This window comes from Cupressus sempervirens, chromosome 2, assembly GCF_028749045.1.
Source record: "Cupressus sempervirens isolate cs-2001-9-10 chromosome 2, ASM2874904v1, whole genome shotgun sequence".
NCBI classification, from domain to species: domain Eukaryota; kingdom Viridiplantae; phylum Streptophyta; class Pinopsida; order Cupressales; family Cupressaceae; genus Cupressus; species Cupressus sempervirens.
The window spans coordinates 578,629,745-578,773,923 of record NC_143119.1 but is presented as its reverse complement, the minus strand read 5'-3'; the positions used below and the strand labels follow the sequence as shown (position 1 = coordinate 578,773,923).

Sequence of the window (144,179 nt, the reverse complement as noted above, 5' to 3'; positions counted from 1 at the left end):
TTGAAGGGGGAGTAGGTGCTGAAGAGGAAGAAGAAGAAGGTGAGAGTGAAAAAGAAGAACAAGGGCAAGGCCCAATGGAATTGATCCAAGGCTTAGGAGAAGATAAAGAGGAAGGTGTCGAGGAAGAAGAAACTAAGGAAGCACCTACACAAGCCGATTCAAACAAGAAAAAGGCTAAAACTAAGCCTCCAACCTAGCCTCAAGCAAAGAAAGCTATAGGAACAACACAAGCCAAACTAAAGGCACCAGTAACAAGAGCTACCACAAGGGCATCTACACAAAAGGCCAAGGAGGAAACAAAAGAGAAGAAGAAGGCTACTGAATAGATAGGTGATGTGCAAAAGAAAAAAAGAAAGTACATAGCACTGCCAGGCATTGATGATGAGGAGAGAATAGAATTAGAGGATATCATCCAATCTAAGTGGTAAGCCATCCTCCCAAATCTGCTATAGATAAACTTTGTAAAAATATTCAAAATGCAGATTTGACTGATTTGAAAAGCCTTGAATTTAACAAATTAAGTAGAGAAGAACAAAACAAAATAGAGGAATCTATATATGCCATGATGGATGAATTTAAGAATTCACCTCTAGAGCTAGACAATACCATGCCTAGGGAGCTATATGAGATAGTTGAAAACAAATGACATTATTGTCAAAAAATGGAAAAGGAGATCAGAGAATCTACCTTAGCACAAGTGATGCTAGACCTAACAAGAGGTCAAATAACAAAGGCTAATAAGAAACATGGTGGCAAATTTGCACCAAAATATAGAGCCTTCAACATCCTACAAAATGAAATTAAGGATGTAGTAGATAAGTCCAAAAAATTGTGGAAGACAATCTACAAATTGACTAATGACAAGGATGCAGAAGAAGATAAGGCTAAAGCTAGTGAAAAGGAAAAGGAAGTGAAAGCAGTGGAGGAGAAAAAGAAATCAGAAAAAGAAGAAGAAAAGAAGAAAGGAGAGGAAGGAAGGAAGAAGAAGAGAAGAAAGAGGAAGAGGATAAAGAAAAAAGAAAAGAACAAGAAGAGAAAAGAGAAGAAAAATAGGAAGATGAGGAGAATAAAGAAAAAGGAGAGGAGGAAACACAAAAGGGATAAGACATGTCAATAGCTGAGCAATAGCAACAAGAGGAATAGGGTGTGCAAGACACACAAATGCTACCCCCTAGCCCTCATTATTTAACCATCACACCTGCAAACACTATAACAATCAAGGATGTTCCTGACAATTCTACTCAGAACATCAATCCCCTAACTGTAGAGGATCTCTCCAAGATCCTTCACCAATCCTCTCTACAGGCATAGTTATGCACAAATCCTATATTGGTGAGTGTATATGGGTTATAGAAGGTTGTAGCAGAAAAAAAAAGAGACAAGGTGAAACCACAAGAACCACCTTTCATTTATACAACTACTAGCACTCAAATTTTAATGCTTCCACCACCATCTCCAACAATTGCAATAGCAACAAGTGACACCATTTAGAATATGAGTGCAAAAGAAGGGAAGTTTGATGAGGAGGATACAACAAAGGAAGAGGAGCAAGTTGCTATTCAAACATTGGTAGAGTTACCAAAAATAGGCACTCCTACAAAAAATCTTTAGAAGCCGAGCACTAAAACCATACCTTTACAAATCTCCACACTAGGCTCGAGTTATACAAAGGTGACCAGGGTTCTTTAGTATGGAGACCCTGAGCTAGATGAAGAGATAGTAATACCTTCTTATGACTCAAACACTATCACCATGGAGCAGATTACAAAGATGCAAGATGCATTAAATAGAAGAAGAAGATAACAAATACTCAGAAAGGTGTATAAGCATAAGCAAGCACTACATGAGATTAAGGACATCTTTATGGATGCCTTCAACTTACAATCACCAAATGATTCAAAACCTATAATGGAACAATTATCAGAAATAGTTGACCAGATGACAAGTGAAGACCAAGATACCAACGTCAAACTTATGGAGTGGTCTGAAAGGAAGTTTTAAGGAAAGGTAAATGAGAAAATATCAAGTGGCCTAGCACTCCAACAAGTTGAATTGGCCAAGAAAATTGAAAAGGTCAAAATGATACTTGAGAATATCTTCTCATTGTACAAAAAGTTGTGTGATTTTTCCAATTTCACACAAGAGACAGGCCAAAGGATAATGAGCTTGGAGAGAAATCTAAAGATTTTTGGCATGCAATTACCAAGAGATCCAACTCAAAGTGAGAAGCTTTTTGCCCAATCACTTCACACTCAAAGAGAATTAGTTGCACTCATAAGTGAAGAGGCCAATATAAAGGCCAAATTGATGCAGATACAGTCCTCCATTACCCCACATTTGGAGGTCCTCCACAAAGAGAAAGTCTATGCTAAAACTATCTTAAAGAAAGATCCTAATCTTTCTACACTTGATGGGCTTGTACATCTTGCTACAGAGACTACCATCCAGCATAAGTCACTTGAAATTGCTTTGGAAAACTGGGATGCAGCTCAGAAAATGATAATGGAGGTAAACAGTACATTTTTGGCTAAATATGATATTACTCCTTAGAACCCTTTGACATAAGTGTTAAAAAGGGGGAGAAATAACAATAAGGGAGATAAGATAGATATATATAATGTTTTGGGGGAGAAATAATAAGGAAGATATAACTAAGGGGGAGGATACTAAGCATTTTGATTCCATTCTTTCATTCATTCTTTTGAAGAATAAAGGGGAAAATATTGTAGATAGCCAAAAGACAGAACAACTCAGCACACAGGTACAGATTATAAAAATAGGGAAAAGGCAAAAGAGTATCAGGCACATTCAACACAATATTTTGGTTACAAGAATAGACAAGGCACAATTAGCTCAAGGGGAGTTATAAGGTATTTTGAACAAATTTTGAAATTTTGTACATATGCAGAGTTGAATGACTAATGTACACATAAGGTCAAACCAATAATGTCTAGTTAAGTTTTTTTGACACTCATGTCAAAAGGGGAGATTGGTGGTCTTAGAATGGTTTGACAATTGAGTGCCAACACACTTAATCACTTTTTACATAGAAGCTGAGTACACTATGTATGACGAGCTACAGTATGTGCCGAGCCAGAATTCCAACAGGTGCTGAGTGACTTTAGGTACCAAGCATTATACAGGTGCTAAGTGATATATAGGTGTTGAGTCATAGTTGATGTCGAGAAAGTCTGAATGCTTCATGTGTTGTGTGAGCTAGAACTATGCATGTTTCGAGCAAGACAAAATGTAATAGGTGTCGAGCAAACCAAGATCAAACATGTGTCAAGCACTAGTAATCCAGTATGTGTTGAGTAACACATAATCAACATATGAGTTTATGCCTTCACAAAGTCAAATGTAAGCCATTTTTTGAGCCGACATAGAAGGATTTCAAAGGATAATAAGGATAAGAATGAATCTTTTATATTTCCTATGCAATCAACATGTAACCAATAAGAAAAATGGAGAAGGCATGCAACCAATGAGAAAAGTGCAAGGAATGAGCGAGAATTAAAGATTCAATATGGATCATAGATCCATACCTAACCCTAAGTCTATGAAGTCTTCATAAGAAGGCTTAGACCTCATGATTTCATGTTGCTGAATAGAAGTTAAGGAAGTTGCTAAGTAGATAGCAAAAATTGCAGAATAGGGCAAGCAGCAAGGGCATCAAAGACTTAGTGAACTGAGCAATAATTATTTATTTAGTTAATCAAAACAGTACAAGGGCTATGAATAGATATCAGATCAAGCAAGGATTACATCAGAATGAGCAGATCAAGTGCCTGAAATCAGCAATTGAAGATTGTAAGTAATTAGGACAAAGATTTCTAATACTCTCTAGCAATTGTATTAGATAGTAGAAAATCCTATGTTGATAGGTTAGCTTAACAGCTATTTTGTAGATCCTTTAAAGAGGTGACTAAATCCTTTAATAGGGTGACACTTTATGTAAAGTGTTTGTAAATCCTTTAGCCAAGTCACTATTGACACAGTGTAAAGCCTTTAAAAGGACAGGCCTTTCACAGGGCAGACCATCATAAGTGGTCAAACAAATATTCTTGTAGTAATTTTGTGGGTATCATCCCCACCCCAGTTTTACCTTCTTATTCCTGGAGGGTTTCTGAGTTACCAAAATTTTGGTGTTATGCGTTGTTGATGCATGTGTTTACTTCATGTTTATTTGATATGTTTACATGCATGCAGTTTACTTTCAGTTATTTGTTTTAAAGGATTTTGAAAAGGTTAAAGTGTGTTACTTCTAATTCACTCTCCCCCTCCCCCCCCCCTCCTTAGAAGTACTCTTCCCATTTGAATATTCCAACAGCTTTCACTACAACATATGCTACTTTTCTATAAGTGAATACTTAAGTTCATGTTTCTTCAACGTTGTGCTCATAAAGGCTATGGGAGATTCCTCCCCATTATCATTTTTCCAAGTTAGGATACCTAAGAGAGTGTTCTCTAAAGCATAACAATATATAATTAAATCCTTCTTAAAATTTGAGCTAACTAGAATGGGAGATCTAGCTATAGAAGCTTTGATCTCATCAAATGCCCTTCTACTTTCTTCATTCCACTAGAAGTGTTTTTTCTCACTCATCATATCAATTATGCATTTAGTGATCTCTAAGAACTCATGCATAAATTCCCTTAGAAATTTCACCTACCAAAGAAAGATGTTACTCCACTTGCATTTGCAGGCAAGTTCAATTGGTGAATAACTTTAACTCTTTTGGGATTAATGCTTATGCCTTCCTTTGAAAAAATGTCTCCTAAGAGCTTTCCTTCTTCGAAGAACAAGACTTTATTTTTAGGGTTCAGAGATATGTTGTACTCCCTATATCTCTACAATACTACCTATAAGTCCCTAAGATGATGCTTCTTTTCTTTGAGAATACTATTAGATCATCGAGGTACACCACTATGATTTTGTTCCTCATATCCCAAATAGAGGAATTCATAGCCCTCTAAAATTTTGCTCCTACGTTGATTAGGCTAAATGACATTTGACTATAAGCATAGGTATCCTAAGGAGTTATGAAGGCTATTTTATGGTGATGCTCTTCAGCCATGCTTATCTGGTTGTAGCCAAAAAACCCATCTAGCACTAACATCATCTTTAGAACTTTCTATGGTCTAAAGAGCATGTTCCATTATAGGCAGGGCACAATTATCCTGAAGGCTATCTTGGTTAAGATTGCAAAATTCTACATGAATCCTTATCTCTCCATTTTTCTTTCAAACTAGGACAATATAGCTATCCAAGTAGAGTGATGAATTAGGTATATTATCCTTTCCCTTAACATTTTATTCACCTCCTTCATTATTACTTCTAAGACTTTGGGATTATGACTTTGCAACTTCTATCTGAAAAGGTATTGCATCTTATTTCAAAGGAATATGATGTCTAAAATGACCATCTCTAAAATTATTGAGGTCTTCATAGCCCCAGGAAAACATGTCTTTATAATAGAGCAAAAGGTCCTTTAACTTATTTCTTTTAAACAAGGAACATGATTTATCCACTGTTATCCATTTGGGTTCAAAGTTGGTGCCTACATTGACTTTATCATATTCTTTGGAGGCTTTAAGATGTATTGGTTGTTTCCCATTTAAACTATCATCTTTTTTGGAAAACAAATGTTCCAAAGAGACAAGACCCTTTGGAATTTTATTTCCTTTCAACTAAATCATACCATCTTCATCATTTAGGTCTAAACAAGATTCCTTGCAACTACTATTTGAACCTATATAAATTAGAGAAATATCCATCATAGGCTAGGAATTCTTCAATTTGATCATCATTATTACACACATGCTAATGGTCTATGTCATCAGGAATGCTTGGTCGGTAGATCATTTCAATCCTATAGGTGTTTGTTTTGAAGTCTAGATGAGGTAACAGGAGTGTTGCTAACACTTCTAAAGACTCTACATGGGTATTACTACTCCTAGGAATAGTGTAGATTGATAATGCTTCAAATGACTCTAGCTTATCCCACATCTAGTTTCTCTAGAGTCTAATCCTTGCATTCTCTATTGCATACATGTTTCTAGCCTAGATCACAATAAGTTTTGCATCCCCTCTTAAAACTAAAATCTCGATTCCTCTATGCTTTTACTCCTACAAGTCAATTAATAAGGCTTCATATTCTGTAGTATTATTAGTATTCTTGAAATCAATCTTGAAATAAAAAGGAAAATACTCCCCCGATGGAGATATCAATACCACACTACCACCTAAACCAAAACTAGAATAACTTTCATCGAAATCCATTTTCTATATCCCTAAACTCTTTTCAATTGAACTTGTTGATGGTTCAGAGTCATCTCCTGGAAAGATAACATAATTTCCAAACTAGCATTCCTCATACAAAATTTGAGCCTTAGGGTCATGAAAAGGAAATATGGTGTACTTGTTTTTTAATTTAGGTTCAAATTTTATCTTGTTCTTCCCTAAGGGTATAATGGCTTTAGACCAGTCCATTTGTTTTCCCCTCCCATCTCTTGACAAAAGGTTCTACTAAGCAACATCCCATAGCTTGTTGGAATGTCTGCAACCAGAATGGTCAATTTCACCCTCTTGTTAGGACAAGTAGCCAAAATTGCATGCACATCTTTTACTTGATCCATCATAGGGACTTACTTCCCATCCATCGAATAACACCTACCAAAGGTTTTGGTGAGGGTGAGACCTAAATATTTGGCAACTGAAGTGGGCATAATATTATTTGATGCTCCTGAATATATTATACAATTGCTCAACTTTCTACCATTCAATAACAAGGACAAATAGAATGGATTTAGTTTACAATCTCTTCCATCAACTTCTAATGCATGTGATACTTTAGGAATTTCAGGTGGTTCAGGAGGATCTCCGGACACGTAGAGAAAATTTTGAGTAAGGGGTGAAGTTTCTTCAAAATGATTAGTTTCAGACATTGAATTAGTTTCACCTTTGACATATTTGACCACTTTGTTCAATTCCTTGGAGTTTGACTTTAGGTATTTAGTAGTAGAAATGGTTATTATGGATGTCTTAAAAAACTCTATAATATCAAATATGGAAGAAGAAGGAGTTACCACATTTCCTTGTTGGACCTTGGTATCAGCTATTGCCTTTAAATTATGGGATGAGATATTTTTTGCATGTTCCTTTCCCTTAGGTGTCATATTTGGTGAGTTGCCTCTAGGTACAAATTTGGGATTCCTTCGGTTCCTAGTCAAGATCACATAGGAAAGATCATTCAAAGTAGCTAGAATATTTGTCCTTTTGTCATTATCAGACTCATGCTCAAAGTAAAATGCACCATGACTTCCAGATGCTTTAGGTTTTTCCTCTTCCACACATGGATCTCCAAGTTTATCTTTCATAGCATTCATTTGTAAGTATCTCATCTAATTAGGAAAGGTTTCTCCATCATGATTGGTAGTCAAAAGGAAAGAGCATACGAGACTATGTTTTATTTTTTTTCCATGGGCTAAATTGTGTTATTTATGCCCCACATCCTAATATGGAGATTGGTAAGAAGGATTATATTATCTCTACCTTTTCAAGGTGATTGTGTCGTTCACTAGTCTCTAAATGACTAGATCAGTAGTGACTAATGATGAAGCACCTAGTGATTGCACATCTCTCTTCTATTTGCCAGCTACAATAAGCACATCTTTAAGTTGAATAGTTAACTTCTGAGACATTGCCAAATCTTGAACCCCATCCTTTCATAGATGAAAACTAGTTTCAAGGAGTATTATATTAAGAAAGAACCCATTCTGATTTTTTTTATTTAGCCTCGACACTGTGAGAATCTTTTGTACAATTTTATTGAGCTTTTCCACAAACTCCCTCATGGGCACTTTTTTTTAGTTGAGCTAATTGGAGAAGCAAGGTATTATCATCTCTTGGTGTAAACCTTGCCTTGAATCTTGCTACCATTTCATTCCAAGTGGTTATTAATGTCTAAGGTAGGTGATGAAACCATTCATTTGTGGAATCAGTAAGAGTTTGAACAAAAATTCAAAAAATCACATCTTCGATGGGAACATATAGGATCCCATAAGCCAAATTAAAAGCATTTAAAAGGTCTTCAGTAGAGACCTTGCCATTTTCATTGAATTTTGGTAATAAATCTCAAGATCCTTTAGGTAAATCTCAAGGTTTGGCCCTAGGATCAAAGGGCCTCTTGTCTATCCCCAAGGATTTAAGGTAATATTTGGTAACATAAATTTAAGAGGTTATATATTTATACAAAGAGGTGCGACTATTCTTGGTGTGGTGAGTGCTTGGACCATTGGTGAGGGGTGATAAACAGAAGGTCGAAAGAGGGTCTACTAACATATTTTACCTTCTTTCTCCTCTAAGTGTGATCAAGAGAAAGATTCAAACTTCTTTTAACCTCAAAATCTTTGTGACACCTTCATACCTTTTGATTCTAGTGTACTTGGGTTTCAGCACATTATCAACAATTATGGGATTTACTTCTTCCTAAAATTCTAAGAAATCCTATCCACTGCCACCCTCTCTTAAACAATAGAAATCCTTCTTAATATTTCACCTATCTCCTCTTGTTGAAGGACTCTCGATACTTGTTGATATTGACAATTGTTTGTTTGTGAATTCCAAGCTACCATTCAAATTAGAAACAATATCTTCCTGTATATTATGAAATCCTAAATTCAGTTGCAATACAAGAAAGACATCATCAATTGCTAGAGCCATGATTGATTATTATTCTAAATTTATTATTGTAAACTAGGTTGTTTATTTCTTGACTCCCCAGTAGAGTCGCCAAAAATCTATTAGAGAATAGATTGATCTTTGTATTGGTATGCTATTTACTGACTCTATTCCCTTCTTTTTTCTTAAAGTTACAATGTTCCTAATATTTAGGTAGGTTCAATAATCAACCTCCCTTTGAATTAAATAAGGTAAAACTCCCTTGCTGGGTTTTCAATGAATCCCTGAACTAAAACATATAAGTGTGCATTTGACCTGAAAGCATAAAGTCAACACAACTCATTCTTAGATTAGAGGCTAATAACTTAGCATTTTTAGAAGCAATGAATGAAACATGAAGATAACAAATCCATTCAAATATCTTAAGGTTTTGCACTTATTAGAGAAGAATATCATATGAAACTTGAAGAGAAATCATTCACAAAGTAACATTTATCAATTCTAATCACAGATAACAAATATATAGATCATTTCCATTAAACTAATTCACCTTGTACTGATTCAAATCCCAAAAAAAAAAAAAATTGAAAAGCTTCAAATTTTAATTGATTCATGTATCACCATAAAAAAAGATTAACTAACTACTAACAAAGAGCAAAAACTAAAAGTCTTTCATTTCCTCTATCTTCTAACCCATAAAAATGTCTATTAGTTCCAAAATTATAGTCTTCGGTGTCAATGGGGTCTCCCTAAAAACCCAACCCCCTTCAAGGTTAACCAAAGCAGTTATAACAACAAAAAAGTTTTAAAAGGACATGTGTCCCCCAAATCCACAATAATATAAAGTATAAGGAAGGAAGATTCATTATGCGGGTGGACTATGACCTCCATCTTCAATCTATTCCTTGTCACCAATTATTCCACATACCAACTTCCAGACATGATAAGCACCTATGAACTCTTGTACAATATTGGTATTTGGGTTTGTTAAGCTCAAAAATTGCATTTTCCTCATGTCTTTATCCCATTTCATCCTAGTGACTTGCTTTGTGTAGTCTGGTAGGTGCTCCATGCAAAGGATCGTCATAGCTTCAATCTGTGCTAGCTTTGTGAAATCTATAGCCATAGGGTCAATCACTTTCTTGATTACTTTCAAGTCCTTTTCAAAAGATTTTACCAGAGGTTCAATGTCAGTGTTCCCTTCATCACATTGGGCTACACTATTAGGACTAATGATTCACATGTCTTTGATAAAATCATTGCACATGACTTTGATCTTTGTTTCAATGCACTATACTTTAGTGATATTTGACAGGTTATAAACTGAGCTCCTCCAAGTCATATTCCTTTGATTATGTATAGCATGCTAACATATGATTCTTTAAGGGAGTTATCTATTAAGAAATTTTCTACACCATATTGCTCCACACTTGAGATTTGTATAACAACATCGAACCACTTTCTCTCTTATGCTTCCTAGGCTAAGAGTTTTGTTTGAACCTTGCCTAACAAAGCATCAATGTCATTAAAAATTGTTGTACACTGCTGGAGGAGCTCTTTTCCTTTCTTAATTAAGTCACCCACCCATTCATCCACAACTATTGCTCTGACTTGCACCGAAGTTGGTTCAACAACTTCTTGGTTCAAAAACTTCTTATTGTCTAGCAAAGTGGGGTCAACGTTATGAGGAGCTTGAACTAGGGGTAGAGCGCTACAGCTGCCCAAAGAGTTAATATATACTACCATCATGTTAATTATCTATTTCATCTCCCTTTTCTCCTTTGTATCTTTCTGAGATTGAACCAACATAAATTGAGAAGACTATTCCAACCAATGCTCTTTGGTTTCTCAGTTCAGTATGCCTATGCCCATCTGTGTTCTTTCAAAATCTTCTATTCTCAGGTTTGTAGAACCATCTTTGGGTTTATATAAAGAGAACTTGGTCATGACCTCACTTATCTTGGCATCTTTAATTAAAAGAGGGGCATTTTATATCATTTTAGGCTTTGGGGTTCAAGAGGTGTATTTACTCACCATATATTTCACATATACAAAGACTGGTATGAGGCTTCTTTCTTATTGAGTTCATGATCCAATTTGGTACTGATGGAGAGGATTCAACCTTTCTTGTTTCCTTTATTGGTGTATTTTGGGAGTCCAAAACTTTGTGAAATGTTGTCTAAGGTCAATTGTACCTACAACTCATTGTCCATTGAACTTGTGTTATGCTCCTTTTTGGCATCTAGGTCTACTTGAACCTGCCCCTAAGATGTTATTTTCTTTTGTTTCTTGAACTTGGTCCTTGACCTCATCCTCTACACAATAGGTTAATTTCTAGTTGGTTTAGTGACCAATGCTTTTGAATTCTTCTTATTACCTATAGAACCAAAGAAAAATATAAAGTTAGCATTACAAGAGGAAGGAACTTCCTTAATTGAGTCTTCAAATTTAACCTAGGGTGCTTCTTCCTTATTTTTATGTTGAAGCCATGTTTTGGTGCATTCAATGACATTGCTAGTTCTCCATACTATGTTATCTTCTCCTAGTTCTAACCAGTCAACAAGAGGTAAGGGTGCTTCTTGTTGTTTTAGGTACTTAGGTTCAACAACCTCCAACTTGTCCTATTGAACTCCTTAAATGTTCAATTTCAACTGGAAAGTAGAGACTTGTGACAATAACATTGTAGAGTTGTCTCTCCTTGTTGGAAGTCTTAATGAGAAACTAAGATACTGAGAGGGGGGGTGAATCAGGATCTATAAAAACTTTTACTTCTTGAAATCAAAAAAAAAACTCAAATGTATTCACCTCTAATCCATCTCATATCTAGATCATAAACTATAAACTGTAATACTAAAATAGATCTAATTGTGCATCACATCCATAAACATAACAATAAATGAAAACACATAACAAAAAAGATTTGATGACCCAAAAACCCTCCAAGGTGAAGGTAAAACTAGGGTGGGGATGACACCCACAAATCTTCACTACTGCAGTAATAAAGTGTGCATATTAAAGCTACAATGTTTGACCACTTTTGTTGATCTACATTGTGAGGACTATGTCCTATTAGGAGCTTATAATACTTATTTAGTCTACCTTGATTAAAGGATTTCAAACTCACAACTAAGTAAGCACTATGTTAAGAGATTTAAATAGGCCTATTAGGACCACTCTGTTAAGATATTTACATTGATTCACTTGTTAGAATGCCTCAGTACCTAATCCTTTGACTAACACTCTTCTTCTAGATTACAGATCTTCTCTTTTCTTGTATTATTTGATCTCCTTATTTGATATACTTTGTTCTTCCCTTCACTACTAGGTTGCTCCATTTGATCTTTGTTTCTAATCATTAAACATAGCCTTACCTCTCTCTCTCTCTCTCTCTCTCTCTCTCTCTCTATCTCTCTCTCTCTCTCTCTCTCTCTCTCTCTCTCTCTCTCTCTCTCTCTCGCTCGCTCCCCTTAATCCTTCTCACACACACATGATCACTCTCTTGAAAAACATTGATTTAGAGTTAGTACCTCCTTAAATAAACAACTAGAGAAGGTTCTAGATCATGATCAATGATCTAGAGCTCCTACTTTGCATTCTCCTTAGCTAACACTTTGAGAAAAAATAAACTTACCATTTCAAGAGCAAGCTTTTAAAATACCAAAATTTATGAGTAAATTACGAGGGTAGGATTTGGAAAGATTTGCTGGTGTGAAAGAATTGTACAACAAGACTGCTCAAGGCAATTTCCATAAATGGATGTCTTTCACTTTTTACCCTTACTTAATCATCACAATCCTTACACATGGTTACCTTCTTTAGACTTTTGTCCCTTATGCCACATACTTACCTACACACATATAACATTTAATGATTTTCTACAAACCACATTTTATCATGATTACTTCATTCATATTTTCAATATCACCTGTTTGCTACTTATGTCATTAGGGTGGTGTGTTAAGAGCCCACTTTGGTAGTTGCCATGTCAAACTTTAGATGCCACCAACATGTGTTCCTTTCGGGTCCCACCACTTTTCCTACAAGAACTTCTTTCATAATGTCAAACATATTCGAACCAAGTTCAAAGTAGTTTAGACAGTTCAAAATGGTTCAAAAGTTCAAATAGGTTCAAGGGTACAAAGGTTTACACACATACTAATGGTCTACATTGTCAGAAATGCTTGGTCGGTAGATCATTTTGATCCTATAGATGTTTGTTTTGAAGTTTGGATGAGGTAACAAGAGTGTTACTAACACTTTCGAAGACTCTGCATGGGTATTACTGCTCCTAGGAATAGTGTAGATTGATAATGCTTCAAATGACTCTAGCTTATCTCACACCCAGTTTCTCTAGTGTCTGAGCCTTACATTCTCTACTGCATACATATTTCTAGCCTAGATCACGATAAGTTTTGCATCCCCTATTGAAACTAACATCTCAATTTCTCTATGCTTTTCCTCCTACAAGTCAAGCAATAAGGCTTCATATTCTGGAGTATTAATAGTATTCTTGAAATCAATCTTGAAATAAAAAGGAAAATGCTCCCATGATGGAGATATCAATACCACGCTAGAACCTAAACCAAAACTAGAATAACTTTCATCAAACTGCATTTTCCATATCCCTAAACTCTCTTCAATTGAACTTGTTGATGGTTTAAAGTCATCTGTTGGAAAGATAACATAATTTCCAAACTAGCATTCCTCATAAAAAATTTGAGCCTTATGGTCATGAAAAGGAAATATGGTTTACTTGTCTTTTGGTTTAGGTTCAAGTTTTATCTTGTTGTTCCCTAAGGGTATAATGGCTTTAGACCAATCCATTTGTTTTCCCCTCCCATGTCTTTATAAAAGGTTCTACTAAGAAACATCCCATAGCTTGTTGGAATGTCTGCAACCAAAATGGTCAATTTTACCCTCTTGTTAGGATAAGTAGCCAAATTGCATTCACATCTTTTACTTGGCCCATTAGAGGGACTTACTTCCCATCCATCAAATAACACCTACCAAAGGTTTTGGTGAGGGTGACCCCTAAAGATTTGGCAACTGAAGTGGGCATGATATTATTTGATGCTCCTGAATATATTATACAATTGCTCAACTTTCTACCATTTTATAATAAGGACAAATAAAATGGATTTCATTTACAATCTCTTCCATCGACTTCTAATACATGTGATAATTTAGGAATTTTAGGTGGTTTAAGAGGATCCCCAAACACAGAAATTTTTTTGAGTAAGGGGTGAAGTTTCCTCAAAATGATTAGTTATTCTTCAAAATGATTAGTTTCAGACATTGAATCAAGCTCACGTTTGACATATTTGACCACTTTGTTTAATTCCTTGGGGTTTGACTTTAGGTATTTACCAATAGAAATGGTACTATGGACGTCTTAAAAAACTTTATAATATCAAATATGGAAGAAGGAGTTACTACATTTTCTTATTGGACCTTGGTATCAGCTATTGCCTTTAAATTATGGGATGAGATATTTTTTGCATGTTCCTTTCCCTTAGGTTTTGTATTTAGTGAGTTGCCTCTAGGTACAAATTTAGGATTCCTTTGGTTCCTAGTCAAGATCACATAGGCAAGATCATTCAAAGTAGCTAGAATATCTCTCCTTTTTTCATTATCAAACTCATACTCAAAGTAAAATGCATTGTGACTTCCAGGTCCTTTAGGTTTTTCCTTTTCCACATGTGGGTCTCCAAGTTTATCTTTCATAGCATTCATTTGTAAGTATCTCATCTAATTAGGAAAGGTTTCTCCATCACGATTGGTAGTCAAATGGAAAGAGCATACAAGACTATGTTTTATTTTTTTCCATGGGCTAAATTGTGTTATTTGTGCCCCACATCTTCATATGGAGTTTGGTAAGAAGGATTATATTGTCTCTGCCTTTTCAAGGTGATTACGTCATTCACCAGTCTCTAAACGACTAGATCAGTAGTGACTAATGATGAAGCACCTAGTGATTGCACATCTCTCTTCTATTTGCCAGTTGTAATAAGCACATCTTTAAGCTAAATAGCTAACCTCTGAGCCACTGCCAGATCTTGAACCCCATCCTTTCATAGATGAAAACTAATTTCAAGGGGTATTGTATTAAGAAAGAACCCTTTCTAATTTTTGTTATTCAGCCTCGACACTGTGAGAATTTTTTGTACAATTTTATTGAACTTTGCCACAAAGTCCCTCATGGGCACTTTATTTATTTTTAGTTAAGCTAATTGGAGAAGCAAGGTATTTTCATCTCTTGGTATAAACCTTGCCTTGAATGTTGCTACCATTTCATTCGAAGTGGTTATTGATGTCTAAGGTAGGTGATGAAACCATTCAGTTGTGGAATCAGTAAGAGTTTGAACAAAAACTCAAAAAATCACATCTTTAGTGGGAACATATAGGATCCCATAAGCCAAATTAAAAGCATTTGAATGGTCTTCAACATAGACCTTACCATTTCTATTGAATTTTGGCAATACATCTCAAGATCCTTTAGGTAAATCTCAAGGTTTGGCCCTAGGTTCAAAGGGCCTCTTGTCTATCCCCAAGGATTTAGGGTAATATTTGGTAACATAAATTTAAGAGGTTATATAATTATACAAAGAGGTGCGACTGCTTATGGTGTGGTGCGTGCTTGGACCATTGGCGAGGGGTGAGAAACAAAAGGTGGGAAGAGGATCTACTAATAGATTTTACCTTCTTTCTCCTCTAAGTGTGATCAAGAGAAAAATTCAAACTTCTTACAACCTCAAAATCTTTGCATGTAACACCTTCATATCTTTTGATTGTAGTGTACTTGGGTTTCACCACATTATCAACAATTATGGGATTTACTTCCTCATAAAATTCTAAGAAATCCTATCCACTACCACCCTCTCTTGAATAATAGAAATCCTTCTTAATATTTCACCTATCTCCTTTTGTTGAAGGACTCTTGATACTTGTGAAATTGACAACTGTTTGTTTGTAAATTACAAGCTACCATTCAAATTAGAAACGATATCCTCTTATATATTATGAAATCCTAAATTCAGTTGCAATACAAGAAAGGCATCATCATGTGCTAGAGCCATGATTGATTATTATTCTAAATTTATTATTGCAAACTAGGTTATTTATTGCTCGACTCCCTTGTAGAGTCACCAAAAATCTATTAGTGAATAGATTGATCTTTGTATTGGTATAATATTTATTGACTCTATTCCCTTCTTTTTGTCTTAAAGTTACAATGTTCCTAATATTTAGGTAGGTTCAATAATTAACCTCCCTTTGAATTGCATAAGTAAAAACTCCCTTGTTGGGTTTTCAATGAATCCCTAAACTAAAACATATAAGTGTGCATTTGACCTGAATGCATAAAGTCAACACAACTCATTCTTAGATTGGAGGCTTATAATTTAGCATTTTTAGAAGCAATGAATGAAACATGAAGATAAAAAATCCCTTCAAATATCTTAAGGTTTTGCACTTATTATAGAAGAATTTCATATGAAACTTAAAGAGAAAACATTCACAAAGTAACATTTATCAATTCTAATCGCGGATAACAAATATAGAGATAATTTCCATTAAACTAATTCACCTTGCACTGATTCAAATCCCAAAAAAGAAAACCTCAAAAGCTTCATATTTTAATTGATTTATGTATCACCATAAAAAATGTTAACATTAAGTAACTACTAACAAAGATCAAAAACTAAAAGTCTTTCATTTCCTCTATCTTCTAACGCCTAAAAATGTCTATTAGTTCCAAATTTATAGTCTTTGGTGTTAATGGGGTCTCCCTAAAATCCCGACCCCCTTAATGGTTAACCAAAGCAGTTATAACAACAATTTTTTTTAAAAGGACACGTGTTCTCCAAGTTCAAAATAACATAAAGAAAAACAAAGGAAGATTCATTATGTAGGCGGACTATGACCTCCATCTTCAATTTGTTCCTTGTCACCAATTATTCCACATGCCAGCTTCTAGACATGATAAGCACCTATGAACTCTTGTACAATATTGGAAATTGGGTTTGTTAATCTCAACAATTGAATTTTCCTCATGTCTTTGTCCCATTTCATCTTGGTGACTTGCTCTATGTAGTCTAGTAGGTGCTCCATGCAAAGGATCGTCATATCTTCAATTTGTGCCAGCTTTGTGAAATTTGTAGCCATAGTGTCAGTCACTTCCTTGATTGCTTTCAAGTCATTTTCAAAATATTTTACCAGAGGTTCAATGTCAATGTTCCCTTCATCACACTAAGCTACACTATTAGGACTGATGATTCACATTTCTTTGATAAAATCGTTGTACATGACTTTGATCTTTGTTTCAATGCACTATATTTTAGTAATAATTGACCTATAAACTGAGCACCTCCAAGTCATATTCCTTTGATTATGTATAGCATGCTAACATCTGATTCTATAAGGGGATTATCTATTAAGAACTTTTCTATACCATATTGCTCTACACTTGTGATTTCTATAACAACGTTAGACCACTTTCTCTCTTATGCTTCCCAGGCTAAGAGTTTTGTTTGAACCTTGCCTAACAGAGCATAAACATCATTAAAAATTGTAGTACACTACTAGAGGAGCTCTTTTCCTTGCTTAATTAAGCCACCCACCCATTCATCCATGACTATCGCTATGACCCACACTGAAGTTGGTTCAAAACTTCTTCTTGTCTAGTAAAGTGGGTTCAAAGTTATGAGGAGCTTGAACTAGGGGTAGAGTGCTACAACTACCCCAATAGTTAATATACTCTACCATCATGCTAATTATCTATTTCATCTCCCTTTTCTCCTTTGCATCTTTTTGAGATTAAGCCAACATAAATTGAGAAGACTATTCCAACCAATGCTCTTTGGTTTCTCAGTTCAGTATGCCTAGGCCAATCTTTATACTTTCAAAATCTTCAATTCTTAGGTTTGTAGAACCATCTTTGAGCTTATATAAAGAGAACTCAGTCATGACATCACCTATCTTGGCATCTATAATTAAAAGAGTGTCATTCTATATCATTTTAGGTGTCGGGGTTTAAGAGGTGCATTTACTCACCATATATTTCATAGGTACAAAGACTGGTACGAGGCTCCTCTTCTTTCTTATTAAGTTCATGATCCAATTTGGTATTGATGGAGATGATTCAACCTTTCTTGTGTCCTTTATTGGTGTATTCTGGGAGTCCAAAACTTGTGAAATGTTGTCTAAGGTCAACTGTACCTACTACTCATTGCTCATTAAACTCGTGTTATGCTCCTTTTTGGCATCTAGATCTACTTGAACCTGCCCCTAAGATGCTATTTTCTTTTGTTTCTTGAACTTGGTCCTTGACCTTGTCCTCTACACAATAGGTTAATTTTCAGCTGGTTTGGTGACCAATTCTTTTGAACTCTTCTTATCACCTATACAACCAAAGAAAAATATAAAGTTAGCATTACAAGAGGAAGGAACTTCCTTAATTGAGTCTTTAGATTTAGCCTAGGGTGCTTCCTCCATTTTATGTTGAAGCCATGTTTTGGTGCGTTCAATGACATTGTTATTTCTCCATGCTATGCTATCTTCTCCTAGTTCTAACCAGTCAACAAGAGGTAAGGATGCTTCTTCTGTTTTTAGGTACTTAGCTTCAACAACCTCCAAATTGTCCTCTCCTTAAATGTTCAATTTCAACTAGAAAGTAGAGACTTGTGACAGTAACATTATAGAGTTGTCTCTCCTTGTTGGAAGTCTTGATAAGAAACTAAGATACTGAGAGGGGGGGGGTGAATTAGGATCTACAAAAACTTTTACTTCTTGAAGCCAAAAAAAAAAAAAGTAAAATGTATTCACCTCTAATCCATCTCATATCTAGATCATAAACTATATACTATAATACTAAAATAGATCTAAGTGTGCATCACATCCATAAACATAACAATAAATAAAAACACATAACAAACAAGATTTGGTGATCCAGAAACCCTCCAAGGTGAAGGTAAAACTAGAGTGGGGATGACACCCACAAATCTTCACTACTGCAGTAATAAAGTGTGCATATTAAAGCTACAATGTTTGACCACTTTTGTTGATCTACCTTGTGAGGGCTATGCCCTATTAGGAGCTTACAATACTTATTTAGTCTACCTTGATTAAAGGATTTAAAACTCACAACTAAGTAAGCAATCTTTTAAGAGATTTAAATAGGCCTGTTAGGACCACTCTGTTAAAATATTTACATTGATTCACTTGTTAGAATGTCTCAGTACCTAATCCTTCAATTATAACTTTTATTCTAGATTATAGATCTTCCCTTTTCTTGTATGATTTGATCTCCTTATCTGATATACTTTGTTCTTCCCTTCACTGCTAGATTGCTCTATTTGATCTTTGTTTCTAATCATTAAACATAGCCTTACTCTTCTCATACACTTGTCTCATCTCTCTCTCTCTCTCTCTCTCTCTCCTTAATCATACTCACACACATGATCACTCTCTTGAAAAAAATTGATTTAGGGTTAGTACCCTCCTTGACTAAACAACTAGAGAAGGTTCTAGATCATGATCAATGATCTAGCCCTCTCTCTTTTGTTGCTTAGTCTTTCCAATTTTCAGATTGGTTGCTCTGTCTTCCTAGGGATTGATTTCCTCTGAAAAAATACGTAATTACCTTCTTAGTTATATTTACAATTCATGAATTAAGTGTAGAAGTTAGCCAAAACAATTTAGATAAGTGTTTGTGCCATCACAGACACATATGTCAAATAGTTTACTTAGCACTTGAATACCTTAATACTCAGTCACAACTGATATTCATGTTGTTGCTCAGCTACTGTATGCTTGGTAGTAACAATCTCACTTAGCATAAACTCAACATCTATTATCTTTACTTGGCATAAACTATCACTTGGCCCAAACTAGGGTGCTTAGCAACCTTTGACTTGCTTGGCTCACATTGGAATATAAACAAGTCCATAATGATTCAACCTTCATTGGGTGGCTTGGTCATAGTGATGACCAACCAACTCTACCTAGGAAATGACTAAGTGTTTGTCACTAATTGTCAACACAACATGGAGATCAACATTTGAACCTCTCTTTCACTTAAGCAGTCTTCCCAGTAATCTTCTAGGTGAGGCAAAGGTGTGAATTGATCTTCAGCCTCCAAAATTTTTCTAGTGAATTCTTTATTGTCAAAACCCTTTCACGCATGATAAAATAGAAATCAAAACCGCTCAATTCACCCCCAATATTCACGACATATTCTAAGCATTTGCATTAAAGTTTACCAAGTTTCATAGGAAACAAACTATCCCATTTGTCTTCATGTAGAAACTTCTTTGTTAGAACAACAAGTTGCCGACAAATCTCAGCCAACACAAAGTAGTCCATGGAAAATCTAGTTAATTTCAGGGGCTCTTCATTGAAACTACCTATCCTAAGGTATGTGAACCTAGGAAATTGAATGAACAAACTACCATAGATTTAGGTCAATTGTGAAGCTACTAATGAAACTCTTTGCTCTGCTATACCCACTAGTTCAAAATGTAGTTAACCCATGAAAACATCATGAGCTTCCATATAGTTAGATAAGACTTGGCTCCTTTGCAGTGAGGGGCAATAATTGTATATAACCTGGATATCATGATCCCAGGGTTCATGAGGCAAGGGAGAAAGATCCTCAATACAAGCCAGACAATAAATAAGATAGGATGACATAAATAAATCCTTTTTGATGGTCTAGGTTAATTTTAATTGTTCCTTCATTAAACCGGCTATAATCTCAGCCTAGTCTAAGTACTGTTTGTCTTCTAATATAATTTCGATGAAGTGAAACATCTAATCTTCAAATAGAAATGCTTTTGACGAACCCCTGACTCTATGTAATAATACTACTAGTTCATGGATGTAAGGCTTCATGTGGTCTTTATTCAGTCTCTTTGGAAGCTATGAACCACCTTTATAAATTTTGGTTCAACGAAGGACTATGACAGATTGATTTTTGTTAGGGGTTTCACTAAATTTGGCATAGGACCAATTTAAAGTAAAGTCAACAAATATTTCATTGGGTATTTTAAACAAATACATCATTGTGTCCCTGGTAACTGAGAGCAATACAATTCCATCATTCTTTCTAATAAATTTAGACATGATATCATAATGGTTTATACATTCCTAAACTAATTCAGGGCTTACATTAGCTTGGGGAAAGGCTACAAATAGTAATAAACAACTATCAAGGATTTCATCCTCTATATTTTCTTTCTTATTTATCACAAATGACATCTACTTTAACTCCCTTGAAGTTTGTATCAGTCAGTAGGAGACCTCTGTAATTCATATTGACGCTATTTCTAAAAAAATGAAGAGAAGACCTCATACTTTCCAAACCCCAAAGAAAAATCACAACTCCAGAGTAAACTCATAGAGAAACTGCTAAGAATTGAAAACTGAATGAACAGATTATCAAAAGTTTACCTTGAACATGCAGTGACAAGCCTTATTGAACCTCCTGAACCTCCTACCTTGCATTCTCCTTAGCTAACACTTTGAGCAAGAATGAACTTACCATTTGAAGAGCAAGCTTTTAAAATACCAAAATTTATGAGTAAATTACGAGGGTAGGATTTGAAAAGATTTGTTGGTGTGAAAGTATTGTACAACAAGAATGCTCAAGGCAATTTCCATAAATGGATGTCTTTTCACTTTTTACCCCTTACTTAATCATCATTATCCTTACACATGGTTACCTTCCTTAGAATTTTGTCCCTTATGCCACATACTTACCTACACACATAACATTTAATGATTTTCTACAAACAACATTTTATCATGATTACTTCATTCATATTTTCAATCACTTGTTTGCTACTTATGTCATTAGGGTGGCATGTCAAGAGCCCACCTCGGTAGTTACCATGTCAAACTTTAGATGCCACTAACATGTGTTCCTTTCGGGTCCCACCACTTTTCTTGCAAGAACTGCTTTTGCAATGTTAAACATATTTGAACCAAGTTCAAAGTAGTTTAGACAATTCAAAAAGGTTCAAAAGTTCAAATAGGTTCAAGGGTAAAAAGGTTTAAGATCTATTAAATTATTAGGCTTTGATCAACCAAAATATGGCCAAGGATCATAATTGACTTAGGGTAACTTTGGGAGATATACACCTGGAGTATTTTGCATTGAGGGAGAGTCAAAGCCAATGGTTCAAAATTAAATTCAAAACCAAATACAAGGCGACTCTGAAACATAATCGAACTAAGAGGCATCAACCTTCAATTGGACATCAACATTTTCATCATTATTTGAAGCATTCAATTGTACATGAGCTTGAATTACAAATATTTAGCTTTGGGAGCACCCTCACGTGATTACATATGTTGGATTTTCAAACAAGTCACATTGGATGAAACAATAAGTGGAAACGGCTTAAACATCACACACTAAGCTTTTCTAAAGATCAAACCAAATCATTAAGTTTGCAGTCTCTTTCCATGCCAAGATCACAATGTTACTTGTGCACATCATGGACTTGCAAGAGTTTTTGAACCTGTCATGGAGAATGGATTTAGATAAATGGGGAATCCATTGGCCAGTGCAAATTGCATTTGGTACAGACTTGCCAATGTAAAATGAATATTAATTATTGACAAATGCATGTACAAGTTAAATCATGGCACATTAATAACATTAAATATTGGTAGGAATAGTGCATAATGATATAATGTTTTGACATACCAATTTGAGATTTGAATGCAAATGGATTCGTTGTTGAAAGAATAGGAATACTGGCGAGCTACATTGGTTTAGAAGAATGCAATATGAATTGATTGACACTGTGTGAAAGCATACATGAGGAATATGCAACAATGTAGAATGTTCTCATGAAACCTCTCAAACTATTCATCATTCATTTTCTTTAGTTTGGCTATGGGAATGATTTAAGAATTTACATATGCCTATTTCACTTATATTTCTATTGTCAAAGCAACTCTAAAGTATTTGGCCCTCCCATTAAATTTTGATTCCCGAAATATTATAGACTCCAAATTATCATTTCAATGCATTAAAATAATACTTTATAAAATATTTCCAATTCCTATGGAAGTACATCTTCAAAATTATTTAGTGAGAATAAAAATTTGAAATACTTTTTAATATTATGAAAAGATAGGAAGATTATTGGTGGTACATAATTAATGCCGGCATTCTACAATGGCAAAAGAATGGGTGAAGTGGGATGGTGCGAACGTGTTAATGTTAACTTTTATTCTTCTAAGTTAAATTTGTTAATGCCGATGAGCATTCTACAATGGCAGAAGAATGGGTGGAGTGGGATGGTGTGAACGTGTTAATGTTAACTTTTATTCTTCTAGGTTAAATTTGACAACCATCTACATGTTAAAAGTTTAAATCTTATTATAAATAGAATATACTTTTAAAAATAATTGAATAAATACCACATAAAATATTTGTTTAAATTATAATATTTAGATATATAAATCATCCATTTTTTTAGAAATTAAAATTAAAAGTTTTAGTAAAAACCTAAATAAATTGAGATAAAGGAAACATAAATAATTTTAGATGAAGTAAAATAAATATAATTACTTTGTAGTGGACATTTCTTTAGATAGATTTATTTAAGATATCTATACTAATTAATTATTATTTTGTAGAAAATAAGTTGTTAAAAACAAAAAAAAAAAATTCAAAAAACCTTGATTGTGAATTGAGAAGATATTTTATTTTCCTAAGTGTTTAAATAATGTATTTTCAAATTATTTTTAGGGAAATAGATTCAAATTATGATTATCCCAATTTTACAATTATGAAGAAAGCCTTTTCACTTAAGAAGAAGAAATAGTGAAATGTTTTCTTAGCACTTGAGAAGAAGAAATAGTGAAATGTTTTCTTAGTATTTTATCCAATGAAATTTTATTATGAAAATATTTTCCAAATGATATTTGAAGATTATATGTTTCTAATGTAATATTCTAACGAAGTATTTTATGTGCAGGAAATGGCTAAACGAAAATGAAGGGTAAGGTAATGATTTATTTATAAAGTTTAAGTGCTTATAAAATGTCTTCTTTGCAGGACCTATTTATCAAATAGTGAGGAGTCATGAAAGCACTTGCCAATTGGAGAAAAGGGTAGATTTAAGAAGCGTTATTTGATTATTAAAGATCAATATGATCTTTAGGGAGATGGCAAAGATAATAGAATCAGAGCCCATAGATTAATTATTTGTTAAAATTTGTATTGTAATAATTGTTGGAGTTGAGGAAAGCCAACTCCGAAGACGCCAAGATCACCTGCATGCGAACCTGTCAAAGAGAAGCCAAGAAGGGGAAAAGCATGGAGCATGGGCAAAACCCTAAATGGACATGAGAGCCATCATAATGCAAACACAAGAAGAAATGTATTTACAATAAGAAATGATATGATGATCCATATTACAATGAGAGAGAGCCCGAATATAAAGAGCTCCAGGAAGCTTGTAGAACAAGCTGGAAGGAGGTAGAGGACAAAAATGACAACTCAGCACATATCCACAAAAAATGGAATATGCTAAAAAAGGAGAAAACTCCCGAGTTGTCAACAACTAACCACTACATGCATTAAATATGAAATATTAAATAAATGCATGACCTAAGTAAGCTTAAGCAATAGAATAAATAATTAAATATTAATTATTTACTCTAACACCCCCCCTTAAGTGCAACTTAGGGAAATGCCTTAAGCTCACAAAACTAAGATGAAATGCATAATGGGTCCCGGCAACGAGGCCATTTTAGGTACCCAAGTACAATGCAAGAAGATGAAACCTCTGTAAGCAGGGAAAGAGAGAAAACCACATGGGAAAAACCCTCCCCTAAAAAGAGGTAAGAACCCAGTGAAGAACTGAAGAAGTCTCCAACTAGGGAAATTGTCCCCTAAAACAGGAACAAGGAATGATCATGAAGAAGCAGCATCACTGAAGCATGAAGAGCTGCAAATCTGTCAAATTGCTGATCTGAAGAAACCTCCATGGAAGAAGAAGGCACGAGCCGAGCATGTCTATATGGTAGATGATCCATCTCACCGAAATGCATAGGTAGCCAGCCACTGCAATCGCCTTGTATGTAGGATCAACCACTGAATACATAGTTCACACTATCGAACCATCAAACCATGGATGCATTAGAACACAGCATAACCCCCCCTTAATGCAGACGGGGTGTGATGACAGGCAACTGAGAAGGTGAGCCAAAATCTCCTGTAACCGAACCAAGAACGAGGAGAGAGGAAAAGAAGTACAAACACTGATAAAGACACGGTCTAACTGACTCTGCATGGGGCTAATGTCGTGGAAGGGACACTCACTTGACAAAGGGAGAATGCCTAAAACAGCAAACAAATAATCCCCCCCATGGTGCTTTATGAAAATAGTGCAAGTACACCTGACTCAAAACAACGTTCATGACTCCCAGAAGACAAAAGTGACAGTTTATCTTAGTGCGAAAATAAAAAATGCTTCAAAAAGATAGCTACAATGATCAGAACTGAAAAGGAGCTGAACCAAAAGAAAGTACAGCCGAAAATAAAGCAAACCATGCCAGGAAAACGATCCTCGGGCCTAAAACACTCAAAATATCAACCATAGAGCAAAAACGCTAAAACTATGATAGAAAGAGAAGAGGCCAAAAGTGAGGAAAAAAGATGACAGTTCTGAAAAGTACACAGAACCAGCTTTCCAGAAATATAAAGTTTTCCAAAAACTGACATGGGACGCAAAAGATATGCATGCCGGAGTCAAAAACAGGACTTCGGACTTCAACAAAAAAAACGAGCAATAAAAAAGCATCAAAACCTAAAAATACCTACACCAAAATCTTCGTCTCGGAACCAGCTTTTCGGCGCTTCTTTCGGATCGGAAAAATTCCTCCGTATGCAAGAGTTATGGCCAAAAAACCACAAGTAGGTCCAAAAGTGAATCAGGAGAGGTGCACGCAAGGGCTGATGCAGCGCTGACGTCAGCAAGTCACGCGATTAAATTTGACGGCTTGGAGGCCGTCGCCGCAAAAAAGAAGTGCCACGTGGCAGTACGGACGATGACGTGGCAGGTGCCACGTGGCGCCTGCCACGTGTCAGTCACATGACGCGGCAGAAAACGCCACGTGTCGATGACTGGGCAATAACTGCTGCACTGTCGGAGCGGCGCTGGCGGGCGGAGGCGGCCGCAGGGTGGCGGAGGCAGGTTGCGCCGCTGGTGGAGGTGGCCGCAGAGCTGAGAGCTGGAGAGGCGCCGCCGGCGGAGGGTGGTGGCCAGGAGGAGGCCGGGCAGCGGCGGAGCCGGGAGGAGCCGCGGCAGAGCGCGAGCGGCGCGCGGGTGGCGCGGCGGCGGCGCCCGAAATAAAATTTTTTAAAAAAAAAAATCCGCGTTGCGTCCGTACGATCCGTACGGCAGCGAACCCGGGATCCTCAAAAAATCGCCAAAATTGCCCTGTCTCCAAAAATGAAAAGCTTTATATGAATCCTGACTGCAAACGGCCTTCCGGATCCAATGGTGATGTCCGTTTGGGCTGAAAGTGCTCCGAAAAATCGCTGATCCCCTGATTTGAAGAAAAAAATGCACAAACAAACTAGGGTTTGTGACTTCAAATCACGGCTTCAAAATTTCTTCAACGAAGCAGCAGCAGGAAGGCTCTGATACCATGTTGGAGTTGAGGAAAGCCAACTCCGAAGACGCCAAGATCACCTGCATGCGAACCTGTCAAAGAGAAGCCAAGAAGGGGAAAAGCATGGAGCATGGGCAAAACCCTAAACGGACATGAGAGCCATCATAATGAAACACAAGAAGAAATGTATTTACAATAAGAAATGATATGATGATCCATATTACAATGAGAGAGAGCCCGAATATAAAGAGCTCCAGGAAGCTTGTAGAACAAGCTGGAAGGAGGTAGAGGACAAAAATGACAACTCAGCACATATCCACAAAAAATGGAATATGCTAAAAAAGGAGAAAACTCCCGAGTTGTCAACAACTAACCACTACATGCATTAAATATGAAATATTAAATAAATGCATGACCTAAGTAAGCTTAAGCAATAGAATAAATAATTAAATATTAATTATTTACTCTAACAATAATGTGTTTAGTTGCATTTAGGTTTTAGTTAGAAAGTGTCATGATGATCTAAAGCTTGTATGTATCCTTTTATTATTTATAAAGGGTACCAAGATCATTTGCAATAGATATAGAGCGATCAAAATAAAATATTATACAGATTATGAGATACTAGATGAATGATTATTGCAGTACATGATTAGGTAATGCAATTGAACATGACTCAATTGTACTTCCTTTTTTGAATCAATAAAAGCTATTATTTTTGTCTCAATTTGGGAATTTAATTTTTGTATACTTGCATGCTCTATTGTCCTCTTAGATCCATAACTATTGTTTGATAGATCAAACTTCATGTACACTCTTGATTTTCAAATATTACAGGCTATGTGATGTTTGTCTAAATTACCCTCCTTAGGTTGGGTTAAATTCATTTAGACTAGGGTTCATGTTTTAAGTTCAATGTCTAGTAGTTGATGATGTGTGCAGTCGTCTCCATAAGAGTTTGATGTTAAGTTCTTGTGCGGTTGATTTCATCTGCCCAATTGGCTTAAGGAAATGTCTTGCTTGGTTCATTCAAAGTCAACATACAATTGCAGTTTGTGTGGTTCTTTGTCTAACTCTTTTATATGTCATTTATCCACTCTCATTTATATTTCTAATTACCATAAAGCATTCAATTTTATACTTGTGATTTCTTCTTGAGAACTACTTGCCATCTCAAAAGCATCATCTAGAAAGCCTGCATTTAGTCATTGTGAAGGTGCACTTGCCTAGGTATTGAACGACCTGAAGAGTAGGGGTATTTGATTCTTAAAGGATCAACTCTATCTATTGACTAAATTGTGTAAGATTTCCCAACATTGAGTGCAAAAGACTCACATGAATCCGACCAACAATTTGAGGAACCAACATGGTTTCTCATCTTAGATCAACCATAGGGTTAAAGTTTGACTTACATCGATAGAGAGAAATGATATGTTTCCCAAAAATCCATGAACCGAACAATGGAAGTGATATCCTTTGATGCCATACATTTAAATAGAAATAAGGCCCCACACATTACACTATTCACAACACTTCCTTTGATCTCTATCTCTACGATACTCACTTTTCGATTATATTAATGGTTGGTCATAAATAGAAGAAGTGATTGACCAATTTGATGTTCATTAAGAAGGCAATATGATTGACCACAACATTAGTAGCCCCAAAAATGCACAAGAGAATGTAGGTAGTAAGGATTTCAATGATGGTTGTGGTGTCTCAGACATAGTTTTTGATAAGGGAACTAGGCAAAGAGCCAAATAAGCACTTTATCTGAAGGGTGGAAACAAGTCTTAGTGGTTGACTTCCAAAGTGAGATGGATGTTGAGGTGGTCCCCAAGTGTGCACAAATGGAGGAGGGAAGTGTACTATGTTGTTAGTAGGAACATGAACATGACTAATGGGACCACCAATCCCCACTTGCACATGTTTTACAACTAATAATGGGGGCTCCCCAGTAGGGATTTATCCCCCATTACTATAATCCACCGTGAAAACTTAAATTAAGTTGTAGAGTGCCAAAATTGTTTAAAATGTTACACGAATAAATCTTTGATGTATTGGAAAGATACTTTATTATGATTTAAATAAATAAAGGAAATATTTTGATAAGTTGAATTTTTAAATATAATAAAATTATATAACTTGATTAAATTATTAAATCTCTCTCTCTCTCTCTCTCTCTCTCTCTCTCTCTCTCTCTCTCTCTCTCTCTCTCTCTCTCTCTCTCTCTCTCTCTCTCTCTCTCTAGGCATGTATCTTTATCTATCCATCAATCTTTCTTCCTCAGTCTACCCCTTTTCCTCTTCCTATACATTTGCACCTATATTTCTCTATCCATCTCCAACTCTCCATATTCATCCTTCCATCAATCCCTCTATCTCTCTCTTGTTATTGCTCAATCCCTATATCTCCCACTCGCCTCTCTCTCTCTCTCTCTCTCTATATATATATATATATATATATATATATATATATATATATATATATATATATATATATATATCACTTATTATCTATGCCCGTCTCCCTCTCTCTCTATATCTATCGCTTAACCATCTTTATTCCTCCGTTCTCTTTAAACCCCTTTTTTCTTGATCGACATGTCTATCTCTATCATTCTTTGTATATCTATCCTTACCCCCTTGCTCTCACTCTTTACCCCCATCTCCTCCTCTTTATATTCCAATCTCTCCCTCTCTTGATTGCAAACATGAGTCTTTTGGCAATGAAGCTTGAATATCTTTTTGATTCAAAGCTTTTATTTTAGTCATGTTGGTATCTGTGTAAGTGGATGAATAATTGATTTGAGACCCTTTTTTGCACAAACATCATCATTTGCTAAATGACCCGCTGGTTGACCTCATGTATTACACTAATGTATGCAAAAATAGACCAAGCTTTTTCTTAATTGTCCTTCCACACCTCTTTGATGTACCCTTTGCACACAAAAGTGCAGTTTTGCTAAGTTTTAGAGCTATGAAAAGTAGAAATATAACTTTTATGTCTTATTTTTGAAGGCTTCACAAAACTGTTAGTATCTTGATAAGAGATTTGTAATAAAAGAGTTGACATTGGGAAGAACACAAAGATGAAGTTTAGGATGTCATTCTTGATATCTTAGACCAATGAGATCATGAATAATATTAAAATTCCTTTAATTCAATCATTTGACTACATTGAACTTCCCCTTCTCGTTCATAGAAATGTCTAGAAAAAAAACCAAAACACATGCCTTACCAAGGGAGCATGTAGCTTGCTTATCTTTTTAAAAGATACATTTTAGTTTAGTGCTGAACCACTAGTCTTGTTCATTGTCATTCCAAAAATGAAGAAATCGTCAAATTCTATCAAAGTACACTCTTTAAATTGATGAAGTCAAGGGAATTAAAAAGTTTGCATTTTTTTAGTTGCCTAGACTAAGAGTAAAGGACCTAGGGATACCCATTTTGCCAAAATCTATTTAGTGTGATTCATGGAGAATCATTCAACTTCATTATTATAATAAAAGCTCATTGTCCAAAAAATGTGTACTTAAAAAAGAAGAAGATAATTTTTAAAACAAAAGCTCATTATCCAAAAAATGTGTACTCTTAAAAAAAGATAAATTGTAATTTGTTGTTTAACCAAGGGTCTTGTTTATTGCCAATCAAAAAAGAAAATGGATGGAAGATTTTTAATGATGTCTACGAGGCCATAAGCTTAAGGAACTCACATAAAACTCCTAGTCAGTTTGATGTTATTTCTCTAGTTTGTCTCTTTTGTTGTGAATTTGCATAAGTAAAATGGCCCCCTTGAGGAGTCTTGGCCCTTCGAAAAGGTCTTTTATGTTGTTCACTTCTAAAGTTTCTTTGTGCTGGCTGCAAATGTCCTTGTATGCTATACAATCATTCAGATAGTGCCACTCTGTTTCCACCACACTCTCATTGCAAAATCTACAAATTCTGTCCTCCTACTCTTCCTTAGGGACCTTCCATCTACTAGTTTCACCTCTGAAACAGTGGGAACTAGATCTCAGTTGAGTGATTAGGACTTTTACCTTTCCTTTGACTTCGGCTCATAAATACTCTTTGTCATCATGTTCGCATGTGAGATTAAATTCTTTGACAAAATAGGCTTTTTTCTACCTAACTGGTTTGCCCACATGGCAGATCTGATTTTTTCTGCCACCCATGAGTTGGCAGGTTCTATAGAAGTATAGTATGAAGATTCATGAAGTCAAGGCAATATATTCTTTTAGGGCCCGTTTGGCAACATGAATACAAGCGGAATAGGCATATGTAAATTTTTAAAATTTTGAATTTTTCATTTGGATGCACCAAATTGGAATTGGAATACGAAGTAAAATAGGAATACATATTCCAATTTTGGCTCAAAAATGAAGTTTTGCAATTCCACCCAAATAGGTGTTATTGGAATACATATTCCTATTCCACTTTTATTTATTTTAGAAAACATAAATTTTGGAATCCGCAAATTCCCCATCAAATATTGGTTGAACCAAAGAAAGAACATGGATACATAGCCCCATTTTCTATTCAAGAATACTTGTTCCAGAATAGCTATTCCTATTCCCACAGCGTTGGGAAAAAAAACAGGTAGTTTATAAATGCAATATCGTCACAAGTTTATTAGGCAGATTTGGGGTTTAGGCAGAATACGCGTAGTCCTCCTTTCTTCTAAAACGCTTGTTCGAGGGAGGGAGAAGAAGAAAATAGTGTCATCCAAGGAAAGCTACTAAGAATACTCGCTTCAAACGGCAATGCATTCCAACTTGTGGATTGAGAGTGGGGACGACAGAACTAGACAATATTCTTTTGATTCCAGTGGTGCTCTCACGGTAAGGATTACTGCTTTTCTGCTCGCTTTTCGTTGACTCTTTTCCATTTTTGAGCTCTACATGTTTACTGGGAATTCAGTCCTTCTTGGGTTTGTTTTTGGTATGCTTGATAAATCTTGGATGGGTTAATTTTGCTTATGTCGTGGATGAAGTGTATAATCATTCCAGCTACATGCCTGCTGAAGTTACGGGCCACCTTATTTTAGTGAGTGGCATTTGAAGAGGCCACTCAGTTACCATAAACTACAACTCCTTGTACTGTTTTGATACTTTTGATTTTAACTTTTAAGGTCTACTTGGCCTTTGGACCACCCGTCTAAACTTTAACGAGCTTGCCATTACTGGTATAGGCCTTAGTCACTGTCTTACTTTCCTGTAAAGGTAGCCATTTCGGCTACTTAACCCAATCTTTAAAGGTTTCCGAGATTTCTGTATATGATTCACTGCCTTACATCTTTAGTTGGTAACACTTCTAAAATTTGATGGGGATTTCTATTCTGTCCAAACTCTCCTTAAATCTGAATTTGTCTTTGCGGAGCAACGCCCAGCACGGCTTGAACCCAAGCTGTATTAGCAGCAATTTCTGGACTTTCCTGCTAACGCCTCATGATTTTTTTAAAAAAGATTTTTAGATTTTTTCTCTTTGGCAATTCTCTAAGTTAATGGAGTTCCTTTACCATGATGTGAGGTACGCTTTGATCACGTTCTTAAGCTTTGTCAATGTTTAAGTGAACCTCATTCTCATTGCATGTTTCTGTAGGACTTATGGGCTGCCTTGTTGCAGTAGGAGAATTTAGATGTAGGAAACACCATAGAACTGAGACTCGGACCCGGCCGACAACTTGACCCAGCTTAGAATCGCCCCTGACTTGGCAAAGTGACAAAATTCTTGAAATTTAGAGATTTTTTAGGATTTAAAGAACATTCTATGCACCCATTGTTAAATAAAGCTTAAAGACACAATAACATCATGAAATAGAAGGTAATTTGATCACACACATAAACATACATTGATTACATAAGTACAAAGGAAAATTGTAGCTGAAGGAAATAGCAAACATGGATATATAAAATCCATGAAATTCATCAAAATGTATATTAAATCCATGAAATCCATCACATTAATAGTCATCATCAAATGTTCCAAACATATGTTAAGTTAAATAAAAAGTTAAAACAAGTCTACAGCCATGGCACCTAGTCCTCATCCTCATCCTCATCCTTAGCCTCAACCTCAAAATAATCTATAATATGCCTCTCAGTAAAGCGTTTGAGGTAGGTCCTAGATGACTAATTAGCCATAGTCTCTGCCTGTGAGGTGCCTCTAGGATCAATTGTAGTCTCTGGTAGTGCCTGTGAGGTGCCTCTAGGATCAACTGTAGCTCTATGCTCCTCTACTGCCATAGCCACGGCTTCAGCCTCTCTATCTACCTCATCAACCAACTCTAGGTCCTCATCATCAAAGACAGGATCAGTAGCCGTAGTAATCCACCCAGAGTCTGGATCTACCTCCTCTAGAGTAATCAAAGAGATGTTACTATCCAAAATGTCCCTAATCCTAAGGTGCAGGTTGTAATGGACATCAGTTTCTCCACAATCAACTTGTTACGCCTCTTCGAGTGGATGTGCTCGAACATGCTCTAGTTGCACTCACATCTAGAAGCGCTACATGGCTGGCTCAATATGTGGATGACGATTTGTTGAAGGTTTTTGGCTGAAGGCCCAAACATTTGCCACCATCTATTTGAAAAAGGAAAAGAAAAAAAAGATTATTCTCATTTCCACCTTTAAAGATATAAAGTTAGAAACTAGATAATAAAATTAATATGCAATGTGCATAAGTTGCAATTTTGTACGACCTTCGTTGCAAATTTGGCTTGAAAAAATGGGCCTTGTTGCATTATTATAGGCATCCATCTCAAGCAATATATCTGTAGGATCAGTGGCCATCTTTGATATCACAGTATATAGGCCACTAAGAGTCTCCTCATCTTGCCTTGAAATCATCACAAAAATGGAATGCCGGATTCAGGTGGTAGGTTGTTGCATGGATGGTCTATGAAGCTGATTTTGCCATCTCCTATCAAATATGTCCCAAATGGGGCCATACTTGTCCTCATCTCCTACATATTTGGCTCTTATGGCCTCCTTGGCCCTATCCATGTCCTCATATATGTAGCCCATAGTGGGCTTTGCCCCATCAACAAGTCGTAGGAGGGTTACGAGGGGCTAAATGACCTACAAAATAGTTAAACAAAAAAACAATTGAGTGAATGATGATATGATCATTGGAATATGAAACTTTGCAAAGTTGCACAACGAAAATAAAACAAAAATATGCATGCCATAAATTATTTTATAAATTTTAAGTTTTTAAATTACCTCAACAATCTCCTTGAAAGGGTTCCAAAAACCTTCTTCATCATAAATGCATTTTGTTGTAACTATCCTTGCAGGGATGGTAGCATAGGACAGGGAAATCCATTGTGGACCAAAAAACATGCACCTCAAAAGTAACCTTGAATTCAGCAAGGATTTTAGTGTGATTAAATTAGAGGCAAATCTTGTGATTTTGGGACGAGCCAACTCTTTTCCCTCTGTGTATTCCCTCATAATGCTAACGACTAAGGCATGATTATATATGAACTTGTAAAGATTTTTGGCCTTATCAACACATGATTTCACCAATTCAATCTTGCCAATATCCTCTAGCATGAGGTCGAGGCAATGAACCGCACATGGAGTCCAAAAGATTGTTGGGTGCCTCTCCATCAAAATTTTTCCTGCAACAATTTTAAATTTATTAGTAAAAATTTAGATGTGTTAAGAAACTTTTAATTTTTAAAAATTAAAATTAAAAATTTAACTTAAAAGTTAAAATTTTACCTACAACAACAAATTAGCTGCATTATCAGTCACCACCTAGAAAACATTCTCTTCCCCCACCTCCCTTGTGACCTCCTCAATAGCCTCACATAAATATGTCACATTTTTGATACGTGAGGAAGCATCTATAGACTTAAAAAACGTGGTGGATCCTGAAAGTAAAAATAAAGCAAAATAATTATCGACCAATCAATAAAACAAAATTTTACTTATTCAATAATCAATTAATAATTTAATACATTAAATTTTAGAGTTTGAGAAGTAGAGGATGAATCACCTCTGCTAGAAACAAGAAAATTTAGGAGAGTCCTATTCCTCCTATTTGTCCTTCCATCTGTCATAATGACGCAACCCTTTTGACTCCAAATCTTTGGTCCTCCAACTCAAGTTTCATTTCCTCAACCGTTTCTAGTGAAAGGGGCCCACTCAACTCATCTTCAGTGGGAGCTTTAAACCCTGCATCATAGATGGAAACAACATCAATCATGCCCTGCCAATAAGGACTCCTATCATATTTATAAAAATATCTAAATTAGCATATTTTAAGATTAAGTTAAAATTATAATATTTAATTTTAAAAGTTTAATTTAAAAAATTAAAAGTAAAACAATCAAATATAAATGAACAACATTTGCAGAACAACCAAAACTTGCAAATTGCTCTTCTTCCAACTTCATGGATCTCCCTATTTCAACCCAATCTCTTAAGTGAGGGTTGTCCACTAGGAGTGGAAGGTGGTACAAAAATTTGTCCAACCTAGATTTTCTGACTCTTGGATGAAAGGTAATGCCTGTATTACTATCAAGGGTAGTGTCGCTGGCAAGAATAGATGTAGAAGTAGTAGTACTAGTAAAAGCACTAGGATGATAGGGAGCAAAGGAAGAACCTTCTCCAACACAACCTACTGAACCTAAGGGTGTAAAAGTAGAGACAAATGTAGTTGTAGATGAGGGTGGACGGGAAGACGAACCAATCTGAGCTAACTCTTCTAATTGTTTTTGTTCTTGTTCATATTTTTCTAAGGCAACATAACAAAAGCATTTAGCCTTAGCAGTTGCAATTTTACAAGGCTCAACATCATGTCCATATATGCTAGTAATATGGTAATTCAATCTGTTTATCCCCCTGCTATTAATTTTCTTACAAAATAGACATTTTGGTTGATTTCTACCTCTACCCGGAAAGTCTATGGTGTACTTCCAACACTCATATTTTTTATTTGCCTTTAGTGAGCTTGGATTTTTAAGATAGAGGAGCCATTATGAGTAGTGAAAAAAGTGTTTTCAAAATGTCAAGGTTGTTGCAATAAGACAAATTTAACCAAAAATTACTATTTAAGCATTATATTTTATGAAGATTTAGAGTAAAAGAAAATCCATAAACATAGAGAAAAAAATAATCCAAAAACCCATAAGCATAGAAAAAAATCATCTAAATCCAAAAAAATCAACTCATACCTCTGTTAAATGAGTTGATTAAGTGTTGAGAAGAGCTCCTATAACCTCCTTGATGATCTAAATGCAAGTATATAGTTGCTCCAATGTCACAACTGCAAGCTTTCCCCCTCTTCCTTTCAACTGTTTGCAAAACAATGGCACTCTATTTCTCTTTATTTCTGTCTTTCTTTCTATTTCTTACATAAGAGTGTTGTGAAAGCTCCTTTAGGGTTATGAGGAAAAGAAACATACAAAAAAAATTAGAAAGTAACCAAGTAATCTTTTTCTTGGCATCCGGATTTGCCCAACTGCGGCCAGCTCACGTGCATTGTGACTCACGAGTCACGTGGCTGACCCGCAGGTCAGGAGAGTCCGGCAAGTCACCTAAGGTGACCCGCCGAGCTAGAGTCACGGGCCATGACCTGGTTGAGTTTACCCAACTCGCTGACCTGGGTAACTCGCCTGACTTGCGGCGAGTCTCGTTACTTTGGGAAACACTATTATAATCTCCCAGCTACCATTACCCTTTATAGAATATTATAAATATGGTGACGGACTTTTAACCTTTTTTTTTTCTTAATGGTCTACGAATGACAGAAGTTAAAAAGAAAAATATTTAGAACATTCGACTAGGAAACAAAAAAAATCTATAAACTTGTATCTGTCAGGGCAGAGTAATTATTGGATTATAATATACTTATATTGTGCTGCTCCATTCTCATTAAGCTTGGTACATGGCAAATAAACATATTTATAGTAATATTAGCTATAAAAAACACTAAGAATATGGCATTGTCAACCATTGGCATTCACCTGCAGCTTTGATCACTTGCTATGTAATTTTAGAATGCAACAACCACTGGACTGTGGCTTTCATATTCAATTCTTGTTTGTATGTGTCCTGTGTCATTTCTAATCCTGTGAAAGGGGTTCCATGATTGGACTAACTTTGAAACTGGAATTTGTCTGGATTATAAGTCATATGACTAACATTGCTTCACACTGCTCTGTGTTAACTAAGGTTTTTTCTTTTTTTGTACATTTGTTTTATAATGGACAGGTATTCAATTTCATGCAATGTATCAAACAACATTAGGCATTATGGCACTATGGAAATTTCTGTTGTTCTCTGTCCTTTAGCTTCCGGTGTATACAAAGAAGAATGTTGGTTTGCTTATTTTAAATAAGTTTACTGAAATCACCTGACAGATTTGTTGCTTCCATGGTGGACAAATTAAAGTTCTGTAGTTGCATTATGAAGCATCTTATGAAATAAATAGAAAGTAATCAATATACGGTGTAAGTATCCAATCTCATGTAGCACATTCCATCATCACACAGCACTAGACATTAAGCCACTATGATCAAAATAGAAATCCATAATACTAAAGGTCTGTGAAATAGACAAATAAAACCCCAAAGCCACTATACCAAAATACTAAACAGTTGTTTAAAAAAAAAAAAAAAACCAGGAATAACTCGTGAATCAGTCCCAACTCCAAGTCATTGAATAACTTGTGAGTTATTCCCAGCTTTTAAAAAAAATGTGAGCCTTTTTCTGACTTTTTGCAGGTTTGTCTGCCGAACGGTAAGGTGATTTTAACTGGTATGGTAAAACTGGAGAGCTGCCATTGCTTACTAGTTTTTGACCAATTTGGACTAAGATGCTCCCAATAATGAGCATGTTTTAAGAATATAAACTGTGGTATTTGAATATATAGATTTGGTGTTTTGGAATAATTACAATGAACAATGGACATATACACAATGTTATACTTACCAAAAGAGACATCACTTCAATTTCCAGGTCATTTGGAGATCACAAATTAATTGTAACTTATTTGTGAGATTACTTGTTTGAATGGGCTGATGTTCATATCGTTTCTTGTTTGTTAGTGAATAGAAACTCCGTAAGAAATTCTTATATTCTTCCTGAAACGCTGCGGGGGATTCTCTATGTAGTATATCTATGTGTTGGTTTCCAAGCCCTAACGTTTCCTCATGAATCCTCAATTAGTGTTCTCTAGCCTTTAGCAGTCAACTAGCTGTTAACCAGTGTTTCTTATTGCCCCATCCTCCAGTCTGAGTAGAATGACAGCATGGCTTCATTAATGATTTTGTCAAGCCATTTCAGATCAGATGAAAGGCTCCGTTCCATTGTGCCGCAGATCAGATGATATGTCTCTTGAAGGATAGGGTATGTCAATAGACCCAACAATCAGTTTTGAGAACTAATTGAAGATAAAATAAATTAAGGATTAATCATAATTGACCGTACCTTTTGCACCTTTGTAAATCTTAGCAGTTTATTTAACTCTGTACAAAATTTGATTCTTTTGTTTTTTTGTTTTATTGTGACTATGCAAAGTGATTTTAAAAAGTTGTCTAAATCTAGACCTTCCCCTAAAATCAGTTGGCATCCTTGATAAAGTTTGGTGGAGGAAAGTGATCTGGTTGATGAAAATTTGTTCTTGACTTCTTTGCTCATGACTTGAAAGATCTTCTTCACCTGAGCTTGCTGATTTATTGGATGGCATGCATCTATCTTCTTACCTTCTCGTTTCCATTGGCCTTGCCCATTATGTAAAACCAATTTTTAGGTGATCGCTGAAATCAGTTGATTTTGCTCCTTCAGATTTTTCATTGTTTTTCTATTCATTAATTACCCCTGACACAAAGGTGACATTATTTCAAAAGTATGTTGGATTGATGCTATCTGCAAATTTGTCCTCTTTCTTATTCTTGGTAACTATATATACCTTTTGAATCATAGCCATCAAAATTTCAGCCACGGCTTGCCATTATTAAATACCTGAGTCTCATCTTCTCTGCACTTCCCGTGCATTTGGGACAACTGTAAACATAATCAGCTCATTCCTCGAGCTTCCTCTTCTCCTCCTATATGGTGAGATGATCCACTGGGTGCAAATCAATGTCAAAGCATAGGTTCTTCTCTTTTGTTGGAATGCTTTATGAGAGGGCAATACTTGCTGATGGTGCATCTTTCATAAAGTTAATGAGTGGTGTTACTGTATGCCTAAATAGTCACACACAGAGCTGAAAATTACGTGAAAGGTATCTGATTGCATGATGTGGAATTTTCATATTGTATTCAGATCTCCACAGATGCATTCCTTTGTTGAAGCACCATGGATATGTATATATATTTCTGGTCTGAGTTTTTATGATTTTGTGCCATTTTGCCAAAAAGCCTTTTTATCTCCACAGGGCCCCTCTTCTATAATATCCCGTTGGCTGTTGTGCAGACTATGCACTATACTTTATTTTCCAAATTGAATTTGGCTTCAATATTTTTGCTGTTTAGTCTCTTTGTTGTGGGGTCGTCTCTTTTGCCCTTTGTGCCTTAACATTCTCTGAAGTTGCATCTCTCACAGTTAATCAAGGAAGAAGAAGAAGACAATTATAATGTCCACGGGGCTAAACATAGCCTATGGGACAGTCTGCCCAATCAAACCAATTTCTACAAATCAATCCTTTTCCTATGCAAGGTGATGATGATCATTGCCAACTTTCCAATGGTCCCTTGCTGAATATTATACTAGGAGCTAGCTGTCAAGATATTAACATACTGGTCCCTGCTGTCCTTGAAGCCATCACACTCCAAGATAACATGCTTTTCTGTTTCCCATTTCTTGGAAGTGCAAAAATTACACACTCCTTCCCAAGCTTCTCTTGGCCTTTTCCAATGCCTAATTGCCCAATTGAATTGATGAAAGTTAGTTCTTAACCGAGCAAGAAGAATTTTAGCTCTCCATGAAGTATTTGTTTAAGTTTGGTAGCTGCAGGAGATATCTGCATACCTGTGATTGCATTAGCATTATAAGTGAGATATTTGCTATGTAATTCTCTGCTGCATTATCCAATTTTATTATGATCAGGCTGCAAAGAGTCCTCATTTATGAATGATCTCTCATATGAAGAGCCACACCTTTCGAAGATCATGAAAAGTCTTTAGCATTGGCTAATCAAGAGACCGTGCGTGGATATTGAAGAGTCAAGACAATAAAAGGTCAAGACAACAAAGAGGTCTTCTCTTTGTAATGATAAGATAATGAAGGGTCAAGACAATTTTATATATTCTTAGGAGGAATTCATATGTGATGGATATTGATATTGTTGGCTCCTTGTAATACCTCTCCAATTGATTTATGTAAGTCATCCTGATGGATGCAACCTTGATGATCATACCTTGTGAGTGGTCTATGCCTTTGGGGTGATCTGATTATGTTATTGTATCAGCTGGATTAATTTATGCTTATATCTGATTTTTGTGTTTATGATGTGTTAGATGGTTTCACTGAGGTTTGTACCAGTGGTTACCAAGATAGATGTGGTATGATGATGTCGTTCCATGATTATCCTGAGATGTGAACAATGGTTGCACTATGTATTATTCGTCTTGCTACACTTGACTATGTTCTTGTAGTAGTGTATACTTATGTGTTTGACCATGTTGACTTATATGTTTCTAGTGCCTTTTTTATGTTGTTGAACAACTGTTATTAATTTCATTATTAAATGCTTACATAATTAGAAATGATTTATCCATGTTGGATTCATTGGTTTATCGTGCTACGGATAAGTACCTTGTCTTTTCAGTAATCTATGCAAAATGGGCTGTTTAAATGATTTTTTTTTTAAATTTTTAATTTTTTTTTTAATAATGCGCCTGGTAAACTTTTTAACGTGACCGGTAGCGCTGGCGCGACACGCCCACCGGTACCACCAACGCTTTGACCTGGAGCTATGAACCAGTGAGGCCACAAACGGGGGACCTCATCCCCATGAGATTTGAACCTGGATGGCAAGGATAACAACGCAACAACTTAACCATCACAACATGCCACGATTGGCTTTAAATGATTATTTAAATAAAATTAATTAGATGCTTTAATTATGCGATTTCACATAATTGTTGCTTCGACTATTATATATTGTGCATCTACACTTGATTGTGTTTGTTTATTATGCAGGACTTATATCCTTGGCAGGGGCACATGGAGTTAGTGATCATACCTTTCATGTTGAGCCAATATTGTCCCTGTATGGGTGATGTATCTTTTATTATTATTTTAATCCTCTGGTAATTGGTAAATCAGGATTCATAATGCATCATGTGATTTGACCTGTAAGCATGTCTGTGCATTTAGGATTCTGCAGTTGTCACGGAAAAGATTAAATTAATGCTTTTTAGTGGCTTAGAGAGATTTAATTTATTTGATTTAATTTATTTTATTTTCTCGGCTAATTTGTCACAGATGAATTCCAATTCAATTGGAATTCCCTAATCTAATTTGGGAAAAGGGGGCAAATAGATTCTTAAGTGAATTAATAATCTATTTTATAAGTCACTTGATAATGTGCTTATATTATACCAAAAGGGAGTTTCTATATTCACTTTTCTATTTCCATGATTTGAGAAATGAGGAATTCCCTCCAAAACCCTCTTGGAGAAATTCCTTCATTTGCTCATTGTGATCGATCCGTTTGGCGGATTCGAGCATGAAGTGGCTCATTGGACTCGTGTCAGAATTGCTCCACTTCCCCGATGGTTTTGTTTGATTTGGTGGCCCGTTTATTTTACTATGGCTTTTCCCGTTTTACCCACTTGGTTGCGAGGTAGGGCTTTCCCATTTAATTGTTTCGGCTTCATTTTAGTTCCTGTTTTCGATAGTAATTTTATTGGAGGTTGAGAACTAGTGGTCCCCTCCGTTTTGGTATGCAAGTTCTACCTGGTTGGGCGGGTATGAATATTTTAGTGTTTTTGGGGGTTTTAGTTTGAAGTTTCGTGTTGTTATGCTGGTCGTTTTGCATACAAGCTTGGAACTCAAATTTTATTTGATTTTCGAGAGTTTGGAAACCATTTGGATGATGAGTTTTTGTTTCGTCAATTTTTGACAATGTTGATTTTTGAGCGATTTTTACATCGCTTCGTTTTGCATGCCTAGTTTTCTTGGGTATTTCTTGACATTTGTCTTGGTCATGGATTTGGAATGCATGCTAGGTTTCCAATCCGACCATGTTTTTACTTTATCATCATTGGGATTCGTGCAGAATTCATACTTCCGGATTTAGGTTAGTTGAGTGAATTCATGATGTTTTGGTGTGTTGTTGTCTCATTGAGATTTATGTTGAATTTGTGCTCTCGAATATAAGCCGGTTGAGTGAGATTGTTACTTGTTTCATTTGTTGCATTTCTTAGATCCAACCCTTGCATTGGTATTACTTGATTATTTTGCGCAATTGGTTGTGCCTACACACGAGTACTTGTGCTTGTGTTTGCCAGGATCTTGCGAGAGCCGAACTCCCAGATATAGGCCGGTTGAGAGATTGTTCATTTGGGGGGTTGGATTGGGAACTTGCATTGCCTTTAGGCACTCATCATGTGATGAGTATGGGTATGTAGAGTAGATGTGTGGAGTGGCTTCTCTCATGTACCCCCTCCCGAAAGTGGTTGATAAGGTAACGTGAAGAAGTTCTAACAAGTGATAATCAAAATTAATAAATGTGAAATAAGCTTAATAATAAGATAAGTGAACACTTGTACGTTCTCCGAGTGTCCCGAGGGAGCTGGTGTGAGGTTGTATTGTTGGGCCTCTTGCAGGAGCATGATACCACACTAGGTGTTGGGCCTTTTGGGGGAGTGTGTTACCATACTAGATATTGGACCTCCTAGGGGGAGCATGTTACCATGCCACATATAGCTTGGGATTTTTGATGCCAAGCACTTACATTCCACTAGAGTCCCTACATAGTTATCCTTAGTGGGTTTGACCAGTGACCTGATGTACTGCATTGTATTCATGATCATATAGATGTTGGTATCATATTTTACTTGGTGTGTGTTTTAGCCATGGGTGCTTGTCGTATGTGATTGTGGTCGGTTCATTATCTCCATAAGCATGGCAGGAGTGGGCCTATGGGTACCACTCAGTTGGGAGGCGTAGATACCTATACTACTGCTGGAGACCACTGTACGAAGATGGTCTACTTCTAGTTTGAGGTCGGTGATGGATATTCATTTGGTACTTTGGTGTATCCGGAGTATGTTCTCTTATGATTTATGCTTTACTTTGGATGTATTTGATATTATGTTTAGGCAATGTTTAGCATGTTACTTGATGCATTCCTTTATCATGCTGTTGTATCATGTTGCTTAGTGGAGAATTCTTACCATTGCTTTGGGTTAGTGGTGCTATTGGTAGATTAGCATGTTGGATGCACTTGTTATTATGATGTTAATTGATGGCTATTGGTAAGCACGATATCATGAGACAACCCCAACTATTTTGTTGGGAATTTGAGATTCATGCTCAGGGGTATGGTTAGGGCCCTTGAGGCCTCACGATGCCATTATGGTAGGGGAGGAAACGAGCACAATTGATTTGAGTTGGTTATATCGCATGTGTGTACTTTCCTTTTTAATGCAATGTTGTATATGATCATTTCACAGATTGATGTTGTGGATTAGATGGATGTATGTGATTGCAATGTGTATTTTAGCTTTATTCAAGTTCTTAGATTTGCTTATATGCTCTCGAGTGATCATTCCTCGAATTATGTGGATCTGGTACTCCCTGGTGTGGAGGTTTTATGTTTTTACTCGTTTCCCTCTTGATTTGTTGATGCATTATTAGCTTTTGTTGCATGGGAGGAGTAGTCTCTTGTGTGAGCACGCATTATCTCTCGCGAGTATGTAGTCCCTCACGTGACAAGACAAGGCACGCGTTTGATGGGGAAAATCACGTGGCTCGAGGGGAATACTTGCGCTAGAGTGAATCTTGGCTCATGTGAGCATGGAGGCTGTTTTCTCGCATGGCAAATAGTGAGCGTTTGCACACACTTCGAGAAGTGGTAAGTTATACTTTTGAACACCCTTTTGGGTCTTGCATCTTCCTTTATAAAAAACATATCAGCTATAGGGTGTATAAAATATATTGTTTAAGTTTCTTATACTTAAGATATATTTTAATATATGCGACGATTCCTTAGAGATAGGTTCCAACTCCCAGCAGTCAAGATATAGATTCTAGAAAATTTTAGGGCTTTAGACTTAGTCAGATTTTAGGGCTTCAGGATTTTAGACTTAGTCAAGTTTCAATAATCAATATTTTTCTTTCAACATGGTGTCCAGTAGATGAGAAGTGGTAACCTTGAGCCCTCGTCTTGTGCATGACCGTTTGAGTGTCTCTGCTTGTAATTCTTGATTGTGATATGGTTAGTTGGAAATGGACTTTAATGTTTGACCATGCAAGGAACTTTTACTTTGCGTTTGAAAAGAACATCTCCATGGTATATTGTCATGATTCGTGTGATCTTTGGTTTGTAAGTTATGGTTTAGTGCTTAGGGATCTTTGGAAGTGTTTGTAAGACTTCCACTGGTAGGTGGACATGTGATTTTAGCCATGTTCCCTACTTTGTTATCTTGTTTAGATGTTTTATTCTTGCACTTGGTTCTTTAGGTTGTTGTTAAGTAACTTATCTTAAGAAAAAAATATTCAGCGCATGTTTTATCCTTGTGTTCCAAGGATCTTCGGGCAGGGCATTACATTCCTGATTTAACAGTGTTTAAATATTTAGGGAAACTGAAACAAAATACATCTAAGGGTAGCTAATTCCTATGGTGGATGTATTTGAATAGAACCTGGGCCAACTATAAGGCAACTATCCTTCTACTCTCTAGGCTCTGCAAAACCTAGGTGGGTAGACCTTAGATTCATCAATGTCACTAGTGCAAGAACATAAATATGAATCTAAACAAAACAGATAATACCCTGATTCTTCTACACTTGTGCAATACAATACGTATGCAATAACTAGTTACAAAACCTATGAATTCACAAGCTAAGTGAGGGTCTTCTTTTCAGCTCTACAAATAGAAAAGAGAAATGACCACTTTGATTAAAGAAGATTTCAGCAAATACCACGAATCAAACAACAAGAAGATGTAGATCCTGCATCTATGATTAGTGCCCTATCCATTGGATGTTACATAAGCCAAAACATACACCATGATCCTTATGATCTATTGGTTTACTTTGTAAATGAGACATCAACTTTCACTATGAACCCTCGACTCATCAAAATCCTTCCATGAAGCTAAGCATTTACTTGATTCTTTGAATCAACCACAAAACTTACTATGGCATGCAACTCAAAACAAGTTGTAACTGAGATCTATGGTCTTTGCCCACAAGATGTATAAAATTGCAAAACTCAAAGATAGGAGACAAGATTCAGAATGAAAATATTTTCACTGCTACTTTGTATTCATTTCTTTGAAACCAAATACATCAGGATGCATATAATAACTAAAAAAAAACACAAAAAAATTAGGACTGTAACTATTGCTTCCTTATTTTTCTCAAGGAATAATACGTCTGCTGTTCAAAACCAGAGAAATACTAAAGAATGGTGGAAACACAACTTGAGAACTTGCTCAAATTGCTGGAATTAACCCTGTACAATGAGAGAAAGAAAGAAGTTATAAAAAGAGAAAGAGGTTGGATCTGATCTGGTATTGCCAAATGTCCTCTTCAAACTCCATCTGATGTTGTTGCAAAGCTTCTCTCATCTCTCCTCTTTCAACTGAAAATCAAATCCCTATCAGTTGCCTCAACAAACTTATCAAAATATCCCCAAATGATGAAGAAACCAAGTACTTGCAAAAAGCCAAAACTACTGCTAAAACTCGTGCCAAAAACCCAGTAAATGATTTCAATAGCAAACAAGCACTGCTAAAAAGACCTCAGCCAAATTTGGGACAAACCCATTTGACAGTTTGCCCAGAAATTGAAAAGAAGCTCCACGGAATAAACAAGAAAATTTGTTGAGAATGTCCCTGTTTCACAAAACTGAGAATATCTTCTGCCCATTAAAACCTGCACACATTTAGTCTGCGAAGTTGGAATCCCCATTGTAAGACCTTTCCAACTATATATGATACTTGTATCTTTGGATAAAAAACATTCCTTGGGCACTCGTTTGAATCTATAGGCTTTTGAGGATGAACGGGCTCTTTAAAACATTTCGTTTTATTATATAGTTTGAAACAATATAATAAATCACATTTTATTATATAGTTTGAAACAATATAATAAATCACATTTTATTCATAAGAATTGATGTGCACTTCGTCCTTATGTGGGCTCCATTTCTAAATTTTTAAAACTCCTTTTACTTGAGCACTCAACTACATGCATTTAATTTCAATTTTTAATTTGAAACCTTTTAAAATGAAACTTCCACTCTACCTTAGTCAACATTGGTTTGACTACATGTGATACATGCAATCTTTTGATAGGTTCACAAATCTGCACTACCTGCCCTGTAGGCGCCAGATGGCACCACTGGATTGGCTAAAGCTGCCATCTCATCCCATCATGGGTAGCCACCTCACTACCACAAGTCAACTTGTCGCAGCTTTGCAACTTCCTTGGTGGGGCTTGCCTAAAATGTAGAGAAGTTGCACCCAAGCTTGCCTCGCAGCTTTAGAACTCTTGACCTTGAACTTCAATTAACCATTGCAAAGTCATGACTATCCGTTAGCTATTAATCGGGACTTCGCAGCATTTTCTGCTAACCTTTGCCTTCATCGTGCGAAGTTGTGATCAGCCGTTGGTATCCTCTTCATGACCTTGCGACCACTTCACTCTAACCGTTCAACTGCCTTGTGAGATTATGACCGAACTGCCCGAGCGACTTCGAAACCTCATCTGCTAACTGTGTGCTTTGTCCTACGAAGTTGCGCTCACTCCTTTATGCATGTCACGCGACACCTTGCTATTAGTTTATCTAGTTTTCCGCATCAGTGTTCACATTGGTCAAAATTCACTTACTATTGCCACCTAGCTAGCTTGCGGGGCCCGCGCACAAGCTCCTCTTTGTCATAAGCAAAGAGCGCTTAGACATTATAGCATTTTGTGTTTGTGTATTTAAATCACTTCAATAATTCACCCCACGGGCAATGTGGGATAAATACACTATGTAGTTTGTGAATATAGAAATCCTCCTTGCGCACAAAGTTAGTCCGCACAGTGTTATATTTACACTTTTTTTTTTACTGCAAAATAAGAATAGAGCTCATCATTGCAAAATGGATGAGCACTCCTTCATATCCACGCGTGCAACATTTCTCCTAGGTGCTTTTCTATGATAATAAGTCATAGGACCCCATTTCACCATTCTGTTCAAGACATGCTCAATTTAGTCAGAAACTTTGCCATCGGCTCCCCTATACAAAACTCACATGTTTCCCTGAAAATGGGCACACCAAGGTCAAAAAGATTGCTCCCTAGATTTTACTTTCTTCCATTTCATCACAATCTTCGTCACTGCTAATGATCCAATTATATTTGTGTGCACTGGGTTGAAGATTCTATTTCAAACTTTAAAATAGGATTAATTTGCTTTCCTCTTTGAACTTGTGGCTCTACCATCGCCTAATGCAGAAACCAACGCAACATTTCCCCAATATAAAAACAAAAACTTGCACGTATTTCAGACTTTTTCTGTGTGTTCCACAAATCTTGTTATGTCTTCCATTTTGATACTTAGTGCGATGTCACAGGGCTTCCTTAGTTGAAAACAAAACTTCTACCAAGATCCAACTGAACGCTCCCTCTCCTTCATGACACATTGTGGGAATCAGCTGCAGATCAACAATGGAATCAGGGATCTAGTAGGTTGAAAGGAGGCTGATGTAGCAATCATCGACTCCTTGTGTTTTCAAAAGTAGATTGGGAAGAGCCTTCTATGTTCAAGCATATAAGATCACCCTCAAATCATGGCTTAGTTTGTGCTCATAAGCGATATGCGCCTCTCCATACATCTCACCCCTGATGCAACATCTCCACACAACATTAAATAAGATTTTGCAAAAGGCTGGGTAGGCATTAGGCAAATTGAACCTGTGGCCTTGACTAGGTGTTGGAAGGTTGAAACAATCCATTTGAAACCATGGATAGTTCAATACAAGGGATTTGATTAGATTGCTATGCTTTTTACTTGGAGAATGCAGGTTGTGTTGTTCAATTTGCCAATGCCTGAAAGTCTTGCTCACAGGCCCCATCCCTCACATTTCATCTTTAACGCTGTTTTCCTTATATATGAAGTTAACTTAAGACTTAGATCGTTGTCTGTGTGCATTTCGAACGACCCCAAACAATGTGCTAACATTTATATTTGTATTTAAAGAAACTTGGAACTTGCCTTCATAGTTGGACTTACAGAATCCCCATTCTTTGATATAAGTGCATGTCTAAGTTTGGCCAAAATTCAAACCTTGTTGCATTCCATGAACATATTGTGTACACACAACTCAAACAATGCCCATAGACTTGGAAGACTCCAATTGATCAATAATGGCGCCTTGTTTAAATTGGATTTCATTGGTATAATAACAAATGAATTATCCCTTAAGAAAAGGTTTAGACAATTGTTTAAATGAAAAAAGCCATTAATTATGTGAATTTCAACAAGTGAGCCTTGGAACTCTCCTTAGTATGTTCCACTTCCATCCTTAGTTGTTCATTGTGTGCACAATCTTACACACCCATTTGATATGGAATGAGAATATGTGCTTTCTTTTACATGCCAAAAGCTTGCATCTTTCATCCCTTTAGAACATTTGTCTTGAACAAATAGAGTTACTCCCTTTATGCTTAGAAAGCAATTCTGTTGAAATAAGTTTGGTCACAAAGTGGTCCACGTTTTCAAAGAACTAACATTTGAGAAAACTTATCTGAACACTTTCCTGCACTGACTAGAAATGAAATTGATCATTGGTTTATCATTTAAAGCTCATTTTTTACCATCTTTGCAAATTGTCCATTTTGTGCCAAGAGGCCTCAAAATAGGCTTTAAAAACGGACAAATTCTGATAACTAGGACTTGACACTTGGCAAACTTATTCACTAGTCCACAAACTTTTATCTTGCAAATTTGTCTCATGACGAATTCTGGATCAAAAGTTATTAACTGTCAAAGTCACCCTTCTCATTTTATCTTGGAGATGAACATGTTAGAAACATATAATTGCATTTGGATTTGGCTTTAAAAAATAGTCAAATGGTCACTTGGAAATCTACAACTTGGGGCACTGGAAGACTTTTATATGGAGAGTATGAATTTGCAATTTGGGCTCATGACAATAATCTGGGCACAGTTGGCAAGCATGCAAACTTTGCAAAGTTGACTATTGGGAATTGCAAAAAATGATACTTTGGCAAAACAATGATTTTTGCAAATGGAATGGCTTTAGGAAAGTGTGCAAATGGATTCATTAAGACTTGAAAATTGACACGAGTATTTTCAGTATAGAACATAGTGGTATGATTAGTTTAGGTTCATCTATCACGGTTTCCAAGTTATAACATCATGAACAAGCCTTCCAATTGTTCTGTGAAACTGATCTGCATCAACATGTTAGACAATGCAAACGAAATCATGTTTGAAAATTAATCAAATGGATTTGTCATAAGCTCAAATTTGAAACATAGGATGTCTTTGCCTCCTAGAATGCAATGATTTTTTTCGTCATTTGGGTCAACTGGGTCAAAGTTGTACTCAGTCAAACAGGGCCTCTTGGATTTCTGGGCAAAGTGCATCAACAAGACAACAATAAACAATTGACTTTGTGGAGATACAAAACATATCAAAACATGTCATAATGACCTGAAAACTAAAACATAGGCACTTTGATATGCATACGAAACATCTCCAAAGTGGCGAGTCATGACACTAAACCAGGTGCAAGATATTCAATTGCAAAGCAGGCTTTCGAACACTATTTGATATAGACAGAAATGCAGATTTCTCAAATGCTCCAAATGACATCTCATAAAATGACTTGGAATTAAACGTAACAATTTGAAATGCATATACACACTAAATGAAAGGCAATGGGCACTTGAAACACATCATAGGCCTCAAAATGACAGCCGAGTACACATGAACGAAAAACATTTATAGGGGTTCTATAAGCGAAGTTTTTCAATATGGTACTCAAAATCCTCTTGCATTTTTGAGTCCCAACAGATATCATGTGTTTTTGAATATTGCTTCAATTCGGGCCTTGTATTTGGGCATATTGTATTTCAGACTTCGACTTATTAATCAATAAAGTGATTGTATTGTGTGGCTGATTTTTTGTACTCTCAAGTTGGAGGGGTTTCCCAAGATAAATTGTTCTCTCTTTGATGCAGGAGCATCCTGGGTTGCACTGCTATCCTGCATGTTTTCAATTTTTATCTTGTTGTCGAAATTGGGTTCTGCTGAAACTGAGTTTTCTAATTTTTGGGTGCTTGTTGTAGACTGTGTAACTAATTTTCCTTAATGAATGAAAATCTGCGCACTTCAGGGATTGAAGAGGGCCTAGAGTACTATTTATGTTCCAAAGTGCAAGTCCTAACTCTTTATGGGTTAGGAGATATCACAATTCTCTCGGAACATCGATTTCTGGCAGTTCTACGTGATAGTTTTCTATACCCGACTTTTAGAGTGGATGCGCACTTTTTCTTGATGGATCATACTTTGCGCACAAAAGGGTTTGTAGAGGACCTAGATATCTTCCTACAGTTAATTGCTGTTGTAGGTAGACTTGTGTATTTAATTTAGGTTTGTTTTCATTTAATATTTGTTGAGAGCCGACTTGTGGCTTCTATATGTTCTAGAATGATCTGTAAGCCATTTTGGCTAGTATAAATAGAGTGTTTAGGCTAGGAGTTAGGGTAGTTAAGAGTTAGTGAAGAATTTTAAGGCAGTTTTGAAGCGGATTGCAGAGCAGAACTGGAAAGTGCGAATTTGCTGCTGATCTTTGTGTATGAATGTAATTGTATCCGGTTGTAACCCAGAAGGCCTTACAGCTGGGCATGTATGTTGAATATTTGAAAAATAAATGAAAGTATTTTTCTCTTCTTCCTCCTTTGGTTACTGTTCTTTGTGTTTGGTTCCGTTGTGTTAACTCTTGCAGGGTGGTTCGGAGAGTTGGGTGTGCCATTGGCCCTAGTTTTCCTATCCTTCCTTGTGTCAGGTGGTATTAGAGCTTGTGGTTCGTCCTTGTGTTGATTGGATCGTGTAGAACCTTGATTCGGATTTGGTTATAGGGTGGCAGATGTGCGGATTTGACCTATAACTTGCAGAGGGTTACGATCTTGTAGGAACCTGATTTGTGAAGATGGTTCGTGGTAGAGAAAATGCTAATAATGCTATATTGGATCAATTGAGACAAATTGCAACCGGATTAGATGTTGTGGAGACAACCCAGAGGAGAGGAGCGCATCTTGATGATGTAAGTGATGATGAAGCAGCAACACCAAACCATAATCTAGAACTTGAAGAAGATCAAGATGAGGAAAGATTGTTGAGAGTGTTGTCTAGAGCAAATTCAAAGCCTGTTGTAGAAATTGTTCCTTATGATGGAAAATTGGATACCAATGCTGTGTGGGATTGGATCTCAGATATGGAGAAGTTCTTTGAGTATGAAAACACTCCTGATGATAGAAAGGTGAAGATTACAGTTATTAGGCTGAAAGGTCATGCTTCATTATGGTGGGAGCATTTGCAAACTGATAGACAAAGGAGAGGAAAGGAGAAGATCAGAACTTGGCCGAAGATGGTGAGCAAGGTAAAGAACAAATTCCGTCTTGCTGATTACCAAGTTAGCTTATTGAGAAAGATGCAAAAAGACATGACTGTGAAAGAGTATATCGAGGAATTCTATAGATTGGACATCAGATTTGGACATGTGAATGATGTTGAGAAAATTGCAAGGTTCATAAATGGATTGAGATCTGGAATTCAAGATGAAATAAGTTTTGTGAAATTGGAAAGTGTGGAAGAAGCATATCAATATGCCTTGAAAGCTGAGGAGATCTTGACAAAGAAGCATAAACAAAGACAAAGAAGTAGAGGTGGTAGATTCTAGAGAGGCAGAGGTAGATCTTATGGAGAAGGTAGCAGATCTGACAATTTTGTGCAGGATAAAGGCAAATCTGAATGGAAGAATGATGACAAAGACAAGACCGAGTGGAAAGGTGGTAGCTCATATTGAGGAGGTATTGGATCTTACCGAGGAAGAGGTAATTCTTACACTAGAGGTGGTTTTCGTGGTAATTGTTTCAGATGTGGTAAAGAAGGGCATAGATCTTTTGAATGTAGATCTTTTGAAAGTGGGCAGAATAATAGAAATGTTGTGATTCAAGAAAACATTGAGACTTCACCAAGTGGACATGAGGTTGGAGAAAATCTGATGGTGAGAAGAACCTTATGTAATAAGGGAAGTGAAGAGGAACCTGTCCTTAGAAGAAGTTTTTTCAAGGCCAGATGTAAGATGGCTGAAAAATGTTGCAAGGCGATCATTGATAGTGGAAGTTCTACAAATTTGGCATCAGAAGAGCCGGTTACAAAGTTACAGTTGCAGAGGCTAAAACATCCCAATTCTTATCATGTTTCATGGATCAGAGATGAGCATAAGATATTGGTAAGTGAGCAATGTTTTGTGAAGTTCAAAATTGGACATTACTTTGATGAAGTTTTGTGTGATATTATGCCTATGGATTGTTGTCATATTTTGTTGGGTAGACCCTAACAATATGATAGATATGCTGTGCATAATGGAAGATTGAATCAATATACTCTTTGGATAAATGGGAAGAAGCAAATATTACTACCTTTGATTGAAAGTCCAGATGAGGTCAGTTGTATTGTAATAAAAGTTTGTATGGTTAATTGAAAACAATTTGAAAAGGAAGTAAAGAAGAATCAAGTCTGTTTTGCTATAGTTCCTAGAGGACCAAGTGTTCGTAATAATAACCAAGTGATAACAGAAGCTGGTAATGACAGAGTACTAGAAGAAATTACAGAATTGCTGAATGAGTATAAAGATATTGTTGCTGAGGATATTCTTGATGGTTTGCCGTCAGTAAGAAATTACAGAATTGCTGAATGAGTATAAGGATATTGTTGCTGAGGATATTCTTGATGGTTTGCCGCCAGTAAGAAGTATAAGTTATTGTATGGATCTGATTCTTGGAGCTAGTTTGTCAAACAAAGCACCATATAGATTGACACCTATAGAGAATGAAGAACTTATCAAGCAAGTGCATGAGTTGCTGCAAAAGGGATTAATCAGAGAAAGGTTGAGTCCACGTGCTGTACCTGCTGTATTGGCACCTAAAAGGAATGGAGAATGGAGAATGTGTACCAATTCTAGAGCTATCAACAAGATCATAGTGAAATATAGGTTTCCTATGCCGATGATGGATGACATAATGGATTGTTTGAGTAGAGCAAAGTATTTTACAAAGATTGATTTGAAGAGTGGCTATCATTAGATCGGAATCAGAGAAGGTAATGAATGAAAGACTGCTTTCAAGACAAAAGATGGTTTGTATGAATGGTTGGTTATGCCTTTTGGTTTGACTAATGCACTTAGTACTTTCATGAGGTTGATGAATGAAGTTTTGAAAAGATTCTTGGGTAAGTTTGTGATTGTTTATTTGGATGACATTCTGATATTCAGTAAGACTAAGGAAGAGCATCTCGAGCATATTAGAGAAGTATTGCAGAGATTGAAAGAGGAAAAGTTGCTGATTAATCTGAAAAAGTGTTCTTTTATGCAAAAGGAGATTGTGTGTTTGAGATTTGTAATTTCAGCTGATGGATTGAAGATGGATCTTGAGAAAGTTAAAACAATTTTGGAATGGCCTACACCTGAAAATGTGGGTGAGGTAAGATCATTTCATGGTTTGGCTAATTTTTACAGAAAATTTATAAAGAATTTTAGTTCTATTTGTAATGTTATGACTGAGACAATGAGGGGAGATAAAAAGGAATTCAAGTGGACACATGGAGTTGATAAGAGTGTTAAGACTTTAAAAATTAAAACAAAAGGTTGTTGAATTACCTGTATTGGCTTTACTCGATTTCAACAAAATTTCGTCAAGTTGAATGTGATGCAAGTGGTAATGCAATAGGAGCTATATTAAGTCAAGAAGATAAACCTATTGCTTTCTTTAGTGCAAAGTTGAATGATGCTAAAAGTAAGTATTTTGTGTATAATCAAGAATTTTATGCTATTGTCCAAACATTGAAGAAGTTGAGACATTGATTCCTAAGGAGTTTGTGCTGTATACTGATCATAAAGCTTTGAATACTTGGGAAGTCAACATAAATTGAATCAGAGACATATGAAGTGGGTTGAGTACTTGCAGAGTTTCACATTTGTCATTAAGCACAAGAGTGGAGTTGCTAATAGAGTTGTTGATGCATTAAGTAGAAGACGTTCTTTGTTGATTGAAATGAAGGTTGAAGTTCTTGGTTTTGATGAAATGAAAGAGTTGTATGATGCTGATCTTGATTTTTTTGAGGTGTGGAGAGAGTGCAGAGTAGCACCAAATATGATAGATCACATAAGTATGATGAGTATTTCATTCAAGAAGGTATGTTGTTCAAAGGTATTTAGTTGTGTATTCCTAGAAGTTCTATGCGGCTGAATCTGATTAAGGAAAATCATAGTGGTGGATTGGCTGGACATTTTAGAATTGATAAGACATTGAGTTTTTTGAAAGAGAAGTATTATTGGCCACAAATGTATAAGGACATTCAGAAATTTGTAAAGAGTTGTAGAGTTTGTCAAGTTGCAAAAGGAGTGAGTCAAAATACTGGTTTGTATAAGCCTATTACTGTTCTTGAGAAACCTTGGAGTGACACTAGTATGGATTTTGTTTTTGGATTACCTAAGATAGTGAAGGGATATGATTCTATATTTGTTGTAGTGGATAGATTTTCTAAGATGGCTCATTTCATGCCATGTAAGAAGACATCAGATGCTGAGCATGTTGCTGAACTTTTCTTTAAAGAGATTTTGAGATTGCATGGATTACCAAGAAGTATTATTTCTAATAGAGATAGTAAGTTTGTTGGTTATTTTTGGAAGACTTTGTGGAAGAAGATGGGTACTGAATTGAAGTTTAGTTCTACATTCCATCTGCAGACAGATGGACAGACAGAGGTTGTGAATAGAAGCTTGGGTAATTTGCTGAGATGTTTAGTTGGGAATAAGCTAAGTAATTGGGAGATGGTATTGGCACAAGCTGAATTTGCATATAATAATTTTGTAAATAGGAGTATAGAGAAGACACCTTTTGAGATTGTTATTGGAATGAAACTTAGAGGAGTATTAGATTTGAGGGATATTGCTGGTGAAGAAAAGAGAAGTGCTGTAGGAGAAGAATTTGCTGATTTTATGGAGTCTTTGCATAAGGAAGTGAAGTTGAGAATATAACAAAGTAATCAGAAGTATAAGGAGAATGCTGATTAGTCTAGTAGACATCATGATTTTCAAGTTGGTGATGAGGTGATGGTTCATCTGAAGAAAGGAAGATTTAACAGTGGTAATGTTTATGAAGTTGAGTTACCTGATGACATGGACATATCTCTTGTATTCAATGTTGCTGATTTATACAAGTATCATGAGTTAGATGATGCAGTTGTTGTATCAGAAGACTATCCAAAGAAACAGATTGAAGAAGTTGAACAGATATTAGATCAGAGAATTAGTAAGAGCACAAGGGGAAAAGATTATTATGAATATCTAGTGAAGTGGAAGAACAGACTTATGGAAGATGCTTCATGGATTTCTCAATCTGAGTTGGATTCAACTTAGGTTGTGACATCTCAATAATTCAGGAGAATCATTTCTTCCAACTTTGGTTATTTGATACAGGAGCATCCTGGGTTGCACTGCTATCTTGCATGTTTTTAGTTTTTATCTTGTTGCTGAAACTGCGTTTTTTGGTTTCTGGGTGCATGTTGCAAACCGTGTAACTAATTTTCCTTAATGAATGAAGATTTGCGCACTTTAGGGGTTGAAGAGGGCCTAGAGTACTATCTATGTTCCAGAGTGCAAGTCCTAACTCCTTATGGGTTAGGAGATATCGCAATTCTCTTGGAACATTGATTTTTGGCAGTTTTGTGCAACAATTTTTTGTACCTAACTTTCAGAGTGGATGTGCACATTTTCTTGATGAATCAAACTTTGCACACAAAAGGGTTTGTAGAGGACCTAGATATCTTCCTACAGTTAAAAGTGTGAGTTCTAACTCAATCGGAGCTAGGAGATATCGCAATTTTGCTCGGATATCAATTTCAGAATAGTTAATTGCTGATGCAGGCCGACTTGTTTATTTAATTTAGGTTTGTTTTCATTTAATATTTGTTGAGAGCCGACTTGTGGCTTCTATATGTTCTAGAATGATCTGTAAGCCATTTTGGCTAGTATAAATAGAGTGTTTAGGCTAGGAGCTAGGGTAGTTAAGAGTTGGTGAAGAGTTTTAAGGTAGTTTTGAAGAGGATTGTAAAGCAGAACTGGAAAGTGCGAATTTGCTGCTGATCTTTGTGTATGAATGTAATTGTATCTAGCCGTAACCTAGAAGGCCTTACAGCTGGGCATGTATGTTGAATATTTGAAGAATAATTGAAAGTATTTTACTCTTCTTCCTCCTTTGGTTGATGTTCTTTGTGTTTGGTTCCGTTGTGTTAACTCTTGCAGGGTGGTTCAGAGAGTTGGGTGTGCCATTGGCCCTAGTTTTCCTATCCTTCCTCGCGTCACTCTTAGTCTTCATTATTTTGTTGTTTTTGTTTCTCTTCATTTCTGGGTAAAACATTAACAATATTGACCCCCATGTATGCATTTTGAAGGTAATCAAATGTGGGATTGGACTCATCAATCTAATATTTTTTCTTTGGCCCTAGCCGCATTCTCCAAATATGCTTATAGAACTTATCCATGGCAAAAGCCTTTATATCTTTACTATTTGTGGGGCACATATACAAGTAGATGTTCCATTTACTCATCCAATTGATATTTTTCTGCATCCAAGTCTTCTTTTTCTTGCACAATACGTCATTGAAAACAAAACTTATACCATTTACCTCTTCCATTTCCTTGATTCTTTTTAAATAGCTTATGAGATGCACCATAGCAACTTCTTCAATAGGAGCAACTCTAGTTTTGCTTTAACATGATATAAAAAAGAACTGTACTTTTGATTTTGAACTTGTGTGTGCGATCCAATGCTTATGAATTTTCTCAATTTGCTTCCACTGTCAGATTGTGCAATGTCACCTTTTGGATTTTCCCTAGAATCACAAATGCAATAAAAGCAAGAGATGAGATATTAATAGAGATGCCTTTACCCAGTAAAATATCCCTTTTAATGAGATAAACCTTGATTTATATGTATATATCTATTTATATACATACATACACATAGATATATACATATACACGCACACACATATTCACTTTTCAATCATTAAGGTCAGATGGGAGCTTGTAATTATCTCAAATCAATAAAATAGAACATATCTATATTGCTACCTGGTATTCAGTCACAATAGGGTTTGGAGGAGGAAGCTTGATAGGTTTGCTTGAAGCCATCCCCACTCTAAGCCCAAGAGTGGACACTCACCCTCTTGGACCTACTAGCAGGCACACTGGACATCTACTTGGGGCTGCCTACTCAGATGGCGATCGTATAATTGCTCTCCTTCCTTACACATCCTTCCCTTCCCTGTATAATTGCTTGTGAGTCTGGTTACAAATAGATTAATGTTCATGTACAAGTATTTTACATTCCTATAAGAGACTATATCATACACACTAACTTAATAGTGCATAGGCCAAACATATGCCATAGAGATAGTTATTAATGCTGTTAGATGTTTGGAATTGTAAGATTTTGGTACAACTTTGACACCATGTAAGAATTTTCCTTAGGGCAAAATTCACCCAAGATTGAAGAACTCAAACACAAGCACAACTGTAGACCAAAAAGAGTATGATCAATATATCAAAGCATGTCTTGATACATCGCTTTGTGTACATACACACTAGGAGTGCCTGTATATAAAGGCCTCTCAAGATGCATCTAGAATGGTTCTAGAAAGAGCCAGGAGATAAGATAAGCATGACAACTAAGCACACGTCTTATCCTTCATTGTAGATGAGAGGATAAGCATGATAAGGTGTATCTCACGTAGAGATATTCTAGACACCATGTGCTTAATTAGAATGGTAACTCCTGTGTTGTAGACACCATGTGCATAAAAGAGGTGCAAACTCCTGTGTTGTCAACATGACAACTCACAAGAGTATGCATACTCCTACGTGATTAGCTAATAAATAATAAAATAATGCATTAACGTAAGTAAACTTAAGTAAAGTGTAAATGGTAAATACTTATTTACACCAAAACCCCCCCTTAAATGCAACTTAGGCGAATGCACTTAAGCTTACAAAAACTAGCATGAAATGCATAATGGGTCTCAGCTATTAGGCCATGTTAGGTACCCATGTACATAATGAAATGCAATCTCTCATAAAGCGGAGAAAGAGGAAAAACCTTGTGGGAAAAACCCTCCCCCAAAAAGAGAGATGAAAAGACAAGATGCATGGATGGATGGAGTAATCAAGACCCCCCCATTACGACATACATCAAGTATATACAAAAGTGAAGAATGAGAAGGACAAAACCCCTTAAGACGAAAATGTCCCCCCCATAAAAGAGAGGAAGAAGGAGACAAGGTAGCAGCTCCCCCCCCCCCCCTAAATGTAGTGTGTCGATCAGTGATAAAGCTCCAATGTAGAAGCTAATCTAGGATTGCTGTATAATGTTCCTCCCCTTTGGAAGAAACAATGATAGAGGTACAGGCGAGATGCTTCCCTTGTGTGTGGAAAGAATCTCGATGATGAAAGGTGTCTTTGAAACTTGCTAAACTGTCCCTGTGTCGATACTGATGGTGGCTCCTTCCAATACTGTTGAGAAGAAGTGCAGATCTAGCAAGGATTGATGTGGAACCTGTTTCAAAGAACACTCTGTCTCCTCAAATGATAAAGAGATCTCCTGCAATTGCTGTACATAAGTATCCACAATAACATCAACTTGCGAAGATTGATCATGTAGAGAATGGACATGAGGGTCAGAGTGAGCCCTTGCAACAACTGTAGAAGGATCATCTTTAGCAAAGAGAAGTGGTATATCATCAAAGAAGTCTCCCAAATCTGTTATGTGTGACTCCACAAATAGACCTGAAATATCTATCAAGAAGTCATCACTTGAGGTTGGAATTGGAAGACAAGGTGTACCCTATTGTGTTGAAGTACATGAATCGTTCGCTGTGGCAATAGATGAAGTATTCACCTCAACAAAGAGAAGATGAATATCATCGATGATGTCTCCCACATCTTCAATGTGAGACTCCATGAATAGCTGTGCAATCTCTGGAAGGAAGTCGTCGCATGAAGGTAAAGTAGGAAGACATGAAGGTACTTGTTGCACTGAAACCGAAGCATCTGTGGCTAGAATTGGATCAGTAGTAGCAATAGGCGCATCTATAGGTGTGATCTCATTTGGAGAGGATGTAGTTGCAACTGGAGGTATTAGATCTTTTAGGAATGGAGGAATGTGTGGATCTCCATACAACTCCCAAAGATGAATCCAAAAAACATATGGATCAGATGACTTAATGTCAACAAGTGAATCCATAACCTCCATATCCACAAATAGAAAGAGAGTACGACAAATGAGTGAAAAAGTGTCACCATTGTATGTAAGTCCTCTCGCATATGGTAGTGCATTGTGCTGATTGAGATATGTGATAACTAATTGACTCCATTCCTAATAGTTGTCTGGGGTCAAGAGAATTAAATCTTCCTCTTCCATGATGGACTAATCAAAGTAACCCCCAAAATGCAAAACAAATTAAAGAACCCCCCCCACAATGAATGATTCGGTGCTTTAGAAGTGGTGCGTGTACAATAGGCCACTTGTCAAAATGTACAAGGTGGACTTCTGATTTTGCTGTTTACAACTGCCTTTCGAGGCTTGAAACTGAAACTAAGCACTGTAGCTTAGATGTACAACAATTCTGAAAGGTAATCAAAGCAATACAATGCAAAAGGCCCTAATGCTGAAAGTGATATTTTTGTCTACACAAACCTATTATCTGAATGCAGATCTGGAAAGTAGATGAAAACTAATGCACTTTCAAAAAAAATTGAACCTAAAAAAGAGTCCAGATGAGCTCATACGGAGTGTTTCAAGTTGTAAAATGCAGGTTTGGACAGGTACAGTTGCCAAAAGACACAATTTTTGACAAATCTTTGCACCAAAATTAGAAAAGAACACCACCACTGAAAAGTTCAGGAAATTCTACACAAAATAAAAAAAATCGCACCTGATTTGGAGTCCGGATGATCGAGTTATGGCCTCTCAAAGTCGGACTATTAAATCAAAATTGCATCTGGAGAGGGGTTTGGGCAGCAAACTGCTAGCTTAAATTTGATGGTCAAACGACTATCGTAGCAGTTGAAAAATGCCTGGGAATGATGGTCAGATGACTGTCAATTTTAATGCCGCGTTTGGTTGACGTCAGGGGAAAAAAAAAGCCACCTTGGTGACGTGGCACGTGATGTCAGTGTATGGCTGGTTGACTTGGCGGTGGTGTAGACGTACGGACAAGATATGTGTCGATACAGTTGGTGCTAACGTGTGAGTACAGACAGTCTGTGTGGCCTGTATGGCGCTGATTGGGACAGTCACGTGGCTTTTGCAGAGCAGTCCACGTGTCCGAGCTGGAGTTCCTGTGGAGCAATCCGCATGGCAGTGTGGAGTCCAAGCTGGCGAGGATGTAGAGTCCACTGTCCACGTGTCAAGGTTTGCTAGTGCCTCGTGGCACAGAAAGAGAGTACCAAAGAATATACCGTCGCTGGAAGAAATGAGTAGTGGCCTCCGGGAAGTGGGTGCAGCTATCGAGATGGTGATCAGCGAAGCCAAGGTGGTTGGAAAATTACAGGTTTAGTCCCACTTCAGTTTTGGGGTTGTCTCCACAATTGTTTAAAGGGAAATACCGCCAGAGTTAAAACAAACAAGCGAACTGTGGGTTGGTTTTGTCCGCCATGAAGTGGGTTGGCCGCCAGTTGGCCAAAATGTTGAGGAGTATTTTGGAAATTGCAGAGTGCTGGCCGGTTAATGCAGACTGCTTGAAATTAGAGATTCTGCTGTATTGTAATAAATGCCCGCCAAAATACCTACAGGGGCCGAGGTTTCATTGCTCGGTTCTTGCAAAATTTTTTTCTGTGCAGGGCCTACTAACTGCTAAAATTTTTGAAAATTCCATTTGAAAAATGCAGAGAAAAATCAAATACCGATCTGAATCAAAATTGCAGATCTAAAGAATGATCATACTAGAGTTTGCAAATCGGGCCTTCGGGTGCCAATTTGCAAAATTTTTTTTGCCTCAAAATCGACTTTGGCCTAGTGTAGCCGAATTTATAGCTGATTTTCACCGAATTGACATTCCAGATGCAATGGCGAGGTCTGATTTGGCTCTAGACGCTCCCAATGACTGTGATACTCCAGATTTGGGCCGAGGTGCTGAAGCAACAAGATGGTCTCGAACGGCTATGTGAGAAGAAATTCTCCAAGAGCTCTGATACCATGTAAGAATTTGGTACAACCCTGATACCATGTAAGAATTTGCCTTAAGGCAAAATTCACCCAAGATCAAAGAACTCAAACACAAGCACAACTGTAGACCAAAAAGAGTATGATCAATATATCAAAGCATGTCTTGATACATCACTTTGTGTACATACACACTAGGAGTGCCTCTATATAAAGGCCTCTCAAGATGCATCTAGAATGGTTCTAGAAAGAGCCAGGAGATAAGATAAGCATGACAACTAAGCTCACATCATATTCTTCATTATAGATGAGAGGATAAGCATGACAAGGTGTATCTCACGTAGAGATATTGTAGACACCATGTGCTTAATTAGAATGCTAACTCTTGTGTTGTAGACACCATGTGCATAAAAGAGGGGCGAACTCTTGTGTTGTCAACATGACAACTCACAAGAGTGCACATACTCCTAGGTGACTAGCTAATAAATAATAAAATAACGCATTAACCTAAGTAAACTTAAGTAAAGTGTAAATAGTAAATACTTATTTACACCAACAGGAATAAATTTGGATCTGATCTATTATAGGTCTGATCTTGGTTCATTTTTGCTGCTTACAGTAATCTTTTCCTGATCTAGATCTGTCTTCTTTTATCAACTTCTGCGGATGTTTGAATTGGTGTTTATTGGTCATTGATTGTTGTTGACTGATTAGTATTTATATGAGTGATTGATTGACTGAATGAATTCTTTTGATTGTATGATTTGAGATATTGATGAGTGATGATGTAATGAGTGCATTCTTGATATACTGGTAAACTAAATGAATGCTGACTTGATAGAGTGGTTTACTGGTTGGTTGTTTGCTTGATTTGATAATTGATGAGTGTCTTTGTGGATTCACGAGCAATGATTTATAAGTGACCCTTGAATGATTGGGATGATCTCTTCACACTTCATTGGTAAAAGGGTTACCATTTTTCATAAGACTTGAGTCACCACTTCTCATTGTTGCTTTTGAGAATAATATATTATTCCCCAAATTGATCTCGCCTGTATGTCCTCTTCAAATGAAACCTTCTTCTCTTTATATCTTCCAATTTGGGGGTGAGTCACCTCCTAATCATGTCTGCCCTTTGTACTGGTCACTACCTTTCACAATTGCCACCCTTTGGCTGAGTTATAATCTAATATACAATGCACTTGTTGACTGCCTGGATCCAGATGCAGAATCAAAGTCTGATGTAGTGGGGAAGCTCTTTGGACGTATAGGAGCCTGGTTTTGATGCTTTTCTTGGAATTTCTGTTTTTTCTATCTTTTCTATTTGTGGCTCCTTGTGTCATAAATACCTGCATGGGTGAGAACAATCTCCTCTGCATGTTGGGTCTTCTCCACTTAACTGGGAGCTAAGGTCTGTCATCTAATCAAGTTTTTTGGACACGGGACAATTTTGTAAGGTGGTTAATTTGAATGACAAGTCTTCCGGATGCCAATATTCTCAGAGATGACGCTGCTTCTCAAAACTACTTGGGTGCCTTGTTTTGGAACAAATAGCAGGATTCTGACAGGCTCTTGATCGGGCTTCGACGCTATTACTTTTAGACTTATTTTTTGTCTCAGAGTATTTTTCTAACTAATGTTTGTGGATAGCTTGACAATGAGTGCAGCTATTTTTCACAATCAGCGAGACTTTATGAGCGATATAAACTGATTCTCACATGGTATTATCACCGAAATTAAATTGAATGCTAAACAACTTTTAGACTTGGTATGGCAATTTATGAGAGAGGGGTTAGGACTTACAGGTTTGAAGAGTCATTGTCTTGCTTTCTATTTGCTCTGACAATTTTTATTTTTATAATGGTGTGTGGATAGATGATTCCTGCATAAGGACGGAGCAAGGGAGTAGACTATCAGTTCCAACAGGGAGGAAGTTAACTACGGTCACCTGAACCATCAGGCTGAGCCATTCCCTAGTCGCGACCTTTCAGTTGGCTGCTTCTTGGGGACATAATAAGCATTAATATGTATAGTTTGTACAGAATATGTTATATGTATTATAATATATTAAACTTCCTAAATTATAATTATGGTTATTATTTATTATTAAATTTATTGTATTAAGAATATATTATTATATTATAGCGATATAGTAGATTTATTGTATTAAAAATATTAAATTAAATTATATTTATTGCATATATATATATATATATACAGGCATCCATATGCATCTGCATCTCCCAAAAAACAATTTCGCGCTTTCGCGTACCTGCTTCTCGCATCCTTATCCGAATTGGTAACTTAGTTGATAATGATGCAGTGACAAATGACAAAGAAGGAAACTTCTATAAAATGATTCATGAGCACAATTATGTTCCAATAATCCTAATGTGTAAGCATAATGTTTGGAACTTGTGAGCCAATTTCTCAACTAATCAAAACAAGCTCACTTGATTATGCCTCTAATTAAAGTAGTTATTACAGATACTTATCCAAACTATGGTTTTGCATGACCCACCAACCACTTTCATCTTTACCTTCCATGTGTAGTACATATAGTCTGTAGATCAGATGTAATCCCTTAATATGGGTTCATAACACGTGCGGTGACATTTTAGTGCAGTAAAAGATGTAATTTTTATGAAATTGGAGAAAAGAGTATGGTTATAACATGTTAAGCACAACCTTCCTGCTTAATAATATAATTTCTGGCCTTAAATTTTTTACTGGAAATTGTTCAGAGCTTAAAAAATTATATGGATCTTTGATATTTAGTGACTATTTTCCGGTGCATCTCTTTTGCAGGTAAAGATTCTAGAAGATTCAAGACCAATTGTTCAGAGGGTGGTCGACTCATTTTTAAATAAATTTTTCCCTCTGGGTTACCCTAACAGGTTAATTCCTGCTTGAAACAACTGAGGATTATAAGTCATTTGTAAATTACCTTGCAATTGCTGCTGATTTTCATGATCTTTGATGAAAATACAGTGTGGGAGAAGGATACTTGACATATTCAAAATTTCGGGCACTCCAACACTTCTCAAGCGCCGCACTCTCTGTCCTATCAACTCAGGTTCATGCATAATGATTGTAGTTTATCCTCAATTAGTATTCATACTTTTGGCTCTGAAGGTGATTCAATATTACAGATTTTGTGATTGATCTTAGACGCCTTGCTTATGTTTTTTTAATTGTGGTAGTTTTAAAATTTGGTTGAATAGGCAACTAATACTGTTGCCATTGTGCAGTCCTTACTGTTTGCTGCAGGCTTGCGACCAACTCCAGCACAGGCTACAGTTGTAAGCTGGGTATGATTAATCTCTCATAATTCTCAGTGAAGGGAGTCTCTTGCGAGGAAGTTACTTCAGATTAGTTGATAGGGAAATGACTATTGGATGTATTTGTGCAGGTGTTGAAGGATGGGATGCAACATGTGGGGAAACTTATCTGTAGTAACATGGGTGCCAGAATGGATTCTGAACCAAAGCGATGGAGGATCTTGGGTTTGTTCACCAAACATCTTTAGATTTAGTATAAAGATGTAATTTTTGGCTGGTGTTTCAAAGCATGGAACTTTTAGAGTATTTTCAATGGAATGTTTTTTAGGACTTATGTTGTAATCTCCTTTAGCTGAGTTAATTTCATCCTTTAAGTAAATGACAGGTGGAAATTAAATCTTTTGGATTTTCAATGGGTTGCATATAGAAGGGGGTGGAGTGCTTGCTTCAACAGAACTGCTAAACTATATATTACTCACCTAAATATGCTTGTCATTATTCAAGTTTGTACATCTGCTACTCTTTTTGCTTACCAATAACATCTTATGAAGAGGAGGTCATGGCCTCATTCATATCTGCTCCGACCTTTCTCAAAACTGAAAATAATCATTTTCATGATCATTCAACTTATTGAAGGCATAATCTGCTCAAATCCAATGAATTGTGATTTAAATGAGTTTCCTTGTAAAGAGAGAAAATGGCCTCATCTAAAGATGGATTCAAACATAAAGATCTTTTTCCTCCATAAGATGCAAAGAACTACTAATGGCTCCTAAAGGAAAATGGTACGAACCATTGCACCAAAACCCCGAGGTACTAGTGAAGGCCGCCCACCAGGATCATAACATCCCACCATGCTCTGCAGTCCAGACTCTGGGCTGAATGTGCGCCCATACGGTGGGCCCTCCCTTGGCCCTATGAGCTCCAGAGAAACACTGCAATGTTGTTGTTGCCACCCGCTTTGAGACTCGAACTTGGGTGGATGCTCTGATACCACATGGTACAAAACATTGCACCAAAACCTTGAGGTGCTAGTGAAGGCTGCCCACCAGGATCATAACAGAAAAAGCTTTGATTTGTTGGTCCTGATGGAGCCCAAAAATTTTGCCTCCATTTGAAACATAATGTTGGAGACTTAAGAAAAAAATTGTCATTTATGTCATGAAAAACACATCAAAGAGAGTTTATTGATTTAGATCATGAAATTAATGCACAAAAGTACTAAAGAAATCAAATACACCTACAACTACAGAAGATAACAAATCTCAGTGTTATTTACAGCAAATATTGAATATACCATATGATTAATATATTTAAACCACCCAGCATAAGCTTTAGATTGGATTCCACTAGTGAAGTCAGAGGGAGAGCATGAGTCGAGCAGAAGATTAGAGACACGGTTCCTTATAAAGATGGAAGGATTTGATGGTGGAAATGAGCAACTTCTACTAATTGGGGCAACAAACAGGCCGTAGGAGCTTGATGAAGCTGCTAGAAGGCGTCTAACAAAGCGTCTATACATACCACTGCCTTCTACAGAAGCCAGAGCATGGATAATAAGGAATTTACTGGAGAAGGATGGCTTGTTTAATCTTTCAGATAAAGAATTATGTTCTATTTGCAGAATTACTGATGGTTATTCTGGATCTGACATGAAAAAATCTTGTAAAGGATGCTTCAATGGGACCACTCAGAGAAGCCTTACATAACGGGATTGATATTGCAAATTTAAGGAAGGAAAATAGAAGACACACAGAGTAGTGCGAGAGCATGAAAATCTACACTGGAGGTTTGATATCCGCCAGAGAGTAATTCGAATGGAGTCTCTGAATCAAGAACATGAACATAAACCCTCTACTTCAGGCATGGATAATGAAGCACGATAATGACAATATAGAAGGAAGCCCTCTGAATCCGATAAAAGGAAAAACTAGTTGAAGGCCACACAAACACCATGAAGAAACATAAAAGTATTAGTGACAACCAGAGGTATCGTGGATTAAGGTAGAAGCCTTGCGATTTAAAAATACAGATGAAGCATTTCCAAAAATTTCATACCCGATAAATAAAGGAATAAAAAACTAAAACAATTGCGATCCCTGTTAGAAGCTGTGTGCGGGAAAACTCAATAAACTCATCATCACAGGATTGCAGGCTATGGTAGACGAAGAGCATCAATGGAGTGATGTCTAATAAAAACAAAATAGTAATAATGTTTAGAGCAATCAAATGTTGATAAGAAAAGTTCCACAAGGCATTTTTTACCAAGGATGCGATTAAGATTTCGCTCAAGCGGTGACAAAAAGAAATTATTTAATTTGAAGAGGTGTCATTTAACTAAAAGAAATTATTAAAGTAATTTTCATTTAAGGAGAGATATGAATAATTAAAAATTAGGAAAGGACGTAACTCTTAGTTCAAGGGTTATGTTTCTTTATCCATTATAAATAGAGGGAAAATTCAATATTAGGATATCGGAACATTTTTTATTCTCTCAGAAGGAGTATTTTACAATTTATTATTGTATGGAGGAATAAGGGGTCTATTATGATTTTATAATATAAAGTCCATTATTTTATTTTTAAAATAAAATTAAAATGTCTTTTGTTTATTTCTAAATGGCGTGGAGATTTAAATTGCAGGCGAATTGTCCTTCGTAATTATATTTTAGAATTCTGTATATGATTTTGATATCAGATAAGTGGACATGGTTAGTTAGCATTTTAAATTTGATCATTATAGGTGTTGTGAAATATTAAATTGTTTCCGTACCTCTGTCTAGTTTGTCTCCTTCTCAGCGGAGTTAAAATTCAATGTTGACTAATTTAAGATTGCATTATAATTGGTTTGTCACATCTGGATTATTAAAATTGTTGGCAGTATAAGTGCATTAAACATTACGAAGTTGTACGTGAAAGTTCACCAAAGTTGACTCTATCGCCTGGATTAACAAAGCACTGGTCTTTTGTTATTAAAGTCAAAAAATCTATATATTCCTTCTACAAGCATCAAATCCATTATTGACAAATTTTATACAAAACATTTAACCATTATCTAGCATCTAGTTTTCATTTTGATCGAGTTCGAGAACTTTGCCAGACGAAGAACCCCAAAAGTTTAAATTCGCTATAGAAAAATCTTGAAACAGTAGTTAGTGTTCGAGGTGAAGGTCTACCCGCTTGGGTGTAGCGGAGCCTAAAGTATTCTCGTTCATTGGCTAGAACTGATTGAGAAGTCCCATTGGAGAAGTGGCAGGCTCTTGGATTTCCAATCTGTGGTTTTGGGAACCAATAGGTCCTTGGGAGAGGGTGGCCTGGGGTGGGGTGGGGTGTGTGTGTGTGTGTTTGGGGGGGTGGGGGGGCTATTTCGACCCAACCCTTAAGGGCTTGGCTACTTGGGCAGCTGAAACCTTTTACTTGTTTTTTCTTAGGGAAAGCCCTAGGTTGTGGTCAGGTTCAAATATAATTTGGGGTTTGGGACCAGTCTCTATTCACCCCACATTATACTATGCCTTGAGGGTGTGTTCCCCCCCCAAAAAAAATCCTAAGCATTCTTGGAGTGGGGTTACACCTGAGACATGGGGTGGGGGGGCTATTTCGACCCAACCCTTAAGGGCTTGGCTACTTGGGCAGCTGAAACCTTTTACTTGTTTTTTCTTAGGGAAAGCCCTAGGTTGTGGTCAGGTTCAAATATAATTTGGGGTTTGGGACCAGTCTCTATTCACCCCACATCATACTGTGCCTCGAGGGTGTGTTCCCCCCCCCCAAAAAAAAATCCTAAGCATTCTTGGAGTGGGGTCACACTTGAGACATGGGGACAATATCTTGGTGTCCCATGGGCGCCACCTTTTTTTGCTGCAGCAGAGGATGCCTGGGCATCCGGAAGGTGCTCAAGAGATACACAAGCATCATCTGTAGCATTTTGGGAACACTATGATGTCTCCATGTTTCTAGTGTAGGGAGTAGAAAAATGTGGCACTGATGGGGAAGCCAAAATTCCATCCCCACGTCCCAAGTGCATATCCATTCTAGGAACGCTCGGGGTTTAGGGGGAATGCGTCCTTGGAGTACATTGTATTGCCCTATGACTTGTACAATCCAATTTTTAATTTTTTGGGTATAATTCTTTCACCAAATTATATGGGCTTAAGATTTTAATCTTAATAAATAATTAATTTTTTTTATTTCATAACAGTTTTAATTATTTAAATGTTCCTTGCATCCATACCCATGAAACAAGCCCACTCCCAAGAAACACGGTGGAAAACTCCTCAAGTTACTCCCTTTTGTCTAAAATGTTCAAAATATTAAAAGTTCTAATTGAAAGAGATAGAAATGCTAAAAACTTGAGCATACACAACCAACTCCGGTTCATGATGCTCAAATATCAATGTTTTTACTCTTGAAGTTAAAAATGATCATAACTTGAGCTTTCACAACTAATAAGAGTTGAAAATGCTCAAAACTTGAGAAATCAAAATCTATGTTCCACGAAGTTTTCGGGTTGGGGGACGTTTTAGGCGATATAAATGCGTTTCTGGTATGGGTATAGGTTGAAGCCAAAATTTAGGGGCTAAGACCTGTAATGTCCCCAATATTATTAAATAATAATATTTTATTATGTGGTCGAGAATCAATGTTTTTAATCTCTCGAGCTCACTCTTTAATTTTGTTTAGTACTTGTCGGCTTATTGCCATTTTGTAATCCTTTGGGAAGTTTCTCTGAAGCCCTTTATAAGGCCTTCTTGTAAGTTGTTTTAGGCATGCATTCTGGATTATTTCTTTGTTTTGCAAATTCTAGTTGGGATTCTCTGTTGTTCTCCATTTCGGAAGTGAAAGATCTTCGCTACTTGGCTCTTTTGGTTTCGGTGGGATTCAACCCTCACCCTATTTCGTCGCCTATAGCTCTTCGCTTGGATCTGGCAAATCGGAGCACCATCTTTGTGGCATATATCGAAGGATCATTTGTATTCGAGTTTCTAATATTGTATTTGATCTACTTGTGTGTTGTATGAACAAATTTGCATTCATTATTGTGGCTCAAACACCAATTGTGTGGCATTTGGACATTCCTGTACGGCCTCTTCATTTTTCGTACGACCTACCATATTTCCTCACCAACGTACTTCCATCCTCTGTCTATTAGCTGTACAACACATCGTATGACCACTTTGGCGCTCACCCTGTACACCAACACTCCACCACCTTACGCCCTCATAGACCACTGCACAACTCTCCTCAAGTCACTGTACGGACCTCTTGTTTCACACAATACAACGACCCTTTTACATTGTACGACTGCCAAAGCTATTGTATCTTCACTCCTAACCTCAACCTCACTGTATTGTGTCCCTCCACTTGCCATTGTACAGTCTTCGATCCGTACAAATTCATCTTCCTTCCATTTGCACACCCCTTCCTTCTCCACCGTACGACCCACTTCCAAGGTTCCCACACCGCATGGACACATTTCAAGATCACAGAAACTATCATTTTTGCTAGTGTCTTATACACTCCATTGCTGGTACGAGACATTTCAGTGGTATCAGAGCTGGTGATCTTGCCAGCCTGTCGGTGACATTGGATGCCACCAAGATCCCAATCAGTTGGAAGAATGGATGAATCAAGCGTGTAGATGATGCAACTTATAAGGGAGCTGACAAGTGGACAACAACAACTCAGTGAAACCTTGTTAAATGGACAACGACAACTCAGTGAGACTTTGGCAAAGGGGCAAAGATCAAATTGGCGAGACCCTTCGACTGTTGGCACAAGGAAGGTCAAATGGAGGGCACATTGGGCATGGTGACAATTCTGTCAATGAAAGGCTTCACACAGAGCGATCCCATACATGACCAATGATGCTGACATTTCCCCAACAATTGGAACAACCTAGGGAGCAAGAGCCTACTTTCCTTGAAATGCAAGATCAATTCCGTCAAGATTGGTTTGATGCCAGATTTAGTGCAAAATTGTCCTTCAAGGATTATGTGGATTTGCGGATGAGATATTCTAGGAGGCAGGGCAATTACAATGATGACATTAGATGAAAGATTGGAAAGATAAACTTATCATGCTTTGATGGCTCTTGGTATACATCAACACGAGCATGGGTTCAAAAGGTTGATACATGCTTCCAACTCAACCCCATGCCTGAAGAAGAGGCAATCAAGTTTGTGTTGATGCGAGTTTTGTATCACTTACATAACATATTAGGATTTGAATATTCGATATGGGATATCAAACATGTAACTCCTCTCTTGAAAAGTTATTGCTCATGGGACATGAGAATAGCTCCAATGTTCCTTACACCATTGGATACTCGCTTAGTTTTATCGATGTGATTCACTGGTAATCACGTAGGCGGCCTTATGCAAATTGTTGAGGATGACTTGGACTTTGGTGGGATGATGAAGGTGATGGTGGCTTGGTTTGTTAAATGTGCGGGGCAGATAATGTTGATGGTAGTGATGATGGAGGGTGTGTCTGCCGATGATGATGTTGATGGAAAGAGGTGATGGTGGAAGGTGAATGGATGAGTTTTGATATTCGACTTACTTCTCTAACTTCCCTCTCTCTAAACTTCAACTACCTGGCTACTCACTATTTTACTCCTACTCCTATGAATGGAAGGTTAGCAAATGGACGGGGATCGAACTTAATGAGAGCTAACCAGCGGCCTCACTTCCAGGTGCAATGATTCGAAGGAATACTAAACTAGTTCACCATGCAAGGCTTCCCAACCAGCCGCTAGGATGCTAGTGGTCTAGTACTAATCCCTATCAAACATTTACCAATGCTACCATACAACTATCCATCTACTTTAACCTCACTTAAACAACTTCATATGCAACCAACTTTAACAACTTGAAAGAAAATCTAACTATGTGGAAGCAGAAAACATGCAATAACACCCAATGTTCTTAATCAACATGCAAATCGCAACAATGAAAAATAGAGCAATTTTGGTATTATCTTTGCAACAATTTCTCCAACACTTTACAAATGAGAGAAAATGGCCTTTTATAGGGGCCAAAAATACAACGGACGGTGGAGATCAAAACAAGATCAACCATCCAGATTGGATCCTCAAAACCCTAATTAGGGTTGCCACCCCATCGGCCAATGAGAAGCTGCCACCTCATCAATGGACCAATGAAAAAAGTGCAAAAAGTGGCAACTAATGAGAAGGCACCAAAATGGTGGCCAATCAGAAATAGACACTTGTCCTTTTCTAGAAGAAAGAGAAATTTGCCACTTGGGCTTACATCAAATGATCTTCTAATATAACTCTTCCATTTTCTTTCATTTTCTTAGCTAAGGCAATGAACTTAGCTAGCCTTTCATTAAGTTCTTCCATAGGAGGACAAGGTGTGTGTTTCGCCCTAAGTTTTGTTGACTTCGCCACACTGCTTGCTGCTTGTAGTATCCTTTCGTGCTCCTTCTCATATTCCTTCGCAAATTTGATAAAAGCATTGAGAGAGGAAAGGGTGCCTAAATGCTTCTTCCTAATGACAACCTTTCCCAACTCGTCTATCCTCGATTCAAAATCTGTCTCGTTGACATCTTCTCGGATATCCTCAAAATCAAGTGCCACCCCAACGTCGCTCATCATGGTTGAAATAGAAGCGTCGATGCTTGGGCTGTGCCGTTCAATCTCATTATGTATTTCTTCAAGTGTTCTGAATCTGGTAGTCAATGCAACAAACCAAGATTCAACTATACTCAATCCTCTCTCATCAACCAACCTGGTCCTCTGCAAATATGCCTCAGGTAGCCCAATGAACGCTTGTAGCCTAGGAATAGCCAAATCTCTGATGGGAAGGAAACCTTTCCATTCTTCTTCGAATAATCTGAACTTGTCTGTAATGGCCACTAATGACTGGAATGTTGAGATGAAGGAAGGCAAGAAATTTCGCCCATCTTGGATTGTATTATGGATCCAATCCCTGACTTCGTGTAGCTGAGCTGATATCTCTTTTGAATTGCTCCCATTGTCTTGAGGAAGGGCTGCTTGGTGCAGTTGTTGGATGGGTTGGCAATGTCTCCAATACTTGTTCTCGACCTCCATCTTTACTATTCTTTCATTTGCCTTCCTCAACCTTTCTCTGATTGATGCTATACCTTTCTTGACCTCCTCACACTCCATATCATCTGTATTCCTTCCCAAGTTATGTTCCACTATCTCATATTCCTGGGCTACAATCTCATCCACTGCCTTGTTGACTGTTGGAATAGCAATCTGAACCTCTCGGTGACCATCACTGTCGCTCTTGAATACCCTTGCCATGGTTTTGCCCATTTGTTTTTAGTTCTCGCAATCACCCTTTTCCATTAACCCTTGGATGTCCTCAACTATATGGGCCGTTACCACCTCGCCTTTTGGCATAAGCATTTTCCTTAACCATATTGGTGCAGTGCATCTCCCCAAATCTAGATTTAGTTCGACTAACAAAGCATCACCAACGGCCTCGGATGCTTGACTTATTGCCTCGATGTCGATTGGTCCATCTTCTTCTCTACTAGTTTCTGCCATATCATTTCCTTGTTGGTTCTCCGAGAGAGGGGAGTACTTGGTGCTCTCACTATAGTCACTTGATTTCGAATCAGAGCTCACTTCCACCGCGGCCCCTTTATCACTTGAATTGATCTCTTGGCTTCTAGCCTCAATTATACTCTCCCTTGATGGCGTTGCGTGCTATCTCTTGGCTGGAGGCTCTAGATGTTCTTTGCTCTTCTCTATCTCCAAAACTTTCTTCTTGCTATTTCTAACCATTTCCTATTGCCGATCACTTCCTTCATTCCTTTGTCTGACCGATTCTGTTTGTCTCTCCTTTGGCCTCATAATCTCATAGGTAAGGGGGATCATTTGCCTTTTCCGCTTCCTTAGTCTTTCATTATACCACAACTCAGTATGTAAATCCACTGCCCTTGTGACTGCCTCCAAGGAAGGATCCTGATGGGCATCCCAATCCATTGGATTCAACTCCGTTCCTTCTACTGTATCGTAATCTTCTCTTAGCACATTTCCATCATCCTCTAGTTGATCCGGAATATTAAGGCCTCTCCATCTGATAGCCCTCATCATGTTCACCGACAGCCTTGAGAAAGCTAGCTTTCTCACATGAAAGTCATCTTTGGCGTTGGCCCAAAAATCTTCTATGGTGGGAACATGCTTGAATTCATTTCCATGAGATACCTTGATAAGACCCTTAGGATCAAATCTTTGCCTTGCTCTGTACCATCCTAGATGATACCATTCCAATTCCTTCTCCACAGCCTCAAAGGAGGCCCGATTTGGGCAACTATCATTGCCAATTATGATTGAGAATGTAACGCCTCTTTTCCCTTCATTTCTCATCATTCTATCATAGTGTCAAGCTGCCTAGCTAATTCCATTAAAACTACCTTGTCAAGTGGGTATCTTGGAAGCCTCTTAGGACAAACTGTACTTCTTGCCACTCTAAGGTATGTAAATTGAGGAAATTGGATGAACCAACTCCCATACTTCTTAATTCTTGCTTTTGCTTCCGGTGAAAGTCTCTTAGCAGGTGTTCCTTGTAATACCTTTACTGTCTTCATGGCGAAGGCATCACAAAATATCTTGTAATCCTTGTTATTGTGCAAATGGAACTGTGGATAGCATTCATGTACCAAATATTGCTCCGGTCCATTACCGACTTCTCCTAAGGCCTTTAGTCCTGGACTCTTGTACAATCTAGCAATTAGGTAGACTAGATAGGAGCCCATGTAGAATTGCCTTTGGTTTTGTACGGTTCTGAGTTGCAATTCTAGGTTCTCGCTTATGATCTTGGCCCAATCAAACCTTCTTTTCCCCTTTTCAATCTCATCAATGAAGAAGTACATCCAGTTTTCAAATTGCATCCCTTGAGCTAGGCCCATGATCCAGCTGAGAAGAACAACGAGATCACCATATTCTAGTTTGAAATCTGCCATTGTGAACCTTGTTGATCTGCTAACACCTTTGTTTTCCTCATGAATCCAATTCTGCTTTAGGTGTGTGAAATAGGCCTCTTGGTTATCTTGAAATGATTTGGTTGCTTGATCCATCATCACAACCGTCATACCCTTGTACTGGGGAATGTTGAATGTTTCTTCGATTGCTTGTTCGCCAATGTTGACCAACACTCTCTTCCCTTCACCAAAAATGATGGATTTACTGTTTAGATCAAATTTGGATGCACACTCTATGATCAACTCTGGACACGGCAATGTAGGAGGAAAAGTTGCCGCATGTACAATTCCACTTTTGTATATCCTCTTTGCCAAAGGGGATTGTCCTTCTTCAGTCTTTCCTTCATCCGTATCTTGTCCACTGTACCGATATTGGTGTCGGTTATTCTCTTCATTTTCAAGAAGAAGGCATTTTGGGCATCATATCCTCTTTGTCTTTCTTAGTGTTTGTCCGCTTGGGATTCTTACTTGCACTGACATCCTCCATGCTCGTCGCCCTATTACGGGATGGTAGAGTGGTGGACCAGAAGGCAAGTAGAACCAAGGGAAGCAATCCTAAGATTAGAACGAAATAAGGATGTCAGCTTAAGGACCCCTTGCAACTCTAGATGATGAAAATTCACTTTAACCAATAATCTTACAGCGACTTTTCGGAATTAGGACTTGACCTTAAGAACTTCAAATCCTTTGCAAATCAGAAATTTAAACATCTAATGCTATCCTCCACTTGTTCACAAAGCAAAAATCAGACTTTCTCATGTATCTTCTTTCCCAACAAAAATCGCCTAAGTCTGGTACGAAAAGTGCAGTCCTTAAATGGAGAAAATTAGACCCTTACACAAATCGCTCATGGCACACAAATCAGGTCTGCTCTAGCAAAAATGGCCAAAAATAGAAAAAATCTGCCCCTTTGCAAAGTCATCAAATGATGAGAAATCTGTCCCAAGAGGAAAATCGCCAAGGAATGGAGAAAATCTGTCTTGAAATTAAATTGCCAATCACCAAAAATCTGCTCCCAAGGAAATTCGCCTAAGCATGGAGAGGAAGAAATGAAATGTGAGGAAGAAATGGGAGAGAGGCCTCCTCTTATACCCAACTTCCTTCTCCCTCTAAGCCAACCGACTTGGTCCTGGAGGAGAGAAAAAGTAAAATTAAAACAAAATTAAGGCCCACAATTAAATACTTAGCTTAAAATTTAATTTTGCCAAAAGGGAAATTGCACTTTTAAATTGCCATTTAGCTCCAAATTGCAAGAAGAAATTAAATGATGCTTTGGAGATGTGAAATATTTCCATTTAATGAGGATTTAGTAATTAATACGTCATTAAAATTGGAGTTTGGCTAACCAAAAGCCATTTTTTCAATATTAAATTACCAATTTCATTAAAGGTAAAAAGTTTTCAAGGCAATTTAAATCTATTAAAGCCAATTTTTTTTTTTTTGCAATTTTTCTCCAAATCGATTTTGCTATGCCAATTAGAAATTTTTATGACAAAAATAAAATAAAATTGCCTCTAGAGCCAAAAATCGATTTTTGCAATTTGGCCTCATTTCAACAAAAATAAAATTTTCACCAAAGAAAAATTTGAGATTTTCCAAAACTTAAGTCTATTCAAATTTACACAATTATATCCGGATTTTCAAAAGAAAACGTCTAAGTACAAATCTACAATTTTATCCTGCCAAATATTGCTCTTTAAAATTTTGTCCGGCCTAAGGATGAAATTGGTGGCTTTGGAAAATCAAGCGGAGCCGGGTGAAAATAAGCTAAGTCTCTCCCATTGGCTTGAAGGTGCCAAGGCTCAAAATTTTATAAAAATCGAAAATTGTTGGACAATCCAAAAAATTGCCAAGGCAATCAAAAAAGGGGGTCCCCAAAGAATTTGGAGCGATGGTGTGACAACCTCACAATAGTTTGCAGCACTTCACTTGGAGTGAATCGCCCATGAATGGTGGCACCATGGGATGTTCACCCTCGATCATGATCAAATCACTTCATATGCTGAATTCACAGAGAAACTTATTGATCGCTTTGATGGAAAGGATCCAGAGCTCAACTTCAAGGAGTTGGCACAACTAAAGCAAATTGGATCAATAGAGAGCTACATTACAGAATTTCAGAGGCTATCAATACTAGTGACAAACATTTCAGAGAGAAGACTTGTTGCTTTATTCATGGATGGATTAACCGAACCCTTAAAGGGTTGGGTGAAGGGTTTTAACCTTGACACACTTGTGGCAGCAATCAAGAAGGCATGAGACATGGCAACATCCACTTCTTCTTCTAAAAGTTATTCACATGCCAGGCCACCCATTGTTGCGAAGGAGAAAGACAATAAGTCCCCTCTAAAGAAGCAATCAATAGATGAAGCTACGAGACAAGATTTGAGGAGGAGGAAACTATATTTTAATTGTAAGGAATCATGGGAACCAAGACACCGATGCTTATTGAAGGGGAAGATCCATTACATAGAGGTGATGTCAGACAGTGGAGGATGAGGAACCAGAAGGCAGAGAAGATGATCAACAAATTGTGAAAGAGGGTAACATAAATCATGCAGAGAGGATTATTGCACTGGTACGTCGAGGAGGAACCATTGCTCTTGTGGGCACTCCGAGGTGTACTATTTTTCGGGTAGGAGGAACACTCCAAGGACAATGGGTCATAGTCATGCTGGACAGTGGGGCCACACTTAATTTCATTAATTCATCACTTGTGAAACGAAGAGGTTTAACTATGGAGACACATGTGGGATTCCAAGTCAAGTTAGCAGGAGGAAACCTCCTATCATGTACCCATTTGGTCCCACAACTTAGCATTACCATGGGAAACCATATGGTGACCGAAGATTTCTTTGTAGTAGATCTAGATGACATGGAAGTCATTCTTGGCATTCAGTGGATGGAAACTTTGGACGAGTACACTCAAAGCTTCAAATGAATGGAGTTTTCATTCGAAGTGGATGGAAAGAAGGTGGTCCTCAGGGGAACGTCAAATGTAGGGCCGAAGAAAATCTCAGCATAATAGATGGAAGCTATTCTTCAACATGATGACATTGTTTGGGCAGCACAATGTTTGATATCAACAAAACTGATGAAAGGACAACAGATTGACTATCAGGATGATGAGCTTCACACAGTGTTGGATAAGCATAGTACAATCTCTGTCAACATCCCTCCAGGCATCCCTCCACACAGAGGATTTGAGCACACCATTGAGTTGGAGGAAGGAGCCAAACCAATCATCACTATAACCTATTGCCATCCGAAAAGGTTAGGATGAGAAAGAAAAAATGATCCAAGAACTCCTAGAGAAAGGATGGATTAGGTCTAGTTCCAGTCCCTTTGCATCCTCTATGTTTTGGTTAAGAAGAAGGATGTAACCCTCCAAATGTGTGGGGACCATCGTACACTGAACAAGATAACCATTGAAAATAGATACCCCATTCCCAGGATTGACAAACTATTGAATGAGTTACATGGTGCACTCTATTTTTCCAAAATAGACCTCCGTTCAGGGTACCATCAGATCAACATGAGGGATAGAGATGTTGAGAAGACCGCCTTCCATTGCCACTACGGACATTATGAGGTCGTAGTTATGCCATTTGGTCTAACCAATGCTCCAGCTACTTTCCACTCATGCATGAACCACATCTTCAACAAGCAACTGCGAAAGTACCTATTGGTATTTTTTGATGACATACTTATTTACAGTAAGACATGGATGGAACATTTGAGGCATTTGGATGAAGTACTCGGAATTATGGAGTCACAAACACTGTTTGGCAAGAGGTCTAAATGCGAGTTTGGAATGACACAGATATTGTATCTAGGGCATATAATCAATGCTCAACGGGTTCAGGTACATGAAAAGATTCAAGCCATCTTGGATTGGCAGCCTCCCAAGACTCTCTCTGATCTACGTGGATTCCTTGGATTGCAGTTATCTCTCACAACTTAGTGCACCCCTGACAGACCTAACAAAAAAAGTATCTTATCATTGAGATATGAAGGCACAACACACTTTTGAAAAGTTGAAGGAAGTCATGAGTTCATGCCTGATGTTGGCACTACCTGATTTCAATCTACCCTTCATCTTGGAGTGTGATGCTTTAGGAGAAGGTATTGGAGTAGTGTTGATGCAAAATCGTCACCCCATTGCATTCAAGTGTCGAAAACTCTCAGAAGTAGAACGACTATACTCCATCTATGATAAAGAGATGCTCGCAATCATGCATGCACTAACAAAGTTTTTGCAGTATCTTGTTGGAGCAAAATTTGTGGTGTGGACAAATCACAACAGCTTGAGATATTTCTTAGAGTAGAAAGATTTAAATGAACGACAACAGAAGTGGGTGAGCAAAATCCAAGCTTTTGACTTTGATATTGATTATGTGAAGGGAAAACATAATGTAGTAGGTGACGCCCTATCAAGAAAGCCTGCAATATGCTCGTTGTCTGAAATTTCAGCAGTTTGCAAGGAACACCTATTGGTTGAATACTCCAAGAACACATTTTCTTGCCAGTTGATGGATGGTCAAGTACAAGATGATAGGTATAAGGTGGTAGATGATATCATCTACTACAAGGGCAGGATTTATCTGGTGCTAGAATCCAAAATGAAGGAAAGAATTTCACTAGAAAACGTATAGGCAGATCCGAGAATGTTTTGCATGGAAGGGCCTCAAGAATGATGTCTTACAGTATGTATGGGAATGCTCTACCTGTTAGCGAAACAAATCTGAGCACACCCTACCTGCGGGACTTCTCCATCCATTGCCAATCCTTGATCAAAAGTGGGAAAGTATTTCAATGGATTTCATCACTGGGCTAACTAAAGTTCATGGGAAGGATTGCATTTTTGTCATGGTTGATCGTTTGACCAAGTATGCCCATTTCTTTTCCATTTCCACCAGGTACCAAGCATCACAAGTGGCTGAGTTGTTCTTTCATGAGGTTTTCCGTTTACATGGTCTCCCACGAAATATAGTAAGTGATAGAGATAGTCGTTTCCTTAGCATTTTTTGGGTGGAGTTATTTAGGCTAGCGGGAACGAAGTTGTCACCAAGTACGAGCTACCATCCACAATCAGATGGACAGACATAGATTGTGAACAAATGGTTGGAGGGCTATCTGAGGAATTATGTTTCAGCGCAACAAAAGGCATGGGTGCGTTGGTTGCATTTGGGTGAGCATTGTTACAACACTACCTATCACATGTCAATAGGCATGTCACCCTTCAAAGCATTGTATGGTTATGAACCTTCATCATTCATGGATTTGGTATTAGGAGACAGTCGTGCACCGAGGGCTAAAGATTGGCTATAAGAGAGTTTAGATATCATGAGATCTCTCAAGTAAAATCTACAAATGGCTCAAAATCAACAAAAGACATTTGCAGACCGACATCGAATTGAGAGAAGTGTTGAGGTGGGTGATTTAGTATACCTTCGACTTCAACCATATAAAAAATCCTTCCTAAAGTCGTCTGGTAAGGAGAAACTAAAACAACGCTTCTACGGACCATATAGAGTGGTTCGAAAGGTAGGAGAAATTGCCTACGAATTGGAGCTTCCTGAAGGGAGTTGAATCCACAATGTTTTTCATGTGTCATGCCTGAAGAAGGCTATTGGACAACGTGTCACAGTGTCGAAGGAATTGCCTCCCATTGATGAAGAAGTGAAATTAATTTTAGAGCCAACAGAGATCATAGATGTCAGGGAGAAGAAGCTTAGGTCCCATACCATTAAGGAGTTTTTTGTGCGATGGAAGGATCTTCCTGTCGAGGATGCCACCTGGGAAGGAGAACAAATTCTAGAGCATCCAAGTTTGCAATTGCTTGAGGGCAAGCAATTTTTCGACACGTACGACTGTAATGTCCCCAATATTATTAAATAATAATATTTTATTATGTGGCCGAGAATCAATGTTTTTAATCTCTCGGGCCCACTCTTTAATTTTGTTTAGTACTTGTCGGCTTATTGCCATTTTGTAATCCTTCAGGAAGTTTCCCCAAAGCCCTTTATAAGGCCTTCTTGTAAGTTGTTTTAGGCATGCATTTTGGATTATTTCTTTGTATAGCGAATCCTAGTTGGGATTCTTTGTTGTTCGCCATTTCGGAAGTGAAAGATCTTCCTTACTGGCTCTTCCAGTTTCAGTGGGATTCAACCCTCACCCTATTTCGTCACTTGTAGCTCTTCGCTCGGATTTAGCAAAATTAGAGCACCATCTTTGTGGCATATATTGAAGGATCATTCGTATTCGAGTTTCTAATATTGTATCTAATCTACTTGTGTGTTGTATGAACAAATTTGCATTCATTATTGTGGCTCAAACACCAATCGTGTGGCATCCGAACATTCTCGTACGACCTCTTCATTTTTCGTACAGCCTACCATCTTTCCTCACCACCGTACTTCCCTCCCATCCTTTGTCTATTAGCTGTACAACACACCGTACGAACACCTTGGCATTCACCCTGTACACCAACACTCCATCACCATCGTACACCCTCATAGACAATCGTACGACTCTCCTTAAGCCATTGTACAAATCTCTTTTTTCACACCGTACAATGACCCTTTTAGATCGTACGACCGACAAAGCTACCTTATCTTCACTCCTACCCTCAACCTCACTGTACTGCGCCCCTCCACCTGCCATTGTACGGTCTTCGATCTGTACAAACTCATCTTCCTTCCATCTGTACACCCCTTCCTTCTCCACCGTACGATCCACTTCCAAGGCAGCCTCCCACACCATACGTACCCATTTCAGGATCATAGAAACTATCATTTTTGCTAATAGTGTCTTATACACTCCATTGCTAGTATGGGACATTTCAAGACCTCAGGGGACAATGATTAAAAACATAGGGGATATTTTTATATAGAGAGACATAATTGAAATATGCATATCATAACATTGATAACCATTCACCATAGACATCTTAGAATATCAATACATGGAAAATTATCAAATGACAAATACTAAGTACTTCCATTTTAACTATATCACATACATATATATCAAAAATCAAAATGCCTAAAGGCTCTAGGTATCATGCATGAAATCAGATGAAATAAAGAGAAGTCAACTAAAATAGTAAGTAGTAAATACTAAATGCAATCTTTCCACACTACTGTTGCTGCTCTATGTTTTTTTTCTTCCTCTTATAAACTATGTCAAATCTAAAAATGAGTAGAAGAGTTAGTGTTTTAGTGTTTTAATTGACCAAATATGGTTTGCATATTTTTGTTATGTCTCTAAGATAACTAGGGTCCCAAATGGACATCAAACAAAAAAAAAAAAAAAAAAAGATTTTATGGGGGGTGTTTTGCCTTTACCTAATTGGTTGGAAAAAAGGGGACGACCAACAGTTTCAGGGATGGATGGGAGATGACAAAGCTGTCCTTGGTATTGCTGGCCGTCCACAAGTTTCCTGCAAAAAAAATTTGGCCTTTTTAAGGACGTTTCCAAATTTGGCAAAAAAGGGGATGACTTTGGGAATGACAAAATCCATCCCTGTTTTGTCCCCGGGACGGGTATGGTCCCAAAATCATAGGGGATGCATCCCCGTTGAGTCCCGGGATGGGTACGGTCCCAAAATCATAGGGGATGCGTCCCTGTTGAACATTGATTAAAGCCGAAAGAGAGTTGAAAATGCTCAAAACTTGAGCAGTCAAAACCAAACTAATTTCAAACACTCAAAATACGAGCATGTAGAACTAAATAATGGTTGTGAGTGCTTAAAAGTTGAGCAAGCATAACTTAAAAAAGGGTTTTGAATGCTCAGAAAGAGAGCATTTCTAACCATATTAGTTAATGATGCTCAAGATTGGGGTAATTTTAACTTCATACTTGAAACTCATTTCAAGAATCGGTAAAATTTGGGATGAAGGTTTTACGCCAAAGTTGGAGGTTTTCAAGAATGGGGCGTGCAATATGGACAAGTTGAAATTAAGATTAACTTTCAATGTTATGTACGAGCAAAAACATATGCAAAAATATGGACAAGGCATTGGAACCAAACTCTCTGTTTCCATGGTTTTGGAAAATGGGATGACAATGAATAATAAAAATCTGATAGAACACCACAAAGAAATGGCATCTCATGGAGTAAACATAATTATTCTGAGGTATCCACAAAATAGATTTGTTGATAAAATATGGGATGTAACACTGTGTATTAGATCATTTCCGCACAAGATAAGGTAACACCTACGTTGGAATGGACTGTGTTACATCATACAAAGGCACTAGGTAAGGCCTACGGTAGAATGGGCATGGGCCACATCGTACAAAGGCACTAGATAAGGCTTGCAGTGTAATGCCACATATTACATCATACAAAGGCACTATTTTGGGAGTAATGATTGGAGTGAGGTAATGACAATAAGGGGGAACAATGAGGCCTACTAGATACACCACTCTATATGGGGCCAAGGGGGATAGAGTATCTATGCTTGGGCCTAGGGTCAAGTATTAGGGCTTCCTTAAGGGAGAATGTTGAGGTCTACTAGGTACGCCACTCCATGAAGTATGGAGCTATGGGGGACAAAGCATCTGCCATTGGGCATAGAGTTAGGTAACAGGGCACCCTTTTGTAGTTTTTCCTCCAATCTTAGAGAATCTAAGTAGACCACCTTGGTAGATGCCTAATACCTACCACCAAGGTCAAGAGGGCCAAAGCTTTGCTCTTGGCCTTTAGATTAGACATCTAAGAGGAACTAAATTGCCAACTAAGTAGACCACCTTGATGGATGCCTAACACTTGCCATCAAGGCCAAGAGGGCCAAAGTTCTGATCTTGGGCTTATATTGGTCAATTAAGAGGATTAACATTACAATCTAAGTAGACCACCTTGGTGATTGCCTAACACTTGCCACCAAGGCTAAGGGGGCCAAAGTTCCTCTCTTGGGCTTAGATTGGGATGAAGCATAAATATGGAAACCAAATAAGCATCCAACTAAGTAGGTCACTCGTGTGGTTGTGTAATATGTACCATTGAGGCCAAGGGGGCCAAAGTTTTGCTCTTGGGCACCAACATATCATGATTAATTTTTTCTTTGAAATTTATATAAACACATGCATATACTTATGTTTACTTTAAGGTTGTAGGGTTTATAATCATAATGAAGAAGTAAAATAATGTAATTCCTTTCTCTAACCCTCACCCATTGAAAATATAAATTGTAGGGTTTAATCAAGGAACTGAATAATGAGTTTATTATGTGTATACATTGTGTATGCTTTGTGTCCGCATGCATTCATCTCTACTTTGTGTTTGCTCGTCTTTAAGCATTCATGTGTCTACTTCATGTCTACTTTGTGCCTTTACGCATCAATATGTATACTTCGTGTATGCTTTGTGTTTTTTTACATTGTATTTTTGTATATAGTAACTTTACATGGAAAGATTTGTATAAATTGTCTTTGCTTGAGGACACACAAATTTTGAGAGGGGAGGACTGTGATGTCCCTCATTTCAGAATATGTTTTAATAGAAAACACAAATTAAATAATAATCTTAAATTATTATGATAATATAAATATTGTCATCTATTATAAAATACAAATATTGTTTAATATATAAATAGATAGATAAATAAATAATATAAAATAATATTCATATATATTATTAATATAAAATTGATATAAATTATATTATGTTATTATATTATCATATCACTATTATATAGTAATATAAGTATTTTTATTAGTATTTAGAAAAGATTACATCATAAGGCCAATTATAGATAAGGCCCAAACAAACATCTAACAATTTAGACTAGACCCCAAACTTAACCTATAATCTTTACATAGCATGTGGTCACCTTTACAAAAAAAAAGACTTAAGCAAAAATCTCTCCGGTTTACCATTGTAAACAACCATTCATTTGCCATACCACTAACCTCAAACCAGCCTGTCAAAACTGCCATTGAGCTCTGTCACTGCATCTTCCCTTCCTGCCATCGTTGGACATTGCAGAAGGTTTCACTAATTCCTTCCTCTTCCATCATGGCCAACAAAACCCAATCCATCCATTTTTGCTCAGCCCACCTCACAACGTAACCTGTTCCTTCCTTCTTCCACCAATCCCCCCATCAAAATCCCAGCCCACACCACTTCGTTTTCATTTGCCAAAAAACCAAACAACCAGTTTTAGCTTCCACCCGTAATGCCCATTTTTGACTGATCTCCCTTCTATCAGCAAAAAGCCCTAAAATTTCTATCAAAACTCAAAAATTGCCCACCTTTCACGAACATCCTCATACCCTTGGAAATTGCACATAGACCACCATCCTTCGCCTACGAATATTTTCCGACCAACGACATCAAGGGTGAGCAATTGGATATCCCCTTACCATTCTAGCTTGCAAATCATGAAAGAGGTGGATTTTCTCCTTTATCTTCCTCCATTCAACAATAATATGTGCTCTGTAAGCCCCTTGGTCAAGTCTTTTAGGTTATCACAGAAAAGAAAAATGACTCACCTCACTCACCTCATTCCCCTCTTCATTTTCAGAATACTCACCATAATTAAACCCATAGCCAAGGAAAGCCCATTCTAATGGGTAATCTAAACCAACTATTAAATCCTTTGTGAACAAAGACTCCATAACCCATTTTACTTTTTTTTTATTATCATTTAACTCCAAGCTTCATGCCATTATTATTGCTGCAATATCAACATTCACTTCCAATGATGCTTGGACTTCTGAAGTAAACTCCCCAAATGATGCATGGGCTCCTGAAATAAACTCACCAATGTTCCTTGCACCTCTCAAATTACTCTAGGAGAAGGGCATCACAGGAACAACTTTAGCCTGTGGTCCACCACCGGACTGAACAAGGCCTTATGCAGTTTCAGCATTCTGAAAATAAAGGTTGGCTCCATCTCTACACCCAAAAACTGCAAGTTTCTACAAGGGAAAAGCTTCCTTTCCAAGTTTTCAATGAAAAAACCAATACCCCCTACCATCATAAATAGCCTGCACACTCTCGAAAAGCACTTACGTTGTCCCTTCAGCTCTGCAGATCCGACTCATTAATGATATGTGCTGTCACTCAATCCAAAGACCAGCCACCCATATACAATGAAATCATCAATTTAATCATGCCAATGTCCTCACACTTTCCCATAAACCAAAATCACAATTTTTTTAAAAATCTGCAGTACCAATTGGAAGGAGAAAAAATTAAACATTAAAAATAAAAAACTTAATAACTCCACATCCACCAAATTTGCTAACGGTCACAAATTTCAAATTGTAACCCAACATCCTCTTTGTAACCTGTCGTCCACTTAGATAGCTTGTCTGCCTCACAATTTCCTTCTCTTCTTACATGACTAACTTGAAAGTCATCAAACTCTCCTAACAACTCCCTTATCTTTTGAATATAATTATCTAAACGCCATGCGTGAATCCTGTTCTGCCTAATAGCCTCAACAATCACCATTGAATCATCCTCCGAATGAAGTTCAACACTTTAAGGCTTGAGCACATTTAATTGCCACTAGAGCATGCGCCCAACAGAGGTCAACCATCTACCTTTCCATCCCTTCATTTTTTGCAAACATTTATCAACCAGTTCTATCATTTGAAGACTGTTAGCCCCAATTTTAAAACTTGGAAAATTTTTAATTTTCTTGCATTCAAAACCTTGATGGAGCAACTTATTTGGCTCTAAAGATCTCTAATCACCCTCAAATGTCGAACCTTCTTACATTTGAAGTGAAATGAATAGCAATCACATTCTGGAACTTAAAGAGAAATGTTAGTCATGTTTGAGAAATAAACACAAGAATTATTGAAATCAAAGATTTGTGAAGAATGACAAAATATCACTTAGTATGGAACATTTGTTCATGTAATCACCTTTGGTCATCATGGCTAAAGTTTTTTGGCAAAAGGACAAGCAGTTGAAATATCATAAATGATCTTCATATGATCTCTCATGATTATTGTTGCAAGGTATGAAATGCACCTTGCAATACTTGACTGAAGATGCAAGATCTTCGGAGAACTAACCAAGTTCATAAACTTGGAGATGCTTTTATTTAAGCAAGAGGTAAATTTATATAAGTTGGCCAACTCAACAAAAAGCCCGATGAATGCATGTGAATGGTAAGTTCAAATAAAGTTTAAAAGAAAGAAAAAAGAAGCCCAAATTACTATGATATATGAAAATGAAATTCTTGGAGATATTACAAAGTTGCCAAAGTGACCAAAGCTATCGATTAGTAGGAGAAGTTTTCACCAAAATATGCAAGTGGACAGGGAATTGATTCTTGCTAGTTTAGTGGGTTTGTTTGAATTTGTTTTGAGATATCATTACGTTGATGTTTGTGTTAGTAGATTGGTGAAGTTCTCAATGCACTTGGAAATGTGGAGAAGAAGGTAGAAAGATAGAAAGGAGGAAAAGTGCTTCAGATGTTTAATGAAATTGCCAAAGTTGCTCGAAACCCCGACATTGTTGATGCTAGCATTGATCAAAGATGTCACAAAACTAAATCACCTGGTAAACTGAAGATATAATTAATGGGTTTAACATATTGGCAAAGAGATCAAGACAAAAATCAGATGACAGTTATAGGTGAAGTGGGAGAATTTGTGTTTTATAATCATCTGCATTTGAAGGGTCAATACTCTCACCAGAAACTTCCAATTTGATCAAAATGCTATGAGCGACTTTCAAAAGATGGTTTGAAGTGGTGGGTTGATGATGTTTTGAAAGTTTCTCTAAAATCCGATAAGAAAATGAATAGTGTTTCCGTTGGGCATTGCAAATGCATTTGAAAATCTCTAAAATTTCGATAGGAATTTTTTATATTTTATAGGTGGTATTGAAAAGTTGGCCAAGTTGGTAAGATCTCCGATGTATTCTTCACAAACAAGTTAGTTATTTGTTGTGAGGTTTTCACACCATCGCCCCAAAAATTTGGGGACCCGCCTTATTCTTTAATCGCCTTGGCAAATTTTGAGTTGTCCAGAAAATTTTGATTCTTTTGAAAACTTAAAGTCTTGGATGCCTTTGGGCCTAGAGGGAGAAAGGTTAGATTTATTTTTGCCCAATTTCAACTAGATTTTCCAAGATGACCAATTTCATCCTTAGGCTGGCAAAATTTTCAAAAGCAACATTCGGCAGGATAAAATTGTAAAATTTGTACTTAGATGATTTCTTTTGAAAATTTGGATATAATTGTATAAATTAGGATAATTTTCAAAAAATGAAATTTTGTTAGATTAGAACTTCTTTTGGAAAATCTTGAAATTTTTTTCTGTAAGATTTTTTTTTTTTTTTTTGTTATGATGAAAGAAAATTGCAAAATCGATTTTAGACTTTAAAGAAATAATTTTATTTGTGTTAAAAAAATTAAATTGCTTGGCAAAATCGATTTCAATTGAATTGCAAAAAATTGGCTTTAAATGGATTAAAATTGTCTTGAAAATTTTAAGCCTTTAATGAAATTGGTAATTTAATATTGAAAAATGGCTTTTGGCTAGCCAATATCCGATTTTAATGACATATTAATTACTAAATTGTCATTAAATGAAAACTTTACCATCTCCAAGGCATTATTTACTTTCTTTTTGCAATTTCGGTCTAATTGGCAATTTAAAAAGGTAAATTTCATCTTGGCAAAGTTGATTTTGGGCTAAGCATTTAATGGGGGGCCATGCCTTATGTTTTAATTAATTTATTTTTGCTACCCCTAGTCGGCCAGCTTGGAGGAGTGGAGGGAAGATGGTATAAGAGGGCTCCTCCCTCTCCCATTTTCTTCATTTCTGATAGCCTTCTCTTGCTTGGCGAATTTTCTAAGGGAGCAAATTTTCATACCTTGGGCGATTTTTTTCTTGCAAGGGCAATTTTTCTTCCTCCTTGGGCAATTTTTGAGAGGGTAGATTGGCATTATTTTTGGCGATTTTTCCATGCTTGGGCAGAATTTCCATGTTTGGCGAATTTTCTAAGGGGCAGATTTTAAACTTCTTCTATGTTTGGCAAATTTTTCAAGTTTCAAGAGTCTGAAATTCTAATTTGCAAGAGGGTAAATATGAAATTTTCAAGTCTGATCCTAAATTCCAAAAGAAAGATCTGGTTATTGGTGGAGGTGACTTTTAATCATTTAGAGTTGAAAAGGGTCCTTAAGCTAACTTCCTTCTTTCGTTCTTGTCTAAGGATTGTCTCCCTTGGTTCTTCTTGCATTCATTGTCCACCACTTTACCATCCCGTAATAGAGCGACGAGTTGGTAGATGTTAATGCTAGCAAGAACTCTAAGGGAACAAACACTAAGAAAGACAAAGAGGATATGGTGCTCAAAACAACTTTCTTCTCGAAAATGAGGCAAATAACCGATACCAATGTCGATACAGTAGACATGATGCAGCTAAAGGTAACTTCAAATCATTTAGAGTTGAAAGGGGTCCTTAAGCTAACTTCCTTCTTTCGTTCTAGTCTAAGGATTGCCTCCTTTGGTTCTGCTAGTCTAATTGTCCACCACTTTACCATCCCGTGATAGGGTGACGAGATGGAGGATGTTAGTACAAGCAAGAATCTTAAGGGGACAAACACTAAGAAAGACAACGAGGATATGATGCCCAAAACACCTTTCTTCTCGAAAATGAAGCAAATAACCAATACCAAAGTTAGTACAATAAACATGATACAGGTAAAGGACAGACTAAAGGAAGGACAATCCCCCTTGGCAAAGAAGATATACAGAAGGCGGTTGCACACCACAACGTAGGCATTAACACTTCTATTACAACCATGATGAGTGAAATCGGAGCAACACTTGATTTTGAAGACATCAGAGGAGGATATCAATGAGGCAAAACTTGGATCAAGATTGGATGAGCTAGGAAAGGTTGCTATCAAGAAGAAACATTTGAACACCCTTTCCTCTTTAAGCACTTTCATTGGATTTGCAAAAGAGTATGAGAAGGATCACGAGAAGACACTACAAGCAGCAAGCAGCATGGTGAAATCAGTTGATTTAAGATGACGTATATGCCTTGTCCTCCCATGGAGGAAGTCAATGAAAGGCTAGCTAAGTTCATTGCCTTAGCTAAAACAATGAAAGAAAAAGGGAGAGTTATATTAGACGATCATTTAATGTAAGCCCAAGTGGCAATTTCTCTTTCTTCTAGGATAGGACAAGTGTCTATTTTTGATTGGCCACCATTTTGGTGCTTTCTCATTGGTTGCCACTTTTACACTTTTTTCATTGGTCCATTGACGAGGTGGTAGCTTCTCATTGGCCGATGGGGTGGCAACCCTAATTAGGGTTTTTAGGATCCAATTTGGATAGTTGATCTTGCTTTTGATCTCTACCGTCAGTTGTATTTTTGGCCTCTATATAAGGCCATTTGCTCTCATTTGTAAAAGGGGGGGGGGAAGAAAATTGTTGCATAAGATAATACCAAAATCTCTTTTTTCATTGTTGTGACTTGCATGGTGATTAAGAACATTGGGTGTTATTGCATGGTTTCTACTTCCACATAGTTAGATTTCATTTAAAGTTGTTAAAGTAGCTTTCATTTCATGTTGTTAGAGTAGAAGTAGATGGATAGTTGTATGGTAGCATTAGTAGATGTTTGATAGGGATCAATACTAGACCACTAGCATCCTAGTGGCTTGTTGGGAAGCCTTGTGTGGCAAATTAGTTTATCTTTCCTTTGAATCATTGCATCTATGGAGGTGGGGCCACTGGTTAACCTTCATTAGATTCAATCCCCGTCCATTTGCTAATCTTCCATCCATAGGAGTAGGAGTAAGATAGCAAGAAGTTCAGGACTTAGAGTTGAGAAGAAGAAAGTTAGAAAAACACCAGTTGTAATGTAAGAAAAAGTGATTGAAATGATAAAATATAATAAAATGAAATAGCATGAAATAATAGATTTAATCCAAGAGAGCAAGAAGAGTTTTACCATACAAATGATATAAGATCAATGGAGCAATACCAAAGAGGCAGCAACACAAGAGACAAGGATTTGATAAGGGGAAAACAAAGAAAACCCCTTGTGAGTATTATGAATGAGACAAAAGCCTAAGAATGTGAGAGAGAGAGAGAGAGAAGAAATGCAGCAAAATAGCTCATTTACAATAGCATCAAAAACTTGATGTGAATAATGGAGACTAGATTAAAATGAAAGAGAGAAGCACATCTTTTAAAGAGATGAGAAAGGAGTTGCATGTCTTTGCATGTGTAACTCCCATTTCTATGAATGCCACATTCATAAAAGGTGTGTGCAAAGTGTCAAGTTCCTCTTAAGGAGGAATATCTATTTTCCTTATTAAAGGAAATACAAAAATGAGTTGTCCTCACAAGTGGACAATAGGACAAGAATGACATGTCCTTTACATGTGGACTAGAGGATAAATAAATAATACGTAAGGGATACCTTGGTTTATCCCAATAAATAAATAAATACAACCAAGGAAAGATTATTAATTCTAACACCCTCCTTTAATCTTTACTTGGAGAGATGTTGTCAAAACCAAATTACAATTTGATTTTTTGAAATATCTTCATTGTGCAAGAGGTCTCTTATTATCATGGGTACATCATTGGAGAGCCAAGAGAAGTGGATAATTCTTCAAGTGTGTTACATCTTCAAGTAGATTCATGTGGCATAGGATCTGTACAACAAATAATGATGTCTTGTATGTGCCTTGATGAATTACCTGAAACATAGAAACAAGAAAAAAGGCAACTATCCACAAGGATAATTTCATCTTATATTCAAGTCAGAAACTTTTTATGTATAAGTAAACTCTCATAAAGTAAATATAAGTGTAACTTGGTACCACAAAGAAATCAAGATAAATCATATCCTACAAAGAACAAATACGTTATCAAAAACCTCAAGAAAGGAATATAAAAGGCACAAATGACCATAGACAAAGCCAAATAATGAAACCAAAATCAATAATGCATCAATCACGTGGATATAGACAGTCCACTAATAAGTCATTTCACAACAGTTTAATGGGTGATCAATCCATAGCCTGCATGACTCACGATTGAAGCAATGAAGTATACATAACATTATATGACATATTTTCAAAGATGTCAAAGGGAAGAAGTATGAGTATTAACAATAGATTGCCTTCAAATAAGAGTAAAATGCCTTCAAGATGGGTCAAATTAACTGAAATTGAAAGGAAACTCCAAGAATAAATGGTATAAACCATAAAGTGCCAATATGGCAATAGAATGATGTTAGAATAGCATAAACTGCACTTATGTGCCAATTAGTAGAACAAAATAAATATTGAAGGCAATAGTGTATAATAACTCATAATTCTAAGAAATAAGAAAAATAAATAAAATAAATTTACTTATGTGAAATAAAGAATGCATTCATATTTGATAAGTCACAAGAGACACAATAATTTGTATATTTATCAAGATATATATGTGGGCCCTCATATATACACATGAATAAATATACCTAAACTATCATGGTATGAAATCATGCAAATAGAATTAAGATCATATATAGAACATAATTTTTAGGCAACATACTAAAGAGAAATGCCAAAGATGATGAAAGAGAATTATTAACATCAAACAATATTATATTAAAAACTATGAGTATGTTATAAATAATTTATAGACGGTGTCTTCATTATTAATGAATATGTTATATAAAATACAGAATTTCTCAAAATATGTTGCAGTAATTAATCCTCCTAGGTTGAAGTCCACCCATTCTAAAAATTGATCTCTTTTACTAAGTACTTTTTGAAACCATTTATTTTTTCTCTTAACAAATTTGTCACTAGAGGAAGAGTCATGATGTATGAATGCATCATTTGTTTCAACATTAGCATTATTACCATTATCAATATTAACATTATTACCATAATCTATAAATGCATCATTACCATTACCATTGTAAGAAAGAATAGGAGGAATAAAGGTAGATATATGAGGAGTAGGGTTTAGAGGAGGTTGGTCCTCCACTAACACGATTCTACTTCCATGAACTTGTTCATTTTGAGCATTAGAAGAATCATGCACACCATTTCTTGGAAAACAAATATTTCGTGCTATGTGCACTTTGTTAGTAATAGGATTATAAGTTTGATAACCTTTGGTATTTTGCATGTTTTCACTCATGCATTTTGTACATGCCATCTTAGATGAAGCAATAAGAGGTAAATTTTCAACTGTATTAGATGAGATATGCTCATTTTTCAAATGAGCAAACTTTTCATGCTCCATATTAAAAGTAATATCTTTATGCAAAGAGTGTCTAGAAGAGGTGAACTCAGAAAATTTAAATAAGTTATCATGGTCTAACTTAGCATTAGCAACAACTTCATTAGTGTTAGGATCAATAATAGAGCACATGTCCTTATGAAACTCAACTTTGTAATTTTGACATAATTTTACAACAGAAAGAAGATTGTATTTCAACTCAGGAACATAAAGGACATCATGTAATTTTCCATTTGAAATACTAACATTACCAAATCCTTCAACTTTGCAACTGTGATTATCAGCTAATTGAATTGAAATATTAGAAGGATTGGGTTTTAAAGAATCAAACACTTCTTTATGAAAACTAACATGTTGAGATGCACCAGTATCAATAATCCATTCTAAATTTTTAGGAACATTGTAACTAACAGTAAAAGCATGATGAGATGGATGAGAGTTTTGATTATTGTTATTGATAAGTTGCTTATCTTTTTGTTTTTTAAAACAATTATTAGTCAAATGACCATCTTTCCCACAATAAGTACAATGAGGTTTCTTATTAGGACTATTATATTGATTAGGATGATTATTATTGCGATTTGTATTTTGATTATTATTGTTGTTAGAAGAAGGTCTAGAATTAAATAGGTTGTTATTATTGTGACGATTATTAAAGTTATGATTGTTATGATTATTATTGGAATTGTGAGTATTAAAATTTTGATTTTGATTATTATTTGGAGCATGATAAGATGATCTAAGATTTTGATTTTGATTTTTAGACACAAATGCATGTTCATTAGATCTAAGAGTACCAAATTGTAATAACTTAGCTTTCTCTTGACGCAACAAATTTTGAAAAATACTATAAGTTAATTGAGTAGACAAAGTAGGAATAGCAAGTTGAGAATGAACATTAGTAATAAATTGTTGAAATTGTCTACGAAGACATTTCTTTAAAATAATGGTAATTAATCTAATATTAGTGAGAGTAACGCTTAGTCCAATTAGTTGACTTTTAATATAATCAAATTTAAGTAAAAATTCATCCATGGATTTGAAATCAATATACTTTAAGTCTTCCAAATTGTCTTGCAATTGAATCTTGCGTGATTCAGATGGCTTGTCATACGTTTTCTTTAAAATATCCCAAGCTTCGTGGGCATTAGTGCAATGAGAAATTAGAACATATAAATCTGGGTTAAGAGATATACCAATGAGGCCAAGGGCTTTCTCATTTTTAGTATTCCATGCATTTTTTTCATCTTGTGTAGCCGAGGTACCAGGAATTACAGAAGGGTCAGTAGCAACATCTAAAATATGCTTAAAACGAAATATAAACGAAAGATGAGTTTTTCAAGCATGATAGTTTGAGTTATTTAACTTGATTTTTGGAATTAAAGTCGACATGATTTAAAAAATTACGTTTAAAATTTAAATAATAGATTTGAAATAAAAAAATGAGACTTATTATCCACAAGAATGTTAAATAATTATTAAGAGATTTAGAGAGTCAAAATTAAAAACAAAAATGTTCCCTGCAAAACCACTGGTCAGATTGAAGAAACTGGAAAAATAAAAATTTCAAAAAACTGAAAAAAAGTGTTACACATAGAGAGCGATAACTTTTTTAATTTAACTCTATTTTCAATAAAATTTAAAGGGTTTTTTCATTTTTATGTCTTCTAAATGCTGTTCAAATTTCAGCCAAACCCAGATCATGGATTGAGAGATATCATAAAAATACGAACTGCTGTCTTAAAACTTGAAAAACAAATAATACTGCACATATAGTACAATAACTTTTGCAATACTATTCTGATACAAATGACATTTAAAGGATTTTTTTGTTTTTATATTTTTTAAATGCTGTTAAAATTTCAACCAAACCCAGATCATAGATTATGAGATATAAGAAAAATACGAACTGCTATACTTTTCTTTCTAAAACAAAAACAGAAAAAAAATTTGAATTTCAAAAATTTAAAAAGCTTGCAACAGAAATAGGGTTAGATATAATAAAAAAATTAAAAATAAAGAATCCTTTGGCGGCAAGCCTTCCAAAGGAGGTTAGAAAAAATAAAAAATGAAGAACTCTTTGGCGGTAAACCTTCCAAAGAGGGGGGTTAGAAAAAAAATTTGAAGATTGAATAAAAAACCTGCCAAAAAAAAAAAAAATAGGAATGAATTTTTTTTTTTCACTTCTCCTCTCAACAAAGTTCTCCAATATGGTAACCTTCACAAAAGCTCAAAACAAGGATTAGAAAGCTCTGATACCATGTAAGAAAAAGTGATTGAAATGATAAAATATAATAAAATGAAATAGCATGAAATAATAGATTTAATCCAAGAGAGCAAGAAGAGTTTTACCATACAAATGATATAAGATCAATGAAGCAATACCAAAGAGGAAGCAACACAAGAGACAAGGATTTGATAAGGGGAAAGCAAAGAAAACCCCTTGTGAGTATTATGAATGAGGCAAAAGTTTAAGAATGAGAGAGAGAGAGAGAGAAGAAATGCAGCAAAATAGCTCATTTACAATAGCATCAAAAACTTGATGTGAATAATGAAGACTAGATTAAAATGAGAGAGAGAAGCACCTCTTTTAAAGAGATGACAAAGGAGTTGCATGTCTTTGCATGTGTAACTCCCATTTCTATGAATGCCACATTTATAAAAGGTGTGTGCAAAGTGTCAAGTTCCTCTTAAGGAGGAATATCTATTTTCCTTATTAAAGGAAATACAAAAATGAGTTGACCTCACAAGTGGACAATAGGACAAGAATGACATGTCCTTTACATGTGGACTAGAGGACAAATAAATAATACATAAGGGATACCTTGGTTTATCTCAATAAATAAATAAATACAACCAAGGAAAGATTATTAATTCTAACATGTAAGAACCATTCACCTTCCACCACCATCACTTTCCCATCAATTTCATCTAGCATTCGGATATCAACAACTTTTTGCCCAACTATGGATATCAATTGCAAACCTTAAACTTGCATAAATGAGTAAACTAAAAAGTAATAACAAGCATAACATGAAGAAACTCATAACATCATATTTTGTTAACTAGGGAAACATTGGCCAAGTGAAAACCCTGTGGGGATGGTACCCACAAAATGATCCACTAATCAAAAGTATCTTGTGAAAGATTTTGACCTTGTTAGGAGTGTGTTACATACATATAGTGTATCTGCCCTTGTTAGAGGACTTGGCCTTGTTAGAAGCCTTAACTCTGTTAGGAGTTATAATTAGAATACAATGATGAGCTCACTACTCTTACAAACATATGCATTTTTATAATCAGTATAGATGAATACCAAAACCTTGACTGTGCTGATATCTTCAATATCTGATCAATCCCTTGTAGTTCCTTGCATCAAATCACATATACAATTGCTTGCTCTGATATAACCATTAAACTCGCATCTATACAATACCAACAAAGTGCGCATATGTCAATCATATCATTACAATACAATTGCCACTTCTTTAAACAAAAGTTTCTTCCTTACTAAGATCTTTAAATTATCGGCCTTGCACTTCCTTTTTTTTTGATTGGTAAAAGGCTGAGGCCAAATTCTTTTTATTAATTAAATTGAATTGTGTAGAGTCTCCATTCAGTGCAAACACTGGTAGAAAAGAACGAAGAAGAAATACCTCTAGTTTACCCCATACATAGTCTAGAATATAGAATACATAAAGCTTAAGGAAGCATACCTCCTTTTACATAAACTTATTTAGGGCATACCCTTGTTTATTAAATAATTTTAGTTTACTTATGTTCAAAGAGATTATCCATGCCGAATCCATCCATCTGATAGAAATGTACAACTGCAATGTGTAAGAGAGTCCTTCTCCAACCTTATCCTTAATAATGACTGTATCTGCAAAATTCAATGCAGCTTGACGAAGATCATTGTTAGCTATTTAATATAGATGAAATACTTATAATATTCATATAAACAGAAAACATATCTCCTTTAATGTCATATTACCAAAAGAGCTTTGGTAAATTGGCTCAATTGGCTCAAAGTTTTTATTAGTTATAGTTTTCGTTAAATGTGAGTTAAAAGAAATTACGTCATATAAGTAGGTTTTATTGGTTTAGTGGGAGTCATCAAAGTTTCTTAAAAAGTATATGTAATTTATTATTCAATTGTGTAAATACATGGATTTATGATTATAAAGCTGGAATTTAAGCCTCAAACTTTTCCTATCTCATTATATGGCTATTTTTATATTAACATTAAAAATTAATGTGAATAACTTTTACATTATGTTTAAGATATAATAATGTTATAGTATTAAATATTAATACTTTATTATCAAGAGTATGGATATCATATAAAAATTTATTAATATCTTTTTTACATATTTCAAGGATTGTGTTAATCTTCTTCTGATTCTGAATCATCCACTTCCAAGATTCTTTCTATTAACCATTTTTTCTCTTTTATCACTGCTTCACTATCTTCATCTTCTGATTCAAAATCAAAATCATCAGCGGAATCTTCTTCATTTGAGATAATGTTATCTAAAGTGTATTTTGAGACTAAATCAAAGTTGAGTTCAGAGTTTATTATATAATTATTATCTGTCTTATTTACCTTATTGTGCTAACTTGAGATTTTAATATTATTATTGATAGCAGTCTTGAATTCATCTTGAATGATGTTTGAGGATCTAGCTTGTTCCTTTAATGGTTTAGACATAATTTGGTCCCCGTTATTATTCGCTTCGCTCCCCATGTTACGTGTTGCTATCAATTATATTAGGACCTGATCCAAAGTGTGTGTCTAGATGTAGATCTATTGTCGCTTTAATGTTCTTATCTACAGTTTCATAATTGTTTATATTTTCTATATGTTACTTATGTTACTTAACAGACATAGATCTTATGTTCTGAGATTTTGGTGATGATTGTCCATCTGACACCTCTTTTCTTCTACACTTAGTACCTTCCTCCTCAGATATGAATTCTAAATTAGGAATCTGAGAGGCCTTATTTCCTTTTCCTTCTATAATCTCCCCTTCCTCAATATAACTGTTCTTTATTTAATACAGATTGTCCTGAAGAGGAGATATTGGGATAACTATACTTCTCAGTGAGACAGAGGGTTTAACAATTGTGGGAGTTGTGATTTCTAGGCTGATGGGTTTGATTAATTCAGTTAACAAAACCTTATTTTCCTCCAAATGTTGATTTTGACAATGGGGAGAGATTGGGGTTTCAATAAAATTAAAAAATTGTTGTCAAGATCGATGAAGGATTTCTCTGTATGTATAACTGGCTGTGATATAGGGTTTTCGAGGTTAATTTTTGGGGTAATGAGTTCGTTTAGGACAAACCCTCCATCTTTAATAAAAGTTATTTTTAGGTCACTTTTTTGGAAAAGCAATTTTGAATCTCTGTATTCTAGATAGTTTTTATCTAGTTTGGGTTTTTTGAAAATAATATTTGTGTTGACTTCATCCCCATATCTCGGATGCAAATTATTAAGAGAATAATTAGAGATAATTTTTAAGGGTTTCAATTTTTTTGATAGTAGAACCCTAATTAAATATTTTAAATTGCTAGACAACCAAAAGTTTCTTGCTAACCCTTTGTATTTACCCAAGTATCCCCAATTTGAACAATAATTTTACAATGCAAAAGTTCTACTGGAAAATTTGGAATCAAATCCCACCTAAGAACAGAGTAAGTATTATAGTTTGAAGAGTTAAAATTTGGACTTCATTTAAAGAAATGAACTAAAAGACCTCTACAATATATTTGCTCTCCTGTTAATAATATTTTTTTTAATTTACTATTTTTACATTCTAAATATAAAATTTTTCATCCAAGTTACTAATACTTACCTATCCTGTAAATTGGTGTTCAAGCCAACCGGAGAAGTTGAGATTATGATATGGCTGCCTTCCCATAATGCAAAAAGCCCGTTAGTTTTACAGTGGTCCCAAAGATCATTCGAATAGGTGATGCTTGTAATAATATCTATCTTTGATGTGGAAGGGTTTTCCCCATTTTTTCCTTGTTCAATTTTTAGCCAATCTTGCAAACTTTTAGAACCATTTTTGTCTAAATTAGGGCAAGACTTTGAAAAATTAGAAGCTGGTACCTTCTTTATATCCTGTGTCTTATTCTGGAGACTTATGACTAGATTTTCAACCTTTGCTGTGACATAGAGGCACCTTGTTTGCCTTGGTCGTCAGTTTGGAAAACAAACTTTCATTTTACCGTTTGGATAAAAACCGGCCTGCCTTTTGATTGTGGACCAGTGTCGAATTATTATTTGAATCATTGACTTCGGTCCTGTAATTTCCATATTTGCCATTGTTCGATGAAAAGTTTAACCCAGATACCTGACTGAGAGTTTCAAAAGGATTATTCGGAGGCAGTTAATATTTAGTATGGGCATAATATATTTGTTGCTTTTTATTAGTGTCTGGTTGTCCTTTTTTGTTATCTTGTGCATCTTGCCCTGCTTTTTGTGCATTTTGATTTACGCAACCTGACTGCCCTGCTTTGCAGATGAGTTGATTAATGTGAGCCATCCTTCCTTCAGACCTGTGACGTCGATGTGGTTTTGTGTGCTGTCTTCATTCAAAATGCGAAGGGCCCTGATTCAAAACATCATCAGCGCCATAGAAGACATTCGTTGTATTCGGAGCAGGCTATGTGATCTGTGTGTCTTCCAGTTGTTGATTTTTAACATCACCTGTGCGGTTAAGTCGCTGCACTGCTACTGAGATGTCTTTCCCACTTCATAGGAACTGATACCTTAGAACTCCAAAGCAGGGTCAACTAGGCACGTCAAACGAGTGCTAGGTTTTGCAGCTCACTTGTGAGGTCTCCAAGAAATATGAAATCTAGGTTTAATAAATATTGGCTTTGCAGGTTGTGCAAAAACCTTTTTATGAAAGATATCTGGAAATCCTTAAGCATCATTTGAAGCATCAACTGTGCTTGTGCCCTTTGGAAAGTTTTTTGTAAAGTTACATAATTGTAAGTCGGGCGTCAATACACTCTCCTGCTTGTGCTGTAAATGTCCAGTTCGCTGAAAACCTGCATGTCCTCCCAACGCCTTTGCCTGCTGTCGGTACTCTTCAAACCTACCATGCACTTTTTTCCAATGTCAATAATGGTCCTGTCTGCTGCTGCCTATTGCGCTCCATTCAACATTAAAATGTATTATCACTTAAATCGATGGCAAACAAGTTGCTAAAATGTATCACATGGCATATAATAGAAGCCATGTGGTTAGAAAACTTGAGAGAAATATCCTAAAGAACCTAGCATCTTCATGGCAGATACTTGAACAACATTAACATTCATGTGCATTGGCAATAATATGAGCCCTGATTATGTATGTCTCTTGGATACAAAACTCAAATGAAATGAGAACTGCATGCATGGAACAACTATGACAATTGTAACATGTTAAAATGAGTTGGCCTTGCACTTCCTTACATGTTACCAAAACTCAATATTAAAATCTGCTAGCTAAGGGTTAACATCTAGGATGTCTTCCCTACCTTGCCAAGTTCTTGATTTGACAAGTCAAATCAATTCCTGGACCAATTTGCCAATACTTTGCTAATCTGTCCTGTCTTTGCGATGTCAAACCCGTCCGTAGAAAATCTTACCAAAACATATGTAAATTATACCATCATGTTTAGCGACCATAAACATATCTTCTATGATGTCCAAACTAACATCCCTCTAGCCTGCAGACTTATATCTGCTCCTTGTGAAGCTCGCCGAAACAAATAGTCTAATTATACATTGCTCTACTATTTCATACTTAAATAATTTTCTTAGTTACTTAACACTAAACTCAATACTTATCTTCAACGACCTTAATACATCATAATGTTGCTGCCATTAATGACAAATTCTATCAACTCCTTAACCAAACTGGCAACAATATCCACCTTTGGCATTGATGGCAACATTGTGAAAAAATGGCCAAATATATGTGATATACTTCTTCAAAATTGCAGAACTTCAAAATTTCAAAATTGGTGGTCAAGTCAAAATGTGGACCATTCATACATGCCATCTATCCATATTGATATTGTGCTCCATACAATCTATACATACTACTGTGTTCTCCCTTACTCTGTACATATGCCCCCGCCTTAGAATATGATCTATACATACTTTGCATATTGTGTAACTACTCCTCCCATATCTATTGTCCTTTACAATATTTTTCACTGACTACTTCTCCCCCTTTGACATCAATGACAAAGGTGAGTCAAAAATCTATATATGAGCTAAAAATTGTGTTCCCAAAAACTGTACCTCTAGGCAAAAGATTTATACGATCAGAGTTCCTCTTTAAAGTCTGAAATTCTGCATCCCACGCTACTTTAATTGACTCTCCCACATGAATAACTGCGCAAATGCCATAAGCTGCTACCTCAGCTCCATTGAGATCCATAGATACAAATTGCTCATAAGATCTTTCAACACTTACTAAAGTATCCAACTGTTTTTCTAGTAAATAAATCTTGGGTGTTAAGTGATCTCTGAATATGTTGAATATTCCAACTATTCTATCTCTATCATGCTTTAGGATCTGTGATATATCATAAGCTTTACTAACTCTTTTATTCTTGGTTGTAAGCTTTCAGTCCCGCAGACACGTGTTGTGGTCTTTTGCTGGACATTAATAAAATTATCTTACTTGTCTTGTCTTGTCTTATCCATGTCAATAACACTCAAGTAATTTTCTTTCAGCTCCTCTGCTAACTTTTCTAATTCCTCTTCTCTTTCCCTGATAGCCTCTGATACATCTGAAGTATGCTTATGTGCTCTTGCACATTCAATGTATAACTTCTTTTCTTCTGCTATGCATCCCTTGATGTCCTTTATACATGTGTCAATAACTAACAAATCCTTCTTTATGTACCTCATGTAAAAGTTTCTTGCATGATCACTTTTTAAAATTCTTTTCCATATTTTGATCTGCAAACTGTACTAGAAATGGTAAAGTCTTTTGTAGCCTTTCTAATGCAAGTTCTAGTAGCTTTTGAGTACTAACTGCCTTCTTCTCTGGTTTCTCCATAGCTTTGGTGAATGCAAATGCTGATAATTGCATGAAACTTTTTGCATCCATATCCTCTTATATTAACTTTGTAATATCTCCTCAAATGCTAGGGCTTGCTAATAGAGTTTGCAATGTAGGTGTTGGAGTTTTAGCAATGTCTTTACCTTTATCCACAAACCTTGTTGGTTTCTGCACTAGTGTTGTGGTCTGAATATCCTGATTTTCTTCCTCTGTCCTTCACTCCATCTCTGTCCTCTGCACCTCCTCTGACCTCTGTTCTGTCATATCCTTCTCTGTAGTGTCAGATTCTGTTGGTAATGAAGATCCTGCTCCATGCTTGTGACCTGCTCAGTCAATCTCACTGCCAATTCAACAAACAGGAAATCTTACCCTTATGGTCACTGCAGAAAATGTGGATATGTATGCAAGTCTCTTAAGAGTTCCAAATAGAATTCAATTGAGTAGCAAATAGTTTCTTTTTCAATGTTTTGATATGAAAACATGTTTTTGTGAAAATAGATCCAGTAAGAGTAATAGTTCTCATATATGTACGGTTTCTTTTTTGATTTAACAATTTGGTAATGATGGCATTTTGTTGCTGCCCATTTGCTTATGCTTGGCAAGAAGCTTGCATGTTACTTTCCTGTCTAGTGTCTTATTGATATTAATATTTCAGATTTTTCTTCATATCATAACAAGGGATATTCTTTATTTCTAATTGAAGTCTTCATGTATTCAGCTGATCTCTGGTACGATATAGGCACTGGTCTTGAAGTGTTATCTCCTCTTTGTCCACAATTTTTCCTTGAGATGGCAGGCCTGGGCAATTTGGCCAAGGTATTCATTTGACCATTAGTTTCCTACATAGAGTTTTCCAGATTTTCCTTTATAGTTTATAATATTGATCAGTTGATCCTTTACTTGGAGAATGACTTGCGTCCCCATAATCTGCTCTCCAAGAGTTTATGTTGGCCTTTGATAGTTGCAACCAAAGAATTTATTTAGTAGGATTATGGTTATTATGTATTGACAGGTTTTTGGTTATTAATGTGTCACCATATTTTCTGATTTACACCCCGTTGTCATTTATTGGAGAACTTGACAGGGGATGGCAGTGGTTGCAGCCAGGGCAACAAGACTGCCTATATATTCGTCTTTTGCGAAAGAAGGCAATCTGAGTGATCTTTATGCAAAAGGGGAGGCTATATCTACTCTCTTCAATGTTGTGGGGCTGGGAGTGGGTATCCAGTTGGCATCAACTGCATGCTCGTCAATGCAAGGGAAGGTAAAATGGAATTTGTATGGCAGGGTAACTGTGCTTGCATTGTTGCCTTCATGCCCATAGACTGTATATTTTAACGAAGTTGTTGCATAATGTATTGAATTGTTTTGCAAACATTTGGTGCATTTTTTTTAAATATCGGAAAAAATTATAGTATGTTTTATATTTACAAAGGGATAATTACAACCTGGCCTTTATAACAAACATTCTGCAGGTGCCATTATCAAACAAAATATGGCAGTAGCAGGGTGGTATAAAACTGTTCTGACCACCACTAGCATACTTAGTACTATCTTCTCTATATGTCCCTTTGCTAGTCTGCCTAAAGAAAGAGAAACTGGACTAAATGTTAATGTTTCTTGTATTTTTTGGTTCAATAGCATACACAAACAGTGTCTACATCGAACTGCAAGAGGGATATCTGTCCTTATGCTAAGAATGACTAGGCAGAGTTGGAGGGTCCTGCTGAATAAGCACACTATAATATTTTTGCTTCTTACCTACCTCAATCAAAGCCTCATTAATTTATGACTCTAGCTGGTGAACTGCCAATCTGATTGCAGATTTGGTCACAGATTGCATAAATTAAAATTGTAATGCCCTTTTGCAACTCTGACTTCATACTGTGTATTTCTCTGTTAAAGCCTCTTATAATGTTTTGAACAGTACTTTAAGTCTTTAACTGTTATTTCCATGTATTTGTTAATACTAGGAAACGCTGAGAGGAGGTGGGGTGGGAGTGGGTGGGTGTGAATCAGTGTTGTTAAAACTTTAGATAATTTCACCACCAAATTACTTAGTATGAAAGATTTAAATGAAAGAACTAAGTAGTAACAAGGTAACTCAAACATCAACACATGAAACACTTTGACACAAGTATGAAACATGGAAATGAAAGAACTAAGTAGTAACAAAGTAATTCAAACATCAACACATGAAACATTTTGGCACAAGTATTTTTCACATGGAAAACCCTTGGTTAGAGGGAACCACCACAATGGAAATTGTGACTTCAAATCTTCACTACTGCAGTAATCAGATTGTCTTGTTAGAAGCTTTTTATATCCACCCGGTTAAGAGTGTAAAGCCTTGTTAAAACCTTTACAATGAAGATCAATTAGATCTACCTAGTTATGGGATTTAGAACTCCTTCTAAGAGTCACCTGCTTAAATTATTTTCTTCTTCAGACCTTTTAGGATCCTGCACATCCCTGTTAAGAACGACCTTGTTAAAGGATTTTTTTTGTCAACCTGTTAAAATCAACAAGTGTGGTTTGATCTGATTATTGCACCTATTGCATGGCAAATCCTTTATGCTCCTAATCAGTCACACCGTACTTCCATTATACTTAATAAACTCTGCAGGATAACATCTCTTCTCTCATTCTTTCTTATCGCACATCGATTTAACATCACTTTTGTAATGTTCTTTGAGGTGTTGGAAAAACCCTAAATGTGTTTCCAATGGTCAGCCTCAAAATCAATTCAAATCTTAAGGGCCCGTTTGGTTGCAGGCATAGGAATTGGGAATTAGAAGAGAAAATTTGAATGGGAATGGAAATGGGCAATGGGAATAGGAAATTACAATCCAATCCCATTTATCTCTTGTTTGGTTGCACAAACTTGAATTGAAGATTGAAGGTTCGAACCCCATCAAATTTTATGAATGAAAAAGAAAAAAACATAATTTATAGAGGGTTTCATCTTCTCACATGCTTATGATTTTTAACAAAATCATATGGTGTTTGCAAAAAGAATCTGAAGCAAAAAACAGTAAAGCTGGTGAATCCAAATCCCCACATCGAGTGATCGAATCGCTCTGCTGAGTGATTCGTTGGCCACTGTGCGCTGGTCTTCCATGAGTAGAATCCGAGGAATTTTCCCCCCCCAAACCCAAAATCTCTCACATAAATAACTACAACAGCTTGAAAAAATGCAGATCCAAATAACAGCAGCTGAAGGGAGGGCACACAGAATAGTCTAACTCTGTGATCACAAACAACAGTCTAGTCAATGATCAGAAATCTTAAAAAAGAACTGAACTCGGCCCTTTTGCTTGGATGTTATCATGAACAACTACGTTGCCTCTGTCGAACATCTTGAACAAAGGGGCCTCTTCCGGATTTGTGACTTCCTCTGCTCGAACAATGTACTCCATATGGCATCAATTTCAGTTGGCAAAAAAATAGCAAATATCCAAAAACTCACCAATGATTGAAAACCCTTACCCGCATGTAACCATGGATCTGAAAAATTTATTAATTTTGGAAAAGTCAAATAGAGAATAGGAATAGCTATTCCAATTACAGGTATTTTTGGGAATGGATAAAAGCTCATTTTGGGCTAAAACGAGAATATGTATTCCTATTCTCCATTCCAATTCCGCGCACCAAATGAAGAATAAAAATCATATTCTAATTCTCAATTAGTATTCCACTTGTATTCCAGCAACCAAACGGGCCCTAAGAGCGGGAGTCAATACCTTGAATTCCATGCCTTCATGTCAGCGTCTTCACACATATCCACTCACTTTACCTAACTCGATCACAAACTGTACTGGTTCATTGAATCTTTCCGAGTCAACTTTGCCTGTTAATTGTTCTTCATTTTTTAACATGTAATCCTTAAGAAATGTTTACTTCCTGTAATACTCTGGATTTTTCTTCACAATCATCGTCAGACATGTCTTACAAACATATCTTGTAAGCCACAACTTATAATTCTCAAAAACATTCATCGCACATCCAAAACATTCTAACTAATTGTCCTTACCTGGTTCATCCTATACTTGTTTGAACTCTCTGATCGATCCTATTACTGGTATAGCCAATCTGATACTTGTAGTTCACTTGGTTGCCAACAATGACAACACATACATGATGATCTACCAAAAACTTCTATCAAACATTACTGCATATCATCTTTATACCAACAATCTCCCTCTTTGGCATTGATGGCAACACTTGGAGAAAACTTGACTAAGTGTCCAAATTGTTTTTAGTAATTCATTTTTGACATTTTTCCTTATGTCTCCTTATACTAACTCATATTACTACCCCTTAAATATACTACCCGGTAATCAAATTGCCTGCGTATATACACGAATTTTTCTCTTCTCTACCACTCCACCTCTAACAACAAGGACAAATGTGTAAATAACTTAGCAAAACTTCATAAATGTTTTACCGGTAGGGGTTCAAAACCTCTTGAATACTTCACCAAAATTTGTCCTTAATGCCTGTAAATCAGAGTCTCATGCTTTCTTCAAAGTGTTTACAATTGATATTTGATTCTTGATTGGGAATTGCAAGTCCTCAAGTGCATCCATAGTGCTCATCTCTGGCAGTGCTAGGACATTTTCTGCTTCTTTCAGTCGACTTTGCATTATGCCCACCTTTGGAATCGACTCTGCAAGTTGATTGCTTATCCTCTTTTCCCGCTCATTGTGCAATGTTTTGAGCTTATAGTTTAACAAACTAACCGATGCTCCAAAATTGCTTGTCGACTGCTTGTTTGGGTCAAAACCTTCAATCAGTAATCATAGGTCCTATTGAGTTTCATGTCTTGTACTATCAATATCTCTGACGAAGTTTGTATAATCACTAGTAATAGTGAGTATCTTGCAACTCTCCTTCAATGCATCTTTTAGATTATTTACTTCCAAGTGTCAATGCTCCTTTGTTCATCACAATTCTTTGTGTTTTTGTATGAGACCTTCGCTTCTCATTCTCTTTCAACACTTTTTGTTGCTGACCCCTCTAAGATTTTCATTTGTTTTCCTATTGCATTCACCAATTGACCTAACTATACAATGGGTGTAGCATTCTCATCAACATCAACATATTGTACAATATCTGCAAGTATGTCTCTAGCAGTCTCAATAATTTGTTGCTCCTTTCTCCTTTGCTCTTCTTTGGCCTCTGATTTGATAGCCATTGCCATTTGCATCATTTCTTGTGGACTCATATAACTCAAATCAATAGGGCCTTTTATTTCTGGCAAGTTATCATCATCATTACTGCTCTCCAAAGTAGATAGTACTTTGACAAGTTGTTCTTTACAAACTTGTTCTGTATCCTTTTCTACTTCTACTTCCTCTTGTGTGTCCTTGTTTTCTTCCTCTTGTACTTTCTTTGTTTGAACTTGTACCTTCTCAGCTTGTACCGTTTCTTCTTGTTCCTTATCCTTTTCTGGTTCCTTTGCTTCATTGCTGGTAGCCTCTGGCTGTGTATTTGCAGTTTGTTCCCTGGTAACCATATCAACTATTGCATCAAGTTCCTTCATAACTTGATCAATGCCTGTCATTTTTGTAACTTCCATTGGTGCTTCCTGTACTTGTTGAGTGTCCTTATCCATAGTAACCTATAGACCTCCAACGTCCCAACCAAAATCAACATGTGTAACCTTGGTTGTTCCTCTTCATCTTCTTCTTGCTCTTGTTGCTCATCATCAATTTGAAATACTTCTTATTCTAACTTCAAAAACTTCTTGATTTCTTTCTCTGTTTCTTCCTCAATTGCTTTTGTGCTACCTTACAGAAGTCTCGTTAACCTTTTCTTTGTTTTGAACAGAGGCCTTGTTTGCCCAAGCATTTCCTTTATTTCCTCACGATGTAACTCCGTTTGGAATTTTACAAGTACATATTCTATCAGTTCTTTATCCTATTTTATTGCTTCCTTCCATCTAGCTTCTAACTTATTATATAGGGTGTCAGGTATTTAACTTTGTATCTCAAGCAATGCCTTACTCAATTTATTCACGCTAAATATTACTGCATCTTCTAATCTTTTATGATCTTCCTTAAGGGCCCATTTGTTTTGTGGAATTGGACTGGAATTGGGATAGGGATAATCCAGTTTTGTCAAATTCGTCGTTTGGGTCGAAAATGATAAAGTGGAATTAGAATTGTGGAATTCTAATTTTGCTTCAAAATGAGGTTACCACACTTCCATCCAGATAGGTGGAATTGGGAATTGAATTCCAGGTTTAACTTTTTTGAGGATTGAAATATAATTAAATGGATTGATTTTTGACGTCTGCTTTTTTTTAACCTAATATGTTTTACCACTCCAAAATCATTTCTTTAACCATTTGACAATTTACTGGTGTGCGTTCAGCACTCTAGCTTTTTCTATTGTAGAAAGTAATGATGAAAGTTTAAATTCGGTGCATTTATAGAATTGATGAATACAAAGAAATCATTATGGTTTGATCAAGACATTCTAATGGAGGAGACTTGCGGTTCAGATTCTGTTCTTGAATCCTCTGCAACAACTTCATATTATTCAAGCAGATTCATTGAATTGGGCAGTTTTCCTGTTGCAAATGACGTCCAATCTACAATAGATTATGAAGAATGTTGTTCATATCAAGAAGAATTCAAGGAACCCATTAGTAAGAGCTATGTTGAGTATTTACAAGAAGCTTTAGATGATGAACTCGGCCTTCCTCCTTGCGCCAATTGGTTTAATAGAGATGAGGTGCTTGTAGAGATTCGAACCTTTGACCTTGACTTCGGTATGGAGGAGAGTGTAAAAATTCTTCATAAAAACAATGATTCGCTTTTCTGGCTCTCTTTCTTGCGAAGTTGATTGAACTTGATGGGTGTTAAATGCCCAAATTGTTTTTTTTCTCTTTCAATGCATGCCCAACTATAAATTGCACATGATTTGTGCATGCATAACTGATTTTCTTTTGAATTCTTTTTTTACAATGGCCATACCTTATTTGGTGATAAGTTGCATTTGGGTTAATTTTTCAGGGAGAACACAAATACTTTTTGAATTTTCTGATTAGAGGAAGAATGTTGGTTACATGAGTAATGAATGGTGGAACAATTTGGTTTCTTGGCATACGGTGAAACTGTTTTCTGATTTAAACTTGCAGTCTAATTCCAATTCCAATTTTTTGAACCAAATGTGGAAGATGTATCTTCCCACTCATCTTCTAGGTTACCCAAGCATGACAAATTATTTTCTCAAAACTAGATTTCGAAATACAAAACCTAGTTTTGAATCAAAATCCAGTTTTGCTAATTCCATGAACCAAACATACCCTAATTGTAATATCTTTTCACATTTGCAAGTATTCCCCATTTTTCAACTTGATTAACAATTTTACCAATAGGGTTATACTTACTGATTTCAGCTTGAATTTCTTACATTGTTGGTGCTCCAACAACTCTTGACTGTTCTCCATTGGCTCTCATTTTTTGCCGATCTTCCTCAGATTCAGTGACTTCTTCATCCGACTTTGCAACCTTTTCTCTTTGTGCTCTTACCTTCTTCCTCGATGTTGTGGCCCTCAAGTTTTCTCTTTCCTTTCTTTTTCTAGCAAGCTCAGGTTTATTAGCCTTAGCAACCTTGCCTATGGTTTTTCGTATATACCTTTATCGGTGGTGTCTCCTCTTTTCTCAAGGTTCCACTTCTTGTTTCCTCTCGGTAGATGCTTTCCTGGTAAAGACAACTGAGCCTTCTCAACATGTGTAGTACCTGAAGTACTAGCCTCCGTAGCAGCTTGCTTTGGTCTTGCCTCTACTATTGTTTCTTCTATAAAACTATGCCTTAGAGAAAATTATGAGACTTCCTTGCTGATTTTCTTCTCCATAATAGGTTTAGTAAGCATTTTGTGCACTTCCATGTCTTTTCCATTAAATGTTCCAAACTTAGGTGTGTTTGGAACTTTGGATCTCTTGGTTGTGACAATACATAGTCACATATCTTGAGAGAACATCACCTTCGACTTCATATACCATGGGCATCACCCATGATGACCTCGGTTCCACTGCTTCCATTTGACAAGTATCGGTGTCAACAATGAAACATATTGTATCTTTGTACTTTTCGACCATAGATGATGGAGTCCTTTCCCTTTGGTGCGTATTCTTTTGTAATTTTTGAAGTAGCTGCAAATAGTACTTGTAAAATTGCTTCCCAACATTCTATAAAGTTCTTAATCTGTACAAGTACTAGTGTGTTTGCTACCCATGCAACATTCCCAATCCCCTAAAAGTAATTCTGAAAGTGGAAGAATATTCCCATTAGAATTTGGTTGTGCTTGAATGAGGTTCTTTTTTTGTCTTTATCTCTTCCATGTTCATGCTCAACTGGTCTCTCATTGCTTCACATGGATCAAAATCTGCATGCTCATGCACCATTTTGTATGTTGTTAGTATAGCACTTGCCAGGATACTGTTCATCTGACTGGATTGAAATACTTTTGGATTGGATTAATGAATTATCAAAATTATAATGATAACGAAATATGTAGGTCATAACTGTAACAAACAGTTTTTCATAGCGAAAATGTAGACGGTTTAAACAAAGAGTTTCCAACGTTCATAAATATACAACTGAATCCTTTTCACATGACATTAACTGCTATTAATCATTTAACATAAAATAATTGAATTCATGATCAACTGGACTAACTAGATTAACAATTAACCAATCATAACTGTATTCATGATCAACTGAAATAACTAGATTAACGATTTACTAATCATAACTGAATTCATGTTCAACTGAAATAACTTGATTAATGATTAACTAATCATAACTGATTTCATGATCAATTGAAATAACTAGATTAATGATTTACTAATCATAACTAAATTCATGTTCAACTGAAATAACTTGATTACTGATTAACTAATCATAACTGAGTTCATGATCAACTGAAATAACTTGATTAACGATTAATTAATCATAATTGTTTTCATGATCAATTGAAATAACTTGATTAGCGTTACAAGTAAAGTAAATGCTTAACATGAAAAGGAGGAATGAAACATACAAGTATCATTGGGGGATGGTTGTGCAAGCCTCGACTTTGGCGAGAGGAGTTAAGTATTGACATAGGCTTAACCTCCCAACCTCGGACCATATTTATCTCCACACATTCAATTAAATTAGAATGACCCTCCCTACTTCAAGATCGGGCTTGGGATGTTATTTAGTCCAACCACCTGAGCATCCTGGTGTTTTGAATATCCGCTCAGTTATGAAACAAACATGCTTACATAACTAGCACTACTGACATCAAGTGATCATTTGATGGAAAACATGTCTATAAACTACCTTGGCCAAGGATTTCCGATGGGTTCAACGACCCGATCACCACCGCTCGACTTGACAACAGGTTTCATTATAAGGATGTGCATGAGCTATTAAATATATTTCATTTAAGTTATTCATGTCTGATTTCTCTTCTATTTTCTTGCAGATTTATTCCACCTCTTCACCATTTCATGGCTACCTTGCCAATGAGTCCTAGGTGCATTAAAAGTTTATGAGTACTTTTCCCTTTTTCATCTTTTCACCATTTTGTGGCTTCATTGCCGGTGATTCCCAAGTGCCTTGGATAAGTTATGAGCATTCTGCTCTTGATATCTTTTATCATAAGATGTGATAAATTGCAATGGGCCTAAGCTAAAAGAACAAAATATTATGTTTTAATGAAATATCACAATAATAAATTTATTTATTTATTTATGAAAGATTATTTCTTATCACATAGTAATAAGATTAATTATGTATTAAGTTGTTCAATTATAAAATCAAATAAATAAGGAGTTATAATTTTTAGTAACAATATTCATTTATTAAAGATTGTGAAATGGTGATTTAATCATTAGTATTATAAAAATTGAATCCTTTGTTAAAAGAAATGGACGGAGGAAGTAATTAATGTGGACCCACAAAATAGCTGACACAATCCACAACCCCTCATACCCGCGGCTCTTCACACCATACAAATAGCTATGCATTGATGACATGGAGGCAGTGTAGACAAGACAGACGGGAAGGAGGACATGTGATTAGGCGTACAACGAAGGGAAACACAATAAAGTAAGAGGAGCAATCGTGAGTGATCTATCGTACAACAGATAGTGTCATCACTGTGACGCCACCACAACGCCACCGTAAGATTAGAACAAGTATGGGGATAGTAAGATAAAGGTTTACACAACAAATTGATCCTTGAGCGTAGGTAATGCATGAGTATAACCTTTATGATTCATAAATTATGTTTGGTGGTTAAATGATCAATTAACAATTAAGGAATATTTTAATGTTTAAAGATATAAATATTTATTGGAAATATTATATATATAAGCCATGACTTATGTTGTTGACAAATATGAAAGTAGATTAATTTATTAATTGAAATGAAATAATTGGGTGTTAATCTATGGGGTTAACACCATGATTACCAATGATACTCGTAGCATGGAAAATGCGAGATATTTAAGATCTCCATTGTCTTCCATGGCCGAGTGTCATTATCGTAGCATGGAAAATGTGAGATATTTAAGATCTCCATTGTCTTCCATGGCCGAGTGTCGATATCATAGCATGAAGCGTGTGAGATATTTAAGATCTCCATTATCCGCCATGGCCGATAATCGATGTACCAGAATATTCTGAAGTTGTCAACATATGCATATGTGAGTAGCCTTGGATAGAGGATGCCCGTCCAAGAAGAATCTTAAGGGGTATGCTTTTGGGAAGACGATGACGTAGCTATGAGCTAGGAAGCCTGACTTAGAGACATCCTTATGATTGGGGTTAAGTTAGAGGGTAGAATTATAAGATTATATTATTATTATTGTTTTTAGCAAATTTCTATGTACAGGTCAAACAACAAAATGAACACGACTAAACAGGAACGTCTCAGTGGTATCAACGCATTGTCTTGCTACTTGTGAGAAGTTGACTACAGAAGCAATGGCCAAGCAAATAGCTCGAGAACTAAGAAACTTCATAGAACAAACTAATGAAAGATTTGAAAGGACTGAAAATTCTAATAGAATTATTCTTGAAACAATACAAAAATTAAGTAATAGTAATAATCAAAATGAAAGGCCCAACCTACATAGAGATCACCATTCTTCCCATGAGGAATACGAGCCTTCATCACAGAGTTTGGTTCCACGAGAAACTTTCCCATCATTTATTCCTAGAGAAGAAACTATTAGGGAAGAGGAAGCCACCACACATAGCGTGGAAGAAATCGGACAAATGTACGCTAACTTGGACCCCAACCTACGACAACTAATCTCTTTTAAGGAATACTATGAATCTAAACTCTTGGAAATGAGTAAGAAACATCATGTAGATAAAAACCTTCAAGAAAGGATAAACAAGGTTAAACTGCCATGTTTCAATGGTTTAGGGGAAGAAACTGCTCAAGCCTAGGTCCAAAAATTAGACACATAACTATCCTATAGTCCAATGACAGAAAAGATGCCATTAAATTTGCTATACTATATTTAAAGGGATCAGCCCACAAATGGTGGCACTATGGCCAAAACTCTTTAGGACTCAAAAAGATCACTTCCTATAGTGAATTTATCGAAAAATTAGTGAATAGATTTGATTTGAGAGACCTTGAATGGTATTACCAAGAACTTACCCATCTCAAACAAACCAGAACAATAGAAGAATTCGCCAATAAATTTCAGGATCTAAACATAATGATCCCTAACTTATCTCAAGGGCAACTCACATACATATTCATGGAAGGACTAAAGGACTCCATTAAAGCCCAAGTCAAACCTTTTGAACCTCAAACCCTTGAAGAGGCTATTCGGAAAGCTAAGAAAATTGAACTGAATACACCGAAGGAGAGACCCAAGAATTTCTCCCCAAAATCACCCTATCAAAATTATGGAACTAGGAGAGATAATAGAGAAAAATTATGTTTTACTTGCAATAAACCATGGAACAAAGAACACCAATGTCCAAAAAAAGAAGAATTGCATCAGAAAGGTATTTGCTTTAAGTGTAAAGAACCTTGGGATTGGGATCATTGTTGCAAAAGAGGGAGATTGAACCAAATAGATGAAGTATGTGAAGATGAGAAGATAAAGAAGAGAATGAAGGCTGATGAAGATGAACAAGGGATATTAGCAGTTATCTCAGAAGGTAATGAGAATAGAACATTTCAGATCAAAGGTGAAATTAAAGGACAAAGAATAATTGCCTTGGTAGATACAGGGGCCTCACATGACTTCATTAGTAAACACCTTGTATCTAGAAGAAAATTGTGGATTGAAGAATTCAACGGATATAAAGTAGCTTTCAAGAATGGAGCTACTAAACGATGCACTAGGATTGTACCTAATCTAGAGGTCATTCTTGGAGGACACACCATTAAGAGGAACTTTTATGTGGCCAATATTCATAATGGTATTATCCTAGGGATGCCTTGGATAAACTCATTACGAAGATTCATCATGGATGGTCCTAACTTAGAAATTTGCTTTTCTCATGAAGGGCATGAAATCACAATTAAAGGATTACTTGATGGCTCCCCAAAAGTAGTCACTCGTAAAAAATGGAAAAAATACTCAGCCACAACTAGGGTGAATGGATAGCACAGTGCATGATTTTAGATAAGTTAGTAACACAAGAAAAGATTATTCACATAGATATCCAACCTTATTGAATGAACATCAAAAGGTTTTTGAAGAAATCCTTCGGGGACTACTGCCCAAAAGGGGTTTTGAACATTCCATAGAATTGGAAGAAGGGGCTAAACTAGTGATAACCACTCCTTACAGACACCCTCGAAAATACAAGGAGGAAATAGAAAGGATGATTAAGGAACTCCTAAACATGGGACATATCCAATCAAGCAGTAGCTCCTTTGCATCTTCAGTGGTATTAGTAAGAAAGGACAAAACTATGAGAATGTGCATTGATTGTCGTGCTTTAAATAAGAAAATAATTAAAAACAAGTATCCCATTCCCAAAATTGATGAATTAATGGATGAATTACATGGTGCATGTTATTTTTCAAAAAATGATCTATGCTCTAGCTACCATCAAATAAGGATGAGAAAAGAAGATATATCGAAGACAACTTTGAGATGCCGTTATGGACACTTTGAATTCCTCGTCCTCCCTTTTGGACTCACTAATGCTCCAACAACCTTCCAATCATGTATGAATCACATTTTTAGACAACAATTGAGGAAATTCTTACTCGTATTCTTTGATGATATACTCATATACAGTAGAACTTGGGAGGAACATCTTCACCATATTGAGGAAGTTTTAAAGATTTTGGAAGAAAAATCTCTATAAGCTAAATTTTCAAAATGTGAATTTGGACTAGAATAAATCCTATATTTGGGACATAAAATTAGTGTCAAAGGTGTTAGTGTAGATGAAGAAAAAATTAGTGCTATTAGAGATTGGCCAAAGCCAAAATCCCTAACGCATCTCCAAGGATTTGTAGGATTATGCAGCTACTACAGAAGATCTATAAAAGGTTTTTCCAAACTAGCATCCCCCCTTATAGATTTAACAAAAAAAGGAGCCTTCACATGGAATGAGGAAGCACAACAAGCCTTTGATAAACTTAAAGAGATCATGAGTTCATGTCCTATATTAGCCATCCCAGATTTTACTGAACCATTTGAATTACAATGTGATGCCTTAGGAGAAGGGATAGGAGCAGTCCTCATGCAAAAGAAAAGATCAATAGCTTTCGAAAGTCTGAAGCTCACTAACTCAAAAAAGCTCTATCCTATATATGATAAAGAAATGTTAGCAATAATGCATGCTTTGGCTAAATTCCGACAATACTTAGTCCGCGGAAGATTCATTGTTAAGACAGATCACAACAGCTTGCACTTCTTTTTAAGCCAAAAAGATCTTAATGATAGGCAGCAAAAATGTGTGAGCAAGATTCAAGCCTATAACTTTGATATTGAATATGTAAAAGGTATTAATAATGGAGTTGCTGATGCACTCTCCCGACGACCTCATATCAATAGCATTACTAGCATATCACAAGATTGGAAATGGGAAATTTTATCAAAATGTGCCAAGAATTCTCAAACAAAAGAAATATTAGATGGGAACCTACCCAACAAAGACTTCAAAGTTTGTAATGACTTTATTTTCTACAAAGGACGGGTATACATAATTCCTTAATGAAAAATGAATGAAAAAATTCTTAAAGAATATCATGACAGTCCACTAGTAGGTCATCAAGGATACTATAAAACATACAAACATATTACAGAAAAATACTCTTGGAAAGGGTAAAAAAAAATGTACAAGAATGCATGACATGCCAGTGGAACAAAGCTGAATTAATGCATCCTGTAGGATTACTACAACTTTTGCCAATTCCAGCTCAAAAATGGGAGAGTATATCCATGGATTTCATAACAAGATTTCCCAAGGTATATGGGAAAGATAGTATTTTTGTGGTGGTGGATTGAATTACCAAATATGCTCATTTTTTCGCTATTTCCATAGAATACAAAGCACTTCAAGTAGCTGAACTATTTTTCAAAGAAATTTACAGACTCCATGGACTTCCTCAAAATATAATTAGTGACAGAGATAGCAAATTCCTCAGTAAATTTTGGCAAGAACTCTTTCATCTTGCAGGGACAACGCTAACCCCGAGCATCGGTTATCATCCCCAAACTGATGGATAAACCGAGGTTGTGAACAAATGGTTAGAAGGATACTTAAGGAATTATGTTATAGAACAACAGATCACATGGATCAAGTGGTTACACTTAGGCGAATATTGCTACAACACAACTTATCATATGTCTATTGGAATGAGCCCCTTTAAAGCATTATATGGTTACGACGCTACATCATTTGGAGAATTGATATCTCAAGAGAGTCGAGTTCACGATGCGCAAGATTTCATTAAGCAGAGTGCCGACATTATAAAAAATCTTAAAGAAAATTTATAGCAAGCTCAGAATCAACAAAAATTGTATGCAGATAAAAGGCGTAGTGAAAGATCTTTCACAGTGGGAGATTTAGTGTTCTTGCGACTACAACCATATAAGCAATCATCAATGAAGAGAAACGGGATGGAAAAACTCAAACCTCGATTTTACGGACCTTACAAAGTTACGAGAAGAGTGGGAGAAGTAGCCTATGAACTTGAACTTCCTAAAGATTGTAAAATTCATAATGTATTCCATGTTTCACAACTGAAGAAGGTTTTGGGTCAGCACATAATTCCTTGCACAGAGCTACCTCCCCTAGATGATGAAGGACAACTTACATTAATACCAGAATGCATCCTTGAAACTCGAGAACGTAAATTAAGGAACATGACTATCACCGAGTTCCCGATTAAATGGAGAAATCTACCAGATATAGATGCCACATGGGAAAACGAGGAAGTTTTAAAATTGTTTGAGGAGAAGCAAATTTGGGATGGAAGGATTGCAATGGACCTAAGCTAAAAGAACAAAATATTATGTTTTAATGAAATATCACATAATAATAAAATTATTTATTTATTTATGAATGATTATTTCTTATCACATAGTAATAAAGTTAATTATGGATTAAGTTGTTCAATTATAAAATCAAATAAATAAGGAGTTATTACTTATAACCTTTAGTAACAATATTCATTTATTAAAGATTGTAAAATGGTGATTTAATCATGAGTATTATAAAAATTGAATCCTTTGTCAAAAGAAATGGACGGAGGAAGTAATTAATGTGGACCCACAAAATAGCCGACACAATCCATGACCCCTCATACCTGCGACTCTTCACACCATGCAAATACGTATGCACCGATGACAAGGAGACAGATCAGACAAGACAGACGGGAAGGACACGTGATCGGGCGTACATCGAAGGGAAATACAACGAAGTAAGAGGAGGAATCGTGAGCGATCTATCATACAGTAGACAGTGACATCACTGTGACGCCGCCACAATGCCACCGTAAGATTGGAACAAGTACAGGGATAGTAAGATAAAGGTTTACGTAGCAAATTGATCCTTGAGCGTAGGTAATGCGTGAGTATAACCTTTATGATTCATAAAATTATGTTTGGTGGTTAAATTATCAATTAACAATTAAGGAATATTTAAATGTTTAAAGATATAAATATTTATTGGAAATATTATATATATAAGCCATGACTTATTTTGTTGACAAATATGAAAATAGATTAATTTATTAATTGAAATGAAATAATTGGGTGTTAATCTATGGGGTTAACACCATGATTGCCAATGACACTCATAGCATGGAAAATGCAAGATATTTAAGATCTCCATTGTCTTCCATGGCCGAGTGTCATTATTGTAGCATGGAAAATGTGAGATATTTAAGATCTCCATTGTCTTCCATGGCTGAGTGTCGATATCGTAGCATGAAGCATGTGAGATATTTAAGATCTCCATTGTCCGCCATGGCCGATAATCAACGTGCTAGAATATTCTGAAGTTGTAAACATATGCATATGTGAGTAGCCTTGGATAGAGGATGCTTGTCCAAGAAGAATCTTAAGGGGTGCGCTTCCGGGAAGACAGCAAAGTAGCTATGAGCTAGGAAGCCCGACTTGGAGATGTCCTTATGATTGGGGTTAAGTTAGAGGGTAGAATTATAAGATTATATTATTATTGTTGTTTTTAACAAATTTCTATGTACAGGTCAAGCAACAAAATCAACGCAACTAAACAGGAACATCTCACAAATAAAACTTGTTCTTGAGATCAGCAACATTCATATAGATTCTTATTACTTTTGGAAACTCTTCTTAAGAGATACATTTTAACTTCTTAAGTGTTACTACTAAACTTCTTTTACGATGATTCTAATATAATGAAATTAAGAAGTTATTCACAAAAGATAGGGATTATTCAGCATATTAATCAATGTGTTCATAGATAATGAAAAGAAATTCTTATGCCTAGCCAACTGTTGTAGAAGATGCATTTAAAACTTGGAAAGGTGATTCATGACCTGATAAGGAATCGGTACTCTTGAATAACATGCAAATGGATCAGTTTTCGTCTAGTTGATTGGGACATCACTAATAATGCACGAAGTCTTTGTTCTTAGCTTGTATTCTTTCATGACAAGGAATGGAAATCGAGCTACTTGAAATATCTTATCAGTTGATTTGCAAGTAACCAACAGACGTATCAATGGTAAATTGTAGGGTCGATTGTTATTGAGACAAGGAAAATCTGAATACATAGCAAGACAGAAATAAGTTTGGGCATAAGGAATATGGTCCCTTCTCTCTCTCACGACTTCCATATATGGAGAGCGATTGGGACTCCTTGGCTTCCGTCGTTTTCAAAAGATTATAGCCGATTCAAATTCCAAGTGTTTAATTCGATTAAAACAAAGAAGAGGGAAAGAAAAATTAAAAGGTTGGAAGATAAAGCTGGAAAGATTACAATTTCACTATTATTATAATATATACTTACATATGTTCATGTAAGTATATCAATGGGGTGACATCATTATATTAGTTATTATAATTTAATGGTGCCATTTCATTTTTATATTTATATGTATGTATATAAATATCTATTATAATAATATGATGAATGATCAATTAAAATCTCTTGAGGTATGTTTTATATTTTAATTAGATTATTTTATGTTTTCCTAGATTATTTTCTTAATAGCTCATGCGGGTCCCATAAATGTATCCTGTGATCAAGTCATTGTATTTATAGATAATGAAAAGAAATTCCTATGCCTAGCCAACTGTTGTAGAAGATGCATTTAAAACTTGGAAAGGTGATTCATGACTTGATAGGAAATCGGTACTCTTGAATAACTTGCAAATGGATCAGTTTTCGTCTAGTTGATTGGGACGTTGCTTTTAATGCATAAAGTCTTTGTTCTCAGCCTGTATTCTTTCACGACAAGGAGCGGAAATTGAGCTACTTGAAATATCTTATCAGTTGATTTGCAAGTAACCAACAGACGTATCAATGGTAAATTGTAGGGTTGATTGTTATTGAGACAAGGAAAATCTGAATACATAGCAAGACAGAAAGAAGTTCAGGCATAAGGAATATGGTCCCGTCTCTCTCTCACGACTTCCATAAATGAAGAGCAATTGGGACTTCTTGACTTCCATTAGTTTCAAAAGATTATAGCCGATTCAAATTCCAAGTGTTTAATTTGATTAAAACAAAGAAGAGGGAAAGAAAAATTAAAAGGTTGGAAGATAAAGCTGGAAAGATTATAATTTCACTATTATTATAATATATACTTACATACATTCATGTTAGTAAATCAATGGGGTGACATCAGTATATTAGTTATTATAATTTAATGGTGGCATTTCATTTTTATATTTATATGTACATATATAAATATCTATTATAATGATATGATGAATGGTCAATTCGAATCTCTTGAGGTATGTTTTATATTTTAATTAGATTATTTTATGTTTTCCTAGATTATCTTCTTAATAGCTCATGCGGGTCCCATAAATGTACTATGTGATCAAGTCATTGTGTCCTTTCCAAAGGAGTTTAAGGTCATACCTGCCAATCTTGATGACTGAACTAAGCAAACATCCTATTCCGTTGATTCTGTTTAGCAATGCTTCCCCCCTCTTCATCTTCTCTTGCAATCACCCATGAATACACTCGCCATAATAACAATTCTATAATAATTTCATATAAACATATTAATCATTATTTTAAATCAAGCAACTACTAATCATCTATTAACAGTTAATGGTTAACGGCCATCTTCTTTAACAGTTAATACAACGTATATAATTAACTACCTATTTCACATGATCTTGAAAGAATAATCTATTAAATCCAACAGTTATGAACAAGTTTAAAATTAGGTCAAAATTTTGGGATGTAACAATAACCATTGAAGAAAACTTCACAACAAGGTATATGATATTATTAACTGTTATCACTCTCTCGTCCTACTTTGATTTTGTCAATCGAGTAACCCATCCTGTTGAGCTATCCTCACTACAAGAACTTCATTGGTAGCACAATAGTTGGTAATTGCATAAATGGCTTCCCTGGTATTTTTGTGTGGGTTGTCCAACCACATGAACTAGCCATGAACTTGACTCAATATATACCTGTCTTGTTCTTCCTTGAACTCTCTCAGGAACCTAATGGTGTGTGTCAAACCCTTCTTCTCCAATGCTTTGAATTCATCTTTTAAGACTAGTTTATCATCGCCCACCTTCTCATATTGCTCTAATATAGCAGATACTCCCAAGTTTTTGATCTTGCAGTGAATATAAGAATGAATATCTTCAATGTGCATCACATTGTAAGGTACACTAGATAGGGCACCTATTGGATCAGCCTTAGTAGACTTGTAAGGATGTTTCTTGAAAGTAGGTCGAGATCTCTCAGAAATATCGACTACCACTAGAGTTGCAATTGTCTAAAATTCAAATTTAAGCTTTGGATCTCGACAAATACCACTTTCTACTACAAAACTAGGGTTTCTTTGCAAGTTCTCAACAAAAAACTCAACTTTCACCAAATTGCTTTTAGATCCTTCACCTGCTGGTATAAATCACTTTGGTTTGCCTTGAAATTCACTTTTGTCACTCTGTGTAAGCTACTTGAACACGCAAGTGACAAATGAGACATAAACTGCCTTGTATAACTCGTTGCGCATCAGTAATAAATGCTACGACAATTGAGTTAACCAATCAATATTTATTAAACAAGTTCACATTTCGTGGTAGGATCATCATACAATACAAATCCATATCATGAAACTACTCATCGTCATACATCTAACTACTGCACACACATCTCATGTATGGATTTGTCAATGAAGCTGCTCCTAACCTTATGATGACTTGGATGATGGATTATCTACACCTGGTGGTGATGCTGATCCTTTTGACTTTTTCTCTTCTTCACCCAAATATGATTCATTTGGCTCCTTGTCTCTTCCACTTTTGTAGTTTGCTTCCCTTTCCTGTCACTGTTCTGATCTACCAGTAGCTTACCATTGTTTCTTGACCAACATAATCTAGCAAGGTGTCCAACCTTATGACAAAGAAAACATGCCATCCCAGTGGTTCTCCAAGGTCCAACATTTCCTCTATTCGTCCATTGTATACAATTGATTGCCATGTGTCCATAGTTATGACATTGTGAGCAACATTCCTTCTATTTTCATTTTGATATGGACTTGCTTGGTTCACAAATGTTCTATGACTGTTGTTGAATTAGCTCTTGCACTCATAAGCTCTTTGTCCAAACTTGTTGCAATTGTAATAGTGGCCATTAAACGTGTTTGGCTTATTCCTGAAGAATGTATCAGTATGACTTGACTCTTGACATATTGAACATGTAGGGGTAATAGGTCTAAACTTGCATTCTCTTGCAACATGTCCTACCTTATTACAATATTAACGAACATGTTTGTAAACTTTCTTACCAGGACTTGAATTGTTTACCTTTGGTGGAGCTTTGTCTTCTTGCTTAGGTTATTGAGATCTGATGATTCTCCAACTTCATGACTCGTGTACCCAAGACCACAAGTCTCACCATGCCTTTTTTGGCTCCTTAGTTGCTCATCCAGTTTTGCAGAACTTTCATTAAATTTATGCAGCAACTTGTTTGTAGCATTATGTTCACCTTCTAGTCTCTCATTTTTCTTTGCCAAATTTTCATTACTCATCATTGTAAAATTGAGTTCACTTCCGACTTCTCGCAAATCCTCATTGGTTTGATGTAGATGTTCTTGCGGGGTTTCAATCTCTTATTCAACTTTGAAGAGTTTATCACCTTCGCTTGTAAGCTTTCCTTTGCCATCTTCTTGGCATCTTCGACAACTTTTCTTCCTTCCATCTCCTCACCAATCTTGATAGACAATGCTTCTAATTCCGTTAGGATGTTCTTCTTATCCTTTTCAACTTTTTCATTCTCTTGAGACATGAAATAACAAAGTCATTCAGACATTAACACATGAAAGACTTTGACAGAAGCATTTTTCATGTGGAAAACCCTTGGTTAGAGGGAAAAACCACGGTGGGAATTGTGACCCACAAATCTTCACTACTACAGTAATCAAGTTGCCCAATTTGGAGCTTTTTTACATCTACACGGTTAGGGTTTCACCCGGTTAAGAGTGTTATGCCTTTTTAGAAGCTTTATAATGAAGATCGATTAGATCTACCTAGTTATGGGATTTAGAACTCCTTCTAAGAGTCACGTGGTTTCAAGGATTTCCTTATCCAGATCTGTTAGGATCCTACACATCCTTGTTAAGAGTGACCTTGTTAAAGGATTTTGCTTGTCAACATGTTAAAAGCAACAAGTGTGGTTTGGTCTGATTATTGCACCTATTGCATAACAAATTCTTTATGGTTCTGAATCCTGATGAATTCTCTGCTCTAGAGACACTACACTTCAATTATACTTCATAAACTCCACACCATATCTCTACTCTCATTCTCTCTTATTGCACATTGCTTTAACATCGCTTTTATAATGTTCTTTGAGGCGGTGGAAAAACTCTAAATGTGTTTCTAATTGTTGGCCTCAAAATCAATTCAACTCTTAAAAGCGAGAGTCAATACCTTGAATTCTGTGCCTTCGTGTCGGCTTCTTTGCACATATTCACTGACTTTCCCTAACTCGATTAATAACTGTGCCAGTTCATTGAATCTTTCCTAGTCAACTCTTCCTGTTAACTGCTCTTCATTCTGCAGTCTGTAATCCTGATGAAATCTTTACTTCCTGTACATACCCAGTAGAGTTTTCAATACAATTATCATCAAACATGTCTTTCAAACATGTCCTGTAAGCCATAACTTATAATTCGCAATAACTTTCATTGTACATCCAAAACATTCTAATTAATTGGCTTTACCCGGTTCATCCTATACTTCACTGTTTGAAGTCTCTGATCAATCTTGTTGCCGGTATAACCGATTTGATACTTGTAGATCCGTTGGTTGCCAACACTAACAACATATACATGATGATCTATCAAAAACTTCTATCAAACATCACCGCACATCATCATTATGGCAACAGTATTCAGCAAGCTGCTCTTCCATGCTCTTACGTTTTAACCACAAGCAATTTTGCTCTCCCTTTCTCGCGGTACACAGAATCTGTGCATTCACGTCCAGAATAAATATTGCAAAATTATCCCTAAAATCCTATTGGTTCAGCACATGATTGTGCTACTTTAGTACTTGTTTTTTCAAGAGCTTGGCCTGTAGGGGTATGCACTCAATACTTTTCTGTGAATCAATAAGGGGCAAGGAAAGCAACCTCAGAAGACATGAATTTTTTACAAAGTAAAAAGGTTTATAGTTCTACTGCTAATGACCAATTGCTGTGACATAAAAATATAAACTTTTAACCATGATGTGATGATATGAAACATTCCCCTCCATATTACATCAAGTTTCTTACTGGGGTTGGAATACCCAAAACTAGATCGGGACTATCATGTATTCCGGACTGCATAAGTCCCGAGTCAGACCGGAGGTTCTCTTTACTCCATTCTTTCCTACCAGTGCCCTCACAGAATATAGACTATACTTGATTGTAATTTTTCTTAATTATAATAAAATAATTTGGCTTCGGTGTTTCACTGATTAAAAAAGACAAGAAAAAAAATCACTTGTTGAACTATGAGACATTCGATACTTCACCAAATTTTTTAAATTCACAGACTAGGACAGACACTATAATCCATGACTTAATCGTTAGGTTTGCCCAAATGTTCATATCAGTGGGAATAACTTCACCGAATCCTCAACAAAGGACAGGGATATGATATCTATCATCAAGATTGTTTAACAGGGACATATGCCATAAACAACAATGATCTACAACGAAGGAACCCATCTAGTCTATCATTCTCCAATGAAAGTTCGAAGTCATGGCTTCATGAATTTAAAAAATAGTTACCTTTGATTCTATGCAGAATCATTTGAGACAAGTGACGCAAGCGTCATAGTTCCTGCCATTTGAATTTTTAGTTTAAACAAAATAGAAGAAGCAATGTTCCCATTGAAACATTGATAATTACTTGCTATGGTTTGAACAGTGTAAAATAGCTTATTCAAGTTTTAAAATAGCACCAAATTCAAGTTTTTATAATGTTCTTAAAATAAACTTTAATAAATAAATAATTATGAATAAAATAAAATCTCATATATTTATATTAAATTATTGTGATTAAATATTTATATAAGTATTCTAGTTCACAATCAATAATTGAAAAAGTAAAATAGAAAATTGAACATAATAATATAAAATACTAAAAATAAAATAAAAACTATATTGAAAAATATTAAGATTTAAGTTTTATTTCTTATATAAAGAAAATAGTCAACATGTCATGTCATTGATATAATTACTTTATGTTTAAAATAGTTGTAAAAATGATTTTCTATGGTAAAAGAAGATTTATATGAATAATTAATGCAAAGATGACATAAGCTATCATTAATGCAAAGATGACATAAGCTATAATTAATATATGAAAAGTAGAGTGTACAAAATATGCTAATTTTCTATGAAGAAAATTAATTTTACTCCCTACTATTTTTGCTCTAAGCCAATCAAAGAAATAAATTATTTTGTTTAAATCATTTAAATAGATGGAAAATTTCAAACTATAGCTGATAGACATATATGTCAAAAATTCTTGACTCTGATTGGCTAGTTAAAAAGTTATAGCAACTAATATGGCATCTAATGGATGCAATAGTATCCTGCCATGGCAGGAACTAATAACTATGCTAGTTCTAGAAAAAAATTCTTTTCTTTCTCGATGTAAAATATATTCCTCACCAACATCATGTCCTTGAAGAAAACAATTTTTATTCAGAAGCAGCAGAACTTGTTTTCCTGTCCAGTATAATTTACTAACACTTACTTCCCTCTATATGTATGGCATTCGAGAATGCTTACATCAAACTCTATGATGGATACTAAACTGTGCTGTTCCAGAAATCTTGAGGGCTGATGGAAATTATTGCATCCTAGAGCATTGTCTTTAGGAGCATAAGCTAGGAACCCATCTAGTCCATCATTCACCAATGGAAGTTCAGAGGCACAACTTCATGAATTTTAAGAATAGTCGCCTCCCATGCTATGTAGAATCACTTCAGATAAGAATAACTTTGCTAGTTCTAATTTTAATTTGCCTTTCTCAATTTAAAATTAATTCTTCACCAAGATCAAGTCCTTAGAGGAGCAAAACTTGTTTTCTGGTCCAATGCAATTTACGAACAGTTACTTCCCTCTTTTTATCTGGATATCTTATAATATGCATGGCATTTAATTTCAATGTGATATTTTTATAAAGATTGAGGGATTCAACCCAGATCAGGATTCAATGTTCATGTATTGCGGTATTGCCAATATAGAAAGAACTTACACCACCATTTACACCATCTTTTAGATTTTTCATTATTTTTTATTTGGTTCAAGGAAATTGCATTCATCTGCATTATTTTTCTATGTGCAGTTGCTGGTTGCTCCTTTGCTCTCTATACTGCACATCTACAGCGTGGTTAAAGAAATGCAGGCAGCGCCAGTCAACACACTGAATCCTCAAAGGACAGCATTGGTTGTTGCTGACTTTATCAAGGTTGATGGGGAATCAAGTTTTTTGTAATCGTTAGATAAGTTATTTAGATGAAAATCTTTTGTTAAGTTAATCCTATTTTGATTACTAACCAATGCACATTGTTTTGTTGCATGGTATATTATAGTCTGGAACAGTGTCTACACCTGCAGATCTACGCTATAGAGAGAATCTGATTTATCCTTTACAACCAGTTGAAGATGCTGGAAGTGTTCAAGTCGGTAGATCTTTAATGAAGGTTTTCAAGAATCCTTCTAAGCTTAAGCGGCTCAAAGAAAAATTTCAAAGGGAACATTTTTTGTTAAGTTGCAATGACACATTCACAGATTTAGTGCTGGAAAATACTGCATCTGGTGAAGATGCTCTGAGAGGATGGCTTATAGCTGCTTATGCAGCAGAGATGGCAAAGAGCAATTTTTCATGTAATTCATTGGGAAAAATGGGATTTGGGTTATTTAAAGAAGACGTTTTGGATAAAGCTTATGAACAAATGGAGGCTGTATTTCCTTCATTTGTTAGTGGACTTAAAGAGAGAGGTTGGCATACTGATCTTTTCTTGGATGGAACAGGTAGTCGTTTTGCATGGTAAATAATTTTCAATCTGCTGTCCTGATTTTTTTCCCTGCAACATAAATTTTTGTTAGTTTTCCTTTCTAACACAACACTAAATAGAACATAAGAAGATGGGAGCAGATAAACTCCAAAGTTAATTTCCTGCCCACTTAATCACCCTTGGAAGCTTGTTTCATTATGATTTTTCTGTCACAAAGTATAAGCGCACATATTGTTGTAATAGATTACTTAGAGGTCTTAACTGTCTATTTTACTAATTATCTCTTCAAATAATGAACCTTTAATCCATCAACAAGAAATACCTTTACACCTGAAAGATATGGATACATGCATTCAGCTAATCTAATAAATGATTATGATCTATGTTACCGATTCAGGTGTGGATGTGGATGCGGATGCAGGCTATGAGTACAATCGATTGCATAGATGCGTGCATTTTTTTTGAAGTGGGGTTCTGGATTTGTTTGGGTGCATTTATACACAAAAAATAAATAAATAAAAAAAACAAGAAATATGCAAAATTAGATCATTTGATAGCATGATACTTCATCATTGATCAAGAAAAATATAAAATGCCAATTTATAGTTCACAAAATTTCAAGAAAGCGATATTCTATATGTTTGTATTCATGATTTCAATGATTTTATGTTAAAATAGTTCAATCTGGAGTTACAATACCGGCTCAAAATGAAACATCCTTACTAAAAAATGAGCTGTCTTAAACTACTGCCAGCTAATACCAAGAACATTTACATCATATAGAGGATATCTTATGATCTGTTTACATATATGATTTGATTAGACAAAAATAACAGAAATGATAACTAGGTCAAAAACATTATGTAATATATGTTCATCTAGTGGAGACTTGTCCTTTTTCATTGACAACTCCTTCAACATCTTGGTTATCCTACAGATTGTTATTGGGACCTGTGTGATTATCATCACGCTTGAGGCCTTTAATAAATTGGTTAAAGTTCTTAATCTCCCTTTGATTCATCATGTCCTTGTGAATTGAGAAGTACTGGATTTTTATGTATCTGCAACCAACCCTCTCCCATCAGTATCATGAACCTATCCCTGCAATCTCTAACGCAACAGCTCTCCGTGACATAATTTGAAAATGTACAAGTTTACAACCAATCTCAGTAAGATGCCTCCTTTGGAAAATCTCCCAATTCCTATCCTTCTAGAGGAGCCATAAAATCTCACATGTTAAAATAGACCAAAAGATAGCTTTTAAATCAAACGAATCTACAAAACCAGCAACTATTTCACTCCATGAAAGACCAGGGCTGTTATTCCAAGTAATGGGATAAGAAAAAAAAAAAGACCAAACTCCAAGGGCATAGTTGCATTAAAAAAAAAGATGCTCATATGTTTTAGGTACAGAACAAAGACCACACATAATGGGACTGACTTTATCATTGGAAAGGATAAAGCCTACAAGTAGTTTTCTAAGCAATAAAAGACATGTAAACCAATATTTTTGGGGTTTACATGATGAATACCAGAAAAAATCAAAGATAAAATGCCACTTGGAGACTGACCAACTCAGACCCCAACTTGGTTCACCCTTTCAAAGGTGGAATAACCTTCTTTTAACATGTTATAGATCTGCTTAGTAGAAATCTTAAAGAAACTCAGTATCATCATTCCATTTAACCCATTTCTTGGTTAGTATTCATGATTTCACCGGGAAAGAATCTACCCACAACTTTAGAAATTTTTGAATACGCCTTCTTATGTGTATTAGGAATATTGTATGTGGCTGAGAGTTCATCTGAAGACTCCAATTAATTGTCAATCAAAATATCTTTAACCATTGAGATGCCATATTATACGAATTCTTAGCAGAGCATCTATGAGTTGATGCAAGAGGCTTCCCATTAGCCTCCACTCCCCACTAGAGTGATCTATCCACAATGAAGTATGTAGGAGAGCCTCCACTAGGTCCTCTGGACAAGATAATATTCCTAATTTGTGACCATGCCTTCCATAGAGATTGAAAAACTTTTGAGCCAAAAATAGGAAGTTGAAAGTTCCCAAAATACTTTATCACACAGAGGTACATTAGATTAGCTTTTACCTCTTTTGATAATTGATCTGTTAATGTTGTTTTTGATTAGTTCATTCTATGGTTCCTTAATAGAGGGAGCTTGAAGGATCCATTTTGAAGCCAAAGCAATACCATGAGATTTCAAATCTTTGATACCTAATCCACCTTTGCTTTAGCTACACAACACCATTCCCATTTAACACAATGCCTCTTTTTATTACCTAGCCCATTTGACCATAAAAAATCTCTCATAATCCTTTCAAGACAATTAGATTGGTAATTAGAAAAGAGCCATGTTGAAGAGAATTATATATGGTGAGCATATAGGACCTTTTGGACTGCTTGTACTCTCTTTGCTAGAGAAAGCAGACGAGTCTACCATTTCAAGTATTTTCTTTCTATTTTGGAAAACAATCAATCCGACATGTCCTTGAGTGATAGTTCAAATAGAAGGGGTTTCCTAGTTACCTCGCAATAGAATTAGGCCAAAGCCATTGCAATCCTTTATTCACTATCCAATTAGGAGGGGAAGAATGCCATCCTAATATGACATATTTGTGAAGAGCAACCTTTTCTCCATATATCAAGTAGAAGAATTGAAGCCTATGGTTCATATTATAAAAATTATCTTCTCTAACTCAATGGATAGGGTAGTGTCATTTGCAAATTGGGCATTAAGGAGTATCTTTTGACTAGGTAAATTAATCCCTTTAACTGTAGATCCAAGTTGGAGAGCTCTAAGAATATAGAATGGAGCATTTGCTGCAATTACAAACAATGCTTGGGAAATGGGACATCCTTGCCTTATGGATCTTTGGAGGGTAATAAATTTAGTTAGCTCACCATTGACATCAATAACTGTAGAAGAATCTTTGAGAAAAATACTAATCCATTTACAAAATTAGGGAGGAAAGCCAAAGGCTTGCAACACACCCATTACAAAGGGCCATTCTATTCTATCATATGCCTTCTCAAAATCTAATAACATGACAACATTTTGACCCTCACTCTTAGCCCAATCCATAGCTTCCCAACTAATCAAGTTCTCAGGAATAAATCTCCCCTTGGTAAAACTAGTTTGTGTTGGAGATATGAACTCTTTAAGCATCCCTCTCATTCTTCTGGCCAACACCTTAACAACAATCTTATAGGATATATTCAAATGCGTTATAGGTTTCCAATTCTTGACATGAGTCTTATCACCACCCTTAGGTAAGAGCTTAATGATTCCTCTATTAATTTGAGATGCTAAGGTTCCTTGCTCATGAAACACATCTTTATAGAGATCCAAAAGTTTAGGATCAATTCAATCCAAATTGTATAGAATTCAGCGAGGCAACCATTTAGGCCATGTGCTTTATCATTTGCAAGAGATAGTATTGTTGCTTCTATCTCATCAATTGTTATAGCCTGTCAAGTCTCAGGGCCTCACTATTTGAAATTTTCTTGGGGATAAATTTGAGGTAGTTGTCAAGGGTTGCATAATTAGTCTCACTGAATTATGAGGTAAATAGATTCTTATAAAAGTTATAAAAAACTTCCTTGATAGCACTTGGTTCCTCTAAAAGACCCCCACTAATTTGAATACCTTCAATCAACTCTCTTTGTGTTTAGCTTTGATGATATTAAAAAATTATTTAGTACCTTTATTACCATCCTTCATCCAATTCATTCTAGCCCTAGTTTTTGACCTTTGATCTTATATTGTTGAATCTTTCTTATCTGACATTTAACCCATAATAACTGCTCCTCCAATGATTCCAATGATTTAATTAAAATAAATAAATAAATATAATATTACAAAGATTATATAATAAATAATTAATAAATATAATTGTGCATTTTGGACTACTTAAAGAGTCATAGAGGGAATATCAACAACTTTCAATTTTGTAAGATAAATTGCTGATTATTAATAGTTGTTGATGAATGTGTGAAGTGACACGTAGTTTCCAATGAAAGCCTATTTCATGTCATATGACATTTGTGGGCTTCAAATTGTTGCTAGACAACAATTGAATCTGGTCCACACAACTAAGTAGAACTTTCCTTTAGTGTTGTGTAATGGACTTTCTTATGGTTCTTTGACAATTTGTAGAAAATAAGCCATTATTCGAGTAGAAAAATCAAATGTCAGTTGTATCAATGATTTTTAAAAATATATATATTAAGAAAAAATATGTTTTGAAGGGCCCCTGGAACCCTATACAAAGCAGGTTTCAAGAGGGGTATGAAACCCACACCAAGGTAAGTGTTAAGGGCCACAAAGAGGAAAAAAAAAATATAAGACAAGGCATAGGCAAGAAAAGAGGAACAAGACAAAGATCTCCCCACAAAAAAACAGAGTGCATTCTAGAGTGGAAGGACATTTCGACAACCAACTGCCCAATATCAACCAATTGCCCAATATCAACCAACTCATTTGACTTGGGATTTCCCTTTGGGTCCCTTATGAGATCTAAGGGTCATATCAAAAGGAGAATATTTTTGATTGACAATAATCCATCCTTCCTCAATCTTAGCAACTTCGTCTTGCCAAGAAAGTGAGTCCACAATATCGTCACAACCAACAACCATAGGGACAACATGTACATTAGGGACATGAGCTAAAAAATAGATAGCAACAACAAACGGCCTATCATAACTAGTAGCACTAGGGACAACAAGCTCCTTAGGGATATGAGATGAAGTAGAAACAACACTAGGTGACGAGTCAACTATTGAAGAAAACAATTATTGTTGAATCTATATTATAGTTAGGCACACATGTTGTATAGTATTCTACGAGGGTGTCCTCCCCTAGAAAAGCCCCTTGCCTTATATAAGGGGATGGCTATGAGACTTGGTGACTTGGGGTAAACATTCCCCCACAACACTACCACCTATAGCACCACTACTAGGTTCATTGTTGGGTGGTTTGCTATATGAAAACATGCCATTACTCGATTGCAAATTTTAACTTTTTGAAAATTAGTTTATCTTTCATGAGGCCCTTGTAGAGATGTTATATTACAAATTTTGCCTTGTAGAATCCAATTTTCCATAATAATTAATTTACATCATCAAACATTGAAACTCACAATCTATAGACTTTATTCTGTCTCATGTATCATCCTACTCCATGCTATCCTCCCACTACTTTCCTACATTGATTCTAAGTTCTTATATAGCCATCTAGAACACAAGTCATCCAGTCAAACATTTTATTTACAATATAAGCTCTGCCTTAGAGGTGTAAACCATAACTCAATCATTGATCATCATTTTTTTACATACTCTTAGAGGTAGGTATAAACATGATAAGGGTGTTCGCCACATAAGAATCCAAGTTAGTATAGGAAACCACACCAAAAGAAATAACACGCTGCACTAGATGAAAACTACAAGAAACAACAATTGGAGAAATCAAGATGAAACTCGAAGCATATGACACATCATCTTTTGCACTCTTAGTGTAAGGATTTAAAATAGGTCCTCAAAATTATGTCAACCTTAACTTGAAACCAAAAGAAGAAAAGGCTCCTTCACAAATGGAAGACTGGTACAAAAAATAAAGCAATATTTTTAGTTGATGCAAGATTTCTCATTGACCCAAGATGCTCCTACATCAAAATATAACCTATTCAGGATGACCCAATTGATGGAAAAAAGTTTTAAGTTTGAGTTTAACAAAGGGTCTTGCAAAATATTTAACAAGACAGATAAACTCTTAGCTATAGGAGAACAAAGCAGAGCTAATCTTTTTTACCTTAATTTTTTATAATACTTGCATGGTAGCTAAAAATGATAATAGTTGGTTGTGGCATAGAAGACTTTGTCATGTGAACTTTGAAAGCATTGTCAAAGTAGGAAGGAAGAATTGTGTAAGGGGTTTACCCCCTATTAGTAAACCTATCAATGTTATGTGTAAAGACTGTTAGCTAGGGAAGTTAGCAAGCTCTAGTCTCTCTAACAAGTTGCTTACTTCTAAACATGTACTAGATCTAGTTCATACTAACTTGTGTGGACCCATGAGGATGAAGAGTGTATTAGGTGATAGATACTTTATGTTATTTATTGATGAATTTTTTAGAATGATGTGGACTATCCACTTGAGTGAAAAGTCAAAATCCTTTCACATGTTTAAAGTGTACAAAGAAAAGGTGGAACAAGAGACTAGTAGAGTATTGAAGTACTTGAGATTAGATCAGGGAGGTGAGTTCACCTCACAACAATTTGAACGTTATTGTAACAATCATGGAATCATAGACAAATTTCATCTCCCAGAGCACCTCAATAGAATAGTGTTGTAGAAAGAAGAAATAGAACCATCATAGATTGTGCTAGAACATTGATGATCCAAAAAAATATTGCACAATTCTATAGGAGAGAGGTTGTAAGAATAGTTGTGTATACATAAACTAGGGTACAAGTGAATACGAGGATAAACAAGACTCCTTATGAACTGTGGTTTGGTTACACACCATCCATCAGTTACCTCAAGGTATTTAGAAGTAAATGCTACATTAAGTGAGATGAATACCAGGGAGTGTTTGAGCCTAAGAGTGATGAGGGCATATTTTTGGGATACTGTACCAAAAGTAGACCATACCAGTGTTTGAACCTCCAAAAAAATAAGATTGTGGAATCTGCCAATGTAAAGGTGGATAAATTATTCGAGAAGAATGAGGAAGAAAACAAGAAAGAACCAAAAGACTACAAGAAGTTTGAACACATCCCACTAAGTGATATAGAGGAGAGATTACTAGTAGAGGAGGAACCCATACAAGAAGGTTCACTAGCTCAAACATAAGAAGCTCAACATGAAGAACAAAGAGAAGAAGTGCTAGAAGGGGAATCAAAGCTAGAAAAGTATGCAAGGAGGCACAATTAAACATACTAGATCATCAGAGACAAGGATGTTGGAGTGATGACCAAGAGAAATATAAGAGAGACAAGATGTCTACTCTCATAAATCAAGCCCAAAGCTAGAAGGGAAGCTTGGAGAGATGAAGACTTGAAAAAGGCCATCGAAGAAGAAATTGATCAAATAGTGGAAAATGTTACATGGACTTTAGTTTCCCTACCAAAAGACAATACCATCATTGGTACAAAGTGGGTGTTCAGAGAAAAGATAAACAAAGATGGAAAGACAGTTAGAACTAAGGCCAGACTTGTTTGTAAAGGCTATGCACAAGAGGAAGACATAGACTATGAAGAAACCTTTACCCCAATGGCTAGGTTAGAAGGAGTTGAATGCTTCTAGCATTTTCAGCCAACAAGAGCTTCAAATTGTATTAGATGGATTTGAAGTGTACATTCCTGAATGGAGTTTTGAAAGAGGAAGTGTATATCGAGCAACCCAAGGGGTTTTAAAATGAACAAGGAAAAACTATGTAGACTAAGAAAAACCTTGTACGAACTAAAATAGGCACCAAGAGCATGGTATGAGATATTGAACTTATAATTGATAAATATTGGGCTCACAAGAACCAATGACAACTACAATCTATACATAAAGCAAGAAATAGAGATAAGTTTGTTCACAATTTTTTTGTGTGGATAATATCATCTTCAGAGGAGATGATAAGTTCTAATTTTGCTGAAGCCATGAAGAAATAATTTGAAATGTCCATGACTAGAGAATTCAATTTCTTCGTCAAACTTCAAGTATCCCAACTAAAATGAGGAATTTTCATAGGGCAAACAAAATTGGTTCAATATGAAGGAAGAAAAATTGGTAGGCACTTCAATGATGGTTGGTTTCAAGATCTCAAATGAGGATGAAATCCCTTAAGAGAATGAAACACTTTACAGAATCATGATTGGTAAACTATAGTGCATCATGCACAATAGACTAGACATAGCACAAGCAATTGGAATAGTAACCACATATTCAACCAACCCAAAATAATTAAACATGGTAGCTCTAATGTTGAAGTTGATGAAAGATCAACTCCACAGCTCCTAAGAATCACCTACATGCAAACACCTATCATAGAAAGAGAGAAGTAAAAGCTACGGAGGCTGGAATTCGTTGATCTACAGATGAGACATTCTTGATGAGCAAAAATATAGATTGAAATACTAAAGAGGTTCAATATGGAGGAAGAAAAATTGGTAGGCACTCCAATGGTAATTGGTTTCAAGATCTCAAATGAGGATGAAATTCCTTAAGTGAATGAAACACTTTACTAAATCATGTTTGGTAAACTATAGTGCATCATGCAGAACATACCAGACATAGCACAAACGATTGGAATAGTAATGACATATTCAACCAACCCAAAAGAATCAAACATGGTAACTGTAATGTTGAAGTTAATGAAAAATCAAACCCATAGCTCTTAAGAATCACTTGTATGCAAACAACAACCACAGAAAGAGAGAAAGAAAAGCTATGGAGGTTGGAATTCCTAGAACTATAGATGAGACATTCTTGGATTGCTATCATCAAAAGTGAATGAATAAATTACAAAGAGATCAATACTTATAAAAGGAGATCAAAACCCTAGCAAGAATCTAACCTAGGTTGCATGATAATAATTAATAAAAGAATTAATTATTATATGCTCAAAGTTTAGCTTAAGTAAATTAGAGATAATAAGTGACTTAATAATTAAATCAATATGCTTCAATTAATAAGGAAATACTTTATTACTCTAACACTCCCCTTAAGATAAACTTAGGGAGTAGCTCAAAACCTATAAACTACTAATGAAAGAAAATTTGGGTCCCAACAACAAGGCCTGATGAGGTAACCAAGCACAACCAAATCTCTGAAAAGAGAAGAAATAGAGAAAACAACGGGAAAAACCCTACTCCAAAAAGAGATGAAAATAATGCTGAAAAGAACTAGCGAAGAACTGAAGAAGCCTTCAAACTAGGGAATGTCCTAGAAGATAGGAAAAAAATGATCATGAAGAACACCACTGAAGCATGAAGCTGCAACACTGCCAAACTACTGATATGAAGAACCTCCATTGTATAGAACACGACCAGGTAGAGAAGACTAAGTCTGAAGAGATGATCAATCAAAGATGGAAGGTATCTTCATGGCCTCCAAAAATAGGAATGAAAGAATGTCTATATGGTAAATGATCCATCTCATCGAAATGCATAGGCATTCAACCACTGCAATCACCTAGTACATAGGATCAAATACTGAATACATAGCTTACTCCATCGAACCAAGAAAGAAATAGATCCAACATAACCCCCTATAGTGCTAAGAGGTATGACATGAATAGTAAAATTGAATACAATATCTCTTGTAGAAAGAAGAACTAGGAACATCGAGAGTGCAAAAGAAGTACACACATGTATAAAGGCACGTGTCATCGACACATCATGAGGCTAATGTCATGCAAGGAATACCCACTTGACAAAGGAAGATGGTGAATATGGCCAACATGAAACCCCCCAAGGAACTTTATAATGTAGTGTGAGTACAACAAAACACAAAGATGTGCAAGATCCCAAAATGCAATAGAATGACACTTTATCTTTGCACATTTGCAAAAACACTGCAAAAATATATCAACAAAGATCAAAAGAGACATAAGGATGATACAAAAAATAGTACAACCCATGAAAAATCATCTAAAAAAACAAAATCAAACTTCGAACTTGAAATAACCAAGATATCCACCAAAATACAAAAAAGAAAAAAAAGAATGGGATGTGCCTATAGCAAAATCTGGAAAATAGAATGTCTAAAGATATGTCTCCCAGAGTGAAAAATAGAGCCTTTGATTTCGATTGCATAAACTAGCAACCAAACAACATCGAAAGTCCAAATAAGCTACAACATCACGATGGGCTCGGAATCAACTTTTTGACTATATCTTGTTTGCGGAAAACAAAGTCCAAATGAGCAAGTTATTGACAAAAATCCACATGTAGGTCAACAAGAGTTAGAATGACAAAATAAAAAATATCACCTCAGGATCCATGCCAAAATGTCTCAAGAAATGTGTCCAAAAGCACCAAAATTACGTCGATATTTGTGCCAAACTGTATTAATTTTTGTGCAAAAATATCTTGACTTACGTGCAAAAGAAACTCGATTTACATGCCAAAAATCTTATTTTTTGTGCCAATAAATGTTGATTTGTGCACAAAAAATCTTGATTTGTGTGAAAAAATCTTAGTTTTTGTACTAAAAAATCTTGATTTCTGTGCCTAAAATCAATCTCTGTGTCAAAAATCATAAAATTGCTGCATTGGGAAACATACCAAATCTGGGAGCAATTTTTCGCCTTGAATTCCAACTGTGTCCAAATCAAACAAATTTGATAGAAAATAGGGGTTTTTGGGTGCTTTGAGCTCAATTGTGATGTCCATTTGGGCTCAAAGTAACCCAAAAATTAGTAACCCCCAAATCCAATAAAAAAATCCTCTGAAAAATGAAACTCTTTGAAAAAAATGCATAGATCTAAAATCCAAGCCAAACCTCTCATAAATAGAACATGGGCATGAAGATTTGGAGCTTTGATACCATGTTGAAGTTGATGAAAGATCAAACTCACAACTCCCAAGAATCATTTGCATGAAAACACCTATCACAGATAGAGAAGTAAAAGATATGGGGGCTAGAATTCCTAAATCCACAGATGAGACATTCTTGATGAGCAAAAAGATTGTTATTATCAAAAGTGAATGAATAAATTACAAAGAGATCAATCCTTATAAAAGGAGATGAAAACCCTAATAGGAATCTAACCTAGGTTGCATGATAATAATTAATAAAAGAATTAATTATTATATGCCCTAAGTTTAGCTTAAGTAAACTAGAGATAAAAAAAAACTTAATAATCAAATCAATATGGTGTAATTAATAAGAAAATACTTTATTACTCTAATATGCCAATGGGCTCTTCACGTATCTAAAGGGTACTCAAGAATATGGTCTATGGTATCCTTGCAAGGGTTACTTTAAGCTTAGAATATTTACTAATTTTGATTGAGCGAGTAACATAGATGATAGAAAGAGAAAAACTAGTGGTGTGTTATTTCTTGGAGGATTTTTCCTATCTCTGCAAGTCTTTATGACAAGGATTTTGTTTTTGCCCCCAAATCCTTCATAGCAAATAAATGTGATAACTATTTTTTCAATCACTTGATCTGATCTATGTTAGATCTAGCTCCAAGTATGTCATCAAAATATAAACACAAAATAATGTAGCTATAATCATCTAACCTCTGAAAAATAAATATAATGGTTTGAATGACACTAAGTGTATCCATACTGATTCATAAAATGGTAAAATTTAATATACCATTGCCGAGGTTCTTGCTTCAAGCCATATAGGATTTTCTTCAATCTACACAAAAAATTCTCCTTAACTTTGACCTCAAATCCATGGGGTTGTTCCATATATATTTCTTCATCCAAATCACCATGAAAACAAATTGTTTTAAAATCAAATTATTGCAAATGCAAATCTTCAGTAGCCACAATACTTAAAGTAGTGTGAATAGAAGTCATTTTAGCAAGTGGAGAAAATATCTCATCAAAATTAATTCCCTTTTTCTATAAGAGTCCCTTTATAAGTAAACTAGCTTCAAATCTTTTCTTGCCTCCATCCTCTTCTTTCAGTTTGTAAACCCATTTGTTTTGTAAAGCTCTTTTACCTATATATAACTTACATAAATCCCAAGTCTAATTTTTTAGCAAGGACTCCATCTCTTCTATTATTGTAGACTCCCACTGAATTTTTGTATTCACCTCTACAACTTAACCATTTCCCTCTACTTCACCAACATCTATTAATAAAATGGAGTACAAAGACAAAGAAAATCTTTTTGTAGGTCTACCTAGCCTTTTTTGCCATCTAACTTTCACTAGGGTTTGCGATATTTGTTGTTGATTCTATTATGAAGCATGAGAAACCACTAAAATATCATATTTTAGAGTATTATTGAGTACCACATAATCATTTTCTTCCTTTTTATGTTGCCACAACAAATCTTTGTACAACACTTTCTCCTTGAATATGACATCCTTGCTTCTTACAGTTTTATATTTTAAAAATCCAAAATTCTATAGAAAAATTCATCAATGTCATATCCAAAAAATGTACATTTCTTAGATTTAGCTTCTAGCTTGGTTTTGTTTTCAAAATCTATACATGCAAATGCTTCACAACTAAATATTCTTAGAAAAGGAAAACTCATTTTCTTTCCTCTTCATGCCTCCTCTAGAATACCACAACTAGGAGTAGAGGGACCTCTGTTTATTAAATATGCAACAATATTAATAACCTTTTCCCTGATATTTAAGGATAGCACAACATGCAACCTCATGCTCTTTGATATCATATTTTAGAGTATCATTGAGTACCACATAATCATTTTCTTCCTTTTTATGTTGCCACAACAAATCTTTGTACGACACTTTCTCCTTGAATATGACATCCTTGCTTCTTACAGTTTTATATTTTAAAAATCCAAAATTCTATAGACAAATTCATCAATGTCATATCCAAAAAATGTACATTTCTTAGATTTAGCTTCTAGCTTGGTTTTGTTTTCAAAATCTATACATGCAAATGCTTCACAACTAAATATTCTTAGAAAAGAAAAACTCATTTTCTTTCCTCTTCATGCCTCCTCTAGAATACCACAACTAGAAGGAGTAGAGGGACCTCTGTTTATTAAATATGCAACAATATTAATAACCTTTTCCCTGATATTTAAGGATAGCACAACATGCAACCTCATGCTCTTTGAATACTCCATTAGTGTCTCGTTGATGCATACAACCACTCCATTTTCTTGTAGAGTCCTTGGAATAATTTTTTGCCTATGAATGCCATTAGAGAAACAAAAATGTTTAAACTCTTTACTACAATACTCATCACCATTATCAAATCTAAGACATTTTAGTCTTTTACCAGTCTTGTTCTCAACCAAGCTTTTCCATTTGTTAAAAGTTTTAAATACATCAAATTTGTCTAAGGAAATAAATTCATACTTTCCTAGTTACATCATCAATGATTGTAAAATAATATAAAGAGCCACCAAGGAGAAGATACTTGAGATTGTCTCCATACATCTGTATGTACAAGCTCTAATTTCTCATTTTTCTTTGCCTTCCCATTCTTGAGAAAGATAACTCTCTTGTCTTCCATAAACATAACTTTCATAGAAATCCATATTGACATATTTTAGACTTGGTAAAAATTTCTTTGAATGAAGTAATTTCATACTTTTTTCACTTAAATTTCTAAGTATGTTGTGTCATAATGATGTTTAAGAATCTACAAAAATGTTTGATGCTCTTCTTTCTCAATAGAAGTATCAATTCTTGAACACTATTTTTTCTCTGAAACAATTAAAGTAAAAAAAATAGTATGACTTGTACAAATATATAAAGTGCCTAATTCAACACCATTTTATACTATTAAGGAAATTTTTGAAGCCTTCATTTTTTTATCATGAAAAATGATGGTGTAACACTCATCACCTAGCTGCCATCCTGAAATTAGATTTATGCTTAACCTTGGAACATGTATTTCCTCTTGTAGTAGCTAATGATTCTCATTTTGGAACTTAATCCTTCCCTTTCCAATAATCTAACATGGTTCATTATCTCCCAAAAAAACTAGCCCAAAATCCCCTCGGACATAATTAAGAAAATAACCTCTATGGGGTTTAGCATGAAATGGAGCTCTTGAATCTAAAACCTATGAATCATCAACATTTTTTAAGGAAAGAAGAAAAACATCTTCAGATTTTTAACTTACCACATTTGCCTCCTTATTTCCTTCTTGTTTGTCTCCTTCATTATTCTTTCAAGACTAATAATATTTCTTATTATAACCTAGTTTCCCATAGTACCAGTGATCTCTTGGCCCTCTAGATTTACACTCTTTCCCTTTGATTTTCCTCTTGATTTCCCATGATTTTGAGAATTATTTCCTATCTCATTCATTGTGCTACTACTTTGTATGTTCAAGACAATTCTTGATGTAGCTCCACTTGAACTTTTCCTATGAATTTCCTCATTTATAATAACACCACCAATACCATCAAATTTTATGATATTAGAACCAAAATTAGATTTACTCACAACTATTACCAAGCCATCCAAATCTTTAGTTGTCTTCTCTTTTGTACAATTAAATGTCACTAATTCTTCTAGGTATAAATGAATATTTCCAAGTTTCTTTCTATCCTAAATATTCCATTCCTCATTTTTCATATTTGCTTCTTTCTTGGATTTTCTTTCTAATGGTTTTTAGAAATCCTTATGATAAAGATAGTTCTCTATTTGCATTTTCCATAACTAAAATTTCTTCCCATTAAACTTCTCAACGTTCATCTTACCTTGTCTTCCATTTCCCCCACTCAAGTGTAAAAGTCCCACTCAACGATGAGACTTTCCTACAAAACATAACTAAAACATACTCACTCTGATAGCACTTGTTAGGATTAGAGAGATAGAAATAATTATTACATGAAAATATAACTAATACCACAAAGGAATAAATGACACATAAATGAAAAAATACATAATGATTTAACAAGGTTCACCTTATCACTTGGTTATGTCCACTAAACAACAAATCTATCATTATTATCCACTACTTTTAACTTTGTTACAATTCGCAATCCCTTGCTCCATTGCAAGAGGCTAATTAATCATCACATATCATAAAATACCTAACCCTAAACCATTTTATACAATTCTTATATCACTAACAAAATTAGGGCTAGAATATTTCATCCAATAGAAACCTAACTCTTGATGCTTTTTATAACAATAAATTCATTTTTGGCATCAAGGCTACTACCCTTGAACCTCTCCTTATATCATAATAGGGAGTACACCTAAGGTGAAACCCCAAGACCCTACCTTGGGTACTACCCTTGTGTTGGAAATTTGGCTAAGTGGTTGAGTTTTAGTTGTCATTTATGGAAACATATATTCTTGTATAAAGTGAGCATGATGTGAAGATGAAAGTACATCAGTTATACTTATAAAATTGTCTCAATATCAGTTAGTTTCTTTGGCAGAGAAGATATAGTTTTGGTATGCATAGTTGAAAGTGGATTATTGACATGTGTGCACTCAAGTATAGATAGGTTAGTGTCAAGATGACATGTTCAAGTGCATGAGTTAGTATGGTCAGTATATAAGAAGATATAATAGTTTTACCCGTTGTGGTAATTGTTGTGGTGTCCACAACACATGCCCCATTCCTCACTAGGAATGGGGACCCCCTACATTTTTTTTCAAAAAACTCCCAGACTCAGAGTTCGAGAGTCAAAAGAAATTATTACAGAGAAAGTATTAGAGTCGTCAAAAATTGAAAAACACAAAAAAAGTAGAAAATCAGAAAAACAAAAAAAAAAATAAAATTAGAAAATTAGAAAAACACAAAAAAATTAGAAAAAGCAAAAAATCAAAATTGAATAAATAAAAAAATCTTAATGAGCATGCGCACGGGGTGCGGGCATAATGTGACCCACGTATCGACATGCACGCTATGCACCTGGCCCAGTGTGGGGAAGGGTTATAACCCTCCCACAAGCACTTCACACACCATAATTTTTAGTGAAGATAACAAGTTTGGCTTTTGTTTTGCTCCTGTGCTAATGTAAGACACCAGCGCTGCGATGCCTTTTGTATTGTGCCCACGCCAAGCGCAGTGGTGGCTTTTGTTTTGCGCCTATGCTAAGGTAAGACACAAGTACAGCGACGCCTTTTGTATTGTGCCTGCACCAAGCACTGTGGCACCTTTTGTTTTGCACCTGCACTAAGGTAACACACAAGTGTTGCGACACCCTTTGTTTTGCGCTCGTGGATGTGGTGCCTTTCGTGTCCTCATCCTTGTTGCACGCGGCACATTATGCCTTCATGCCCGTGTTCCACTAGTTGGCTGTGCTCACTTGAAACCCTCACCACGCACCTCGACACTGTGTGTCATCACGCTGTGCACCTCTGTATCACGGGCTGATCTTTGCACCACGCACCCCACTTTTTTTAATTTAATTTATATTGTTTAAAAAAAATCAAAAAATCAAAAAATATAAAAAAATAAAAATAAAATAAAATAAAAGGGGATAAAGTGAAAAAATGAGAATAAATAAAATGCCTAAAGGGGACTTTTTTTTATGCTCATTTTAATTCATTAGCTTTTACATTTTTTTTGGACTAATAATCATTTTTTTTCTCACAATGTGTAGGTAATCAAATGGTGTCCACATCTAGAGTAGCACCCAAACCTGTCATATTCAAATTCCAAGGTGTACCTTCAAAATTGAGATTCCACGATGATCACGTAGAAATTGAAGATATCGACCTTAGACATATAGACTTAGGAGAACTCCTAAGAGTTTGCAACAAGCCAATAGAGAGGTCAGCCATGATGTTTGCATTGATCCATTCTAGATTGGCAAACATAGCATCACATCCTGTACCAATACAATTAGTGGAACTAATCATGGCCCAATCACAACACTTTGTTCCTGAAGAAAGGGTAGTCAAAAGCATCACCAGAGAAGTGGTGTTGGATCTGCAACCCAACAACATTGAGAGGGTCTTCCATCTTCCTAGAGTAGACCAATTCATCTGACTTTCCTATAAAACAACTGAAAGGTGGTACAAGGAGCATCAACAAGAGGCCATTGACATAATACAATCCTCGTACCTCATTGAGAAGCCTCCCAGGGGAAGGATAATCGACAAAATGGATATGACTCAAGGATACATGAAGGAAGACATTGGATATTCTATCATTCTTCTAGGCAGAGTCATGGGTTTACCTATAGTAGGCCACCTCAGTACCTTCATGGTCAACTTCATTGAGACTATCAGACACAAGCAATCACTACAATACCAACATACCCCATGGGAGCACCCACAGTGCCTAGCCAATTGGTACCTATGAATCCAGTTCCATTACAATAGGCACCCGCTCCATAGAATCAAGTGATAACATATCCAGGGTATGAGCCTCCAAAAATAGCTTTCATTGAACAGAAGGCTATAGTTCCCGTGGAAACAAACAATAACCTTATTTCAAAAGTTGGTCAAATGAAGAAGACTATGTCACAAATGAACAATCAATTGACATGTCTTAGATTGTCACAAGGACAGAATTAAAACTTCCAAAGAAACAATGCTGGCCCCCTACAACAACAACTTTGGCCAGACTTTCAATAGGAACTTCAACAAGAACAATAACAACAACAATGCAGGAAACAATGATGGAGGAAACAACTTCAATCCTCCTGATCAAAATAATGGCTTCCAAAGACAAAATCGACAATGGAACACCCATCCAAATAATGGAAGCACTCTTGGTGATAACAACAACAACAACAACATTCAATGTGCTGATATTAATCAGTACGATGATAGCCAAAATG

At 36.0% G+C, this 144,179-nt stretch overlaps 1 protein-coding gene across 1 annotated transcript; it reads left to right on the top strand.

The window, feature by feature from the left end:
* The first annotated feature begins 30,832 nt into the window (after nt 1-30,832).
* RUS2 (root UVB sensitive protein (Protein of unknown function, DUF647)) lies at nt 30,833-126,901 on the top strand. Its single transcript, XM_089814566.1, has 9 exons — nt 30,833-31,157; nt 63,778-63,866; nt 63,961-64,045; nt 64,221-64,280; nt 64,382-64,475; nt 102,259-102,356; nt 102,625-102,804; nt 126,067-126,189; nt 126,314-126,901. Exons 1-9 carry the CDS (start codon nt 31,080-31,082, stop codon nt 126,773-126,775), a joined length of 1,269 nt encoding a protein of 422 aa, XP_089670692.1. The 5' UTR covers nt 30,833-31,079; the 3' UTR covers nt 126,776-126,901.
* Nucleotides 126,902-144,179: the final 17,278 nt, after the last annotated feature.

What these genes read in the sequence shown, in the direction of transcription:
- RUS2 (XM_089814566.1), top strand. Translation starts at nt 31,080, where the DNA reads ATGCATTCCAACTTGTGGATTGAGAGTGGGGACGACAGAACTAGACAA. An exon ending in ATTCCAGTGGTGCTCTCACG is followed by an intron (nt 31,158 to 63,777) that starts GTAAGGATTACT and finishes TCTCTTTTGCAG; the next exon opens with GTAAAGATTCTAGAAGATTC. An exon ending in TCTCTGTCCTATCAACTCAG is followed by an intron (nt 64,046 to 64,220) that starts GTTCATGCATAA and finishes GCCATTGTGCAG; the next exon opens with TCCTTACTGTTTGCTGCAGG.